The 142,417-nt window shown below is 39.4% G+C and overlaps 4 protein-coding genes across 5 annotated transcripts; 1 reads left to right on the plus strand and 3 right to left on the minus strand.

Annotated features, from left to right (window-relative positions):
• Nucleotides 1-29,438: 29,438 nt before the first annotated feature.
• LOC127624673 (uncharacterized) lies at nucleotides 29,439-31,721 on the minus strand. Its single transcript, XM_052099506.1, has 3 exons — nucleotides 31,575-31,721; nucleotides 31,004-31,165; nucleotides 29,439-30,058 (listed from the first exon to the last, which is right to left on the minus strand). Exons 1-3 carry the CDS (start codon nucleotides 31,614-31,616, stop codon nucleotides 29,624-29,626), a joined length of 639 nt encoding a protein of 212 aa, XP_051955466.1. The 5' UTR covers nucleotides 31,617-31,721; the 3' UTR covers nucleotides 29,439-29,623.
• A 527-nt stretch (nucleotides 31,722-32,248) lies between these two features.
• LOC127624672 (uncharacterized) lies at nucleotides 32,249-33,902 on the plus strand. Its single transcript, XM_052099505.1, has 5 exons — nucleotides 32,249-32,641; nucleotides 32,766-32,827; nucleotides 32,913-33,004; nucleotides 33,106-33,224; nucleotides 33,330-33,902. Exons 1-5 carry the CDS (start codon nucleotides 32,372-32,374, stop codon nucleotides 33,465-33,467), a joined length of 681 nt encoding a protein of 226 aa, XP_051955465.1. The 5' UTR covers nucleotides 32,249-32,371; the 3' UTR covers nucleotides 33,468-33,902.
• A 942-nt stretch (nucleotides 33,903-34,844) lies between these two features.
• Nucleotides 34,845-38,022, minus strand: LOC127624677 (eukaryotic translation initiation factor 4E-binding protein 3-like). The gene is made up of 4 exons (XM_052099510.1): nucleotides 37,861-38,022; nucleotides 37,569-37,766; nucleotides 35,908-36,099; nucleotides 34,845-35,584 (listed from the first exon to the last, which is right to left on the minus strand). Exons 2-4 carry the CDS (start codon nucleotides 37,702-37,704, stop codon nucleotides 35,553-35,555), a joined length of 360 nt encoding a protein of 119 aa, XP_051955470.1. The 5' UTR covers nucleotides 37,705-37,766; nucleotides 37,861-38,022; the 3' UTR covers nucleotides 34,845-35,552.
• Nucleotides 38,023-39,017: 995 nt separating this feature from the next.
• On the minus strand, nucleotides 39,018-81,531 carry LOC127624651 (ankyrin-1-like). 2 transcript variants are annotated; one of them, XM_052099466.1, is made up of 39 exons: nucleotides 81,436-81,531; nucleotides 79,373-79,558; nucleotides 77,997-78,095; nucleotides 77,275-77,373; nucleotides 76,623-76,721; nucleotides 76,299-76,496; nucleotides 74,154-74,252; nucleotides 73,516-73,614; nucleotides 73,237-73,335; nucleotides 72,942-73,139; nucleotides 72,639-72,737; nucleotides 72,433-72,531; nucleotides 70,869-71,066; nucleotides 70,546-70,644; nucleotides 70,061-70,159; nucleotides 69,124-69,222; nucleotides 68,033-68,125; nucleotides 67,503-67,575; nucleotides 66,460-66,480; nucleotides 65,287-65,410; nucleotides 65,106-65,169; nucleotides 64,562-64,674; nucleotides 63,293-63,517; nucleotides 61,972-62,126; nucleotides 61,607-61,818; nucleotides 61,022-61,226; nucleotides 60,658-60,754; nucleotides 59,250-59,478; nucleotides 58,367-58,495; nucleotides 56,796-56,915; nucleotides 56,492-56,576; nucleotides 54,430-54,504; nucleotides 54,197-54,328; nucleotides 51,019-51,177; nucleotides 45,357-45,426; nucleotides 43,951-44,248; nucleotides 43,755-43,835; nucleotides 42,654-42,745; nucleotides 39,018-42,240 (listed from the first exon to the last, which is right to left on the minus strand). In XM_052099466.1, the coding sequence occupies exons 1-38, from the start codon at nucleotides 81,511-81,513 to the stop codon at nucleotides 42,677-42,679; spliced, it is 4,776 nt and encodes a 1,591-aa protein (XP_051955426.1). In that variant the 5' UTR covers nucleotides 81,514-81,531; the 3' UTR covers nucleotides 39,018-42,240; nucleotides 42,654-42,676. The 2 variants fall into 2 exon arrangements, with proteins under 2 accessions (XP_051955426.1, XP_051955425.1); XM_052099465.1 differs by having other exon boundaries at nucleotides 44,083-44,248; nucleotides 45,357-46,008.
• Between the last annotated feature and the right edge of the window lie 60,886 nt (nucleotides 81,532-142,417).

A 142,417-nucleotide genomic window follows, 5' to 3' on the forward strand; every position in this document is an offset into this window, starting at 1 on the left:
ATATTCAAGAAATTAAAAAAAATACATTGAAGGACTCGTTCTGAAATCTGCAGCTCTGAAATGCATATTTCAATGTAGGTTCTGGCACAGTGGTACTGCCTGAAGCAGAAGATTTTGTGTATGAAGCACTATGCTGTTGGCATAGTATCCACTGTGGTCTCGTCCACCCGCAGCCCTCCCCAGGCATAGGGTGACCAGATGTGCTAATCGTATCCCCTTAATTATCACCCCTCCGACCTCTGCTGCTGTCGGTCAGCCCATTAGAAAAGTTCACTCATTTGCTTAAAGCCAAAAACTGGGGAGGGAGAGTTGATAATAGCACAGGTCAAGGTAATCAAATTGGACAAAAAAGAAAAAATGTCCCCTTCCTAATATACTTCCTCTGGCATACCATCAGTAAAATCGCAACCCAGTATCAAAGAGCCACGTGATCATAAACTACTATAACGACAGGATTCACTTTATGTGCGGCAATGTAATGATTAGCTTCTCGTTGAGTTTAATCCTATCCAAAACGAGTCAGTATTTTTCCAAACTTTTTCCATAAACGCACGCATTAATAAAGATTACAGCGTTTTTATCTTCTATAAAATGCCCTAAAAAATAACCCAGGTATAGGTGGCCCACTGCGAATTGACATGATGGTAAAAAGCCAGTAAATCTGTGCTGTCTGTGAGCACTTTAGATATTGTTGTTTGTTTCTGAAGGACACTGTGTCTAAAGACTCCAGAAAATGAAAAGACATGCTTCACATCCTCAAATAAACGCTTAAGAAAAACATATCAATATCAATTCATATACGCAACAGCCAGCGTTAACTGTTTCCTTTTGGTTAGGACAAGAGTTGTCCCGCATTTTGGGATATATTGGGGGTAGGTCCCAATTATTTGTCACGGTCATCTGGTCTCCCTACCCAGGCACAGTATGGTGAGAAAGATTAAAGCCAGCTCACAATCACACATGTGTGCTTCCTCTATGGACAGGTGAGTCAGTATAAAGCCAGTGGTAATGGACAAAAAGTGCAAAAAGCTCACTCAGAGGTAGCTGAGGATAATCAGTTAGGTGCTGCAGAATAACAAAACTTTGTACCATTTTTCTACATTGTACAACAGTCCGAACGGACAACCAGCGTCCCAATAGTGCTGATATTAAGTACTGTATAATAGCAATGAATGCTTCACTGATTTTTTTCAATTCACTTATCTATAATCGCTAACTGACAGCTGTTTGTTGCTTATATACACAACAGTTGATCTTGCTTTGGCTCTTTTTCAATTATTTTAATAAGAGGAGCAAAAATAAACAAAATAGATGGCCATATTGTGTCTAAAATGTAAATTACTCAATATCTTGTCAGCAAAATCCCAAACAGTTTGCCTGTGGGAAAATCTTGAATGTTTGAAATATTCCATTGCAAACTGTAACCTGAAAATTGTCATTTAGCCACAACAGGCATTTAGGTGCTAAAAAACAACTTTACATTCAACTATTTAAGAAAATAGTTTTTCCCTGTTCTGATTGTGAAATGAGATTCAGAGGTTTGTCTAAATTGCAGTGGAATAACTAATGTATATAATGCACAAATAGCAGAAAATTGAGTGATGCCTTAGTTTGATTAACTTTCGGACAGCAAGTGATGCCTGAACTTTGAAGATGAATGAATGTTGTGAAAGGCTATGATTGGTGCCTGAGCTGATGGCTGGCTGATTCCTCGCCCTGATTGACGCACATAATTTGTCTGATCACAGATTGCGGGCAGCTTTGGAGCTTTCCATGTTTCTTCAGCCAGTTGAAACCAGTCTATTATAAACTCTACAAATCAAATCAGACCTTGAGCACTGGGATACAACAGATTTTGGTACACAACATGGCTAAAAGTATTTGGATACTACTTTCTAATGAACAAGTTTAGGTTGTTAACAAACTTCAGCTGCACTCTTTACTAACAGATGCATTAAATCAAGTATACAGCAGAAAATAATCATTAAACAACAGACAAATATTTTTAGTCACCATTCACTTTCAATACATGGAAAAAGATACATTGAAAGTGAATGGTGATTGAGGTGATCATTCTGCTTAACATTTCCTTTTGTGTTCCATGGAAGACAGAAAGTCATACTGTTTGGAACAACATCAAGGTGACTGAATGATGATGGAATTTTCATTTTTGGGTGAACTATCCCTTTAAATCTTTATTATCTTAAAGTTCCTTAATATTCTATGCAATTTTGTTTTAAAGATGTTTACATATGTTTACTGTTCAACCCCAATTCTGAAAAAGATTCTATTCACCCTGTTCTACATTGAAACCACTACAACAACACATTATTTGATGTTTTACCTTGTGAATGAAATTATTAATATTATTATAATTTTTTTATCAAATCAAATCAGATAATTGCAAAAAGCAAAAATAAGGACAGTCAAGTTTACCACTGTGTAACATAATTATTTCATCTAATAACAGTTATTATTTTCAGTTAAGCATTTGTGCATTAAAGACACACGTTTGTTAAGTTTAGCAAGAGGAAGTTTCTCCCTTTCATCCATTATGCAGGTCTTCAGCTGCGAAATTGTACGGAGCCTTCATTGCCTTATTGTGCATTTCATATAAAGCGCCTCACATTCTCAAATGGCGACAGTTCGGGACTGCAGGTAGTCCAGTCTAGCACCCGCACTCTCTGCTGACACAGCCATGCACTTGTAACATGGGTAGTATGTGGTTTGGCATTGTCCTGCTATAAAATGCAGGGACCACCCTGGAAAAGACAGTGCCTGGATGGCTGTGAGAGATCAACCAAGCTTGATTCCACCCTCCACTCAACGATCACTCTCTCCGGATTACTAATCTAACACACCTGTTCACTATTAGCAACCTCATCAACACGCACTATAAATCACTCACCATAACCCCAGTTCAGCGTCAAGCCTCCAACAGGAACAGACCTTTCACCGTTGTCTTCTGAACCCCTGATGCATCCCGATTGCTGAAACGTAACGTTAACTCACCTGAATATCTCTAACCCCTGTGTCCCCGTTCTGTTGTCTGCAGGACTCCTGTTCGTATTGCCTATCGCCTATTCTCCCGTATCCCTCCGATCCGCCAGTGAGTCTTCCGAACCTGTTTGCTAGTGACTGCTTCTGAAAGAGAGGATTTGTATCACTGAACTTTGACTACCCGATGCCCACATTCCCGAAGTGTTTGTGCTTACCTGTTGCCTGTCCTGCACCAAGTGATCTTCACCGTATCTGCACCTGAACTGACCAAATACTCACCTAACACTCTTGCCACCTAAAATAAAGCTGTGTTCGGATTCACTTACCTCTGCCTCCTTGCTTATACCCTGACAATGGCAGTATATGTTGCTCCAAATTTATTCATATCTTTCTGCATTAATGGTGCCATCAGAGATGTGCAAGTTATTGATGCACCCATATTCTAGGGGTTTAAATCACAAGTTTCATCACAACACAATCTTTTATCAATTCTCTTGGCCAGCGATCTGATATTTGCCGATATCTCAAAGTCTGCATGGTGCGATTTCGATTCGATTCATGGGCCTGTGTTCGATATTGCAATATTATGTACCTATCAATTACATTTATAATCTCACAAATGCAACCAAAATATTATTAGAATGTTTTATTGTGCTCTCTGAAAAGTGAAAATCCAGTATCCACATTGGGACAATTAAAAAAAATATGTATAATACAGAAAAATAATTAATCTAAAAAATAAAGTCCCATAATGTGATCATCAAACATTTGATAATTGCCTTGTGGAATGAGGTAAACACTACAGTGACAATTTGTCATCTCTACAACAGTCTAGGAAGTCTGTCATTCCAAAATACTTTCTTACCCATGACAGGAGTGTATGTGCTACTGCTATCCATGTTTTTTCTTGACCACAACTTCCACAGTTGTATTGAAAATTTGTATTACAGTTTACTGTGAAAAATTTGTGAGGGTGTTGATATGAAGATGTAAAAAGTCTTGTAATTGATGTGGGTGCAGGACAGGTTTTTTCTCTTTCCCTCGTCAGTGCTTTTCAGAATATTATAGCTGACTAGCCATTTGAAATGTTTGAATTGCTCTACAGTGCTTTAAAATAGAATATTCTCATGCAGAATTCAAATGTGTTGCATGTGCCATGATTTCGAGGGAAGCCGATTTTATCCCATTTGTGATCGGCTCTGTGCTATCCTGTCACTGGGAGTTCGATCAAGATCAATTAATCGTCACATACCCCTTACTATGACAGACACTGGCTTTTAGACCTGATGCTGATAACAGCTTGGATGGTTGTTTTGCTCTTTGGCCCAGAGAAAATGATGGCTGTTTTTTCCAAAAACAACAATATTTGAACTGGGGACTTGTCGGACCACAAAACATGATTCCACCATTCTACTTTCCATCTCAGATGAGAAAGAGAGAAGTTGGCGGCGTTTCTGAACAGTGTTGATATATGGCTTCTGCGTTGCATAGTAAAGCCTTAACTTGCATCTGTGGATACCACGTCGAATGGTGTTGACTGACAAAGGCTTTCCGAAACATTTCCGAGCCCATGTTATCATGATATCCTTTACAGACACATGACAGATTTTAAGACATTGACATCTGAGGGATCGGAGATCATGTGCATTCAGAAATGGTTTTCCAGCTGCACAAAGCCAAACCACATATTGTCTGGATTTCAAGTGCATGGCTGTGTCAGCAAAGAGTGTGGTTGCTAGATTGGCTTGCCAGCAGTCATCTCATCTCCAATTGAGAATGTGTGGTGCATTATGAAGTGAACAATACCGCAATGGAGGCACTGTACAATTGTGCAGCTGAAGACCTGCATAATAGATGAATGGGGGGACATTCTGCTTGCTAAACTTAACAAACTTGTGTATTCAGTGTCCAAATGCTTAATAACTGTTATTAGAAGAAATGGTGATGTTACACAGTGGTAAACACTTAACTGTCCCAACAGTTTTTTGTTTTGTTTTGCAATCATCTGATTTGAAATGAGAGGATATTTCATTATATATCATTAATTAATGTGTTGTTGTAGTTGTTTCAATATAGTACATGGTGAATAGAATTTATAAATCACTCCGTAATTAGCATTTTTCAAACCGTCACAACTTTTTCTGAATTGGGTTTGTAAATCAAGACAAAAAAAAATGGTTAAGAATTATTTATTTATTCATTATCGTATAGGAAAATCAAAAGTGTTTCCTGAGAAACTCCATGACCAAGTTTTTAAGAGTTAGTTTTGGACCACCACTGCTGTGTATGTATGTATGTATGTGTGTGTGTGTGTGTGTGTGAGAGAGAGAGAGAGAGAGAGAGAGAGAGAGAGAGCGAGAGAGAGAGCAGAGAGAGAGAGAGAGAGAGAGAGAGAGTCGTGTGTGTGTGTGTGTAGGTTTGGCTATACTTGTGAGTGCCAAAATTTTTATATAATATAATATAGTGAGACTTATAGAAAACCAACAAGTGAGGACATTTTAGGCCAAATTATGTTTAGCATTAAATCTGCGCACTGTATATGCACAGGGTTCTACAAGGGTTAGGTTTAGGGGACAGAATGTATCTTTAGCCTGCAATGAAATCAATGGATGTCTATGAAATGCCCTTACTAATATAGTAAAACAAGCCTGTGGTTTCGTGCATGTGTGTGTAAAGCATAAAGAAAATTCTGATCAGCACTGGTGTCTGCAGTATTGAGATGTCACTTCATGCACATACAAACAACTCTCCTTATGAATTTTTTATTCTTTAACTGAGCAAGATGTCTTCCCTCCCCAGCATCCAGAGGTGAAGACAGATATACTCAGAACAACATGCTTTTGTCAGAGTTGGAGTGCTATGAAGCAGCACATGTACAAGATGCTCAGGGGAATTATCTGTCAAATCATCTTATCTTACAGAGATGCACAGGACAAGGTCATCCAGCAATCACCTTTAGACACAGGCTAACCCTGCTGGCCACAGCTGTTTGAAAGAATCCTTCCATGGCCATCACCTGCCTTTCTCTACCATCCAAAACCCCAGGAGGACACCTTTACAACCTTAACTGAGTCATAAAAAAGGTCCCTCACAAATAAGAGTAAACTTTTAAAGATACAACTATTTGCCTATGCCAGCAGAGCAAAGACAGGACCATATGAGTTCACATTATCAAATAATCCTCAAGAGGGAAAGGGGGAAGAGCAATTTAAAATATTTGGTGGTAATCAGCTCACTTTGAAATGAAGAGCCAGCATTTTTTACATGTGACACAGAAGCCCACTGTGAACTGCGGACATGCATCTCACTCAGTTGCATGACCTCAGTGATTTGCCCGGGCATTTAATGAATCCCCTCTGTCCAATGACAGTCGTTTCAACCACCTCTACGCCCGCTCATAAATATTTATCTCATCAGTGAGTCACTATCATGATGCCCTTTGTTAGCCAAATAGAAGTGTGTGTGTGTGTGTGTGTGTGTGTGTGTGTGTGTGTGTGTGTGTGAGAGAGAGAGAGAGAGAGAGAGAGAGAGACCAATAACTAGACATAAACAGCATCTAAATTTGAGGTAAATGTTGATGGCAAATTAAAATAGCAAAAACAAACTGAAATGACTATATAGTATAATATGTTAAAATACATTACATACTATAAGCAGGGGTGGGGAACGTCAGGCTTCAGGGCCGTATAACGCCCGCAAGAACATTTTACCCGGCCCGCAAGGCCATTTGAGAAATAATTTGAAAAGCAAAAAATGGCCTTGATTAAATTAACCTAAAGAAAATTCCTTTCAAATAATGTTTAAAAATAATTTTAAATGATAAAAACACAGGTGCCAAATTCTCAGGGCCAGCAAAGCCTTCTCTGCTGGACTAATATGCCAAATAAATTCATTCTCAATCACCTTTTTGCCTATGCGCTTTTTATTGCTTTCCGCTTTTAATTAATCTACAAACAAATAGAGAAAAACGAAAAGTTTATCCAGTCAGAATTTATTCCTTGATGATTACAAGCGAAGCGTGTCAACTGTTTCACAAATCACATGTCCATAGCAGCTTGTGACTCTGAGCATGGCAAATAATCAAAAATACAAATCAGTTGTCTACATTATGTTAATCAGCCTGACATTTTGACATTTAGTCTGATTTTTACGACACATGCACAACCTCACACCTCCTTTTAGCACAAATATTACTGTAAGATTGAATGATTTGCAACTGAAAAATTATTAAAAAATTATTTCACTATACTTTACGCCATAAGAACTACACTTGTTGAAGAAATAACATCTATAACACTAGATTCTATACCAGCTCAAACTGTCTAAACAAATGTAAAAAACAAAAAAAAACCTGACAGAGCTTTGCCGTGTGTTTCATTGTAGCCAACTCTTTAACCCAGGGTGAAAACTATGATGTTTGGCAAATTTCTATCATGTTCAAAGTGATCAGCAATGAGCAAGCATGTACAGTATAAAGGTGAAAAAACTAGAAACTTAAATTCTTCTTCCTGTTAAGCTTATAATGATTCTTCTTGATTGGCAGCTTATTATGCATCTAATTTGCAGCCTTCCTAATTCCCTGCCCAAAGAAAGACCTCAAAATGTAAATGGGATGACTAACATGATAACTGCTCATCACTAGCAGACACAATCTCTTTCAAGATAATTAGTATGATGTTACCTGCCTTTGATTTCACACTGAGAAAAGCATATTTAAAAAACTTGATATTCACTCACAGTACTGGGAAGTAACAGATTCCATGTAATATGGATTAAGGAATCCAATAAAAAATCTAGTACATGTAATTAGAGTAAACTACATTTTAAAAATTCTCATAATCAGTCTATAGTTACTTTTGTATGAATTACGTGATTGCATGTTAATCAGAAAACGGCAGTAAATAGTCCATCATTTATTGATTCTCCTAATTGTTCTTTTTAAAAAATGTAATTCTAAATCAGCCTACTGCTGATACACATCTGGAAATTCTTTGGCTGTTTTCAGAAGGGGGGAAGGCTTGTGGAATTGCATACACAGACCTGATATTCGCCACTGTCCAGATAACTGCAGTAACAATGAAGATGGAGAGTCTCACTCAGCATTTGACTGCTGGATTTACAAAAATAATTGTACTTTTTTGTTGTCCATCAAACTTATCAAAATACCCAAATACATGTAATTTCGTGTTCAAAGTCTAATGCACACATGAATGCCGATTGCATTAGTGCATTAAGTTTCACAAATTGATTTTGTAAAAATGTACATGAATGTTCTTTTACGATAACATTCACTAGTCTTTTTGTAACACTGATTCATATTACTGGTCTGATCTGTTACTTCACATGGATGCCGTTTGTACTGCCGGAATTGCTGGAACAAGACCAAATTTGATAAACAAGCCCTGGATAACTGGTCCATAATTCTAGAAACTCTCCAAAAAGAAATGTATGTTTTTCTTCTTCTAAATATGTATGTTGATGAATTATTATAATCAGTTAAAATGTGTACATGACCCTTTAGTACCTTTTTAATTCACTCATCAACAGACAAGTAGTGAGTAAAACCAATCATAAATTCTCATATTTTGATTAATTAATGAACTTTTCTTAAATGCATTTAAGGAATTGTTTTGTGAAAATGGTACATGGTTATCCTACTCAAATACATGAGACATCAAATTAACAAAGGTTAGGTCAGACGTAATCTGAATGTAATCAGATTAGATTACCAAAAACAGTAATTCAAGAGATTATGTTACTAATCAAAATGATAGTCATGTAATTTGTAATCAGTACTTGATTATAATTCCAAAGTTGGCCTAATCTACTCAGCACTGTCCATTCACAGAATAAGTGATGCAGTTCAACTCAAATTCATTGAGTGAAGCAACTCAAAGTATGCCGAAAATATTGTAAGGGTATTTACAATGTAGATCGGTCTTTGATATAATTTTAGAATCCCACATTTCGAAATGATCACTGCAATGCCTTTTTTAAATGTATAATTCATTAGCTCACTACATAATATAGGAATACTTAGAAATTCACTAAATTAGAAATAATTTAGACTTTCAAGGGCTATGTTTATAAATATGTAAAAACAGCATCTGTGACCTACATTGTTGAATAGCTGTCAAAACTTGGAAAGAATTCATCTGACTCTGTTGTTAATGACTCATTGCACGCCAGGGTAAGGAATTAACTAGAGCTTAGGGCGAAAATGACACTAAGAGTGACAAAAATGTGTTGCTAATATGTCGTGTCTTTTTATTTAAAAATAAAATAAAAATAAAACTCACTCTTGAGTTGGGGGGCCTGAAACCGTATAACAGCTACTTTTATAACAGCTACTTTTGTATTTTATGTTCATTTTACAAGTCCATTATGTTTCAAACTGAGAACTTATTTTGACACAAATGGGCAGCATGCTCTGTTTTTTTTAATGGTTAGAAAAAAAGCTAATTTCTAAAACACTGTTGCACACACTTCATTCTCTTTTGCTTTCGGTGCTCTAAAAATAACACTATAACTACAGCAACTCTCAAAATGATGAAAAAGGTTCAAAACACATTTGTGTTCTATCAAGAGAAAACGCACAGTCCTGCCTCCAAACCAATTCATCAACAGAACATTTAATCCTCAACATTGCCAGCTTCAATGACAGGGTCAAAGTATTGTTTACCAAAACCATCATTTCAACATCATTCAAGCTCAAGCCTGATATTTTGATATTTTGAATTTCCTCACCTTATGAAGCAGTATTGTGTTTGATTTTACACCCGCTAACACCAACTGTGAAAGCCACTGGGACGAGCATACTCGCAAACCATGTAATTATTCTCTTCCACTGGGAATTGAACTATTTTTAAGGTGTTACAGTCAGTGGGCTCATAGTGCTTTTGAGTGATCAGGAGACCATACACATGCTCACACAGCTTGAATTGCCGAGATTGACTAGCATCATCAATGTCTCGCCAGAGCAAGCGTAAACTGAGAATATCCTAAGAGAAAAAGCTGAAGGAATTCAGCGGCTGTCTAGAAGCTCTTTTTTCACACGACACACTACAGGGTCTTGTATTGACCAGTTATTTTGAATTAAAACAGACAGAAGGGGTGCAGTCATTACCTGACATTTTATTGTGTAAACAAGTTCAGCTATAATTTATAGAAATGTATATCACATTTTCAGATTTGTTTTCTCTTCAGGATTCATTTAAATTAAAATCCAAAATGTATACACTTTCATTAGTGTAGTTTTTCACATACTTACATGACACTATTACACATTTCAAATAAAACTTGTTTGTTATATTTTGTCTTTGCCTTGGTAATGTAAGCCAAGGCAGAATCGTTCAGAAAACATCTACTAACTAGAGAGAAAACAAATCTACAATTTTGTATAATTCCACAAAAATATGTCAGTTGTTGCGTAGAAATACAGTAGGCACAAACAACTAATGATATACAGTAGATATCATCAAATTATATTGATATCATTCAACCAAGTATAAGGTTAAAATTATATTAATTATACACCTAATTAATTAAACATTTTGAATAACCTTTTACCAAATATAAAATGCCAGTGTCCTAATATGCTCAAGCCTGCATAAAGTGTGTGTTCTCAATGTTGTAAGGAGCACCATACCTCTAAACCTGCTCTCACATGAGTGAATATTGAACTGGTTTTCTGTTCTTTCCCTCTGGTACATGTCAAATCCACTCACAGCCTTACTGAATGATGTGGTCAGTGGCATTATCATACCTGAGATACAAATGTCCAAATAAACAGATTCTTAATCATTTCTCAGATGGACCACACACATTTATGAAAAAACACTTGTGTCTATTTGAGCCAATAAACACATGATTCATAGACATTTATACAGAGAGATTATCAATATTACTTTTCCATTATTTGAAAATGCTCTGTTTGGAACTGAGAGACCCTAAGGCCTGTTAATGTCTCAAAAAACACTTAACAGTTTTAAGTATCAGGTTGATATTAGACATGAACTGATTCTACAACGTTGTAAACCAATTTTTACCTTGATAACTTTCTTCACAAATCCCCCATGAAAAATGTTACATTACTTCTGTTTGGAGTCTCACAGACCCCAGATATTGCATGACTAAATACAATGTATTTTATGATTTGTGTACACCTGGCAGCCTTTAAAGGGATAGTTCACCCAAAAATGAAACCCCTCTCATTTACTCACCCTCATGATATCCCAGGTGTGTATGATTTTCTGTCTTCAACAGAACACATTTGAAGAAAAATAGAAAAATATCAATTTGTTTGTGAAAGTGAATGAAGATTTCTCTTTTGAAGCTCCAAAAATCACAGATAGTCAGCACAAACGTCATCCATACAACACCAGCTGTTAAATTAATTCGCTTTTGGTGCTAAAAAGATAAATAATTAAGTACATTTTAACTCTAAATCATGCTTCTGGTAAGCAGTGGTATGCACATGTGACTTAATCACATTTGCATTAAAAACATGCGAGAACTGAGGCAAGTGAGTAACAGCCAGTAGAGCAGAGCTGTTTACAAGCGAGGAGGAACCCTGTACAGTAGCTTGGTTGGTTTTGGATTAGATATGTATTTATCTGTTTCTTTATTGACAATGGTGCGTTTGTGTGCTTATATCCTGGATGTCTCAGAGAGAATGTGAGATTACGTCTGAGTCATGGCAACGCGAATACATCACACGAGAGACCGCTGGACCTGGGCGTGTGCCTAGCGAACTGAATCGCATAGCCGATTCGGACAGTCTTGATCTGCCATCACGGGGGTTGGGTAGCGCGATCCACGCCTGGAGCTGATTTCGTACTTCCTGGACTGCCCATCTTGGGGAACGCTTTGAAGCCATCTTGGGTTCTTGACGACCGGCCATGAGACGGGTGGCGTCTGCTTTCTGCGGCTGCCTCGACGCCGGGGCCAGCCTACTGGGGTGAGCTGTGGCGGAGCCAGTGTTGCTGCTGAAGGGAGATTGGCAACAAATGGATGGGGGTGCGAGACATTGCGTCGCGCCAGGGCAGGATGTGGTGTGTGGTCCCCGTCTGCCTTTTAACCACTGAGGATTGCTGGGAGAAATCCTCTATTGTGCCACCTAATAGGCCAACCTGGTTCGACCAATTAAGGCCAAAGGTGGCACTCCTGGACCACTAAGGTTGACATCGGCTGCCCGAGAGACCATGCCATGACCATCATCACTCGGAGGGCGAGATCGGTCACTGAGCGCAGTTCCTGCGTCAATCTCGGGTCAGAAGTACCCTCGTGTAGTTCTTTGAGTGCCTCGGCTTGGTGCACTTGCAGGAGAGCCGTGGCGTGCAGGGCGGAGGCAGACTGTCCAGTAGCACTGTAGGCTCAGTCGTGAGTGACAACATAAACCCACAGGCCCTGGATGGGAGACTCGGACGGCTTTGCCAGGTGGCGGCACTCAGCGGGCACAGGTGCCCGCCGTGATCGCGTGAGCTCATCATGCACTTCCACGAAGAAATGTATGGGGGCGGGGCGTGGCTGTAAGTGGCGCTCGGAGCCCCTGGACCAATCATCGGGCCGCGAGGGTTCAGGAGGGAGTGGAGGATTCCACTCCATCCCGACGCTCACAGCCGCCCAGGCAAGCATGGCCGTCAGCTGTGCATGGCGACAGACTGAACCAACACACTCTCCGTTGCTGTCGCTGGGGTAAACAAGCATGCTGGGGAATGGGATGTCCGTGGGTGATTTCCCGACGGAGAAGCTCCCATTGAAGTTCCCAAATCACCCCCCAGTGCTCTCCGACCTGGCCTCATAACCGCGGGTTGTGGCTTTCACAACGTTGAGTGAGTGACAGATAGGGAACTTCATTCACTTGCATTTTAAGGACCTATTGAGCTATATTTTTCTGTTTTTCTTCAAATGTGTTCTGGTGAAGAAAGAAAGTCATGCATACCTGGGATAACATGAGGGTGAGTAAATAATGAGATAATTTATTTTTATTTTTGGGTGAACCATCTCTTTAATTCCTTCCAGTTGTCTGTTTAGATTTGTGATATATTTTTCTACAATGTGTTTTTGCTAGGGTCAAATAGACCTCAAACACAAATAACACGTAGTCACACTTCTGAAAAAGAGCGTGAGAGGGTTGAAACTTTGCTAATAGCTGTCGATGTGTTTTAATTATGCCAGAAGAACATATTGAAAGTAATAAGTTGAAAATAATTAGTTCAAGTTTATATACTAATAGCATTTTTAGACATAAATAATTGGGGTCTCTCAGACTGCAATTAGAAAACATAAAGTCAGTAAAGTCAATCTTAACAGACCATGAGATTTCAATAGATTTTATGTATTTTTTTTGACAATTTATTACAGAACTGTGTTTGAAAATAACATAATACCCACAAACATCACTAACCATTGCTCAACAGGCCAGAGAGGAAAGCCTTCGAACAAGTCACCTATGCAATGATAGATGCTTTCTTTCAATCAGAAGGCCTGTTTTATACCTTTCCGCAAGAACATCTCCAGTTGCATGACTCACTTAACTGCCATAATCTCTGGTTGAAGAAAAACTACAAAAACACAGAAATAAAAGGCTTGAGTCACTGGTGTCATTTTCTGTGCTAAGGGGGACACAAACCCCCACATTATTCAAAAGGACACCCTTTGAACATCTGCATGCTTCGTAGGTCATGCCTATAGGCCCGTGCTACATGATTGCAACCTTCTCTTGCCAAACAAGCGCTTGGATAATTGCAATACTCTGCACAAATTGAAATTTGGAGAACTGACTCCAGAGTTGTGACATGGCGGACAACTGGGATCATTTTCTCAATGACAGTGGAACCACACACAGTTGTTATTGTGCTTGTATGAGATGACTGCAATCAAACCGAGAGAAGACCTGTCATTTCTGACAGCCGAGGGTGCTCTTACATTGCCCCTTGGCTGATTGATGTCATCATGGAGGATTATAATGAATGCCAACAAAATAACTGCAGACAAGCTCTGAAAAATTCATTTGATCCATTACCATATGCTCCAGACCGTTTTATTGGTATTGCAAAAAAAAAAAAAAAAAAAAGCAACAACTGATTAAATTGGAAGAATGTAGATCAGAACATGATTATGAAAATACTGTTTTCCAGATATTTTTCCAAATTTTGTAAAGACACTTCTCAATTGCAGTCATGTAATCACATAGTAAATTTAAGATTTTTAATTTGTAAAGCAACAAGTTGTTTAAAATAAAAATATTTAATGTACACACCCATAAAGCAGAATTAAAAAATAATCACAGAAAAAAGAATCATTCTCCCTGCAAGAAGAAGAAGAAAAGAACGGTATTACCACTTAGGCTTGATGAACAAGGTAATTCTTTTATTCCAGAAAGTTCAAAGACAATCCACAGTCTCCTCTGCAAAATATTAAAAAGTGCTCTTAGTCTCACAGTTAAATTGACAAGGAATACATTTGGAAAACAATACAGTTACCCACAGGCTGTTAAAAAAGGCAGTTTCTTAAATTAAGATTTCTGTCATTTCTCAATGGCCCTTTAAAACCTATTAAGTTTTCAGTTCTTGATGCAAGCATCACACCCTAACTGAAGGACAAGAGGCTTTGCTAGATTTAATGCTAAATTTAAGACTGTCACACCCATTCACAGAGAAATTGGGTGACAAACAGAAATAGATAAAACTCTCTAGCAGGATAAACCAGGCAGATAGTTTACCCAAGAAAGCCTATTTTTCTCTTAAGACCCTTCCAATAAAAACAATGTTTATTTCTTGATTCATGACCACATTCAACAGTAGAACTATATGGATCCAAATACTGTATGTGGTGTGATGGCATGAAATCAGAGTTAAGGTGTTATGCTGATGTTTGAGAGCATTATCACTACTTCTGTGGCAAACAAAGGTATCAAGAACACACTTCAACACTCAGAAGGTAAACACTGGGGCCTGGGTAGCTCAGCAAGTATTGATGCTGATTACCACCCCTGGAGTCACGAGGTCGAATCCTCTATTTAAGAGGCAGGCTTAAATATATTCGTTGGGCATGGTGGTACTCACCGTACTGACTCCGAGATTGAATGGTTTTGTGGAACCAGACAGACTGGCGTTTGCATTTTTGCCGCAGATAAACAGCCGCTATGGCAAAGAGCACGCCTTGTTCTCATTCATCTTTGATATATAGTGGTGGTGGCAGTGTAGTGGCTGAAGCACAGGGCTGTTAATCAGAAGTTTGCTGGTTCTAACCCCATGGCCACCACCATTGTGTCCTTGAGCAAGGCACTTAACTCCAGGTTGTTCCGGGGGGATTGTCCCTGTAATAATTGTGCTGTAAGTTGCTTTGGGTAAAAATGTCTGCCAAATGCATAAATGTAAAGCATTTTATGTACTGATTCCATTTATATTTAGTCTTTTCCCTCCAAAATGTTTGTCATTTATAAACGTTACCAGGCAACCAATAGTGGGAATACCCACTAGTGACCTAACCACCAGCCACTGGCGACCTGCAGCGACAAAGTCGCTGGCAGTGTGAACACAGCTATAGTGAAGTACTTGGGCAATCGAGACGGGCGTTGAATGCTCCTCGTTGCTGCGAGTTCAGCAGCTCATGCTTTTTTCCATTCGAATCCCATAGAAAATTGCAAACAAATGTGTCCCATTCAAGATATAAATTACATCCACTGAGATGCTGATGCAGTCTTTGTTAATTAAAATTTTAAGTTGTATATGGGCGGATTAGAACCCAAAACCTCTTATGCATGGGGTCGAAAATGTTATCACTAGACCATCCAGTTGGACACTTACTACTGGTGCTATGATTGATGTGTTTCTCCACTGACTAACAATACCTCTTGACTGACAGTAGCATACATAGAGATGAAGTTATCAAATGTATTATGTGAATTATTTATTTTAGAGCTTGAATTGATCATCAAGAATGGCTATTTACCAAAACAAACATTTAAATAATCGTTTACTAGCGCTTATCATTGCTGTGCTACTTCAAATGCCATGTATAATCTGTAGAATTGTAGAATCTTCTGAGATTAACGAAAGAGGGATCCCTTCTAGACACGACCCGGTTTCTCTTAGCTAAGAGAACCAGCTCTATGCAACGCCCTCACGTAATCTCCTTAGGTAAGGTAAAATCACACTTCAAGTGTAATACTTTTTTTTTCTCCCCAATTTGGAATGCGCTCTAGGACCTCCTGATGGCGTAGTGACTCACCTCAATCCAGGTGGCGATGGACGAATCTCAGTTGCCTCCTCCGTCAATCCGCTTATTTTATCAGGAGACTTGAGCGTGTTACTGTGGAGATGTAGTGCGTGTTGAGGCCCACACTAGTCTCCACAGCATCCATGCACAAATCACCATGTGCCCCACAGAGAGCAAGAGCCACACATTATAGTGTCCACCAGGCCAATTTGGTTGCTTAGGAGACCTGGCTGGAGTCACTCAGCACGCCCTGGGTTCAAACTTGCGTCAATACTCGCTGAGCTACCCAGGCCCCAAGTGTTATACTTAATGGAAACACTTAAGGTGTTTTATGCAACCGAGTACTGCTGTCTTACATTTTGGTCTTAAATTAGACCAATCTAAGTTTTTATGCAACTTAAGACCAAAATGTTTGTAAGACTAGTAAAATTTGTAAGACTAGTCTAAAACAGTTTTATGCAACCGGCCCCAGGCTGTCATATTAGTTCATAATGCATTAATTAATTTTTAACTAATACAACTTTTGATTAAAAAAATGTATTAGTATGTTAAACCAAAAGTAAAACATGCTTTTTTTTCCCCATAGTTAGTTTGTTAACTAATTTTGACAATTAATGTTATCAAATGGAGCCTTTTTGTAAAATGTACCAAAATTCCCACCACAGTGTCCAAAACGTATCCACTACATCTCAAATTCTGTATTGTGTTTAAAAGAATTCTGTGGTGGAAAGGACAGAGATGGAAATTATATTTGTAAATTTGTTTTGCTATGGCTAATTTCAGAGCTAACATTTTAAGTATCCTAAAGACACAAAATTAAATAATATTTTGGCACTTTTTGCATAATTTGATTCAAATGTAATTACAGCTTGATTGATGCCTGATGCCTAATAATATATTCAATTCAAGTAATATTTTTCTTTGTTTACTTAAAACATCAGTTTTCTCATATTTCATCCCATATCACATTTATGGTTTTTTTCACTCTTTGTTTATATTATTATTGTTTTAATCATTTGTATTTTTATAATGGATTTTCATAGGTTAATGTTGAAAATCTGAGTCTGGGTTAAGGCTAAAACTGTAAAAGTCTATACATACTAGGCATTTGGAAGTGACCAAAAATAAACAAGGAAGCCCTGGTAAAAAGTTTCCAAATCAGTTTTAATGTGACCTTCGTATAACAAAAAGAAAAAAATCTGCTGGTTTTGATAAAAATCAGCTCCTGGGACACGTAATTGACAGAAGTTGGAGAAACATCCATTTAAATAGTAAAACAAACCCAAACTGTTAAATCTTCATCATTGATATTTCTTGAGTTTCAGAAGAACAGAACATTAAAAAAAAAAATAGTAGCAAAATATTACGTGGGCATTTTGGCAGATTTCACAAAACACAAAGAATACATTATCCTGTCCTGGAGGCAAATGCTCCATTTCTGTCAATTCCAGCAGCTCTGGAAATCTTGATGTTTACTGTGGTACATTCTGGCTTCAGTAGGGAGAAAAAGACGAGGTATACTGGCCGTAATGGTGCTGACCAAAGAAACGCTTGATGGTAATGATCAACAACAGATTGAGGAATTTAAGGCGTCTATCTCAAGATTCCATTCAAATTCATGAAGGTGGATTTTATCAAGAGAAATTAGTGCATTGCTGTATTCTCTTTAGACACATAAAGAGTTGGGTCCTAACCAGCGTCATGATCGCCAGACAGATTCTTTTAAGGGGTTGGAGGTCAGATTGAGTGCAATTATTTCAGGAGTGGTGCTCGAAGATGGGGAAGGTGGCAGCCTTTGAAGAAGGGTATTTTAGAAGACTAGGGAAATTGAATTTGTTTATGGAATAATGGGGTGGATATCTGACATTGCTGGATGTGTGATTATTATTACTTTTTATAAAAAAATTGTTTTTTTGGTGTGTGACTATAATCATGTGTATATACTCATATGTGACCACAGGGATGTTTGTTGGGGGTCAGGGTGGGGTTGGGAATTCGGAGGGGTGGTTGTGGGGTTTAAATGTTGATTCCATGTATAAATGTTTTGCTCTTCTTTATTTAATGTAGGAGTCAATAAAAAAATGTAATTACAAAAAAAAAGTGGATCCATGTAACATTATTACTCTGCACTTGGGTATTCACTCTTCAATCTGTTGCTGTGAGGACAAAAAGTAAGTCCATGTCTACTTTCTTAGCAATTTCATTGCCTTTATGTTAAAATGTCTATTTTCTGCTATTATGTGGCAAAAAAAAAAAGAAATAGATAAAAGAAAAACTACCAAACAATGCCAGGACTGTGGTTTAATGAGAGCCCCTCATTCTTCTATGGATTCCTGGCAGTGCAACAAAAATAAAAAAGATATAGCTTTGTAGGAGCTAAAAAAACAACAGCATTAGAGACAGCTAAGGCTAAGCATAAGTTACGCTACCCACTGTTTTTATAACGTACCTGCCTATCTATTTAACGTGTTGTTGTTTTTTTAAGTGTTGACAGAATGATCTCTCCAGCAGCTGTAAAGACAGAGACATGCTATGCCTGAATCTTAATCAAACAGCATCTCACTGGATTTAAGTTGGTATCAAAGGCTTATTTCAAATGCAGGTGCTTCACTAGACAGAGGGTAATTATCCCCATTATTCAAATGACACAAAGGAGGCCCTTTCATATTTCATGGCCTTTTTGTTTTGTTGCCGTCTCTAATACAAGTGTGCACTTTTCTTCCAGAGCAAGGAATGTCACTTATAGCAGACAGCATCACCTAGTTCTGGACAGTCCACTCTATATCATGCCAGATATTCACAATAAATAAGAACAATACAAAATCAAAAAGGTTTTATAGCACTGATCTGGTATCTGAAATGCTTGGCTGAAAAAGTGCATTGGATGGATGGATGGATGGGTGGGTGGATTTGGAGACTATGGATTTCTACATAAATTTATCATAATATTACAATTTGTTCTCATCTCAAACCGTACATGCATCACAGCCTTAATTCGCAAAGGCACTTTACAATGCAATGAAGAATGATAGAATAATATAGGATATGACAATTACTAACATCAAATGGCTTTGAATGTGATAACTGAGTGGGTGGAAGGCTCGGTGCCACTTTTTGTCTTGCTATGTATGAGATTGTCACTGACAGTCACAGCTGGTCTGCTTCAATTCTGTTACGAGGAATAATGATGTGTGTCTGTGTACCTCACAGTAGCATATGCTTCGATCTGTCAAATGATTCACACCTGAGTGCTCAAAATCAGCGCAAAGCTTGTCAACACATCATACAAAGTGTCAGGAGAAATGAGTGATGCAAGGATGAGCAGTCGATATTTTTAGTTTCATACAGAAAGTCTTATTGAGGTTTATCACTTTGATTACGATTTGGCAAATCATATAATCATATTCCGGAGAGACATTTCACACCGATGCCTTTTTGAGGTCAAGATTTGAATGTAGTGCCCCCTGTTGGTTAAACTGCTTCAAAACATGTGAAAGAAAGAAAGAAAGATTTAAGTCCTTTTTACTATAAATCTCCACTTTCACTTCCACATTCTTCTTCAAATTCTTCGTGCATTTCACCACCTACTGGTTGGGGTTGGTAAAAGGTAAAGATTTGTAGTAAAAAAATACATTGATCTGTTTCTCCCCCACACTTATCATATCGATTCATAAGACAAGGATGTGCCAGCCAGACTTCACTTCAATCTACTATGATGGATTTTACAGAGGATGAATTGATGCCAACTCCAAGACATGGGATACTTCATGTGCCTGAACCATGGACCCAGGATGGACTTCACCAAAATGACCTGCCATAAGCTTCCAGCTGGGCCGCGATGCCCCTCACTGACTGTTGCCTTTATCGTCTTAGTCACAGGATGGACTACACTCTCTTAATATGGAATACATAGACAACAAATGAATTGCCAACAAAAACCTTCAAATAAAGCCTTCAACATTAAAATAACAAAGGGCATTGTATCTATGTGCACTTCCACAGTTAATATGGATTTTTTTTTAAACATTTACTAATTTGGCCCCTAACATTTACTAATTTTTCTAATTTAAACCATGACTTGATCTACACATAAATAACAAATATTGGCCAGAAGGTTACCTGCCCCCAAAGTGAGCCTTGATTCTTCCAGGAAGTGTCTTTCAGAGTTTTTTTGTTCCTTGTCACAGTCACAGGCTTGCTCACTGGGGTCTAAATACAAATAGTATTTACATATTAAATGAACACTCAGTCATTTTTTGTCATTAAAACAGTTTTACTCTAAAATAAATTAATTATAATTTTAAAACATATGTATAAATTCATGACCACTCACAAGTCAGTAACCTTATAAAAAGACTGTTCAAATCTACATGGAGAGGGTCCCCAAATGGGGGCTGCCATGTTGAGATAACATGACCAGGTGAATACTTCTCACTTATCTCAGTAACATTCCCACTATTGGACACTTTCATACTTGTATTATATTAAGCATGTCTGACTGTCAATAGTGAATTTCTACAGTGGCATTGTTAACTCAAAACTACTGATTTGAATGATGCTGCATCCACACCGCTAGGTGTCACACAAGTTCAAAATGACACATACAAAAACGTTACAGAGTGCACCTTTAAGGCACAATCTACAATCACATTTTCAACAAATAGCAAACTGATGACTAAGAAATTACAGGTTTATTTACAGTTATAGCATAATTTCCTGTACAGCTGCTTCAAAACTACAGTGGCGGCCAAAAGTTTGGAATAATGTAAAGATTTTGCTGTTTCGAAAAGGACATTGGTATTTTAAATTACCAAAGTGGCATTCAACTGATCACAAAGTATAGTCAGGACATTACTGATGTAAAAAAGCAGCACCACTATTTGATCAAAAGTATTTTTTGATCAAATCTATACAGACCCCATTTCCAGCAGCCATCACTCCAACACCTTATCCTTGAGTAATCATGCTAAATTGTTAATTTGGTACTAGAAAATCACTTGCCATGATATCAAACACAGTTGAAAGCTATGTGGTTCATTAAATGAAGCTTAACATTGTCGTTGTGTTTGTTTTTGAGTTGCCACAGTATGCAATAGTTTGGCATGTCTTAAGGTCAATATTTGGAAATAAATGGCAAAAAAGAAACGGCTTTCTCTAGAAACTCATCAGTCAATCATTGTTTTGAGGAATGAAGGCTATAAGATGCTTGAAATTGCCCAAAAAGAACGTCAGCAATGGCTGGACTTGGTTGAGATGCGTGAAGCTGACAAGACTCGCTTCCTCAACGCCCCTGTCTCCCAGTTCGGCCTCTTCGGCGACACCGCTGAAGACTTTGCCCAGCAGTTCTCCCTGGTGAAGAAGCAGACGGAGGCCATTTCGCACATCATGCTGCGCCGCAAGCTTGCCGCCACGGCCCAGGCCCCACCTGCTCGCTGAGCGCGTCCTCCCGCGGCCAGAAGACCTTCTGCTCCGCCCCAACCTGGGCCCAGCTCTCAGCCCCGGCGTTGGGCAAACCGCAGGAAGCGTACGCCCCCTGCCTCACGGACCCCTTCGAGGACCCGGAAGGCTCCCAAGCGTCCCTGAGACAGCGGACCCAGAGGACGAGAAGTTAGCTCTGGAGGTGGTAAGACCACTCCGTCCCCCGGTGGAGGGCCGGGAGGATAATCTTTTGTTTTTTCATTTGCCGCACCCCCTGACGGGGGCTGCGGTACCCAAATTCTCAATAAAAGCGCTATTTCCTTTACCTCTGGGTCACATGGCCCGCAAATGCCGTTCTCACGGCACTTTGCTTTCAGGCCTCAACAGTCTCGGCGCCCAGGATGCGGTGCTTCCGCCCTCAGCCCCACGACTGTTCCCCGGCCGGCCGGTTCAGACGAGTCCAGAGGACGCCAGCATCAGACCTCCTCCTCAGTCACGAACCCGCCCCCTGCTGGGTGCGCGGAACAAGGTAAGTGCTTTGAGTTTATTCTCAGCACCAGAGCCTCGGGACGCCACAGCGCCTCCCGACGCCGCATTACCTGTTCCGCACCGCTGCGAAGCCCCGCCGGGTACGTCCAAAATACTCGTCCCCTTGGTGCCCCTAGCACGGAGCTTAGAGGCATGGCTTTCACTACCCAGCTCGTCACGGTGGCTGCACCGGACCATCCGACTCGGTTACGCAATTCAGTTTGCCAGGTCTCCGCCCCCCATCGTGGGTGTTCGTTCCTCCGCAGTGCACGGCGAACATGCCCACTCCCTGAGCGAGGAAATCGCCTCCCTTCTAATCAAGGACGCGATAGAGCCTGTCCCTCCGACCAAAACGAAGAAGGGTTTCTACAGCCCTTACTTCGTTGTACCCAAGAAAGGCGGCGGCATACGACCGATCTTGGACCTGCGAGTTTTCAATCGGACCTTGTCCAAACTCCCGTTCAAAATGCTTACCCAGAAACAAATTCTATCTGGCGTCCGGCATCTAGATTGGTTCGCAGCGGTAGACCTGAAGGACGCGTACTTCCACGTCTCAATTCTCCCTCGACATCGACCCTTTCTACGGTTCGCGTTCGACGGCCAGGCGTATCAGTACAAGGTCCTCCCCTTCGGCCTGTCTCTATCCCCTCGCGTCTTCACGAAGGTCTCAGAGGCGGCTCTTGCCCCGGTACGAGGAGCGGGCATACGCATACTCAATTACCTCGACGATTGGCTCATTTTGGCCTCCTCGCAGGAATTACTATGCGCACACAGAGACCAGGTGCTCGAGCACCTTGGCCGTTTAGGGTTTCAGGTCAACTGGGAAAAGAGCAAGCTCACCCCGGTCCAGAGCATCTCTTTTCTCAGTTTGGAGTTAGACTCAGTCTCAATGACAGCACGTCTCTCCAACGAGCGTGCTCAGTCAGTACTGGAATGCCTCGCTTCTTTCGAACCAGGCACCGTGGTCCCTTTGAAACGTTTCCAAGGGCTCCTGGGGCATATGGCATCCTCCGCGGCGGCCGCGCCACTGGGGTTGATGCATATGAGACCACTTCAGCATTGGCTCCAGACTCGAGTCCCGAGACAAGCATGGCGCCACGGCACGCACGGCGTGGAAGTTACCCCCGCCTGCCCCCAAACCTTCAAACCCTGGACAGACCTCTGCTTTCTACGGGCAGGAGTACCCTTGCAGCAGGTGTCCCGTCGCGTTCTGGTTACAACCGACGCCTCCAAATTGGGTTGGGGCGCCGTGTAACGGGCGCAGCAGCCGCAGGCCGGTGGAACCGAGGCCGCTGCGCTGGCACATCAACTGCCTAGAGCTGCTGGCCGTTTTTCTTGCCCTGAAGAAATTTCTTCCGTTGATTCGCGGGCAAGCATGTCCTAGTCAGGACAGACAGCACCACGGTGGAGGCCTACATAAACCGCCAAGGCGGAGTACGCTCCCTCCACATGTCACAGCTCGCCCGTCGTCTCCTCCTTTGGAGTCAGCAGCGACTGGAGTCACTGCGCGCCACTCACATCCCCGGCAACCTCAATGTGATAGCGGACGCGCTGTCAAGGCAAAAATTGCCCGGAGGAGATTGGAGGCTCCACCCCCAATCGGTCCAGCTGATTTGGGACAGATTCGGCAAGGCCCAGGTAGACCTGTTTGCCTCCCAGGAAACCTCCCACTGTCCGCTCTGGTATGCCCTCACAGAGGCTCCCCTTGGGACAGATGCTCTGGCGCACAGCTGGCCCCCGGGGCTGCGCAAGTACGCTTTTCCCCCAGTGAGCCTTCTTGCACAGGTGCTATGCAAGGTCAGGGAGGACAGGGAGCAAGTCACTCTGGTGGCCCCCTACTGGCCCAACCGGACGTGGTTTTCGGATCTCACGCTCCTCATGACAGCCCCTCCCTGGCGAATTCCCCTGAGGAAGGACCTTCTTTCTCAGGGATGGGGCACACTCTGGCATCCGCATCCAGACCTCTGGAATCTCCACGTCTGGTCCCTGGACGGGACGCGGAGGATCTAGCCGGCCTACCTTCGGCCGTCATAGACACTATTAACCAAGCCAGAGCCCCTTCGACCAGGCATCTTTATGCCCTGAAGTGGCCTACTGGTGTTCTTCCCGAGCCGAAGATCCGCAGAAGTGCTCAGTTAGGTCAGTGCTCGTGTTTCTTCAGGAGAGGCTGGAGAGGATGCTGTCCCCCTCCACCCTCAAGGTGTATGTTGCTGCTATCGCGGCCCACCACGACACGGTAGACGGCAAGTCTCTTGGTAAGCACGACTTAATCGTCAGGTTCCTAAAAGGTGCCCAGAGGATGACTCCCTCCTGGCCTAACCTGTTTCCCTCCTGGGATCTCTCGGTCGTCCTTATGGGACTCCGGAGACCCCCCTTCGAGCCGCTTGACTCAGTTGAACTCAGGGCCCTCTCTCTCAAGACCGCCCTGCTGATCGTGCTCGCTTCCATCAAGAGGGTCGGGGACCTGCATGCGTTCTCTGTTAGCGACGCTTGCCTGGAGTTTGGTCCGGCGGACACTTTCGTGATCCTATGACCGCGACCGGGCTACGTGCCCAAGGTTCCTACCACACCCTTCAGGGATTAGGTGGTGAACCTGCAAGCGCTGCCCCGGGAGGAGGCAGACCCAGCCCTTTCACTGCTGTGTCCAGTACGTGCCTTACGTATTTACCTGGACCGCACACAGAGCACCAGACGCTCTGAGCAGCTCTTCGTCTGCTTTGGGGACAGCAGAAAGGAAATGCTGTCTCCAAGCAGAGACTCGCCCACTGGGTTGTCGACGCCATTTCCCTGGCTTATCACACCCAGGCCGTGCCCCCCCTTTTGCGGGCCCGAGCCCACTCCACTAGGAGTGTTGCATCCTCATGGGCACTGGCTAGGGGCATTGCCCTAGCAGACACTTGTAGAGCAGCTGGCTGGGCAACACCTAACACTTTTGCGAGATTCTACAATCTCTGAGTTGAGTCAGTATCGTCCCGTGTTCTCTCAGGTACCGAGCCCGTAGAACTTGGTGGCACGTCCACGATCTGACCGGGTGAATCGCTTGCACCCAGCGCCCTTCCCCCTAACCAGGGGAAACAGTGCGCCTTCTTTCCCAGGAAATCCCAGGTTTGGGACACTGGTTGACTCCTCCCTAGCCCTCGTGGGTCGCAGTTCTGCGGAGGAACTCGCCGACCCAAACCACTGCGGGTACCACTAGCTACCCTGTACTGGTATAGGTGCCCCACAGGTAAGGCCTCCTGTTCGGACTCCCCCTGTGTGTAAAACCATGGTTCTGTCCCCTCACGAGAGTTGACTCCGTGTTTCCCTTAGGCAGTTACAGCTGCATCGGGTGCCATGCTGTATGCTTCCCCCCTCTGCGAGGCTGGATCTACCACCGTACTACTTTTCCGCATAAGACCTAAGTATAGGCCGTGCGATGTATTTGCCACTCAAAATTTGCCTCCCCTCCTGGGTAGGTGTGGTCTCCACAGGGTCTTCTCCGCCCTAATAAGGGCTAAGACCCCCTTCCCTCAATGCGTGTAAGGGCCCCGGCCGTAGTTGCTCTATGCGAGAAACATAGAGAGAAAAGAGGCCCAGCCAGGCTGGCCCGTTCCCATGTTGGCGGCCGTCACCTTGTTCCCCCCTCCAGGGTAACAATAAGGAATCCTGATGGCTTAAATGGGGCATTGGGGAAGGGTACGTGCAGCCTGATACAGTTGGTCGTTCTGCATGTAGGAATACCTGCTCGCTCCTGTATCAGCGGATCACGTACACGGCTCAGCGCATGGCTCTTTTTAAGTGGACCCCTAGTGTCACTTCTCTGACACAACGTGGAGAGAGCAACAGAAGGGGAACATCTAGGTTACGTATGTAACCTCCGTTCCCCGATGGAGGGAACGAGACATTGTGTCTCCCCTGCCACGTCGCTGAGCCGAGCCCCTGTTGTGGCCGGACCATTTCCGGCTCCTCAGAAAAATCCTGAATGAACTCCCGTATTTGCGCCGCTTAAATACCCGTATGTCCGGGGGCGGGACATGCAAATACTGGTTGCCAACTCTCATTGGCCTTTTTTCATAGTTCAGAGGTGAATATCGGCGCTCAAGAGAGACCCCTAGTGTCGCTTCTCTGACACAACGTCTCGTTCCCTCCATCGGGGAACGGAGGTTACATACGTAACCTAGACGATTTCATACAAAGTTGTACACTACAGTCTTCAAAGACAAAGGGCAACTGGCTCTAACAAGGACAGAAAGAGATGTGGAAGGCCAAATGTACAACTAAACAAGAGCATAGGTACATCAGAGTCTCTAGTTTGAGAAATAGATGCCTCACATGTCCTCAGCTGACAGCTTCATTGAATTCTACACGCTCAACACCAGTTTCATGCACAACAGTAAAGAGAAGACTCAGGGGTGCAGACCTCATGGGAAGAATTGCAAAGAAAAAATCACTTTTGAAACAGAAAAACAAAAAGAAAAGGTTAGATTAAGGAACGCAGACATTTGACAACAGATAATTGGAAAAGAGTGTTATGGATCATAACCCCATTGAGCTTTTGTGGGATCAGCTAGACTGTAAGGTGCATGAGAAGTGCCCGACAAGACAGCCACATCTATGGCAAATGCTACAGGAAGTGTGTGGTGAAATGTCACCTGAGTATCTGGACAAACTGACAGCTAGAATACCAAGGATCTGCATTTATTTATTTTTTTCAAATTATAATAGTAATTTTTCACATTATTAATGTCCTGACTATACATTGTGATCAGTTGAATAGCACTACACAAATAAAAATGACTTGACCTGATTTAACCACTGGAGTCTTATTGGATATTTATGCTGCATTTATGTGCTCTTACTTTGGAGCTTCAAAGTTCTGGCCACCATTCACTTGCATTATATAGACCAACAGAGTTGGGATATTCTCCTAAAAATCTGTTTGTTGGGATGGCATGAGGATGAGTAAATTATTAAACAAATTTTTTGGGGTGAACTATTCCTTTAATATTCCAAGTCTGGGGGTACTTTTTTTCTCAACGGCTGTGACAAGAGATCTGAATGTATAGGTTTCAAACTAAAATAATAGATATTTTGTTAACTATTTAACAAAACAATTAGGCTATTTACCAAAAAAAAAAAAAAAAAACTGTATGCATTCACATCATCACTGGGCCCTTGCTAAACAACAAACATCTATGTCCAATGCTTTGAAAAGCAGTTAACAGCAATAGATGTTTCATAATTCTATACCAGCTGCAATTCTAGTCAAAATTGGGCAGCAAAACAAGAGCGGTAACATCTCAAAATGTTAGGCCTACTATTAGAATAATCTGCACATTTCCAATGACATAATTAGTATTCTATGTAATCTTCTTATGAAGTGAAAATACTGTGAAACAAATTTACCAACCAAAGACATAAGAAAGCAGTTCTCGTTTTAATCAAAGTGACATTGATAAACAGATGTAGTCCACTAATATTACTGTTTAGGTACACTTTCAAAAGGATTTCCAAAACACAGTACTCGAGATTGAATAATTTTTTTTTTCACACCTTTCGGACAAAAGACAGTTGGTTTCGATACACAGCGCATGTATCCACTCCCCCTGAACGAGTATGGATCACAAGGCCACTTAAGAACATCAAAAGACAAAAAGTTTCTATAAGTGAATTTAGCTAACCAGGCAGCACCCATGGCCATCACTCTCCTTGGGACAATGAGACATGATGCGGTTCATCTGCGGGATCTTTAGTGCAGTTCTCGCGCTGTGGGTAAGTGCGGTCAGCTCAGCCGCAGCATCGTTTCCTGGATTCCACGAGGCGTTCAGGAATAGGATGCGCAGCGGAGGTCAGGCTGGTGACGGTCACAACCCCCACTCGAACAGATATCCGCTTTAGCCTACTTGATGCACCTCTACCGAACCCTTCTGACCGCAGGCGATAGGCACATGAGCCGTGGAAATCCAACTCTTTACGAGTCCGATTCGGTCTTGAGTCACGTCCCCAAAAGTAAGTAGCATCATTAATTACATTTCCAATTCAAAAGTAATTAATCTTTATTCATTTTGTTATTATATATATTATTTTACAGATAAAACACGAAAAAAGATTGATTAAATTAATATAATTCATTTTTATTTAGTTAGAGAATGGCATTTTGTGAATATTATTTTTCAGGTAACTTATAAAATACATATTATTTATTTATTACATATTTATACAAATTAATATTGTTTTAAAATAATTATAATTATTTTTATTAGCTTATTTAGGGCATGTTATTTGACAGCTAGCAAGCGAAATAATAAAATACAGATTCATAATTATTAATTTTCTATATTGTTCTAATTCATAATTTTTTTATTAGTTTGTTACAGCATAATATTTAGCAAATATTATTTTACAGATAACATACTAAATAATAAAATACAGATTCATATTTATTTATGTAGATTTTGTATAAAGAAATGTAATTCATTATTTTTGCTCACTTATTAAGAGCATTTTCACACTATAATTTTACAGATATTACACAAAATTGTAAAAAAAAAAAAAAAAAAAAAAAAAAAAAAGATTTATTATTATTAATAATTTTATTGATTTTTTTTTTTTTCATCTTTTTTCAGAATTGTTATTTGATTATAGACGTTTAATGTTATATTTGAACAAAATAACAATCGTAAAAGTTTAATTAGGCCTTTGAAGGCCTACATGTACCTGTATATATATGACGTTATATAACCTACTTGTGCTCAGTGTGACCAGGAACCTAATTTGATGGCGGTAGTTTAGCTGGTTCTATTAGCCAAGTCAACAAGGCGTCTGTTTCAAAGTGTCTTGGCCCACATAAGCACCACACATCACTTATCCTTTTAATTAAAGCACTGTTCATGTTCTAGACTCACTTCTTGTCTAAATCACTGCGTCAAAAGAGGTGTAAACGGGAGAATTCGGGCAATGAATACGCCCGCTAAATGTGCTCTTTAGCATGGATCTTTGGAACTTTGTTATGCGTACCTGTAAATGCCTGCAAATGCCCGAAAACAGGAACTTGTCTGACCCCCTGCTGTTAGTTGATGGCTTGGCTTTGTAAATGCTAATTTGTTTGGGACTGGCAGCTCAAGATTGCCCCTATTCCCCTGCCCCCCTCCTTACTATTCAGGAAAGGTGATTTGGCTGATAAGTGCTTTACATTGTGTCAATCTACAACAAAGACTGTAGTACCTGAAAATAAGTTTGTATCTGGGTGTCCACTGCTCTTCATAACAAAGGAGAAATACTCATTAGGATTATGCAAATTTATTTAGTGTAAAATCCACTCAAACAATACAAAACCTGCAAAATAAACAATGTAAAACAATGTAAACAACAAAAATGTTTCACACACAAATGGTCACTTCAGAGATACAACTTTTTTAAATCTCTACCACTGTACACATTGGAATGACCACAGACACTCTCTCCCTAGTGTGACTTAACTGCACAGTTGTGGTACAAACTGGCTAAAGCTGTCTCTGCAGATGTTAGTCCATTTCCTGAGTGAATATAAAGTCTTAGGGATCTTTCCAGCCAGCCCACAGAGTGTGTTCACACACAGAATATGTCCCATGAGCCAAATTAATTGTCTTATGCACCGCAAGAGTGCAAAAATTGCACGGTCTGATATTTTGAAAACAGCCTGCCATGCCAAAAGCATAAATGCAAGCAGTTTCAACATCAAATGTTCAGGGCTGTCTTCTGTGACCCTGAACCCATCTGCATCCATATTTTCCTCCCCAAAAATGTCAGTGTCTTCAAGCTGATCCTCTTCCATGAAACTGTCTGCCTGATCATAGTAGCCATCTTCATCTGAAGACTCACTGTCACTGGCACTCATGAAAAGCTCGAAGTCTTCCCTCATCATTGTCATCTGTAACCCAAACACAACACCCATTTTAAAACCACCAGAAGTGTCAAGTAACTAAGTACAAATACTTCGTTACCTTACTTAAGTAGAAATTTGGGTATCTACACTTTATTGGAGTAATTATTTTTCAGCTGACTTTTTACTTCTACTTACATTTTCACGCAATTATCTGTACTTTCTACTCTTACATTTTAAAAATAGCCTTGTTACTTCTTTTTCATTTCGGCTTTTTGTCATTCCGGCTTGTCATCGTCCAAAAAAATGACCAATAATACACACGGATAATAGATCTGAGTCCCGCCTCCTGAACACACATCGCTAAACTGATTATCTGTGATAGGTGATTCTATCTTCCGCTTCATGAAACACATGGTAATGCTCAGTACACGTTCTTTAATGTATTTGCATTGTACTAAAATTTAAATAAAACTGAAATTTATTTTCTATGGGCATATATAACAGGTAGTCCCAAATGTTAAACATAAACATTTTAATATAACTTTATAGTCATTATGGCCTTTAGAAAAATGTTTTTTCTAGGAGGTGGGGTAGTGCACTATATGCCCCTGTGGCATGGTCTAAGCTTTTGTCCTTAATGGATTTTTTTTCCTTACATTGATTTTACTTTTATACTTTAAGTAGTTTTTGAAACCAGTACTTAGAAAAAAGCTTGAGTTGATACTTCAACTTCTACAGAAGTCTTTTCTAAACCCTAGTATCTATACTTTTACTTGAGTAAAGAATGTGAATACTTTTGACACCTCTGAAAACCACACAAACAAAATCATCACTAAGGAGGACAGGAGTAATCATACATTCAAACTATTGTAAATACAAAAGAAGTAGCACAGACTTCTCTGGGTGCTTTAGCACAGTAACAGTCTCCAAAGAATTATGGTAGGTTATAAATTACAGGCTTTGAGACTATTGACAGGTGCACAATCTTACCTTGCAAAGTGCAGTCCTCGTACAGTTCTTGGTCTTGTATATCAGTCTGTTTGTCCCCTTGCTGCATACAAAACACAGTTGATGGCAACAGTGGAGCACTGGCAGTATCTGAAGAGTCACTGGCACCCAGGGGAAGCTTGAGATCTTCATAATCAAAGTTCTCTATAACAGAAAAACGAGCCATTTTACACAATATTTCTCACAAAATGTAACAAATAAAGAATGTTCTCCAGTAACTTTGGTCAAACGTTTGCGGTGTCCCACAAGTAACTTAGTTTGAATGCAACATATTTGTACTTTTACTTGAGTAGATTTTTAGTGAAAAATAATTACTTGTAATGTTACTTTGGATATATTTATCATGTATGCATTCATGATTTGTTAAGAGGTAGGTGGTCAGCTGGTCCCAAGTCTGCTAACGTTGCTTGGTTACCATATGCATTTACGCCTCCACATGGCTTAGTTCAGAGTAAAATAATGACTGAAACTACAGCTGGGTAGTATAGCTTTCAAATTTCAAATAGAAATGAACTGGGCATAATTATAATTACTGAAAACAACCTATTCATACCTTGCAGAGTGTTGTCCACATCATTTTCAGGTTGTTGTTCATGTTCGTTGTCCTCTGGTTGCGTGATAAACAAACTTTCTGAAACACGCAGAGTAGGCCTATCGGTAGCGTCTTTTATCCAAACTCCATTTAAAAAATATGTTTTCTTGTGCGAATAAAAAACGTATGTGAAACGAAATCGTTACAATGACCACAAAACTGTCTCTTCCGTTTCCTTGTTCCCTCCATGGTTTGAAAGCAAACGGATTTTTTTTTTTACGATTCGCTTCTGTAATAAATCGGGATTCGCAATCCGGTCCGTTCTTCTTCTTCTTCTTTTAAATTTCCGTCAGAGCAGACACTGTTAAACCCTTTATCGATCCGGTAGTTTGATGTTTCTGATAAACTGTGGAGTGACTGAGGTTTTTTTTTTTTTTTTTTTTTTTAAATGTTTATTACAAACTCTCGTGGAGACAACAACAACAAAAACAGGCAAGGCATCAACACAATACAGATTGACAATGAAAAAATAAATAGGAGTGACTGAGGTTGCTTGTGTTTATTTCGCTACAGTGCTTGATTTCCGTATTTCTACTTTCCAAGCGTGCAATTGGATGAAATACAATGACGTCATCAAGTTCCAACCAACGGAATCAGTTTATGTTTTGTGTCAGTGAAAGTAACCAATAGCATTACCTGAAAACTTTAGAGGCGGCACATTTTGTTTGTGGATGGGTGTTACCAGGATGTATAAAACAAAAGATATTTAAAATATACAGGTTAGTAAAGGTACGCCGTATCCTATTTACAACGCGAAGATGGCTTGCAAAAGAACGCTGGAGTTTTACGGAGAGCAGAGTAGAGATGTTACTCCTTTACGCCGGGACAACGTGGCTTTTCAAACTCCGAGTCCGAACGAAAACCGACTGGTGAATATGGTGAATGCAAGTTTGAAGCGGATATTTGAAAAGCTGGAGACGATGGACAAGAGATTGGTTAAGATGGAGGCGGACATCGATGAGCTCAAAGAGGCAAGAGAGGAGCCTGCTTCGAAGAAATTAAAGAGAGCTGGGAATAAATCTGTTGCGGTAAGTTATTTTATTTATTTTAGTTTTTTAAGTCACAAACATTTTGCGGTGTCCGCTTAACTTTGTGTGCTTTATTTATTAATGTATTTGAATTGAGCTCTCATACTATGTTGGATTTTTACAGGAAGCTGTACGCAGATTGCACAATGGGGAAAACAACACACACAAATATGACCCACAGACAAGGTATATCTTTAAAACTATTGTTTCATAACAGTCCTTTCTTCTAAATTATATTTTTAATCTACCTTCTTTAAATACTGCTCCACAGTCTATCCTCCCCCCACAACCTCGAGGTCACAACCTATCTCTTTAGTGGCGTCTCCATGGCTGTACCAGACGTAGATCCTGCTGTTGTTAAAGGTAAGTCACAAGAGAATATACCAAGACTACAACTATTTAACTGTATAGCCTAGTTAGTTATAAATAAACACATTCTCCCTGCTCACTATCTCCCTCTCTAGCATCCTGCAAGACATATTTTGAAACTGTTCGAAGGGGTTACAGGATGGCCCAAGATGAGAACAAAGAGAAGATGGAGGACAGCAGGATCATTGCTCGCACGAGACAAAGAAAAAGAAGAGTAAGTACAAATAAATATAAATCTCAGTAAAAGACTAAAAGGCTCCCATCCCAACCCATTTGATATTTTCAGTGGTTTAATTTCTTTTTGCCTCCCATTTTGCAGCTGCTGAGCAGCAGGACTGGTGTTCTCCAGACAGAGGAAGAGGCAGCTATCTGGAAGACTGCAACAGTTGACCAAATGTCTGAAGAGGAGGATGCCACCTTGGAAGACGGTGTGGGTTGTTCGGCCTCCAACCCGTAGTAAAGCTTTGTCTGCGCTGTGTGGGGTGCTACAAAAAAAGACTGGAAGCAGACCAGAAGTACTTAGGAACTCATCATCCACGAGTTGGTGCAGATCGAGTCACGGTGGAGACCACAGAAGCTGGCCTGTGAATTATTTTAGCATTACGCATCTAAATATTATTCTATAGTATAATTTGAATATTCTGTTGTTGTTTTTTATATAGTATTTATTTTATATAGTATTATTTATAGATTGTATTATATATAATTCTATTTAGTTTTCTATATATACTGCATTTATATATTTAATTTTATACAATTCCACATTGGTATCTCTATATTTATATATTGTACTATTTATATATTATATTGTTTTCTAAGTATTATACACAGGCCTTACATATTAGATGGGGTTATATATTGTATGACTAATAGTAAAGTGTATTCTATGCTAACATGTTTTTTATTTATAGAATTTTGATTGTGTGTGTGTGTGTATATATATATATATATGTGTCATGTGCCCAGTGTCATTTACAAATAATAAAAATAACAAACTCAACTTTGTTTATCTGATTGTCTTTACATTATAACCATGAACACCAATGATAATAAATATTAATAATGAGTAACAATAAACCCAAATGAGGCCTTACACTGGACCAATAGTGTGGGGTTTTAGAGGAGGGGGAAAGCATTCAGCACCCAATCCTATGTAAGATCTCTGACCAATTGAGGGAGGCCACTGCCTTGTGTCCCAAAGGTGTGAAATGCTAATATTCCCTGGCATTGACCCCGACCGGGGGATTCACCATGGTAACTGATGGCCCTAGTGGCTCCCTGCTGTGCCCCAAACTTGGTACATATACAGGAGTATTCGGGATTGTGTGACGGGACAGCAAATTCCCGTACACATCCGTTTATTTGTGGAGTACTCAGGAGTTTTACATGCCCGATTACAGCTCTTTTCACGCAGTGAATATTCTTCAGGTTGCTATCATATTGGTGACAGATTGGGGGTGACATTCGACATGTCCTTCATATCAGCGAGTGACAGTATCCAGAGGTCAGAACTTCGGATTTGCCCTCAAGAATTTGCCTTTGCTATTGACATGGTGGTGGATATCTATCATGCTTCCAAACGTGAATGTGACCAGAGCCGCTGCCCTGAAACACGGCTTCACCTTGGCAGTGTGAGAGCTAAACCAAGCAAACCCACCTCCCAGTGGAGGGTCTTCAACATCACCGGCCTGCTCAAGTACTGGTTGCATCAGAGTGAGAGCATCTCCTCAGAGGAACATCTCCTGATGTCTAGAATATGTAAACTGCAAATGGTCTTTTTGTCCTTATCTCTTTGGTATAAATATCAGCAATAGATAAGGCAAACACTTTGCAATTCTCTGGTGTTTGTTGATTTTATTTTAATGCTTAAATGTCTCTTCAGGAATAATAGGGCAGTTTAGAGAATTTCACAGAAGAAAAAAAAAAAAAAAAAGTCATTTTACATTCTGTTAAATGACACTTCAGGTGAAAATACTCTTTAAGACTAACTTAAATCATTTGTTTTTACTACTACAAAGTAAAATATCAATGCCAAATGGGAAGCGGTCAATTTTATCATGGTATGCTAAATTTATAGAAGCTGGCATTTGAGCTTGAGTTTGTCTGGATTTCTTGCATAATAACTTGATGAAAAAACAACCAAGAAACTGGTCATTTTGCAAAACTACCCAAACAATCAGTATCAAACAAACAATGTCACATCATGGACTTTAAGGTGTCCCCCATGTCTTAGGCAGAAGTAGAGCTGGGCAGGATTGCCTGCGTCAATGTGCTTGGGATGCGCTGATCTGACATCCGAGATGGTGGCTCTTTCAGGCACAACAGTGTTAGCTGATGTAGAGAATCAAAAGCAATGGCTTTTGCGTGTCTTGAGCGACAGCATCAATACAAGGAAAGAAAATACCAATAGAACAGTACATAATGGAAAAAGAAAGATGACATGGGAGAAATGTTCTGTGCATTTATCCTCTAAGGGAACAGTTATCATCACAGTAATATTTGTTACAGTCGTCGCCTTCTTTGCGTAGCAGGTCCTCTGTAATTAGATATCCATTTCAAACTGGGCATCTTCACCTTGAAATCAAAGACCAAATATTAAACAATATTATATGCTTCTCAAACATTTACAAAATGGTAAACAGGATACAACCCTCTAAGATTTTTTGAAAATAAATATACTTTACATTTAATACCACAGTAACCCACACTTTTGACCAATGAATTTCCAGTCATTCATTTCTAATGTTCAGTATTCACAACAGAAATTCCCATGACTTCTCCAAGACTGGAAATCACAAATGAACCTTACAGTTCCAGGCCTGTGGGAACCCTTTGACACATTTTGTTAATGATGACTTTGGGCCAGCTCCAATGAGTATATCTGAAAGTACATTTACCTGCATTCTTGTCTGCAGGGGGGCTGATGTTATTGTTGACAGTCTGTTTGGGGAAGGCCTTGTTATTTTTCATGGTGACCGAGGGGGGACTGGTCACTCCTGGAATGTCAGGGAGGCAGCAGGGTGGTGTGCGGGCCAATGGGGAGCTGCGACAGTCCAGCAGGAACTTTCGATCATAAATGATCCTGGTGCCTATGGAGTAGTGAAAGTGACCCTTTTTAATGCAAAATCAGTAATCCAATAAAATATTTGAAAGCTTTCTTCTAATGACGGAGGTTACGGTTTGAGGGATGGTTTTGTAAGGAGACGCAGGTCCTCTATCAGGGTTCAAGGGCAACATAGAACACGAGATTGTGAAACATGTAGGCCAGACAGGTGTGCTCAGGCTGTGCCATGATAGTCACTATTGTGAAAGGCATTGCATTTGATCCTTGCATGTCTAAACATGTCTTTATGACTGTGCATTTTGCAACATTCAGCAGGAACACTTTTAAAAGGTTAATCTGCACGTTGTTTGACAAATATAGGTCTTGTGCAATGTGCTTTATGAGGCAAAATGCCTTATCTGTGCATTGTTAAGAGAAAAAAGGCAGCAGGCTGAACCTAGTGGGAACATACTATCAGTTCCACTCCTGTCAGTTCAGCTGAGACTAATGTCAACATTGAACACACAAACCTCTGTGAACTGCATTTACTTAGCGACTTAAAGCAGAGTGCACTAGATTTAGAACTATAACTGTGGAAACAGATCAATTTAAGGAATAAAAAAAATCAAGGACAATGTCATATATTTGTAATTCTTTGTTAGCAGGAGACAGAATACTGGAATAATACATATGTTGACTCATAAATGCAAGGATGCAAGGTTTCATGCCTGTAAAAAAAGAAAGCAAATGTGATGCAAATATTTCCTACAAAGCATCCAAATGACATGACAAAAATGTATCTGCATGTACCAAATAGCCTACATTATATGACATATTGAGTATGTTACATCATGGCTGAAAATTGTGATATGGACAAACAGTTATGTTTTGATACACCGGATATTGTAATAGTACAATAAGGGCAGTGTTCTTTAGGAGCTAAAAAAGCAGAAGTTGCCTTGTAAATTGGGAAACCAACATTAAGTCACATGCCTTGAGAATTGTCACGTCCTGTTTTCTTGTCTGTTTACAATCGCTGTCACCTGACCTGACAAAAGCATCAATCTACGGTTCAAAATAAACCGCAGTCTCAGGAAAAAAGATAATAATAATAAGCAAAGAAACAACAGAATACATAAAGGTTTAGCGTTATAGACCAGCAGAATCTTTAATCTTTGTAACCACAATGAACTTCCAAGGGCTAGTGTCGTGTTCAGGGAGTAGCCAATAAACAATGCTTTTCTCTAGGTGACGTAGACATTCCTCATTATTACACGTCGATAGTTACAGTTCAAAAGAAAACAATAAAAGACAAACAGGTCTGCAACATTATATGAGGTCATAATTGATAGCGCACGCGGATCGCAGTCTGTCAAGCACAAAGACAATGCGAGCGAGCACGGTGCACGAGCTCTCTAATGCATCGCTATGTCGCGAGCAAAACAACAACAATGCGTGCATTGTGACAGCTGAAAATACCCCCAACTTATTTATTTGCAATTGCACGGCATTTACCTCCGGGAGTCGTGCTAAACAGAGTCCCTCCAGGCGTTGTAGAGTAATCATGAGGCATATGGGCTGCATCGTTGATTGTAACTCGTCTGGTGGTCGGAATTGCCTGACTGGTGGTCTTCTGGCCGCCCATGGACATTTTGAACACTATTCTGGCCACAAACGTAAGAAGCTGCCTTTATCAAATCGTGCCTCTGCACCCTGAAGCAAAATAATTATGCAATTTAGCACGGATACAACCTGTCAGGAAAATGTGCAGCAGCTCTGAAGGCAGTTAATTTATATAACGATTTACCTTCTCCCTTTCTGGCAAACTTGACAACATACAAAATAATACTAAATATCTGAGCTTGTATAGCACTACATTCACACTCGCAAACTAGCTAAAATGCTAGGCTTCTCCGCGACCACGTTTTCTCTCTACCTCATGCATACACCACGCACTCAACAAAACATTACCAGGAAAGGGCTATTTAAAACGGAGAAATTATGCAACGACGCCCTCATTGGCGTGTGACGGAATTGCAAGAACACGACGGGAATTGTAGTTTTTCAGATTGTTTTACACGAAGAGCGCACACGTGCGTAAACATGTACGTGTACGTTCTAAATTCAACTTCTAAACATAATTAGCCATTTTCTTGTAGTCTTGGTACACTATGGAAACTTTTTACATTTCTTTGTTTGGAACGCGAAAGTTCACATCGTGGGGTAAACTTCGGTGAATGGGAGAACACATAAAATTATTTCTGTGTATCACTTTTACGTTATACGTTTCTACGACTTTCCATTTGTGACCCTTTTCACACTTTCGGGTTTTGGAATGCAAAAGTAAACAATTGCAAGATTGACTTCCAAATAAAGAAAAAATTAGAGAACAATAGATTACAACATTCAGAAGAGAGATGGCAGCAAATTTACTATTTCTCTCTCAACAGCTATATTAGAAACCTCAATGTATCTTTGGTAAAAAAAAAAAAAAAAAATTATTATATATATATATATATTTTTTTACTAATTCCAGAGTAATTTGATGCAAAGTGTAATATTATAAATGTACACTAAATAATTTAAAAATTGCAAATATAAAAAAGTTTGCTTGATTCATGCTGCTGAAAAAGTTCTATAGACAATTCATTATGGCAGTCTAATGATGCAAAATTTACTGTCGCTCCCTCAGCAGCTGTATTTGTAGGGGCCATGACATCTGTTGCAGAGCTCCCTGATCTTTTATTCTAATCTTTTCTATTTGCAAAAGTAATGTTTGGGAGTCTAACATTTATATTTCCTATTGACACACTAAAGCTGAAGATATAAATAACCATCTTAAAACAAATGCTTTTGTGACTTTTGCACTGTACTGTATAAGTTATATATATATATATAAGTTTGCTAGATTTCATCACAGTCTGTGAAAAGAGATTCAGTCACACACGCACACATTGTCACAATATGTCACATCTTTCTTTATTAATTTTTGTAAATAATCTGAGCTGGTGTACAGGGTAAATGGTCTATACATATATTCATGTCAGAAATAATCTGAATAAAAGGCTTGTATACATATTCAATGTTCGTATCTCCTTTCTCCGTTGCAATACAAAAAAAAATTATAAAATAAAAAATAACTTAATTAAAACATGTTTAAATAGCTACAAAGCATCTACATTCCCCATGATGTGGGCATGTTGGTATTACTGGATTCTAACTAATATGTTAAAGTACATCCATAATGACTCTAATAAGGGTGCATAGCATTCTAATTAAATATATTTTGTCATATTATATTTATACATATATTCTTTATTAAAAACATATTTTCTGTGCATGTGCACAGATGCATTCCTTAGTACAGAGTAACATGATATTGCGTTTATACTGTCATTTATCAATTCTAAACAAGTATAGGTGAAGTCTACATTTTTGCAACAGTTTTAAATAAACAATTTTTAATACATAACAATTGCAAGGTTAAATCATTTTGTTCTCTTCAAGATAAATACATAAACAAATAAATTAATAAATAAATAAAAAACATATTTCTCCCTTTCCCCCGGCTTTATTTTCAGAAACTAAAATAATACAGGTCATTGACAACTGTTACAGCAGCGATAAGGTATTCAACAAGAATCCATGTCCTGCATGCTGAGGTCACCCGCACCCCTTTCCCACATCCCAGCACCCCTCACTGACAATCCTTATACTCCTGATAGTGGACATAGGATTCACCATTAAACATGGAAGAGAAATCATTTGTCAACACAAACCTGAGTGAACAGTAAAACATAATATACAGTATGAGGCAGAACTGATAAGTTTTTTGATGACTGTTGGTGAGAAGGGACGTGTGCAAATTCACAAAGCACACAGCTGAATTGAACCCCAGAAAAAAAAAGGGATCCAATTCAAAAATTTTAAATACAAAGTACAATCATTGTAATTTATCCAATTGTCCATGCATTCCTTAGTTAACTATTTTTGTTTTGGGATTTAGAAAACAAGTTAAAATTAATTCATTCATTCATTCATTTGTTCGTTCATTCATTCATTTAATCATTCATTTACATCCCTCAACTTAAATTATATGAATGTGTGACCTGAAATCACTGTGTGCTCATGGTTATGTAAGCTACTGTGCTCTAATTAAATGCTGAACACTGTCCCTTTTTTTTTATTATGCTTGCCATTGACTTGCCATTCATAGATCATACAATGATGCCTTGCCCATTAAAGTTGAACACCGATATCTTGTACACACATCGGTATGAAGTGTCAGTACAGTGAACTTTAGTTGGTATGTACACAAGATCACATGATTGCATACTGGGACATTTGTGAGATCCTCATGCATGCTTTTATAACATTATACATTATACAAATGCTACTAAAATGTTGGGTTAATAAATAGAGTATATACGGAACACACAAGTGCTCATAGACAAACACACACGCACGCACACACACACGCACCAGAAATTGTATCCCAACTGTTTCAGGAAGTGATATTATTGCTTTAGTAGACTATACTTTAAAGAGATTGTGTATGTTTGGGCTCTTTCATAATAAATAAAGTAAAATAAAGGTGACTGTGAAAACATACATGTGAACAATGGAATATGGCATCGGTAACATGTACTTGCAATAAAAGTATATTTAAGCTTCCCATAGTTGAAAAGGTTGCGTATAACCTTGTTGATATAAGTGAGACATTTGAAGCCAAAGAGTAAGACAGACAGTTGTGAGTTCACAGTTCAGGGGTCAATTTTAAGGTTGACTGTCACAGTGCTGTCTGCATATTTATTTGTCTATTTTTAACTGTACATCGAAATGCAAAAGGAAATGAATAATCAAAGAGCATCTTCAAAGTTTTTTAAACGCTTCCATTTCACATAGCTCCATCTTAAGTCCCAAACGTTACAAAGTCAGTTTCTTAGTGATTGTACAGTCCCCAAGCCAAACACTTCACAACTACAATCAGTTTTTCACCAGCACAGTCTGATTAAAAATACAAAATAATAAAAACTCCCAGGCAAAGTGCAGGCCCAAGAGAACAGCATGAAAGGGAGTGTTAACCAGCATGCAATGCTACATTAGTCTCTGAAATCGGTCCAACATGGCAAGTCAGCAAAAAGCATCAGAGCTAAAAATGTGGATGAATGGATGGTCAATTGTGAACTGTCAGAGCAGGTTATAAGACAAAGCATGTGCCCTCCATAGGTTGTCAGGGATTTTGGAGTGTTGTAGATACACCAAGTTTACTTGATCCAATATTCACACTGTTTTGAAGGGAGGAGGTCTTTAAATTCAAACCAAATTAGACGAAAGCAATAGGTGGCTGACCGTTGAAAGGAACACAAATACATTTAAAAAAGCCTGGAAATAAACTTCCAGACACTCACGAACAGGAGAGCACAGTGGCTTATTCTCAAGCCCACTGCAAACACCAAAAAAGCTCTGACAGATCCAGAAAAAAAGCTCAGTACCAAGCCAGAAGAGAGTACACATGCATTAGATACCGACACACACACGCACACACACACACCAATGCACATTCACGTAGCACAGAGTGCATATATCACATAGAATAACAGGATAAAGGGCCAGTGTAAATGAAGGGACGGGCTTAGCGTCAGCTATGCAGCGGTGTTATGACAATCTGTTTGACGAAATAAAGAACTGTTGCTTTTTTGGGGCTGTTGTGTTCCTGAGACTCTCATTTTCAAGAGCCCCTTTTGTTTCAAGATAAAAGGTCCGTGTGTTTGCCCCCTGCACCCAGTCCTGGAACGGCCCTTTACCTTGTACCCCTTCACTTTTTTTTTTAGATAATGACAGCTCATAGGTCATGCACCAGCAGTCAGTCATGCGTTTACAGTTGACAGGAAGCACTTTTTGATGCTTTTTTTGGTCATTTTCTTTACGTTTTATACGAAAAGTTCATGCCCTAAGTTAGTCGTATAGTTTTTCTGTTAAAAATGATACAAAACTACAGGTAGAACTCCTTTTCGTTCCAGTGATGCTCCATGGTTTCTTGGTGCTTTTGGATTGTATGTGGAGTTTTCAATGTTTTCCCTCCTGTCATTTTGTTTTTTCCTATCGCTCCATGTTTTGTCCTGTCTAATCCAGTCCTGTCCAGTCATGCGCAGATGAAGGATGGTTTGGCAGTGGATGTCCGACTCTGAAAGAAGAGCAATCCCTCTTGAACAAATTGCCTCTTCAAAGAGACATTTTAGATCCACTGCCGGAAGCGAGCCAACCAAATTCACTCTAGCTAAACCAAACGGCTGATGGTTCTGTCAAGCTTAGCAAACTATGTTTTGTGGCTATCATTTTGAAACAGTGAGTGTTTTAATGTTTACAGATTGGCCCCATTCACTTCCACTGTAAGTGTCTCATTGTAACCCAAATTTGTGCTTTTTTTAATTTGATTTTTTTAATGAAAAGTAGGGAACAAGTTGAAACAAATTTTTGTTGCAATCCACATTATGCCCTAAATGCTGTCAATTGAGCTTAGCCGGTATTGAACCAGAATATTCCTTTAATGTTACATAATGCACCTCTGAAAAACATATAAACTTTTCCTGCCCTTACCTTCAGGACAGAATGCGTTAGATTCAGTGCTTTACTCTTTTAAAACTGGAGCGCTTCACAGCCTGAACATCCCTCTTCACATCCACTCCCAACTGAAATGAAAAGGAGCAATGGGAGAGAAGACCAGAATTTATTTTACAAACTCTCATGGAATCATAGGACAGAAATTATACTCTATTCAAATACAATAATATAGACAAGAATGCTTGGCAATGGCAAAGATAAAGTTAGCTTCAAATGTTTGTGCCATTAAACTATATGCGTTATTATTCAGGTAGCAAGATATAAACATGTCAACAATTTAATTTAGTCAACATGAACTCAAGATCTACCCTATTTACTTTCTTAAGGTACATTACAGGTCTTATTGTGTGCAAATAATTAATGCATGTTATTCCAAGGAATTTTCTTTTATAAATTGCAAGTTATAAAATGCAATAACTTGCTCTTATGCTGCATTCACATCGGAATTACTGTAATTACTGTAACAACTCGGAGGTTCTACTCAGAGCCGTTCACATTTTGGGAACTCGGAAGTTATTTGTTTCTATGACAATACTCATATTGCCAAAATATACTCAACACCAAAACTGCTTTTTTATTGATAACAGCAAAATATTTATCACTGCATCAGTTCATTATTTCACCTTGATATGTTATTGCAAAATGTTTAAGATAAAAGAAAATGCTCCAGGTAATTTTTGTACAATAAGATTGCATATCAAACAGAAATATGTATTCATAAACTTTAATTGTTGAGGCCGCTGCCATATTTGTTCTTTTCACATGACGTCATGACTGTCAAGTTGGAGCTTTCATACAGTAGAATTACGAGGTTACAACTTGTAATTACGAGCTCTACGAAGACGTGAAATGTTTTTTGCATGTATGAATCTCGTAATTACGGTAATTCCGACATGACATGAACGCACCATTACTCTTGAAATTACATTAATTTCTAACGATGTCAGGCTGTGCAGGTGACTGGATAATTGTGGCAGGGCAGAAAACTGAAATATACTTTAGCCTTTACACCGCAAGGGGTCTTTACATGAGTGTGTTTATGACCATCATAAACCTGAACTGAATTGAAGCACTCACCTTGCTTACAACTTTCCCGTGCTCATCTGCAAATTGCTCTTCATGTAGATGATCACCGGTGAGATCTATTGAATCATCTTTCTGCAAATAGTGAAATATTAGTTGTGGTTCAAGTTTGTAATCAGCAAATATTGCACATCAACACCATGCTCTAAAACATGATCTTTGCTCAGACTGGACAGGCCAGAGGACACACCTGTGCCTTCTGTCTGTCCTGGTCCCATGCCTGTAATTCCCCCTCCTGATTTGAGAAGCCCAGCCCTTTCTCAAATGGATGAGTGCCCAGCAGACGCCCACACAGGACCTCTGAATGGCCTGTATCACATACCGGTGTAAGCAGGGCCTCCTGTACTACACATGACTGATTGTGTTCCTGGGATGGTGACATCATGGCCTCCATGGTCTGTCTTGATTTGGGTTGGGACCAGCTGTGGAGGGAGTCAGCAAAGCCTTCTTTCTCCTGGGAGTAAGGCTGGAAGGCCTCCCCACCAAGCCTGCAAAGTTTAGATGCACAAAGGTGATGTAAATTATGCTTGTCTGTCTAAGGCCTGTTGTACACATCCTGAATCTGCGATGCGAGAGTGGTACATATTTATTTCAGTGCACATATTATCAGGTTAAAGCATTCTCACTGCCAATGTAAGCAGCATGGTGCTACATCCCAGAAGTTTCTGCACCAAGTCTATTTTGACACGTCACACCAAACACTGAAAATAAATATGTTGAAAATACACTGTAAATCTATTCATCACACATTTTGCAATATAGGAAGTTTAGTCTGCCCTTTGGGGTTTGGGTTCCATTCCGTGTAGATTAATTCGAGTTTGAATGTAAATTGGTTATGCAACTCATGTAAATTAGATTTCACGATGATCAAATTCGTAATAATTCTCAATGGCATATTACCCAAAACCGTTTTTTTTATATATATATATATTATTGGGATGTTTTAAAGGAATATTCTGGGTTCAGTACAAGTTAAGCTTGATTTCCCCGGAAAATAATTGACTCATCACTCATTCAAAAACGGATAAATCACAGTTAGAGCAAGCCACTGACAATGGAAGTGAATGGGGCCAGTCCATAACCGTTAAAAACACACTGTGTCAAAAGTATTGCCACAAGACATAAACATTGTACTTGTAAACATGATTTTAGAATGATAAATCAGGGATTTACTGCATTTATCATTAACAGGGTTTATCAGTGTGAATTCGTCATGACAACGAAGTTGTAATATTGGATATTACATTACACAGATAAGGTTATTAAGCAACTTTATCACACTAAAATCATGTATAATGTTTATGCCATTTGGCTCTACTTTTCAAACACTGTATTTTAATATTTATGGACTGGCCCCATTTACATTGTAAGTGTCTTACCTTAACCACGATTTTTGATTTTTTAAATAAGTGACGAGTTGAAATGATTTTTAGTGGTAATCAACATTATGCTACAAATGTTGTCGACTGAGCTTAACTCTCACACTGACAGCATTTCTGCTGAGTTACAAAGTACAAAGCAAGTTTGCGATTGCAGACGTAGTATGTGTGAAACAGATGAAGGCAGTATAATATGGGGTACTAAACTAATCCATACCTGTCTCCATTGTGTTCAAGCGCTCGCATCAGTCCAGTTCTCTCACACAACTGAGCGTAGATCTGTTGCCCTGTAAGAACAGAAAACGTTTCCTCTGAACTTGCCCCTTTTCCACCTTTTCCTCCTCCTCTAGCTACACCTGTCACACTGCAGCCCGCCACCACCTCTGTCCTCTTCCCCTCCGACCTCTGACCTCCAGCCTGCCCATTGTAGTTGGCCTTTGGGACAGCGCCACTGGCCCACGCTTTTTCTGCGATCCCGGACACCGGCTCATGCTGTAAGTCATCTTCATCAACCTCCTCTTCCTCCTCCTCCTCCTCCAGCTCCATGATAGAACCACTTGCCCCGCTGGCTCCACTGCTGGGTCTCCCCAAGCTACTGCAGGGCAGACTCAATGTGTTGCCCTCCGAATCATCTGCACGGCTGCTACCGTCCAGAGACGAGTCCTCAACAGTTACCAGGGATGGACTGACCCCTGCTGGCCACACCTGCACATCTGACATCTCCATCATGGTGTCCTCCTCAGTGGTGGCGATAGGAGCACACTCCAGGCTGGATACCTCCTGCCAGTAGGGCTCAATGCCCAGTGGGGAGGGCAGGCTATACTGCATAGAAGCGGGGGAGAGCAGCTCCTCTTGCACCAGCCCGTAACCTGAGGGACAGCCAGACAAAAAAAGGCAACGCTAACACCATTCAGACACAGTGGGGGTAGGTGGAGGGGGCATGACCCTCACTGAGAGCGCATGCAGAATGGAACACAGTGCTCTGGGTGTGGTCAATTTCTGTCAATGTGTAGGTGAGCAAAGATGTAGTGCTTTAAAGTAAAAGTTTCTAGTTTAACAGTAAATGCAGGGCCACTGGCTGTTTTTCTGTAGAAAGAGATGGGGCATTTAAATCACACACACCAAGCATTCCACTGTTGAATGAGTTTTCAGGGTTTTTTCCCAACCTATTATCTACGTACCACATCTATGTATGCTGTTGATTACTACAGACAATACTTTCAAAAGAATTTCACTTTTGGGATTGGGGCCAAGAATAGGGTATAACAGAGCAGAGCAAAAAGAAGGGTAGACTGTGGCTATGTAAAACTGTTCCAGTGCAGAGGCAAAAATATAGTACAAGCATAATTTATTTTAAGAATGTAATCAGATCTTAGTTTACACCATTCTATCCAAATAAATCTACCCAAATATTTTCTATGTAGCATTAAAATAAAAAAATAAAATCATGAAATGTATTGGTTTTATTCACATCAATTAACCACTACGCTAAAACTACAGTTTAATTTTTTTTGTTTTTTCAAAACTAAACAAGAGATAGTATGTTTTAAATGTTTATTTGCGGTGCTGTCCATTTTTCTGGTAATGATCCATTGTACCATGTCTTAATTTATACAAAATGAGGTGCAAGTCTAAATTAATGTCTGTGGAAATCGACAGAATGCCAAAGATGCAGCGCATTGACATTATATTAAAAAGAAAACAAAATATTCTGTTAGCATACTCTTATCCACCCACATACATACTAATCCACTCAGGAATCCAAAATTGCCTCATGTCAGATCTTTCTTTATCATATGTATGAAAGTCGTGTACATGACCAAGCAGTACTTTCAGTTTAATGAGTATGCAACAATGGCTTTTCTTTTGTGTGTATGGTATAATGTATGATTCACATTCATATATATTGGGATTGTTCAAATGGATATGGAATTGCTAAATATATAATATAACTGTTTTTACATGTCATGTGTCAAATCGCATGCATGTTTTTGACGAACTATTTTATTCTGAATGGAAAATGCAACAATATATAGTATAATATGTATTCAGAAAATTGAAAACAGACAACTAAAAATGCACCATTGACATGTGTTTTAGTTAATAACAGGGCATTAGCTAATAATAATCGAATAATGACACAGAACAATAATGAAGGCATTTTTATTGTCTCTTTCCCAGTTATGGTCCAAAACAAAACAATAATCGCATAACATCTGCACTCCTGATATCAAGGATTGGTCTCACGTTACATTCCACTGCTCCTGTTACTGTCCTGACATAAATACTGCCTTTCATTATATTAACATTTCATACTTGTTTGTTTGATCATGTTTCACATCCAATTACTTTATATAACCAAAAATCCAAAGACAGTTGAGCTTTTCAATTTTACATTTCTTTGCCAGAATGCGAGTTTCCATAAAAACGTCAAAAGATTAGAAGATTTTGAATCTTTTTCAGAAATAAATTATAGTGTACCAACAGTGTAATTTATGTAAGTATAATGCAACTATACAATAAACTACTTTTTTTAGTCGAAATGATTATCTATCAAACAAATGGCACCATTTTTATTATATGTTTTAGCTAATGTAGATGGATAGGTACAGCAGATGGATAGATGAATGGATGGTTATAGTCATGATGGATGGTAAGATAATGAAAAAAAGAAATAAAGAAATATTGAAGAAGAAAATGAGGATGAAAATGGAGACCTTCACTGTGCCCAATTACACAAACATGTGAGTCAAAACACAATATAAAACACAACACAAAATTATGGCCCACAACATCTTGGAATCACACATTGTTTTGAGTGGGGGGGGGGTTAAATTAGTCTTTTTCATATGCACAAGTACACACACATTAGGACTGCATTCACATGTGTTTTTTTCCTGTATATTATAATTTTGTATATTTTCATTTCAGCATAATTTTAAGTTAAAGTATGTATGTTTTCAATGTTAAAATACAATACCTTCTCTTATCTCTGCTAAATATGCAGTGACAACTTTAAGTAAGCCATTCATAGATTGATTTCCCTAAAAAGTGTAACACTGTGGCGGTTTCAAAACATTGCTCTGTTTGAGCCTCCCAACTAATCCGACACAGCAACTTTGGCTCAACTACTTGATTGAATTTGGAAGTGTTTGGTAAAAATGTCTGGAAACAGACATTATTTTTGCAAATCCATTTTGTGACTCTAGAGGCATACTTCATCACACTAAAATAAAACTCTACAAAGACTTGTCCTTAATGCCTACATGATTCCCTTTGTGAATACAGCCCATTACATCGTAAACAACACAAAGCCCTGCGGTTTGAAATGGTGTCATCCCCACACATACACACACCATCGATAAACACCAACAGCAATATATCAGTTGACACATAATGTTCCAAAAATGCTTCTGCAACATGATAGGGTCACAGATCCATTTTTCAACCATGTAAACTGTTGCCAACAGAACAGCAGGGCTTAAAAGAACAACGTCAGTGTATTCACCAAAGATGAGAAGAGTTACTGAAGTTACTAAAATTCAGGAGTTAAAGCATCACTCAAACAAACAGTGAAATATACACAGGAGGAAATTCATACGTTCAAATCATGCCATGCATACACAAGTTTGTTACAGAACAACATAAACAAAGGCCTCTTTTTAGCTGAAGCCTAACAATACATTTCTTTTTCAGAGAAGACAAAAGACAGCACGTCAAGCAGCATGCACATGCATACAGACATAGCACAGCTCCCACACAATGGGAACAAGAGGTCAAAACAAACAAAAAATCTAGAATGAGAGGAAAAGAGGAGGCCAAGAAGAGGTCTTTATGAGGTCAGAGGTCGAAGAGGAGAGCTGTGAGGAGGAAGAGTAGGGCGGCTGGGCTGCAGATGACATGTTTAAGAAAGAGAGAGGGAGAGAGGAGAAGAGAGAGGGAACAAGGCAGACACAAGTATGGAGGCCTGTTGTGTTTTGAAAGGAAGAGTCTTTCCTTGTAGGACTCATCCAAACGAACCTGCATGCTCCTCACCATTCCTCATGATAATATTTTAAAACACACACCACGGTACCCCAATACATATTTATTTTTAGTTTTTTTTAGTTACTGTAATGTTTTCTTTATTTCATGCGCATTAACTGCTTCATGATTATGGCAAAGAAATACAGATAGGTCACATTGGTCGACTAGTCAATTAGTCGCCCAAATTTCTTTTGATTTTATTATTGGTGTTGCTTTATTTGCATGCAAACAGAGTGCTTTGGTTTAGCAGAATGGTAACACCATCTCAGAGATGTTGCGTTTTTAAATACATTTCCTTTAAAGGTGCACTCAGTAGTTTGGAGCCAATTTTACATATTAACGTTTTTGTGAAGTTTGATCCAAATGGTGTACACTCACATGAGATGATTATGACTGTACTCATAATAGTTTTCTATAAAAAGTGTTTTATTCTACATGGTGCGGGTCACCCACTTCAATGTGTTTCGCCATGTTGAAATCACATCACCCGTGGTGTTTCACTAAACGCCGTAGAAGAGAATCCTTGCACTCATTGGCAGCCGCCTATTTAGATACGCTTGGCCTATTTAGTGCACACTTTTGTTCTTTGGTGATGCAAAGAGCGAAAAGAACACAATGGAACATATAATTTATTGTGCTTTAGCAGCAGAGACAACGGGAGATCCAGTAGCAGTACTGCCGAAGAAGCAAAAAAAAGGTATGAAACAAGAAGACAAAAAACGGAAAAGCCAAAAAACTAGAGTAAACATCGGTAACTGTAAGGCATCTATGTCTTCATTCATTTAGTGCAAAGTAGCTTGGTACAGCGATTGTTGTGGATTTTGTGTAAACCATGACTTTGGTTGCTTGGAACTAAAACGAGTTTGTCAAAAACAGTATTCATGGGCATCCTAAATTTGATCATCAAAAACAATTCTAATCTTTCCTTTACCATAACATTTGTATCTCTTGATAATTGATGTTTATTTCACAATGAGCAGTTCTCTAATAAAGGTAATAACTGTCTTTAGAAATAATGTGAAACTTATAAACAGTCTCCAAAGATTATTGAGATGAGAAACAATAATAATCTGTATTTAACTGTTGAAGTCAGTTCACTTGATTTCTGACATTTGTTTTTAGGCAAAGCAATTATATTATAGTAGTAATAAATAACTTTAGAAATGACCTCAAACTCCGACATTTTCCAGATGCAAATGATATTCCAAAGATGTCGGGGGCAGCAGAGATGATCATGCTGATCCACGTTGATAGATGGCAGTATAGCGTCTAACACCACTGTCACATCGGTACTTCAAGTACACGAAGAAGAGCAAAGCTAACTCTAGCTAGAGAACTACTGAATGCCTCTTTAAAGCACTGCTGATATAGCCAAGAATGTTGCATTTTAAAGATGGTATGCCAAATTAAAAAAATCTTAAAAATTGAATCGTTAAAAAAAGCGACTAGTCAATTTTGAAAATATAAATAGTTTTGCACATCCCTACTTAAGATTACTTACTTTTATTTGTTAAATAATGGTCTCATGTAGTCATTATAATAACGAATGGTAAAGGCGGAAAATGGTAGCACTGCCATGACATGCCTGTTTCATTCGTGATTCAAGAAAAATTAGAAAAATAGGGGGAAAAAGTAGCTCTCATTACGTTCATGTCTCAGACCTTCTTTCTCCCCAGATTTCATGCTATGGATATTGAGACTACAGCTAATATGCAATAAGTGGCCTACTCAGGCAATTTCCATCATCTACCAGTAAGCCTTGTATTACTTGGTGCCTAGTGTCAGTTCAAAGATGTAGCCATTGATAAGTTCAGAGGATTAGAAGATCAGTCCATGTTGCAGTCTGTTCTTACCATTGATGACATTAGGGGAAAGCAGAGTGGAGTTGCGATCAGCCAATCTGCAGGCTCCTTCCTCCACCACCTCAGGAACCGCCTGAGGAGCCTGGGCTTCCAGAGACTTCACAATGTCTGACCGGTCAACGTTCTTTAAAGCTCCATACAAATTCTCCACTGTAAAAGATATGATGAGTAAGTGTTACGGTAGTACTCAGAGACAAGGGAACAGTAAGGGTGAAATTGGTCTCTGTTTGTTGTTTGTTAACATCATGCCAGTGTCTGTGGCTATTTTCGTGGCGAAATCAAGGTTTAAAATCTAATATTAAGTAACACAAATAAAATAAATGGGAGTTTGAATGATTTTGTTGATTTTTTCAAAATCAAGAGTGAAGTAGAAGTGAAGTGTATGCCACATAAAATCCCTATTAAAGGTGCACTCAGTGACACCTAGTGGTGTGGATGCAGCATCATTCAAACTCAATAGTTTTCAGTAACAGATGACGTTGTAGAAATTCACTATTCACAATCAGCCATGATTAATTTAATCCAAGAGTTAAAGTGTCCAATATCAAGATGGTTACTGAGATTAAAAGTGCACTCAGTAATTTTTTCCCATTAAAAAAGCTAATAAAATAATATTTATATATTTATATATATATGTATATATTATTTTATTAACTTTTTTAATGGGGAAAAAATTACTGAGTGCACTTTTAATACTAGTCATGATTTGTGTGTCAGTAGATGAAAATTAATACTTACATACCTTTATGTAAATGGTGCCTACATCCAAATACTGATGAGAACCACATATGGAGCATGTCCATATTTCTATTAATTTAATTTCACCAAACCCACCATCGCCTTGACTTACTGCATATATGCTTTTTAATTTGTAAAAACAGAATGTAAATTTATTCAATGGAAAGGAGGAGGCGAGAACAGGCTTGATGATATACAGGTGAAACTCGAAAAATTAGAATATCGTGCAAAAGTTCATTAATTTCAGTAATTCAACTTAAAAGGTGAAACTAATATATTATATAGACTCATTACAAGCAAAGTAAGATATTTCAAGCCTTTATTTGATATAATTTTGATGATTATGGCTTACAGCTTATGAAAACCCCAAATTCAGAATCTCAGAAAATTAGAATATTACATGAAATCAATAAAAAAAGGATTTTAAATACAGAAATGTCGGCCCTCTGAAAAGTATAATCATGCATATGTACTCAGTACTTGGTTTGGGCCCCTTTTGCATTAATTACTGCCTCAATGCGGTGTGGCATGGATGCTATCAGCCTGTGGCACTGCTGAGGTGTTATGGAAGACCAAGATGCTTCAATAGTGGCCTTCAGCTCTTCTGCATTGTTTGGTCTCATGTCTCTCATCTTTCTCTTGGCAATGCCCCATAGATTCTCTATGGGGTTCAAGTCAGGCGAGTTTGCTGGCCAATCAAGCACAATAATACCATGGTCATTGAACCAGGTTTTGGTACTTTTGGCAGTGTGGGCAGGTGCCAAGTCCTGCTGGAAAATGAAGTCAGCATCTCCATAAAGCTTGTCTGCTGAAGGAAGCATGAAGTGCTCTAAAATGTCCGGTAGATGGCTGCGTTGACTCTGGACTTAATAAAGCACAGTGGACCAACACCAGCCGATGACAAGGCTCCCCAAACCAACACAGACTGTGGAAACTTCACACTGGACTTCAAGCATCTTGGATTGTGTGCCTCTCCATTCTTCCTCCAGACTCTGGGACCTTGGTTTCCAAATGAGATGCAAAATTTGCTCTCATCAGAAAAGAGGACTTTGGACCACTGAGCAACAGACCAGTTCTTTTTTCTTTAGCCCAGGTAAGGCGTTTGACATTTGAAGCCCATGTCCAGGACCCGTCTGTGTGTGGTGGCTCTTGATGCAGTAACTCCAGCCTCAGTCCACTCCTTGTGAAGCTCCCCACACATTTGAATGGCCTTTTCCTGACAATCCTCTCCAGGCTACGGTCATCCCTGCTGCTTGTGCACCTTTTCTTCCACACTTTTCCCTTCCACTTAACTTTCTATTAATGTGCTTTGATACAGCACTTTGAGAACATCCAACTTCTTTTGCAATTACCTTTTGAGGCTTTCCCTCCTTGTGGAGGGTGTCAATGATGGTTTTCTGCACAACTGTCAGGTCAGCAGTCTTCCCCATGATTGTGAATTCAACTGAACCAGACTGAGAGACCATTTAAAGGCTCAGAAACCCTTTGCAGGTGTTTAGCTGATTAGAGTGTGACACTTTGAGCCTACAATACTGAACCTTTTCACAATATTCGAATTTTCTGAGATTCTGAATTTGGGGTTTTCATAAGCTGTAAGCCATAATCATCAAAATTATATCAAATAAAGGCTTGAAATATCTTACTTTGCTTGTAATGAGTCTATATAATATATTAGTTTCACCTTTTAAGTTGAATTACTGAAATTAATGAACTTTTGCACGATATTCTAATTTTTCGAGTTTCTCTCCCGCACGGCCCTCTGCAGTCAGACTTTAAACCTCACGGAGGCATAATTAGCCTGATACGAGACCGGGTGCGTAGGATCACGACCGGCCCCGCCCTCCGCCCTTCCACACTGTCATATTTTACTTTTTCGCAATCATGCTTGTTACGCATAATACCAAAACTTCATGGCCATGCCCATTGCTGCACTGTGCAAAATGTTAAATCCAGACAAATATTATCAGGAACCTTGTTAAAAAATAAACTTCATTTGCTTATTTCTAATGGTGGGTTCCTTCAGATGGATATGCAGAGCAGAAGGTGCTACACACAGCCAGAAATGGCACGTTTTGACAGACTTTGCCTTATTTACCCTTTAATTGTTAGTCCTTTTGGTGTTTAGGAATAAAATATCATTTATTCTGCTTCCTCCTCATAACCTCACTGTGACTGAGCATATCAAATATTATGATTGACCACAGGCGTTGGTAACGTGTATACGTGGACAGTCATCTGTAGATGTTGGTCATATGTTTGTCATATGTTTAACCAAGTGATGTTAAAGTTGTAGAAGTTCAGAACGAGTATGTTTTCAAAGTACATCGAATTCTTTCATCTCAAAAGACCAACAGAAACCTGCTTCCTCATGATATGACCCTGTTCAATGTAAAAAGCCAGAGAGAGTAGAACTTAAATTAAGAATCCTCACTCTTGGCCTTCTTTCCCTCTCGGCTGACCCACAGGTTGAGAAGAGCTGAACTCTGGTCCAGGAGGGAGTTGGGATTCTCCACTCTTATCCTGTTTATATCATCCACACTAAACTGCAGCTCCCTTGCCAGCTCTACAAATGAACACAGACCAAATAACTTAGCAAATGTGAATTAAGGGAAAAATTATTGAGAACATGAGGAAAATATATATTATTCAGGGCAAAGCACTTACCAGTCCAGCTCAGTCCAAGCTGTTCTGATATTTGTGCAATCTTTAGCTCAGTTCTCTCCATGGCATTCACTGTGGCTGAATCAAAGACAAATTATACCAGAGTTTCCACAGCGGTTCCCAATGCACAAAAACACTTCAATAAGCTTCATATTTTATGGTAGTGATTACAAGGAATACATATATATTATTGTAACTTTTTACATCATTACAGCTGTTGTGAAAAACAGCAAATTGATTATGGTGGATAATTGCTTATGTTCAATAAAGACAGTTGTGTAAAGTATCTTATAGGACATGTTACAACTGCTGTATGGTACGAGTAATTGAATATAATATATATACAGTGTGCACACACACACCGATCAGCCACAACATTTAAACCACCTGCCTAAGATTGTGTAAGTACCCCTCGTGCCACCAAAACAGCACCAACACGCATCTTAGAATAGCATTCTGAGATGATATTCTTCTCACCACAATTGTACAGAGTGGTTATCTGAGCTACTGTAGACTTTGTCAGTTCGAACAGTCTGGCCATTCTCTGTTGACCTCTCTCTTCAACAAGACATTTCCATCCGCAGAACTGCCGCTCACTGGATGTTTTTGTTGTGGCACCATTCAGGGTAAATTCTAGAGACTGTTGTAAGTGAAAATCCCAGGAGATCAGCAGTTACAGAAATACTCAAACCAGCCCGTCTGGCACCAACAATGATCCATGCGATAATCTAATCAGCCAATCGTGTGGCAGGAGTGCAGTGCATAAAATCATGCAGATATAGGTCATCAACAATCAGAATGGGGAAAAATGTGATCCCAGTGATTTGGACTGTGGCATGATTGCTGGTGCCAGATGGGCTGGTTTGAGTATTTCTGTACCTGCTGATCTGGGATTTTCACACACAGCAGTCTCTAGAATTTACTCAGAATGGTGCCAAACATGAAAAACATCCAGTGAGCAGCAGATATGTTGACGGAAAAGCCTTGTTGACGAGAGGGGTCAACAGAGAATAGCCAGACTGATTCGAACTGACAAAGTCTAAGGTAACTCAGATAACCACTCTGTACAGTTGTGGTGAGAAGAATATGAAGAGTGCTATTTTGACAAGGGGGACCTACACAATATTAGGCAGGTGGTTTTAATGTTGTGGCTGATCTGTGTATATATATATATATATATTCCAGAAAAAAAAAAAAAAAGTAAAAATACTAAAATAAGTTATAGTTACTTGACAAGCAAAATCTAACTCATTTATTTATAAAAAAAAAATTAAAAAATAAACACAATTTACCAATGCTGTAAGAAAAATAAACTTTTGTTACCCTACTTTTTTCTTCTGCTATAATTTCTTATAATAATTATATATATATATTTTAAGTATAAACTTCACTAAATTTCATTTGATTTCTCTAAATACAAGATATATCTGCTCATTTTGCTTTTTAACTAAAAGTGTCTTGTTTTAAGGATGTTTTGATCATTTTTTATGGTAAACAAGAAAAAAATCCTAAGTGAGAACATTATTTTTGCAGTGTGGTGGCTGAAACTATAACATTGGTCAACACTTACCTAAAATTGGCCAAAATCTGCACTCTACATACATTAGTTGCCTTCATCTGCTTCATGAACAATGAAGGTTGTGGCGTGTCCTGGACAGCTAAGCTGCCTCAAACCTCCCAGACCCTCTCTACCATGTCTCACCCAGCATCAACACCTCTAAACAGGTCATTTTTTTGCAGTCCTTTCCCTCAAAGCTCATTCTCAAAGCTGGAGCTTGCCATGCTGAGATTATTTATGCTGGATTCAAACCAGCACCATGCATTTATTACTGCTCATTTGCTCAGTCATTATCAGGGGCACCTGACTTCTCGGAACTGCTTGTGTTATTGGTAACCCCTCTGGGCGCAATCCCCAAATCACCCTAAAGATGGCAGTGCTCAGCATCCAATGGCCAGTCAGAGCCATGCATGAAAGAGTGGGCAGGTTTAGAAGCAAGGATTTGGGCACAGCATTCAAAAGCCCCCCTCCTCTTGAGGACAGTGTCATGGTGCCATTATGTCTTACCCAGAGCAGGCTCATTCAGAACGCTGTACCTCTCTCTCAGAGCGAGAGGGGTCAATGTTCTCCGGCGTTCGTCACTACCCACCATCTAAGAGTAAACAAATTGTGAGTGCACACAGTAGTATGTCTTCCATAGAGTATTTATCAGAGTAATTTAAACTATATGAAGATATGAAGCAAAGAGCTCATATTTAAATATAGCTTGATGGTGCAGCAGTGTTAGGAAAGCTACTTTAAAAATGTAGCTTCTCAAGCTACAAGTTACTCATAACAAAAATAATTAATCTACAGTAACTCAGTAAAGCACCTTGACACAGGCAGGCATGGTGATGTTGAGGTTACACAGCACGTGCTGCACGTCCTCGTATTTGGTGGATTTGCGTAGAAAGGATAGGAACCCAGTGGCTTCCTTATTGCCGTCTCTCACCTGATGAGCCAGGGGAAGCAAGGGAAGAACAGATGGAGAGAGGATAACAGAGAGAAAGGAGGATAAAAAAGAGGGGTGTAAATGAGATGATGGGTCAAATAAGAACAGAAGGGGAAGATAAATAAAGAGACAGAAAGAGGTAGAGAAAGACACATATTAAAGACTGTTAGACAGAGCAGCTGCTCGGCCGTGACTCATACAGGTAGACAGGGGTGGGGGAAGGGATGGAGGCAGTCCATAGGCAAGCGCGAGACAGAGAGAGATTTACCTTCACTTTTACCTGGGCGTCTGTGAGATCAGACAGTAAGAGTGTGACCATGAGAGAGAGAGAGAGAGAGACAGTGAGACAGACATACAGACAGGCAGGCAGAAAGTCTGGCGGGCAGGCTAGAAGGTGAAAGAGTTAAGGGCATGCTCACGAGACTAATACCACATTTACGAGGTGAGCCACTACACCACAAAGCCCAAAATACAACACAGAGCAGCTTGTCTGAGACTAACCAATCACAGAAAGAGGTGCAAAGTGTAAGCCACAATCACAGACAGATATGAAGACACAAAAATTAAGGGAGTGAGACAAGTTGAGAGTGAAAGAGAGCACTGGGGGGTGTGTGGTCTGAAAATTATATACACTGAAGATGTTAGGGAAGACATACAGTAAGTTGACAGACAAAATTATTAAAGGGGTTTTTCACCCCAAAATTTAAATTCTGTATTTAATTATTCATCATCACAAAGTTCCAAACCCATATGGAACACAAAGAGAGAAATTTTGTAGAAGGTACTGGTCGCTCTTTTCCGTTCAATTACAATGAATGGGGACTGGATCTTTCAAGCTTCAAAAAGCAACATTAAAGTAGTCCATATGACTCTAGCACTATATTCTGAGTCTTCTGAAGTCATACAACAGCTCAGAAACAGACCCAAAGTCAAGTCGTTATGCACTAAAAATCTTGACATCCGCCCTAGCTCTCCTTGGCACGTCCATGAGAGTTCATAGTGTTGCGATATCCAGTTGCGATATCCACTTGCGATATCCAGTTTGTAAACAAATCATTCAGACCCGTTTTGTGAACTGGATCATCTGATTAATTTACAAGGTCTGACTCAAAATAACAATTTGTTCACCAGTGACCAGTACATTCTTCAAAATTTCTTCTATTGTGTTCCATGGCAGAAAGAAATTCAGATGGTTTTGAAACAACATGAGGGTGCGTAAATAATGACAGAATTTAAATTTTTGGGTGAACTATTACTTAAAGAATGTCAACACACACACAAACACCCTTTCACATAAGAACACACTGAATGATATACAAATAGGTGTAGGTTGACTAAAAATACAAAGTATTGAGACAGGGAAAGCCGCCATGTACTTTTCAAACTAACTTAGCATAAGACACACCCACACACAGAAATACAGGTTAATAAAGAAAGACAGATGGACATACCTTAACAGAGACAGGTAGCCGGTTGTCTCTGAAGGCCTGAAAACTAAAGCTACGAGGCTGTTGGGTGGCTTTTCTCACTGGCACCAGGTTTCCAGAACATTCTAAGTGCAGTGGCATCCCCTCCATCACCTGTGGGAAGACAAGAGAAGAGGAGAACAGTGAGTCAGAATAAGTCAGCGACAAAGCATCATTGTGCACTCAGTAACTCTTTTGATGGTGTCATCTTGGACTTACACTGACACTTAGTGGCTTGGATGTAGCATCACTCAAAATCATAACTTATCATAACAAATGCCATTGAAGAAATTCACCATTCACACTCAGCTATGATTAGTTTAATCCATGAGCAAAAGTGTCCAATTATAGGTTGATTCTGAGATTATGCGAGTTGACTCTCTGGCCATGTGATTCTAACTTGGCTGCCCCCATGAGGGACCCTCTCCATGTAGAATAAACAGCCTTGTACAAAGTTACTGATATGACTAGAGTCTTCATCTCATGTGAGTGGTTATGATTTTATATGTTTCAAAAGTACAATTAATTTCTTTAGGAGTAAAACTTTTTAATGAAGAAAAATTTTATATTTTTACCAGAGTAACAAGTAAAAAAAATGAATGAATGCCCCTTTAATGCAACGTTTAACTTTATTGTGTACACGCATATGTATGTGGCTGCATAATATGTATTTTACTATTTAAGTAGCCTTTTACAATGGCTGAAAAAAGCCATCACATGACAGAATTTAAATGTGTTACAAATACTGTTTCATGTTGCCTTTATAGATGAAATGTTACTATACCAAATGGAATTGCAAAAATAATGAATGTTTCCTAACAGGTTTCCCTAAGACACCTACTGCCCATTCCTCCTCATCTCCTATTACCTCAATGTCCCTGCTGCGTGCCACTTCTGTGAAGTTCTCATGCAGCTCTAGGGTTTTGTCTATTTTGTCATCGGTCATGCAGTAACAGCGCAGACGGCCCTCTCTGGCATCGTTCATCTTAGCAAATACCACAAATTTGGCCATGTACGGCACTGACATCAGCTCACGGTACAGCAGGTTGGCAAAGGTCACAGCCTCCGCCGTCCGTGGACAGTCTGCCAGCCAGAACCTGAATGTGCAGACGCACATAGAAATTAGAACAAAAAAGAAGCCATGAGAGACTGTGTTCACTTACATGTGTTTCAATTATTATTTTATGAAATGCAACTGACATGGATGCAACCATGAATATGAGGGGGATCTCACAAACTTTGCGGCCACTGATAGCACCATCATTTTGTATGTGCTGTCTGCATTTGTTTTGCACTTAAGCACTACTGATTCACTAAAGGAATTATGCAACTCACGTAACACCACATACACACCCCAAAAATATGTAATGCACGCAATTTGCCTGCCGTAATTCTTAATATCGAAAGTGTGCTCGCCTACACCACTCAGCTGGACATATGTCCAGTTATAAGGCTCTTTCGTATCATTTAATCATCATTTAAAGAATTACTGCTGCCATGACTGCTAGAAAATGTACACAAACATCTCTTTTAAATAAATTCCTATTACGGCTTGCATTCCGAGCAAAGTCTTTCTAGAAAGTCAGTCCATTACTGGCCATTTTTGGAATGCTCTAGGGAGGCTATTTCCAGTTATGACAGTGCAGCTCCAATCTACTTGAATGGGGGAACACCGAAATCTCAAAAACGGTTGGTGAAGATTACGATCAAAGGACATATTTCAAATCAGCAATTACATTTTATACTATTGAAATTGAAACACTAAAACGCACAATTTTCCAGCTCGTATAGCTATTGAGAGTTAAATGATACAGACGATGGCGATGTCTGTATCTAAAAGGTGATTGGCTCTATTATTTGAAAGGCGTGACTTCCTTTCTAGATCTGTTGACTGTTGGGCACTAGAGCTTCTTGGTTTGGCGTTCCTATTTCTCCCATTCATTTAAATAGAAGTGGCCCATCTCTGCTAAATAGTCTCTGATTCCGAGGGCAGTAATAGTGCAACATTAATTGTGTCTGGCATATAGAACTAAGTTTTGTGAATAAGGAGCAAAAATGTGCCTAATTTGCATATAAAGGAAGCATATCTGCACAAATAATAATGATAATTAATTCAAATACTCATGATTCAGCACTATTTAGCATCTGGTTATACTATATTGTGACTGGTTAGTCCATAAAACAGGTTTTTGTGCTGAAATACCACACAAAATGTGGTGCAAATGTTGAACTGGGTGTTTTTTGTTTATGTTTTTGTTTGTGCCTTTGTGGCTCACCTTGCGGACACATTGGTGGTAAAGTTGGCACAGTTGTGGGAATACATGAGCTTGGTAGTGCCAGTGATGTCTTCCCACTGAGCGGGGGCGGTGCCACCTGCAGGAGGGTTACAGATTTTTATAAAATCCTTTTTTTTTTTCTAGCAACACCATCTGGAATCAACTTGCTGAGTCTATCTTTATCCCTGTGTCCCATTCCAGGCAAGACACCAGTCTGTTTCAGCCTTTTCCAAGCAGTTTGGCAGAGCAGATACATTAAATCAGGCTGAAGAAGACTGGTGTACAAGATAGTCCTCCTTTTTCAAAACAAAAATATCAGATTCAGACAATGTTTGCTTTGCAATAGATCAGAACTGGACCATACCAATAACACTGCAGAGGAGGCGCAGGCTTGTAGTGTCACCCTCGCCAGCATCGCGTGAACTCTCCCTCCAGGATGGTGGTAAAGGGATACGGAGCCCAATTGGCCGGTGGAATTTTCGTCGTCGAGGCTCTACTGTCACGACGGGGCTGAACGTGGCCTGGTTTCCTAATTGGCGAGTCAGCAGCTCATCAGGGATTGGTTGGGCCTGGGCGAAGAAGATAAGCAGAGTTGAATTATAATCATTTGTTGAGCCCTCCCTGCACAAAATAACAGCTGTACAATTATAAGACAAAATAACAATTTTATAAACTGAAATAATAAAAGCAAAAGATGAAAAATTCTTCAAAACTGATCAAGAAAAAATCTTGCATTATGTCATACTGTGATTTGTTATTCTTATTTAGATTTACATATTTGTACAAACTTTATATTTGCATATTCTTCTATAATATTAATTATAATTGAGTAACATAGTAATTGTCCATTTACATGTATAGTAATACATTTTATGTGAAACGTAAAAAAAAAAGGGATGATGTTGCCTCACTGCGATTCTCTCTTCACGTCCCAATACTTCCATCTCACCTGCAGACCAAGTCGAACCCTCTTGGTGACCGCCGTCTCTGGGAAAATGGCCTGGGCCTGGGGCACCAGCTTACTCATTAGCTGACCTCCTTCTGGGCCAATAAGATCGCTCTCCTGCTGGACACGTGACACAACAGCAAAGTAGAGAGGGAAGTCTGTGGAGATGATGCGGCGGATTCTTTTCTTCTCCAGCTCTTCCTGACTTTCCAGATCTGTCGAAGGCACAGATGACATAATAAGGTAATAAGGTCAGTCATACAGAAACTCTGTTACACAAAATGATCTGTTGATAATCTGCTAGTACTGGTGACCGTTACTGTTTCAAATGAAAATTTGAACTTGCTTTTGTGAAACATGAGAACTACCTTCATCCATGCCATTAAGGATGGGCTCCAGCACGTCATCGGCATGTCGATTACGATGCTCTTTCCAGACGGAGCCATTCTCACTTCGCAGAACTACAAGTTCCCGATCACCCCGACTCAGAGACGCAAAGTGAGGGATCTCCACTATCACTGGCCTAAACAGGATGAGAAAATACAGTATCCATCAAAAATTTATGTTTCTTAACTGTGCCTATGTATTAACTTCTTTACAAATGGAAATTCGAATTAAAACAAAAATTCACCCAAAACTAGCTCTGTTGGTCTTCACAATGAAAGTGTATGGTGGCCAGAACTTTGAAGGTCCAAAGAGCACATAAAGGCAGCATTAAAGTAATCCATATGACTCCAGTGGTTAAATCCATGTCTTCCTTTTTTACTATAAATCTTCACTTACACATTCTTCTTCTGTAGTTTTTGGCGATTTGCATTCTTCATGCATATCACCACCTACTGGGCTGGGAGGAGAATTTATAGTAGTAAAGGACTTAAATATTGATCCACACCTATAATATCACTTTTGAAGATTTATATTTAAGTTGTATGGATTACTTATATGATTCCTTTATGTGCTTTTTGGAACTTCAAAGTTCTGGTCACCATTTAATTGCACTGAATGGACCTACAGAGTAGAGACATTCTTCTAAAAAAAAAATTGTGTTCAGCAGTGAGTGAACTATCACTATTTCATTTAATTGATGAGTTGGATCAAATAATTAATAAAAAAGCAGCCAACAAGAGCTCAGCATACATGAGAACTTCTTCAATTCTGTTTGAAAACATTCCAGGTGGATAAAGTTTGTTGCGAGAATGCCCAGAGTGTAGGCAAAGGGTGGATATTCTAAACATATTTTGATTTGAGTTGTTTCATAGCTTTGCTGATCTACTATTATAAAATGTGTAAAATGGTAATGGTCTGCTCTTATATAGTGCTTTTTTTAACCTTAGAGGTTACCAAAGCACTTTACACTATGTCCCAATCACCCATTCACACACACATTCACACTCACACTCATGCAACTTGGGGTTCAGTGTCTTGCCCAAGGACACTTCGGCATGTGGAGTCGTGTGGGCCAGGAATCGAACCGCCAACCCTGCGATTGGCAGCCAATCCGCTCTACCACCTGAGAATTTGTAGTTGTGTCCGAGCATTTGACTGGTAGTGTAGTGAAGAACATAGTGAAGAGAATGGCCATGAAATGATGGCCACGACACAAGTGAATGTACTGTAGTCAATTTACATGGCTTGGTCATCAATGTGTATACAGACTAACATACATACTGTACACACACAGGCTCTTACCCGAGGAACTGCATACTGGAAGGCCCCATTGAGATAATACGAGATGCGAGCCCCTCTCCCTCCACCAGAGGAGGTGGTGTGGTTAGTTTCTGCGGTTTAACCAGACGGCAGGTGATGCGTGTGGGGGCGGCACAGGTGCGTGGTGGGATGATTACACGCAGACCATTATGTCTGCTGCCACGCATTGACCCGCCTCTGGCATCCACCATAAAGCTGACCAGAAACCTGCCAAACAACCAACCACACCAAGCAAATGAACAAACCAGATTAAATTTCACTTAATGCAGCTGACAGACGCCGAGTGGCGCAACGGTGTGCGTACCTTCATTGAAAACTGTTGTTTCAAATTTTAGATTGCGCCATGTCATCCAACAGACACGTCCGGTGTGCGACACCCTTTACAGTTTTGCACAGCAGATGGCCAAACATCAGAACAAATCCCATAGACTTACATTGACGGAATGTTCAAACGGGCAAACGGAATGCTCGTTAATTCAAACGCCAACAGTTAAAAAATGTAAATGTAAACAAACCCACAAAAGGCCTTTGATCTGGATTTGAGAAGTTGCTCTCTCTCTCTCTCTCTCTCTCTCTCTCTCTCTCTCTGCCTGTCTATCTATGTAACTATCTGTCTGACTATCTAGCTAGCTGGCTAGCTGTTTGTTTTACTGTACTGTCTGTACAACCATCAAAATTAAAACTTCTAAAACTAGTTGAAACTTTCAGACAAGGCTTTGTCAAGCATATATAGTTTACATTAGGGTCCAAAAGTCTGAGACAATATTAAAAATCTGGGGTTTTTCATTTAAACATGGAAATATATATATATATATATTAGGATTTTTATATTTGATATAACTTTGCTATTACTAGGTCATTAATCAACTTTGAGCAACTTTGTTACATTGATCATGTTAACTGCTTCGTACAAAAGGTAAAATATCTATTCACAGTCAATTTCAGCAATAGCAACTGATGTTGTTTTAATTTTATGTTGACACCAGCACCAAGGGTAAACTGATTAGTCTAAAATGATTCATATATGTGATCCCTAATATAACACTAAAAACTGCAAAGAATACAAATTTATTCTAATTTAGACACTTGATGACAGTGGAGACAGGTATAAAAATAAGCATTTTGACCAACATGTAAATACGTAGATAAAACAAGTGCAAAGCCATTAGCAAGGGTAGTGAGTTTATACTTTAAAAGGCAAATTCTTTAGTGTATATCTGTGGGATTTGAATGTGAAGTGAGTGCACTGACCCAGTGTGGATGGGGCTGGCCACTGGGCTAACGTTGTCTGAGGTCTCTGTGGCTGGACTACTGGGGATTAGAGAGTCTTCATCATACTCCTTTGGCAAAGGGACAGGTGTATGCTGCAGACGTACAGGAATAGCACAGATCACACGCACAGACAAACAAACACAGACAGAGTGACAGCTTTATGAGCTTTTTTATTAGAGAATAACAGAAAGAGAGCAAGTGCCAACCCAGCTGTAAAAAGGTACATTAGCTTAAGGTGGTTCTGTGGTCTGGTTAAACTGTGGTTAAGATGTAATCTGGAAATGTGTTAACCGGTTAAACAAGTTCCTCATCTGTTTAGTAAAGTTAGTCTACCAGATCTAACCAGGTCAACCTCGGCCCCACCAGCTGATCACCACCTAAACCAGTTTGGATTATCTTATGACAAGCTTCAACCAGCTAAAAAAACAAACAGGCAAATCCAGCTACCTTCAAAAGCTGGTTTTAGTTGCATCAGCAGGGAAAATTATTTATTTCAGTTAATGAAGTAAAAAAAGAACAATACCTGGTCAAGCATGACAGTTTCAGGTGACACACATGGTATTCTGGGAATTGCTGGCGAGTAAGGTCTGGAGAGAATGAAACAGACAGTTGTAAACTGCCTCTAAGACTACTGAAAACGTGTACATTATTATCAGACAGCTAATGGTAAATATGTTGCACTGTGCTCTTGACTTATGACCTACGTTGTGCCCATGCCACTCTCAAAGTCTCTCATGGTTTTCTTGGGGGACAGAAAATCATCATCCTGGTCTTTCAGGTCATCCAGCTTCAAGTAGCGTGCTCCATCCATCCCAAGAAGTTCATCCCCTACATATAGCACAACATATGTCAGAGACACCAATGCAAGAGGCTGGCAGGAAAGCAGGAAGGAGGATTAAGAGAATGGAAGAAAAGCTCAGAAGTTATTTTAGCGATCACAGTCCATCATCATTCCTAGAACACACAAGAACAGGGCTCAACAATAAGGATGGCCCACTGGCCCGGGCCAGTGGAAAAGAGTTTAGGGCCAGTTGATGGAACTGTTACTGTTACCAATCAGCCCAGTGTTGTGTTCACACTACATTTACATTGTTTGACTTGTGGTTGACATCTGATTTCCAGCTTTTATTGCAAATATTGTTTTTCGTACTAAAGAAAACATTACATAATATATTTGTTTTTAACTTTTTTTTATTTTATTTTTTTGCCAGTAAAAATGTTGGCAGGGCAAGTAAAGCTAGGACAATTAGGTGAAAATTCTTAGTATTGAGCCCTGAAGAACCTTCACCCATTCCCCAAGTCCAAGCAATGAAGTCATTCACACAGAACCAATGGAAAACATGAAGAAATCAAGACACGCGATAAAATTGCATGGCATGCCCATTAGTACAGAGGTCACACTTAATCTGCATGGGAGAGATCTGTTTGGTGCTATTGTAGGGCTTAATGGCAGGTATTCACAAATGGGTACAACAGCCACTATGGCAGTTCATTTTGGAGCCCTCTGCTGAGTCAAATAATCATCATTAGTCAATTAGTAAAATTATCCACTCCCAGTGTGACTCCCAGAGTATTTGAAAAAAGAGAGCCTTATTTACATAAACAGCATATTGAGAACACAAAGTCATTTCAAATGCAGCTCATTAATGATGGATCCACAGACACATGTTACTGTCATTAAAGGAAAAGAACCTCATGACGACACAATGAAGAGGAACAGATGCCGTAGTACCACGAAGCGACATGTTAAAAGAGTAGAGTAGTTAGAGAGACTCATGAGTCAGAGACAAAGATGAGAGTGCTTGAAATGGAGGCACAAATTTCACAAACCACTATTAAACCGGACAACCAAGCCAGAGAGAGGGAGACCCTCCTACCTAATGTTAGCTGAGCAACTCCTACAGCAGGGAGGAAGAAGGAACATTTCAGGCCATTGATTTAGAAAATAAATAAATTCTTGCTTTTGCCTTTTCAATCTAAAAATAATTTCCATGGCCTTTCTAGTCTTTTATGATTGCTGGCTAAGGATTTTTCAAAAATAATGTTATAGAGATTGCTGGGTAGATTTCCATCTGTACAGTATGTCAGGTCCTAATATTTTAAATGAATACATTTAAGAGATTAGACTTATTATTGTACAAATGTCTCCATTAACAAACAGACCATGATTTTGCCAGTTGTTCTGGTTATTGGATAAGGATTTTTACAAATTATTAAATAGAGAAAATCTTTTTTTTACAAATAACAATTTCTAGCCAACTTTATAATAATTAAGAGAAAAACATACAGTAAGTTGAAATAAATATTATTCATTATAGAAATCGAACTAGTTTCCAAGACCTTTCCAGGTGCCACAAATCCCTGTTTTAATATTTCCTGACATAACAAGGTTTTCCATGACTGTGGACACCCTGAACCGTAGTTAGAGATTACATTCTTGAATAGATGGAAATGTATCTCTCAGAAAAGAAAAAAAAAACAACTTTTAACGATTCGAGCCAAGGAAGATCAATATGATTTACAAAAGTAGGATATGTTCCTGGTACAACATTACTTCCTATCAAGCAATCTTTGCTTTCTGATTTTAAAGATATGATTAAGATTAAGGTAAAGGGTATGTATGATCTGTTGATAGGAATGTGGTTCCAGGACACAAAGGTTTCTGTAGTACGTCTCTAAATTACATCAGAGGACTATGTGTAATGTGATCATTTTAATTGCTAGTTCACTTCAATCGTCACTTTTGGGATATGACCCACCAGCCATCTGTTTCTAGCCCATGTTTTTAATTTTAATTTTAATTAGCACCAACCTCATGCCATTGAGACTGTTAGAGCAGCTGAGAATCAGAGCTTTAATATGCCATTTGGTGCAGTATAATCCTACAGGCTAAAGTCAATTGGAGCCAGCAAATATTCACCTTCATCCTCAGACACGTCCAGTATTTCATCCACCGTCTCCGGGAAACTCATGCGATGCTTCTCAGTGGTTATCTGAGGGACAGGGAAGGAATATATGAACAAAACTATAAACCTGTTTAGTCCTGACATCAGCTTGTAGCCCAAACTGTATGTATATTTCACCATGGGTTCCCTATGGAATTTCCAATAGGTTTTTATTTTGTTTTAAAACAAAATGTGAAAGTCTCTTCAAGCAATGCAAACCACATTTTATCCATAAATGGAAAACCGCTATTCTAAAAACCCATTTGAAAGACTCATGGAAGCACATGGTTTGAAAATGCTAATTCTCCTTCAGATTTTATAACTACAAAACGAACAGCTCTATATAGGGAAGAAATATTGCACAAATCAAAGAGGACCAGATTGACTAGCAATAAGAGATGACAGCATAAAAGCCATAAATCAACCTGCTTTTGGATGAAAGTCTTGAAGATTGCAATCTTAAATTCTGGTCAGACACAATTCATAAGATGCAAACGACTCTCACCACAGATACTGATTCTTCAGTCACCAGTTTCAGCACATCAATGACAGAGATGTAGCCTAGCCGCTTAGCGATGCCCAGAGGTGATGTACCGTTCTGCCACAGATAACACACAGTCAGGTCAACAATCTCTGATAAGACACCCAAGCACTGTCAAAAAATATTTTCCTCATAATTTTGGAGTAGTGAAAAATCTGAGCTCTGGAGAACTGCTAACTCAAGCTTGAGATACTGGCTTATGAATGAAAATCATAATCACATTTCCTTGTTTTTATGGTGGTTTGGTGTTGGTCATGCTGGTGGACAAGAATAAACATGCTATTGAAACCTGGTCAGCGAACATGGACTTTTCAGAAAAGATGTTTGACAAAGGTATTCATTCTGCTTAGGCAACATTGTTGGGGACAATCCAGTACACCAGCTTTCCTTGTTAGGGACCAATGTCCAAAACACAACATACAGTGGCCACAAAAAGCATTCGGGCACTTAAGGAATACTTAATATTTGATAACAAAATATAGTGTAATTTGGCATTAAATAATTTGAAAGAAAGCTAGCACAAGCACAATTCAAGCAAAACATTTTGAAAGTATTTTAGCATTTAAATGATAAAATAACAGATGTAGGCCTACTTGTAATCAAGACAAAAAGCATTTGGACACTTTCTGGTAGTCAAACTTAATGGAACATAGTTTATGTGATAATCTATACCTGTGGTTCCTTTGCTAGGACATCTGAGGGGAACTGACTTCAAACACACAAAAAAGGACCTTGGGACCAGTCGGTTAAAAGTCATAAAAGTCAAAATGGCTCAGAAAATTGTTTGTTATGAGAAAACGTCTAGCATCATTAGTTTGCTTATGCTACATGGTTTTGATTATTATTTATTATCAAATGCATTGACATTCAAATATTTTTTACGTGTCCAAATACTTTGAAAAGGGTAATTATTCAATAGCAGCTTATTGCAGAGAACTGGCAGCATGGCTGCAGAAATTACCCACACCAAATACTGTTCTTCATCAGACATTCAAGCAGTGTATACAATTTTGTGGCAAACGAAATGGTAATATTTCAAATAGGGGGTTGCTCACAGTGGTGATTTCATTGGGCTGGGCTCCATGTTTCAACAGCAGGGTGACGATGTCTGTATGACCCTGCTGAGCAGCTTGATGTAAAGGTGTATATCCTGTCTGGAAAAGAAAGAAATTGGCACAGAGGAAAAAAGAGTGGACTTATGATATATTTGCTTTAACAAAACCTCCTAATCAACAATAGCGATCCTTACATTTAAACTGAATGAGCAGAACGCAAAATGTTAAACTACAGAATAAAACTGAGGGGGAATTCATTGAGAATGAATTGCGGCCAGTCAAAGTGCAGGTTATTCGCTGTCTGAGCTGTTTTATGTTCTAATTCACTAAAGGAATTATGCAGATCAGGCCACAGCGCTAATGTGGCCACAAATTCGCTGCTGAATGCAATTTGCACATGCCAATTCTGAGTGCTATGTAACAGAGGATGCAGCAGACCACAGTGATCTGACACACCCTGCCAGGACTGTGCAGCATCACTATGATCCAGACAACCGAATGTACAGTATACCAGGTTAAAACGCTTTTAATCATTTGATCATTATTTGATAAATTACTGCTGATATGATCGATAGAAAATGTACTTTTTTTTACTTTTAAATCAAATTCATTTTACCACCTGATTTCATCTGGAGGTAATAACGTGGTGTAAATTGCACCCGGCAATTTTTGTGAATGAAGCACAATATAAAATTAGCCTAATTTGCTTAGAAAGTAGGCGTGTTTGTGCAGAAAGGAATGGCAATGACTAAATTAAAATACTCAACCTGCAGCATCATTCAGCACTGTTTAGTCCTGCTTAAACAACTATAGATTGTGGGTGGTTAGTGAATAAGATGTGCAAAAGTGGTGCAACTGTTTAGTAAATTCACCCCTTAATGTCCGTGATAAGTGGCCTGTGTGCAACCAGAAGTTTATCCAGAAGTTCAGGACTTACTCTGGTCTTGCTGTTAACGTGGGCTTGCTGCTGAAGTAAGAACTTCACCATCTTTATGTTACCATAGTGACAAGCCACATGTAAGGGTGTGTAGCCCATCTAAGAAAGAGAGCAAAAGTGATTCAAAGGAGAACAAAATGAGAGTAAGGGAACAACTAAATGGATATCACTCCCTAGAGGGTTCCAATGCTCACTGACGATCAATTTCAGCTAACAATTACAATGCCTCTGGTTCCTATTTTCATTTTCAATCCAGAGGAAGAATGTTTCAGTGGGGAGAACAATGTATTATGAAAGGTTAAATGTCACAGCTGAATTTAACTACACCTCATAATAGCCCCAAATTAAAGAAAATGTTAAACTCTAGTTCTATTTGTCGCTTCACAAGAAAGATTTTCTACTGGCGCAGGTTTCTTAGGTCTAAATTCTAGGACATTCCACAGATGGCATTGCTGAGTGTTTGTTTGTGCATTCAAGTGTCTTACCCTTGAGGCTGCATAGACTGAGGCACCTTGCTTCACCAGCATATCTGCTATGCCCACATGCCCTTCCTGAGCAACCAGGTGCAGAGGTGTCAGCCCATTCTATACACACACACACACACACACACACACACACACACACACACACACATAAAAAGGAGGTTAGCACAGTATAACTGCTTATATAGCGTATAATCATACATGCAATAATTAAGATAAATTCAAATGTCTTTTTTACACTTTTGAATTGCTCCAACACATCTCGATCTTTCACTATTACAGAATAAATCGAATACCTATTAATCCAAGCCTAAACAGCGTGTCACCTTGTTGCCCAGATTAACATTGGCCTGTTTGGAGATGAGCAGTGCCACTATATCGGGTTGCCCCTCTTGTGAGGCCAGGTGAAGTGGGGTGATGCCCTGCAGTGACTCTGAGTTGGCATTAGCTCCATACTGCAGCAGGCTGCTCGCCACTTCTAGTTGGTTCTGCTTGGCTGCGATATGCAGGGCTGTATAGCCGTTCTGTCAAAAAGCAGCAAACAGAAAAAGTTAGTAATCAAGATGTACCATAAGTACCCTGGGGTTAAAGGGATAGTTCACCCCAAAAAGGAAAATTATCTCATCATTAACTCACCCTCATGCCATCCCAGGTGTGTATGACTTTCTATCTTCCGCAGAACACAAATTACGATTTTTAGAAGAATATATCAGTTCTGTAGGTCCAATGCAAGTGTATGGTGACCAGCACTCAGAAGGTCCAAAAATGACAAAGTAGTGGTTAAATGAGTGGATAAATGCATACCGTCTCAAGCAATATAACAGGAGTGGGTGAGAAACAGATCAATATTTAAGTCCTTTTTACCATCAATCTCCACCTTTGACCTGCCCCAACCGGTAAGTGGGTGAATGTGAAAGTGAAGGTCACGTCCACACCAGAATGTTGAAGTGAAAGTGAAAGTGTAGATTTACTGTTTAAAAATGACTTAAATATTTATGTTTCTCACCCACCCTTATTGCTTCAGAAGATAACAGATTTAACCACTGGAGTCTTATGGATTACATTTACATTGCCTTTTGTGCCTTTAAAATTCTGGCCACCATTCACTTGAATTGTGAGGACCAACAGAGCTGAAATATTCTTTAAAAACTCTTTGTTTGTGTTTTGCGGAAGAAAGAAAGTCATACACATCTGGAATGGAATGACAGTGAGTAAATTATAAGATAATTTTCATTTTTTGGGTGAATTATCCCTTAAAGTACATTGGTCAAAGGCACAAAAGTCTGTTCCCAGTCCACTCACTGACTGTCGGATGCATATTGCCCTCAAAACTGGAAAGAACTTTCTTGATCTGGCAAGCTTTAATCTGACTGGCTAACTTCAGCAACTTCCAGGAGTAAGGGTAGGGATTTGTATTAGTCTGCCTGGAAAGTCGTGTTCACAAGGTTGAAATGATGATGCTTTTGAGGTTCAAATAAATCAAATCTTTGACAGATATTGAGTTAAGTCAGTGAAAAAGTGTGTACTAATAACTTTTGAATAGAATAGAATATGCACCAAAATAAACTGTGGTTGTTTGCTTTATTGGTCAGATGGTCCCTTTCTAAGTGGGTGGTTTCTGATCCAGAATAATGTGCAATGTGGACCAGACCTTTTGCTAATCAAAGGTCTGGCTACACGAAACCAAGGCCACAATGGTGATAGCTCATGAATCACTTCTTATGAGGATCGAACCTACAATTTATTGGTTACCTGCCTAGATGTTTAACAACAACACCACACCACACCTTGAGTGAGAAAGGAGAATGCTGATTGGCTCTACAAAGGCTGCTGTCTCTGATATTAATGTTGTTTTAGTGTATTTTATGTACAAACGTGTATGTATCTTACTCTCGCGGTGCTGTGCGGAGAGCCGCCCTTGCTGACCAGCAGCTTGACTACATCAAGGTTGTTGTGATGGACGGCCACGTGCAGCGGGGTCAATCCATTCTGAAATAGGAGAAGAGAGACAAATGGCCTCAGTCACCCACTGCTGTCTGTCATCTGATATTAGCAGAAGTTGACTGAGACATCAAATGTTCGTCTTGATGTAATACCTTTCCAGCTGCATTAGGATTTGCCCCTCTTTCCAAAAGCAGCTCTGCCACATCTACTTTACCGTATTTACATGCTACATGAAGAGCGGTAAATCCTTTCTGTAAGACAGAAAAAATATACACACTTATGTGGGAACTCACTGAGAATGAATTAATGGCCAGTGATGGCGTTGTTTATTTACATGCGCTATCTGCGTTATTTTAGAGCCAGAGTTGCAGTTAGAGAATAAGATGCAGGATTTTGTGCTGAAATACAGCGTGCAAGAGTGCTGCAACTGTTTTGTGTAATTAGAGGAGAGGAACCTTGGTCATTTTGGTTTGCTGTGCGTTCCCGTCAAGCAGGATGCGTGTGGTCTGGGTGTGTCCCTCACGGGCGGCGATGTGCAAAGGAGTGTGACCTGACGTGGTAGACGAGTCTGGATTGGCCTTATGCTCCATGAGCAGCTTCACCAACTCCTTATGTCCCATTCGAGCAGCACAGTGCAAGGGCGTCTGATCATCCTGTGAAAGGAAAGAGAGAGACAGACAGAGAGGAAATATGAGATGAGACAAAAGCAGATAAATTAAGATGTGAAAAAAGCTTGCATCCTTGACATACCTTTGCTTTAGCATCCACCTGTGCATTGTTCTGTAACAGGAACTGAGCCACCTCGCAGTGTCCCGCCCTGGCAGCCATGTGCAGTGGGGTCTCCACTTTCTGTAATAGTACATTTAAATGCAGACACCATAAGCATTCAGTTGACAAAAGAAATCTCCTTTCATGATCACTATAATCGTTGCTAAAGACATTAGTCAGCTTGTAAGGCAGAATAGCTGTGCCTTGGGGAGATTATTGTTTGGTGTCTCTGAGGTGCTGAATGGATTACACAGTTCTTACCACATTAGATGCGTTGGGTGAAGCTCCTCTCTGAAGCAGATTCTTCACTATGTTAAGATGCCCCATGAAAGCAGCCACATGAAGTGGGGTTAGACCCGACTAAAAGACAAAAGCATACACGCAATTAAACATGACTAATTGATGGTTCTGTCTTAAATGCACCAACAGACCACAGCATAACAGCATTTTACAAAAACATGAAATCACAAATAGAGTTTTGTGGCTTTTTCTTCTTTTCTATTAGCTTTGAGGCCATCTCTACACAGCACTAAACAGATTTGGTTCCAATAAAATACTCACTAGAATTGGAATGTTCCTCACTCTAGTACAACCAGCAAACGACTAGCAAGAAGCAAATCATGGACTGTATCTAAAGCTTATTGTATATTTAAAGAAATGTGACGAGCTCTTCGATATGTCCTACCTTCCTATAAAAATATAATATAACATAATATACAGTAATATAATATAATGCAATGTAACGTAACATAATATAATATAATATAATACAATACTTTTCAAGTAATCGTGAACATGTCTCTAGTGTTTCTGTTTTCTAGTGAGTCAAGCTATAGTTGTAATTGGTGCACTGAGAATGGAGGTTATCCATCAAAGTGACAGGCAGAGAGTAATCTGACCTCAGTCACGGCCTCCAGAGATGCTGAGTGCTTGAGCAGAAGGTCCATGGACCGCATGTGGTTCTTCTTGCAGGCAATGTGCAATGGGGTAAACCCATTCTGGAAGATAAAACAAATGAACTATTTACACATTGTACAGTTTAATTGATTAAAAAAAGGGATTACAGGGATAGTTCACCCAAAAATTAAAATTCTCTCATCATTTACTCACCCTCACGCCATCCCAGATGTCCAAAAATGACAAAGTATGCATAAAAGTAATCCATATGAGTGGTTAAATGAGTGGTTAAATGCATACCTTCTCAAGCAATATGATAACTCTGAGTGAGAAACAGATCAATATTTAAGTCCTTTTTTAATATCAATCTCTACATTTGACCAGCCCCAAACCGTAAGTGGGTGAATGTGAAAGTGAAAGTCACATCCACACCAGAATGTTGAAGTGAAAGTGTAGATTTACAGTTAAAAAAGGACTTAAATATGTATGTGTTTATTTATAGGTCCATACAACACAAGTGGTGGCCAGAACTTTGAAGCACCAACAAGGCAGCATAAAAAAATAATCCATATGACTCCAGTGGCTAAATCTATATCTTTAGAAGCGATTTGATAGATCTGGGTGAGAAGCAGCTAAATATTTAAGTTCTTTATTACTATTGATCTTCACTTTCACTTTCACATTCTTCTTCTTTTGTTTTTGATGACTTCTTTGTGCATATCGCCACCTACTGTGCAGGGAGAATTTGTAGGATAAAAAAGGACTTAAATTTCTCACCCGCATCTAACATATTTCTTCTGAAGATATAGATTTAACTACTGGAGTTGTATGGATTACTTTTATGCTGGATTTATGTCCTTTTTGGTGCTTCAAAGTTCTGGCCACCATTCACTTGCATTGTATGGACCTACAGAGCTGAGGTATTCTTCTAAAAATCTTAATTTGTGTTCTGCAGAAGATAGAAAGTCATACACATCTGGGATGGCATGATGAGGGTGAGTAAATTATGAGAGAATTTTCATTTTTGGGTGAACTATTCCTTTAATCCAATGACTACAGAACTACAGTAGATTCATTACATTATTATAATATATTAGATATAAAGCTATCTCAGATATCTACAGGACATACCATTGTAGAATACACTGAAGACGGATAGTTCACCCACATTCTTTCATCATTTACTCACCCTCATGTCGTGCCAAACCTGTATGCCTTTCTTCCTTCTATATAACACAAAAAGAGGACTAACAGCCTCAGTTACTATTCACTTTTATTGCACAATGAAACTGAGGCTGTCGGTGCATACATTTACTTCTATAATTTTCTGTTGTGTTCCACTGAAAAAAGTGGATGAACTAAACATTTAAAGGGATGAAAATTCTGTCGTTACAGTATATACTCACCAGCATGTTGTTTCAGACCTGTATGACTTTCTCTCTTCTGTGGAACACAAATAGACATGTTAGGCAAAATGACAGCCTCAGCCACTATTCACTTCCATCCATCCATCGTCAACCGCTTATCCTGTGTACAGGGTCACGGGGGGCTGGAGCCTATCCCAGCTAACATTGGGCGAAAGGCGGGGGACACCCTGGACAGGTCGCCAGTCCATCGCAGGGCCACACATAGACAGACATACACTCACACACACCTCCACATCCACATCCACACCTAGGGCAATTTTTTTGGAGACACCAATTAACCTAGCCTGCATGTTTTTGGATGGTGGGAGGAAGCCGGAGTACCCGGAGAGAACCCACGCAGACACGGGGAGAACATGCAAACTCCACACAGAAAGGCCAGGGCAACCAGGGTTTGAACCCACGACCTTCTTGCTGTGAGGCGACAGTGCTAACCGCTGCACCACCGTGCCGCCCTTACTATTCACTTCCATTCTATGAAAAAAAAAAACATGATGCAGTGAAAGTGAATAGTGACTGAAGCTAACATCCTGTCTAACTTTTTTTGGGTGACACAGAAAACAGTAATTCATATGGGTTTGGAACGACATCAGGGTGAATAAATTATTGTACCCAATTGTGAGTACCCACAATTTAACTTTTTGGGTGAACAATCCATTTAAGGCATGGCAGAGAATCGATGAGAGATGCATGTCAGCAAAAATCAAACACAGGCGCGCTAACCAGAGCCCGGGCATTTGCTTTTGCCCCCTTGTCGAGCAGCACTTTAACCATACGATGGTGACCACAGTGTGCTGCCACATGCAGAGGGGTTAGGTGATCCATTGTGATGTCATCGATCTCTGCATTGTATTGCAGCAGCTGCTTCACGCAGTCCATATGATCGCCCTGCGCTGCCATGTGGATGGGAGATAGACCGTTCTGCACGAGGGGGACATATCATTCTCAATTGATCAGCATTATTACGGCATCAATAAATCAGAGATGACAATACAAAGGAATAATCCATTATACTATGTGCCTATTTTAGGAATATGGATAAGTCACCTTGGTCTTTGCCTGAAGGGGAGCGCCCTGGTCTAGCAAGATCTCCACAACACGTACATGGCCATTTCTGGCTGCACAATGCAGCGGTGTCAACTCATCCTGCAGAAGATGGAAAGAATATGGAGGATGGCAATGAGCAATTCTGGAACTACTCAGTGGTTTCAATTCATCCTTAAAAGGATGGACATTAAAATTCTGTCATCATTTACTCACCCTCACATTGTTTCAAACCCATATGATTCTCTTTCTTCCGTGTAAAACAAAAGGAAGGTAGAATGTTAGCCTCTACACTATTATCTATACACTATAGTCACACACATTCTGCCTAACATCTCCTTTTGTCATAGGAGTCATATGGGTTTGGAACAATAAAAGGGTGAGTAAATGGTGAGAGAATTTTCATTTTTAGGTGAACTATGCCTTTAACAAGCTGCATTTTCTGCTATATTTTCATCATCAAAGCACACTATAAAGAGAATGTTCTCACAAAGAGAAAATACCTGATATTCCCAAGAGAAAGTAAAATGGGTCAGCCTTTATGAGCTAGACTTAAATAATTTTTATTCAGCAGTCTCAGCAGTGACATTTGTCATCCTGCTTGGCACAGCAAATAGCGTTGCTGTGCGATGATGTGTTTGAATAAATACTGTACCTTAGTCTTGGCATCTATTTGAGCACCTCTGTCCAATAGAAGTCGCACCATAATCACATTCCCTCTCCTGGAAGCGATATGTAACGGAGTGATGCCGTTCTTTAAAAGAAGAGAAGAGAGTGTGAGAAAGAGACAATTCAGGTCATCTTTTAGATATGTACTGTATAATAAAGTAGGAGGTAGCATTTAACATGAGACTTGAACTACTGTAATCTCTGTCTCAGAAGGCACACCCACAGACTGCCCACAGCCCATTCACTGACTGACTGATGCATACTAAACAAAATATACTGAAATTGCCAGATCCAATATAATTGGCAGGCTTTACCTTTAAAAAATCACTGGATTTGACAACGTTTTTCAGGTTAGTGGCGTCAAATCTTTGAAAGATACTCAGAGTTATGTTTAAGGCACCTAATAGCAAGTTAACTAGATATCTACAAACCAAGCTATATTTTCTTTGTGTTTTCTGAGTTGTCTATGAAACTATTGGATGGACAGAAAGATTTTTCCCCCTGTGTTTTCTGTACAGCAGTTCACGTGGCTGCTATCTGAATTATGTTTTATCTGCAAGTTTATTATTGTAATGCAACCTATTTCTGATAACCCCACCCCTAAAAGGCATGTAAAACAAACGCACTTAATAAGCTGCAATGAGGACAAGACTTTATACTGCAAGTCAACATTCAAGCTACTCTATGTGAGACTAGAGTTGAACTGACCTTAGGCGTAAAGTTCACATTGGCTCCTCTGTTTAACAAAAGCTGTGCGACACTGAGATTCTCGTAATGGGCTGCGATGTGGAGGGGAGTAAAGCCAGTCTACAGGGAGAGAAACAGTATGACATTTCATTGATTCAGCATTTGTACAAAACAGGAAAACCTACGCTGACGGATCTCTAACAAAGTCTGCTCTGTTTATTTTTCATTCTTGTTTACAGTGACACATTGCAATCACTGCAATTACAAGCCAAGACTGGCTGCAATGTAAGCTCAGTGAGTCATGATGTGTAATCTTGCTCTTTCTGTGATACAGGGTAACACTTTCTATGAAGCCCTATTTCTAATTTAATGCATTATAATGCATTAAAATGCATTTGTAATGTCTTGTAAAATATGTTATATGTTATAACTGTAACTACAGTTATAATACATTATAATACTTAACCTAAAACATTTTTATTTTATATATTCTGCTTTTAGTGTATAATTGGGAAATATCAATTTTAGATTTCAACATTCCCTTTACAAATAGAATTGAAGAGAAGAACAAGGAGCCCTGCAACAGATGTCATGGCCCCCACAGAGCCCAGACCTCAACATCATTGAGTGAGTCTGGGATTACATGAAGAGACAGAAGCAATTGAGACTGTGGCAAGTTCTCCAAGAAGCTTGAAACATCAGATCTGACAACAACCAAGAAAAACTGTGTCCAGGTGTGCCTAGAAGAATTAGTGCTGTTTTGAAGGCAAATGTTATGACAACAAATATTGATTTTGCTTCTTTTTTTTTTTTTTTTACTGGACTTTGTATAACGTTAATTGATAAATGACAATTATTTATGGCATTATTTTTGAATATATCCTCACTATGCAACATTTTTCACAAGTACCTAAAACTTTTGCACAATACTGTATATATATGCTGTGTATATATATTGTATGTAAGTGCTGTCATACTATGAATAGGTAAGTGTTTAAAAACAACATGGTGTAAACAGTCATAAGGCTTTATGATGTAATCATATTTCATTTTAATTGGTCTTTTCCTACTTTAAGTAGATACAAAAGCAATGTCTTCTTATAAACAACCATAACATGAACTTGTAACTGTAATTACAAGTCAAACTTATACAGTAAAAACTGTGTGTGTGTGTACAAAAAATAGAACACACAATTACCATGTACATTTTAGACTATAAGTTATAACTATGAATAGGTACATGTTATAACATTATAAAGTGTATTAAAAGACATTACAAATGCATTACAATGCATCTATTTTGCCTTAACAATGCATTACAAATATAGGCTTCATGGAAAGTTTTACCAGATCCAGTATTTCAGACATGCAAAAACACGCAGATGCACACAAAATACCTTGCTCAGGACATCTGGATTGGGGTCATTCTGCAGCAATACAGCAGCAGTGCGTGTGTCATCATTGCGTGCTGCGATGTGTAGGGCTGGAAGGCGCACTTTGCCCTTGGTGCCATAGTTTATCAGGAGGGCAACCACGTTCTCATGGCCCTGCTGAAGTGCTACTGCCAGAGGAGTAAAACCATCCTGGGGGCAAAATCAAAAGAAAGAGTTATGCCATTCCATAGTATATTTAAACACACTTGAATGAATCTGTGTTTCTTAGGATAATAAAAAGCTTTTAATCAGACATCTTACACTTATATGCTTGAATTTAGTTTTACAGACAAATATAAATTGTCTCTATGTATTGATTTCTTTACAGAGCTATTTTAATTTAAAAAAATGGATCGTAAAGTAGCTAACAAGACTATTTAAATAAGTATGCCAAGTGGCCCTTCATGAAGTGTAATGAGATAATGAATGTGCAGGTCTGTAATCTAGGGCTAGGCAATATGTGGCTCTTTTTTAAGAGGCTAAAATTAGAAAATGTTTTGATTTGACATGAGAAATCAAATTTTCTTTGATCTTTTGACATTGTCATTGTAGTTTAAAAACATACTGTACATTTCAGAACAGAAAACCTCCTCCTTAATAGAAAAAGAGCATTTATTTAAACCAAGCTTCAAAAATGTCTCGTTTGGAATTTGTGGAACTTGTGACATCACAAGGACCACATACATCTGCATATGACTGCCTCTTCAGCAAGGCATTAATGCCTTTTTTTGTCATTGCACCCTTGGCCCTGCCTACTGGCGCTCAGTTAGACAGGTGAAAAGGAGGAAGATTGGGAGATTAATTTACAAGTTTAAGGGGACTTATACAGGACACCTTCATGTGACTATCTAGATTGAAATGTTTTTCTACATAAACATGCACTAGACGAACAGCTTTGACTATTATCATGTATCTTGCACCACTTTTAAAAGACGCAATGTCAAGTTACAACTCTAAAAAGGAGAAGGTTTTTTGCTGTATAGAAGGCATCCTGGATTGTTTGTGCAACCATCTGCGCTATTTTTAATTATTGGTCTTTTGTAAGCTTGCACTATATAGATGTCTTTGATCATTTTGATGTGTTTCCAGTGATGTGAGCCATGTTTTAAGAGTGGTACTAGCGCAACTTTTAAAAACTTGTCTCATTCTACTGCTGCAACTGACTGAGAGAAACAAACGCCTTTCTGTGTGCAAACAAACACGGAAGATGTGAGATGTCGCTCCTGTGAAGACCAGCGTCTCTGCTTTGACTGATAAAGCCAGTTGAAACACCCAAAATCACAGTGGATTGCTTGTGAACCAGTCACAATATGATTGAAGCTTTGCAAAGGAGCTGTTACTGAAAGATGGAGCAGTTAAAATACTATTGGACTGTAAAACCATAAGTAAAATTTTAATTCATGAATATTTCATATGTTATGACTGTTTGATAGTTTATGGTGCTGCTTTAGTGAACAGTTTAATACCTCCAGATGAAATGTGTTGGAGGTGGGTTATATGTTAATCCTGAAATGTAGTTTTATAAATTATGTGGTCTTGTGGAGTTTGTTTATTTTCTTCAGATTGGGTTTCAAATATGGGTGTATTGGAAGGGCTGCACGATGTTAACCAATCATAAAAGTGGGTGTTTACATTAAAGTCTTATATTGCCATATGTCTTATGAGCGTTTCAGACTAAGGGACAGAGACAGGGTGGAAAATTATTTTATATTGCTAAATTAAAGCACACCCTAAATTACTGTTTTGGTGCAAAAAAAGAACTTTACTAACATTATAATTGAGCTCAGGGAAGATAATAAAATGATAAAAGTATGCCAAGACCCCTTTAACATTTTTGGTCACTACATTATTCCCATATGTTCATTTGCGTTACTTCATTGTTTTGATGACAATTATTCTAAAATGTGTAAAATGGTCATAATAAAGAATGATAAGCTGTGTCCAAACTTTTTGACAAGTAATAATGGATTATTTGGATTTGTGGAATGAAAGCCTCTTGTCGAGTGTTAGAGTGATGTGTCAATCACCTCAGTTGGAAGGCTCTGATTGGCTCCATGTTCAAGTAGATATTTCACCACTTCCAAGTGGTTCTCCTGTGCTGCCATGTACAGGGGACTGAAGCCTTTCTGCGAAGACCATACAGAACAACATCAAAAATAAATGTGTAAAATTAAGCAATGCATGAGTAGGTTTCGTGACAAACTTCTTGACCAACCTGAGACTGCGCATTGACGTTGGCACCATAGTTGGCGAGTTCAGCGACAACTTTCTCTTGACCAGCCAGAGCAGCAATATGAAGGGCAGTATTCCCTTTCTGCCGAAGAGGAAAACAAATTCCATTATATAAACTAACAAAGAGAGAGAGACTCTTTTTCCTCTCAAACAGTATATAAGAAGCAATAAGCCACAAAAGAATGTGTGTTAAGGGATATTCAAAGCACAGTTATAAAATGACTTTTATGTGGCAACAGTAATACCAAAACACAAAAATATAAAATTAATTGATAATTTATTAATTGTAATATGTAGAATAAACTAAATTTCCATCAAGCTGGTTAAGGTTCCCAGTATATTTATTTGGCGCATTAAAATAGAATATGATTGTATTTGTTGCCTATTATAACAGCTTTGAATGCAGCTCATCCAATTGGATTTGGGCTGATGGTGGAGTCCTGAGAAATTGACTAAAGTAAATTTACCTTTGTGGTAGTCTCCAGGTCAATGCCATGGTGCAGAAGCTCCAACACCATCTTAACGTGGCCTTCCTTGGAAGCCAAGTGCAACCCATTAAGACCATTCTGTGAAAACAAGAACCACTGAAAAACTCTCTCTCAAATAACACATCCAAAGAATATCACTTAATCTCTCCCGGTCTACCTGTCAAAAGACTCGCTGAGAGGACAACGGCCTAAAAATAACAGTGAAGCACTGATGTCTACAGATCTGTGGGACTTATTAACCAGGGTGGGAAAATAGGGTGCTGTGTGCCTGAGTGAATAAACAGACAAACAATGTTTTTTAGCAGAAGATGTTTCCTGAGAGGTGCAGGCTGATTGGAGAACAGTGCACACACATGGTACAGTCTGTGCTTTTCTGGGGAGCTCAGTGTGCAGCTTGGTGCTGCCATAGGGGGCTCTGTACTGCTTGCCTGACTGGTATCCCTTTCATACTGCAAAGTCACTCATCTCTAATACAGCTGCACAGTGCATGCGCAGAGAAGAGAAGGAGGGTGGGAGAAGAAGAGAAAGAGAGAGAATAGAGATGGAGGTTTACTTGAAGATGGTGGGGAGGAGCCTAGATGAAAACAGGCACACGTGTCCGCATAGAATTAGTATTCTCTGGACGTACGTTTTTGTATTTTGGCGAATATCACGCAGTATTGACGACCATGTTTGATGGTGTTGCACATGTGTGGCACAGTGACACTGTGGAGAATGACTTGAGCATGATCATAACGTTGTGTATTTGCATGTGCAGCCTTGTGTTGTTTTAGCATCTGATTCACTATAAGAATTATACAAATAAGGAACAGCCCAAAAATCTGGGCTGAATATAATTTGCATGGTGCAATTACCCAGCTTGCAGGAACATACCGACTGCTAGGTTTTGAAGGACTACCGTGATCTGGCATACTTTACTAGGATTGTGAAGTAAAGCATCACTCCACCACTGCAATCCAGGCACCAGAATCAGCTCTTTGAAATGCAGAAAGTGCACTTGAGGGCTTAATCCGTCCCACTGTCAAGCTAGTCTAAGCTCCTCACAAAAAGAGTTGCGACAGCACAGAGACATTCGCACTGTGATATCACCATTAAACACATAACAGCGCGGTGCAATTTGTGCTGGTTATAACGCTCTTCTTCGTCATTTGATCATTATTTGATGTATTACGGCTCTTACGATCCATAGAAAATGTACACAAGCATCAATTTTGTAGGCAGGTAGTTCCTGTTTAAACTGAATTATGAGGTCCCTCTGCTTAGTGCATAAGAAGCAGGTTTTTGCGCTGAAATACGGCACATAAAAGTGGCACAACTGTTTGGTGAATTCACTACTGGAACTTGTTGATGTTGATTGGGAATACAAATGGCATTAAAATAAAAAACAATGTTTCATTGGTTTATGTGAACAATTTCATCAGATTTTTACATTCTAGTAGTAGTACATTATTGTACTTATTTTGCCATATTAGCTGTTAATAGATGATCATGAAAAATACTGGCTAAATAACATTATTCTATGTTTATAAAACATTAAAAAAACGCTTTTTATAGCCATTAGTTTGGTCACCTGTAAATTAAAGACAAATTACACTCTAGGACAAAATCATTAATTGTATAAAAATCCCATTAACAGTTACCAGCATGATCCGAGAAGGGAAGTAAAAACATGGCCAGAGCTTAAAAATAAGGTATGCTGATTCCTGTATTTACTCTAGTCCCAAAGCATCTGGGCCGAGGGCTTAATCCGTCCCACTGTCAAGTTAACTAAGCTCGTCACAAAAAGTGTTGCGACAGCACAGAGATATTCGTGCTGTGATATCACCGTTAAACACAGCAAGTATATCTTCAGTTTATTTAAAGGAATAGTTCACCCATAATTCTGTCAATATATACTCATTTCAAGACTTTCTTTTTTCCCATACATCCAAACATAAAAGGTGATATTTTTTTTTTAATACAGAAGCCACTCATTTTATATAATGCAAGTGAAAGAGGACCTGTGGTGTCAAGCTCAAAATTAAAAGCACCATCAAATAATTGTCATAAAAGTGAAAGGACTGCCACGATATATTCCAAGTGTTCCGAAGTCATACAGTAGAACAGAGAGAAAATTATTTTAGTCATTATTCACAGCTTCCTTCGACTGGAGACAATTTAGACAGTGAGTTCTCAATAACCGAATCAGTCCGGTTTGTAAACCAATAATTCAGATCAGTTTTGTGAACAGGATCACTTGATTCAATGAAAAGATCTAATTTAAAAGAACGATTCATTCACAAATCAAACAACACTACATAAAGGGCCGGATTAAGCATATGGACAATTGACCTTTCGCTAAGCCTTCGCTTCTGACCAATCCTGTCTCAGCAACTGTAGCAATGCTGCCATTACTCTGACACATGTTTGCTATTTTCCAATGACAGCCTATGGGAGTAATGTGTGTTTGAGCACTTTTATGTGGGATTTTATCAAAATAATCCCAAAAATGTCAAACACGCTATTCCTGGGTCATTTTTAATAGTGACACGAGTTACCTTCTTTCTTTCTTTTAATAAGTGATCATAATAAACGTTTGCCTTGATTCTGATTCACAATCTCCACAGTTTTTAACCAAATTACTGTAAATTTAACAATTTATTTTACAAAAGCTTCCGATAAATATGCATTACAATGTCACTATTCATTCCAGCCAATGGAAAAATATTATCCATTCCGTTTATTTTGCCAAGAATATTTGGCCAAAAACCACGTCCTTCACGACAATCTCCCACTCATTCCAATGGGGAGTTCCAACCATTACCAAGAGGGGCAGAGCTTAGCGAAGGGTCAATTGGGCATGTCCCAAGAGAAGCCACGTCCTGGGGGCCACAATGCAATGCCATTTTTAATTTAAATGGATATTACAATATTTCAGTATCATTATTCAAGTGTAAATTATTGTCCAGAACCAGAAACAATATGAGGGTGAGTATACAATTGTAGAATTGTCATTTTTGGGTGAACTAATCCTTCAAGCATGTTACAATTAAATCCACAAAGATGCATCAAAATATGGTTTAGGTAGCATATTAGGGGCCTTGACAAGTTCTTGATGGAATTCTGTCTGTGAATGATGTCATGAGGTAGTGTAGTACTCCAAGTGTGTGTGTGCGTATGTGTGTGTGTGTGTGTGTGTGTGTTCAGGCTGCAGGCACACTGAGTGGGTGTTCATTTTCAGAGCTTTTGAATGTGGCCTGCCAGCCAGCTGTTCAGGTCCATTCACTAACCCATCTCTGAGAACCAAACATAGCTCTTCTGCAAAAATCAGAACATGCTATGCTATTCTAAGCAAGTAACACACAGCACGATGATGCAAGTGGGTGCAAAAGAATTAACAGTGAGGAGGTCAGAGGAGGAAGATGTGCTGGCATGATTAATTACAGCAATTTACTGATTAAAGCATAGAACACATATCATCTGCGTGGACACCATAAACACAGCTGTACTCTCCAACCACATGAACATTGGGGGGTTAATACAGATGCAGACACACAAACACACACTCATGTGAAACCTAATCTAGACAATGAATTCACAGCTCTAAATAACAATTTCTGAATTCAGGTGCTATTAATTGGCTTCAGTTACCTTGGACATAAACGTTTAATGAGCCTAATTAAATGCAGTTTTCAGTAAAGGTATGTTTAAATGGGGTCTATATAAGCTATAAAGCACCACTACAGCAAACTAAAGCCTTTAAAAAAATATGTTGACTTAAATATTTTGGAAAGACATAATCAGCTGAACGATCAGCACCAACTGAAACAGTACAACTCATTGAAGAGACTGTAAGTCAATCACTCACAGACTAATTTTCTTTCCTGTCAAATAGTTAACATGGCATTACTCTGAATAAGATCTATAGCAGGATGGTTTTTGGTCTCACCTGATTGGCTATGTTGATGTCTATTCCATTTTTGATGTGGTCCAGAGCCTTTTCCAGATTACCTGAGCGTGCAGCGCGAAGAAAACTGGTTGTTGTGTCCATCTGAGGAAAACCGAGAAGAAAGAGGGAAGTATAGGGAGAGAGAAAGAGAGAATAAACGGAAAATAAAACAATAAATGAACAGGGAAAAGGGATTGTTTAATTAAAGCACATTTTATGCCCACTGAAAATGTCTTCTGAATGTTTAGCACTTAATAAAACATCAGTGATACAATCTGACTCATAACCCTTATTAAAAATTCACTTTGAGTAGTGCATGTCCACAGAGAAGATGAGTCTCTCGTTTCAAATGGCTCAAGGGCCAAATAACACTGAACACATTTGCTTCTTGAATTCGCTTTTCTCATTTTCAAGTTATGGAGCTTGATGTTATACACAGGACTGGTATTGCCCCAAAACACATTTAAATTTCAACAATTTAAGCAAAAAGTTGAGCTGAATAATTTCAGAATTCTTAGCATTTGGGATGTCCCCCTTTTGTTCTCATGACAGCATGCGTGCTCTCGAGATGGTACGGACGGCACAAGTTTGTGCAAAACCTGATGATCCATGTTATCCCATCATGATTTGATATTGTTCCAAAGAGCATCTTGTGCTTCAACAGAAACAGGAAAATCTGACCTTTTCTGCAAAGCAGTTACCATGGTCAATGTCACAAATTAATTTTTTAGTGACCTAGAAATTGTACAGAATCGGTAAAAAAATCAAATTAATTTTACATTATTGTGTGTTTTGTTATACATCTAACAATATCCTGAAACTTTTTTTTTTATACAAGTTCAAAGGAATGTTCTGGGTTCAATAACAAGTTCAATCGACAGCATTTGTGGCTTAATGTTGATTACCACAAAATCAAACCTCCTTTTCTTTATAAGTGAGGCAATTACAATGGAAGTGAATGGGACAAATTTTTGAACATTTAAATACTCACTTTTTCAAAAGTATAGTCACAAGACATAAACAATAAAAGTGTAAACATGATTTTAGTGTGATAATTCTTTACAAACCTTTTCTGTGTAAAGTTATAGCCAATTTTACAACTTTGTTACAATGATGATGTAATGTCAACAAACCCTAAAACGACTGTAAAAATGACCATTTAAACAACTTTACACCTCAAGTTTTACAAGAAGAATTAATGAATGTGCTTTTATAACATTTTAAGCATAACATTTCTGTTTAAACCCTTGAAAATTATCTTTTATTTTCCCCATTTACATCCATTGTACCTCACTAAAATTTTAGCTTTTTTTTTAAAGAAATTTATTTGTATTGAACCTGGAATATTCCTTTAAATCAGAACTTAATCCCAGAATTTATAAATGTTTGAACCCACTAAATACCACTTCTATCATTTTTAAAATATTATTTAAGACATAAAGTGCATCAAACTACAAATAAAACTTTACAATTTAAATTTAAATTAAATAAAATGTTGAGATTACTTAAAATACATGAAGTCAACTTTTATGCAATTTAAGTCGGAGCAATTTACTGTAAAATTGTAAAGAGTGTCCACATACAATGTCAATGATTGATCAAATTGATTTGGGTTGAGGTCCAGAGGAAGGCATTTGTGGCAGTATAATCAGTGATTAGTCACAACGGCTTGAGGCTGTCTACAATGGATGCATCAAAGCGAACATTCTAAACTGTTAATTTGTCTCATTGGCAGGAGTAGTGGCCAATCTCTGGTTGTTCTTTTCTTAGTGGAATAGCAAATAGGCTCCATATCTATTTTTTACAACCCTTCCTTCCTTTTAAATCTCTCTCTCTCTCTCTCTCTCTCTCTCTCTCTCTTCCAATCTCTTTTAGTCATACTAAAGGCTCCAGAACAGAGAGATTTGATATTCCCAAATGCGTTGCAATATTTCATATATATGGCTTTATACTGCCCTGTTAATTTTGTGCCTTCGTCTCCCAACCCAGAATTCTTCACTTTGCTGCCCTCTATAAAATTTCATGACTGATGTTTTGTGGCCTTTAGTGTGATCATTAATGTAATTTTCTTTGATGTGGTCACAGTCATACTGAGCCCTTGAATAGATTTGTCAGATCCTCTACATTCTAGAAATTTCAGAATGTCTCCTCTCTGCTCGGCCTTATTATTCTATGGGAAGTTGCAGGGGGTGATTGACAAGCTGGTTTCCCCCCGAATGGAAGATGCAGATGGAATATTAAGTGGAGAGGAAGAAGTCATTTTGAAGCATCATTTGCTTCATCATCTCAGTCTTCTGGTGACAGCATGGCAAAATGCATCTGTCATCATGACTGTGCAGTAATAGTGTGATGTTTAGAATGTTGTTTCAGCAGGGTTCTAACCTCTACCTATACTTGCATACACTGTGGTCACTTCATAGGTATACTCTAAAAGAAATCAGTTTTCAGAATATTGACCTTTCATATGCAGAGGACAAACACTGTGATTTCCATGTTGTTTTTCCTTACCAATACAGATGGGCACTTATCACCATCCCAGTTTCCCTCTCTAAAAACTCAAATCTATGTGTTTACATATATATTTATGCCCTGAAATTTTTAAACAACATTCTATAGTACTAAAGTCTACAAACTGAGTTGTCCTTGACTTTCCTCATTTTATATTTCTTGAACAACTTTGAGGTTTGAGTCATTTGACTCATTACATTTCTGAAAAATGAATGCCCACCTCAATGTAAAATTATCATCAGCTTTAAAGGAATATTTCACCCAAAAATATAAATTCTCTCATCCTTTACTCGCCATCATGCCATCCCAGATGTGTATGACTTTCTTTCGTCGAATATTTTATCTCTATAGGCCCATACAATGCAAGTGAATGGGTGCCAACATTTTGATGCTCCAAAAAGCACATAAAGGCATCATAAAAGTAATCCATCTGAATACAGTGTTTTATTCCATATCTTTAGAAGTGATAGGATAGGTGTGTGGGAGAAGAAGATAAATATTTAAGTCTTTTTTTGCTAGAAATTCTTCTCTCTGCCCAGTAGGGGGTGTATGCATGAAGAATGTGAATCGTCAAAAACATAAGAAGAAGAATGTGAAAGTTAAAGTGTAGATTGACTGAGCAGGGAGGAGAATTTATAGTAAAAAAAAAAAAAAAAAAGGACTTAAATATTTATCTATTTCTCAACCAAACCTTTAATATCACTTCTGATGACATTGATTTAACCACTGGAGTCATATGAATTACTTTTATGCTGATTTATGGGATTTTTGGAGCTTCAAAATTTTGTCACCCATTAACTTGCATTGTATGGACCAAAAGAGTTGATATTCTTTTAAAAATCTTCATTTGAGTTCTGCTGAAGACAGAAAGTCATACACATCTGGGATGGCGTAAGGGTGAGTAAATGATGGGAAAATGTTCATTTTTGGGTGAACTATTCCTTTAAATTGGCACAGCAACCTCTGATAATGGTACAGCCTTCTTCAATCCTGGCACATGTGGACCCTAACTGGTGAACAATAACTAGTGAAAATGTTAAGTTGTGTTTTATGATATGCGATTGTGGCAGGGCGGAGGGCGGGGCCAGGTTGTGATTATACACACCCGGTCCCTTATCAGGCTAATTAAGCCTCTGAGAGGGATAAAGGCCGATGGCAGACGGTGGTGCGACGAGAGAGAGATAGTTTACGGACATGTCCGTCATGTGTGTCTTTTAAGTTATTCTTAAAATCTTATTTATTTTATCAAGCCGGTTCTCCCCTCCTCCTTCCCATTGAATCCCTTTACAGTGATATAAAAGATGTTTTTACCTAACTTGGGCTTTAGACTGTAATTTCAATGACCAACAATACCATTTAAATGTCATATGCAATTTTTGAAAACAATCTACTTCTGATTATAAGATCAGTATAATACAAGAAAAAATAACATATGAAATGTTATTCAGGATTGTGCAATACAACAATAAAGGAATCTAATGAATTTGTACATCAAGCTGTTTTTCACAGTGTGTGTACTTTGTGCAGAGTATTTGTGTGTGTGTGTGTTTGTATACGTTGACTTACGTTCACATCTGTGTAATCTCTATCCTACATCTGCTGATAGTTGCTTGAAAATAGAGTTTTAAATAATACAGCAAAAATCTGATATATATCAGCAATAAGAGGGAACAGCAGGGGGGGAAATCCCTGAGCGAGACAAACACACACAGACACGCTATTAGACAAACACGCACTTAAACAATCACACAGAGTCTCATGTTAGGAATATGGATAGAGTCACATAAAACAAAATAAGGGACATTTCGAATGAGAGGAAGTAAAGAAACACTATAGGAACACCAACGGAGCTAACTGAAGTTAATAGCCACATCACAACATTTAAACACAAGCTATACAACAACCAACCTTCCACCAGTTCCACACACAGAAATTATTAGGAAGCCACACCAACATACAAAAAACTTGCCAACAAGTAGAGAAGTAAAGCATTGAGAGGCAATACAGGAAGAAGTACTAAGATATTTACTCTTCCATCAAAATGCCATTTTCCACCTTGAGTCTCTGGTGAACCCTCTGCACTCAAACAACTGTCCTGATGATGCACAAGCCAGCGCTGAACCACATGAGCCTAGAAGACACCAATACCACACAGAGACAGAGTGTGTTAATACACACACAGAAACACACATGGCTACACGGAGACACATGAACACATCAGATTTTCCCACACAGAATGAACAATCATACAGAAATCACTGAAACACAAATAGGCCAGATTGAGAAATGTGTCCAATTAAAGGTGAAGTCCATAATTTTTTATGTTGCACTGGCAGATATGTCTTTTTAGGCAACTCAAACATTGCTTCTTTTGACCTTTCCCCAAAACTCTCCAATTTGTTTATTCGCTATAACATACTGTAACATTACCCACAATAAAAGAACATGCAAAACACCAGCTGCACAAATGTAGGGGTGACAGAGTTGATGATACATTAGTATTAAGTAGAGTAAATGTTATATCACCCCATTGTGTAAATAGGATAGATCTTGAGTTCATGTTGACTTTAAATAGCTTGAATGTTATATAGTGACATGCTTATAGCTTGCAACCTTGATAATTCAGTTGGGTGTGTATGTGAAGAGGGATATTCAGGGTGTGTATGTGAAGAGGGATATTCAGGCTGTGAAGAGCTTCAGTCTTCGGAGAGTAAAATAAATGGTGATCGTGAGTGTGTGTGTGTGAGAGGTATAAGTAGTGAATGTGTGAGTGTTGTATGTGTGTGTGTGAGAGAGGTAAAAGAAGTGACTACATGAGTGTATGAAAGAGATAAAATAAATGAATGTACGAGTGCTTTACATGTGTGTATGTGTGTGTGTGTGTGTGTGTGTGTAGAGAGAGAGAGAGAGAGAGAGAGAGAGAGAGAGAGTATATTTTGTATGTATAGATAATTTCAAGGACCGTTCACAGGTAACGTCAAATGACGTCATTGTTCCATCAACATTTCCTGCTTGTCAAAACAGAGACTATTGAGACGGGCCACTTCTGTTAAAATGAATGGGAGAAATTGGAATGCCCAGCGACAGCCAACGGTAAACCTACCTTACATGTAAAATAGCCAATCACCTTTTAGATACAGAAATCGCCTGTTCTTCAACTCGAGAACATCAATTATCCCGCAATTTATTGAAAATAATAAACAACAGAAAAGGGGGAATAAATCAAATGCCACGTGACTGAGCATGCATTTTGTGTATAAGTGTGAATGTATCTTGTGAATGTGAGAGTGTTCTGTGTACAAGAGAGTTAAAGTTTGAATTACGGCCTCTCATGCATAAGTGCAAAATTTGCTTCTCATCTGACAGGTCTGTGTTTCATGTGAGTGTTGCTCTCGCTTTCTCTGGAGCACGCAAATGCATGCAAGAGCAGAAGGCTTCCTGATATTTATGCTCCAGAGACAGGAGAGCGCAGAGCAGGATCACTCGCATTGAAGACCACAAAATTGACATGACCCACTGGAATTTTTATCTTTTTTATCTTTTTAGAAAATAAAACAGCCAGACAGCCCAACAGTCTAACTACCACTGATGAGGAAAACCGCTACAACTCTGTTACAGTATGTGCAAAATTATAGGGTTTTTAAACTAAGCATTATCACCTGTACAAAAATGTTGTTTAAATTATATTTGATTTTAGGAAACAAACTCGCCATGTTTGCCTTCAGCTATTTAAAATATCCACCCATTTTGATAGATTTTCCAGAAGAAAATATGATATAAAATTATTAATACCTGATCTGGTTTGCCAATCCACTATCTGTAAACCGTATTTTACGAAACACTCAAATGGTTTCAACTTTTGCAGATGCAACACAAAGGCACCAATAAAATATTGCTCCTGACCTTGGCAAAACCCCAAAAATTATTAGAGGGAAAATTACATGGCAGATTCTACACATCACATTTTCATTTGAATGCTGAGAGGATGAATTGAGAAACCCACTCGCATTAAAGGGATTCAAGCTCTGGGCTTTCTCCAACAATCTTTCTTAAACAGTTGCTAGGAGAGTGATGACATCATTTTCAACATTCACACAAGCCTCAAGCATGGCATCTATACATTCAGGGACCCCCTGACTCAAAACACATGAAAACATGGATAACTAAACAAAGTCCTTTGTCCTAGTTTGTTTCCGTTCTTCTGTTTACATAAATGCACATAATGTGAGTGCCATATTGGAAATAAGTCACGCCTGGGTGGAAATCCCAGCCCAGTAATCGTATAAAATGCTTTTCAGTGCAACACGCTGAAATATTTTGTGTTATGAAAGGCCAAGCAACGAAACATGGGTAAAGACTGAAAATATAAATATTCTGAAATCAATACCAAAGCTGAAGAAAAAAGGGTCTATATGACTACAGGTGTACTTCATGCATGATAATCATTATTCTGAATCTACAGAGCGGCTTCTTGCAACATAAACATAACAGCACTATAAAGCTATTCATCACGGAAGAATCCATGTGCCAAATATATTTTGAAGAAACAACCCAGGTTCTTGCATAAGTTCTACTGTCCTTTATGTGATGTTAAATATGTAGCTTTGTGTTTATTTCCAAACAAGAAATATTTAAAGGAATAGTACCTATGGGCTGAAATATGTGCCACCAGAAACTGAATTTGAACCATTTATATTTGAATTTGAATGGCTAAACTTGAATAATTGCATTGAAAAACTGAATTTGAATCACATAATTTGAAATTGTATTGTTTAATTAAAATTGAATTTATTCAAAAACTGAATCTGAATTGTATCATTTGAAATTGAATTTATTCGTTTGGAACTGAATTCCAATAAAATTTGATCCTCACTGAAAATTAAACTCTCTATATATCTTCACATTCACTTCTCACAATTCAGATTCAGTTCTCAAATTCAATTTCAAGTTACTGAGACAGACATCCGGGTAGTTGGAGGATGAAGGAAGAGCAATCGAGCGCAGATCGATAGATAGCGTTCATTGGCGCACAGGACTCCTCTTGGGCCAATCAGCACCAATGTTTTGGAGCACAGTACGTTACCCGCCATGAAACTATGGAATTACGATTGTGTCAATAATAATGAATGTAACTTTATAAAACTGAACGTAACTATTTCAGAAACTATCAAAAATATTCCATTACAAAAGAAAAACACAATTAAAATGAAAAGAAAAAAAAAATGAACTCAGTCGCATCGAATTTAACAGGCTCTTCAAATATGCTTCATTTTTTGTTAATGTTTTTCAAAGATTCGTTTTCGCAAATCGTGGATTCTGAATACATTGCCACAGATTTCGCTTACGCCAGCAGTTTTTCGTTTGCTGTTTTGAGACAAACCTCTCGTGGGGGTGGGCTTAACAGTGATCTACTCTGATTGGATAGTGAGCTTTTGATGGACAGGTGCTCTCTGACCCGGATGTACAGACGTCACTCAGTGGCGCGCATATTGGAAAGCTCTCGTGGTGATTTGTAGTTATGCAATACGTCGTGCTTTGTTGTATTACTTACTAACAATATGTAAATAATATTTGACCTATAATTATATAATTTAATATTATATGAGACCTTCGATCGTCTAATAATCGTCTTCGATCAGTCTGTAAAGATGAGCTCTCAGGAGTGACACGGAGCGGCATCATCTTCCTCCTCCTCTTGTTTTTTTTTTTTAAATGTATTATTTTGTATTATTATGTATTATTTTTTTTTTAATGCAAAGAACAGGAACATACAAAAGAGAAAGCATACGTACATCACATAATATCAACCAAAACAATAAAGAAGACAAAAATAAATAGAAAAAAATAATAATAATTTAAAAAAAAGATAATAATAATAATGTATATAACAATAAAAGAAGAGGTAGGGCCATTACATCACACAAAAATGTTCACATGAAGAGATCAAATGCAGTGCAGATTCTAACAGTCCTTATGGCTTTCTTATTAGTAGATACTGAAATCAAATTTAGATAATTTTCTATTTCTTTTAAGAAGACAAAGAAGATTTTTTCTTCTTTGAAATGAAAAATTTGCATTTGTGAATATAGAATTTGCTTAGGAAAATAATTAAATTAATAACAAAACAGACATTTTCGTTTGTGGGGTCTGAATCAAAATACCCAAATATAATGTTTCTCATATGTATTGAGAAGCCTGGCAAAATCTTACACTTGATAAAAACATCAATTTCATTCCAGAGCTTCTGAGTGTAATGACACGACCAAAATAAATGAACCACTGTTTCATCAGAATTCACACAAAAAGAGCATGTTAGCTCAATGTCAGATTTAAATCTTTGTATAAATTTCTTAACAAGATAGAACCTGTGTATCAACTTAAAGGAAATTTCTTTCACTTTATTTGTGAGAATGAATTTCTGCTGTAAAGACCAGATTTTTTTCCAAACAAATTATTCCAAAAGGAAATAACAGGTGGAACAGAAATCAAATCCTTAAGAAATAAAGATCTTACTCAGAAAAACAGATTTGACCAACAGAAGTATCACAAGGTTTAGGAAAGGATGCAGTAGATACTGGGGTGAAGTAATTACGGTTTTTAAAAAGCATACATAAACCAGAGAGAATAGCACCCATTACTGTAGCAAATTCTTTTGGGGTTACTGGTATTTGGTATTCAGAAAGAAATTCTGAATATCTGAATAAAAGACCTTGCTTATTAAACAAATGCTCCACTCCTCCTCCTCTTGTCCTTCAAGGCAGCTTGAAGTAAGTTTGTGTTACTGAAGTAACCAATAACATCGATAAAAGTTTTATTCATGTAACGTTACAGTGTGCAACAGTTCTGGCTTTATTTTGCAAATTTATTGTTTAACCACTTCAGCTCTGCAGGATATTTTTAATTTTTTAGATAATTAGGCATATCTGAATTTAAAAGAGCGTCCTGCCCACATACATTGGAGTAAATGGATAGAAATTGTCTAATTTTACAGAAAACACTCAAAATTTCAACACAGTGGCGGAATATTGCATATATTTTATTATATTTATTCACAATGTTTTGATAAACACATATAAAATATCATATTTTTATATATTTTTTAATATTTTTTTTATTGTCATTCACAAGTTTGCAATGCACTGATGTCATGTCATGATGTTATGTAGTTTGATTGTTTGCTCTTTTGCACAGTTATTATATTCAAGGACGTGTCAATGTAGACAGTGCAGATATCAAACTGGTCTTTATTCTACAGCAAGGCAGAAATCTTGGTGCAGATGCTGCATCTGTACATAACAACCTTGAAATTCATAACCAGTCGCTCGGGAATACCAGCACAAGGCAGGGTCAGCAGCAGTCCGTTCAGCAGTCGGGGCAGAGTCAAACAGTGGACCAAGATATGGCCAGGTTTCAGTTTTGCAGTCATGACAATGACAAAACAGCAACATTTTATTTAGCATGCATTTACAATACAACAATAAATTTGCAAAATAAAGCCAGAACTGTTGCACACTGTAACGTTACATGAATAAAACTTTTATCGATGTTATTGGTTACTTCAGTAACACGAACTTACTTCAAGCTGCCTTGAAGGACAAGAGGAGGAAGAAGATGATCTTTACAGACTGATCGAAGGTCTCATATAATATTAAATTATATAATTATAGGTCAAATATTATTTACATATTGTTAGTAAGTAATACAACAAAGCACGACGTATTGCATAACTACAAATCACCGCGAGCGCTTTCCAATATGCGCGCCACTGAGTGACGTCTGTACATCCGGGTCAGAGAGCACCTGTCCATCAAAAGCTCACTATCCAATCAGAGTAGCTCACTGTTAAGCCCACCCCCACGAGAGGTTTGTCTCAAAACAGCAAACGAAAAACTGCGAAGCGTAAGCGAAATCTGTGGCAATGTATTCAGAATCCACGATTTGCGAAAACTAATCTTTGAAAAACATTAACAAAAAATGAAGCATATTTGAAGAGCCTGTTAAATTTGTGCGACTGAGTTCATTTTTTTTTTCATTTTAATTGTGTTTTTCTTCTTTTGTAATGGAATATTTTTGATAGTTTCTGAAAAAGTTACGTTCAGTTTTATAAAGTTACGTTCAGTTTTCTAAAGTTACATTCATTATTATTGACACAATCGTAATTCCATAGTTTCATGGCGGGTAACGTACTGTGCTCCAAAACATTGGTGCTGATTGGCCAAAGAGGAGTCCTGTGCGCCAATGAACGCTATCTATCGATCTGCGCTCGATTTCTCTTCCTTCATCCTCCAACTACCCGGATGTCTGTCTCAGTAACTTGAAATTGAATTTGAGAACTGAATCTGAATTGTGAGAAGTGAATGTGAAGATATATAGAGAGTTTAATTTTCAGTGAGGATCAGATTTTATTGGACTTCAGTTCCAAACGAATAAATTCAATTTCAAATGATACAATTCAGATTCAGTTTTTGAATAAATTCAATTTTAATTAAACAATACAATTTCAAATTATGTGATTCAAATTCAGTTTTTCAATGCAATTATTCAAGTTTAGCCATTCAAATTCAAATATAAATGGTTCAAATTCAGTTTCTGGTGGCACATATTTCAGCCCATATAGTTCACCCAAAAATGAAAATTCTCTCATTATTCACTCACCCTGATACCATCCCAGATGTGTATGACTGTCTTTCTTCAGCAGAACACAAATTAAGATTTTTAGAAGAAGATAGATCTCTGTCAGGTCCATATAATGCAAGTAAATGGGTGCCAGCACTTTGACAGTCCAAAAGTCACATTTAGGCAGCATAAAAGTAATCCACACTCCAATCAATCAATGAATGTCTTCTGAAGCAAATCGATAAGTTTATGTAAGAAACAAGTCGATAATTAAAACGTTTTTAACCTTAAATCTGCGCTTCTGTCTAGGGATCTGATGCTGTTTGAAATTAACTAACTCTCGCGTAACGTTTGTTCCTCTGTTGTATACAATGCGCACGTTTTCGACATCTTGCTTGAACATACCATTGCTCTTACAATTGCTGGCAAGAAGCGATTCTAATAAAAAGAAGAAGCGAAGTTAATAACAATTTCATTTTAATTATCAATTTATTTTTTACACAAATGGATCAATTAGCTTCAGAAGACATTCATTGATCAACTGGAGTCACATGGATTATGCTTTTATGCTGCCTAAATGTGACTTTTGGACCGTCAAAGTGCTGTCACCCGTTTACTTGCATTATAAGGAACTGACAGATCTCTCTCTTCTTCTAAAAATCTTAATTTGTGTTCTGCTGAAGAAAGACAGTCATACACATCTGGGATGGTATCAGGGTGAGTGAATAATGAGAGAATTTTCATTTTTGGGTGAACTATTCCTTTAAATATCACAAATGTCCCTACATTAAGTTGAGCTGACTTTTATTTTGTTAATTAATAGTAGAGTGAGCTGATTACTTGAGCTGAAGCACCATTTATAATTTGAATGGTACTGCTGTGAGTCAGTCAGACAGAAAGTTTTGTCCGTTCCATTCATTAACTCTCACCACCACTGATTTGATCAACAGCATAATAATAAATAGAGAATAAGAGAGATGAAAATAGAGGCGAGAGTGATCATTTCTAAAAATGTCTTTTGAATGAAAGTCTATAATCTGACAAATGAACAGGATTCATAAAGACAGGAAGAGTATAATTATCTTCATAAATGTGCTATGACAGTGGTTGTCAACTTGTTATGGTTCAGGACCCAGATTTTACATTGGATATCAAGTGGCGGCCCAACACAGTATATTATCATAACTGTTTATTGTACAGAAAATGTCTTTAAAATCAAACATTGAAATGTATAAATCGATCTATTACTGGTTTCTAAATCTCTCTGGAATTTCAATGGTTGCATGCCAATAACTAATTGCACAAAACACATTGTACTCGGCACCTTGTTTATACTCAGTTCAAGTTAACCCATATTTAATGTCATGCTTTTCAAGGATGAGGGCATTACGAATATATAGGAAGTGTTTTCTCCTCTCTTTTAAAAGCTGATAAGCCAATAGCCCTGGCTGTCCTAACTATACACAATTTGATGGCTATCAATGCAAAAAACAGTTAGCCCAACCCAGTATGCCACAATAACAGAGTGCACCAAGGGAATTCAGTTCCTCTTGGCAACTGTCAGTGTAATGTCATATTTCTCATCTATGTGAAGTGCAAATGCAGTCAATTAATTAATTTAGCATAATCCCTCATGTATTTGCAGTGCAGATACAGATTAAAATGTTCTCGGATTGTAAGTGATGACATCACCTGCCGGTATCCATATCAGGGATATAATACCAGTCCTTAGAGTGACTAGACAAAGGTTACAGCTACATTTTACAACCTATCTGGCTATAACACACACTCTCCACAAACACACACCTTTACCTTCTCACACACACTAAAAATAGTGACAAAGATGTCATTGGGAGCTCGGCAACAGTAGGCCAAGAATGATGAATCGCAGTAGTTTGAGACCCAGTTCAACACAGAGAAAGGAACCTACATAGTGCTGTAACACACAGCTAAGATCCCATATAACACACACTAAGATCCCCCATTTAGCCTTCACAGACTGTAGGGGCAAGTGCTGTTAGCAAGCACCTATGAAGGCCAGAACGGCACACAAAGAGGTGGGTGGCCAGCACCATGCCCGACCACCTTTGTCTCCCCAGTTGCAATGTTTTACACACCGCATCAGGTACTCATTTTAGGCTGAGTCAACCTAGGGGAGGTCCAGGACCGGTTCAGATAAGCGTCACTGGTGTTGGCCATGAGTGGGAATCGAACTCAGGTCAGCAGGTTCATACACATACACGGCGCTACACTACCGCTCCAATAAAACATTGTTTTAGATGTGTGATTATATTAGTGTTTTCAATATATGTGATAGGATGATTATGCTCTGATTGACTATTGGTAAACCTGTTAAAAACAGATACAAAAGCCTTTTTAAATTTGGTGTAACAATCTAATATTTGTTCATTTATCTGCTTTTCGCAACATGCATACACATACTTTTGTCTTTCTATCGTGGGAACTTTTCACTGACTTTGTTTAAATATTTAGCTAATTATATTTGTATTCATTAAGACATTATTTATTATGTTCATGAAGCCCTTTACTTCATGGGGAAATATTTGATCCCCACAATGTAGGTGAAATCTTACATGCACACAACTTTATTTTAAATAAATGCACACAACTCTTCATGCCTTGCCAAAACAATTCCAAAGCTCAACATCTTCAGTTTGATTGAAAGGCCAAGCATAGTGCCAGTGCAGCAGCCATTGGATCCATGCATTGCAGGAAACAAAAATACAGAGCCTAGTAAAACAATCCTGAAAAGGTCATAGCGTTCTGCAGATCTATAAATAAATCTCTATAATTACCTCCCACAATGGTAAGCATGGGCTAGAGCTTCATAACAGACCAACCAGAGCTTACAGTTTTCTAAACAAACACTCAGTATTCCAGTTTTTCTTTTTCAAATCAATTAATTTCTCAAGGTAAAATCTAAATAATGACTGATTTCATTATTAATTACAAGATTGTTTTTGCATTGCTGTTATGAACGAGCAGCGAAGGCAGATGAGGAGATGCGGATCCAGTTGCAGTTCAACTTTATTTCATAAACAAACAGGCAAAACACAAAGGAAAACCCTCAATGGGGAAATAAACAAAACTAGAAAACACGGGCAGGGAACACACACCAGGCTAACAACATTCAACGAACGACAAGGAGTGAACAAAAAGCAGGGCTTAAATACACAGTGAGTGATGACTGAATGAGACACAGGTGAAAACAATGAACAAAATGTCAGTGATGATGGCAGGTGGATTCTGGGAAGTGTAGTTCTAAACAATGACAAGTGAACATGAAGGCTAACCAAAAGACAAAAGTGAAAACTAAGGAATGCAAAGGTGGCAGACAAAGGGCAACAGTGAAACAAGACAAGGAATTCCTAACATAGCCCCCCTCAAGGATCGGATTCCAGACGATCAACATAAAACAAAAAATGTCCATTGACTGGGGGGGGGGAGCTTGTGGTGGGCAGACAGACCAAGGGGGGCAACGACGGGCAGACAGGCAGTCCAGGGGGCAACGACGGGCAGACAGGAAGTCCAAGGAGGCACAAAGGGCAGGCAGGAAGTCCAAGGGGGCACAGAAGGCAGGCAGGAAGTCCAAGGGGGCACAAAGGGCAGGCAGGAAGTCCAAGGGGGCACAGATGGCAGGCAGGAAGTTCAAGGGGGCACAAAGGGCAAGGACAGGTTCAGGTGGTCTGGGAGCTGGCCACCGGGCAAGGACAGGTTTGGGGAACCTGGGAGGAGGCCACTGGACAGGGACTGGGTCAGGAGGCCTGGGAGGAGGCCACAGGACAGGGACTGGGTCAGGGGGCCTGGGAGGAGGCCACAGGACGGGAACAGGGTCAGGAGGCCTGGGAGGAGGCCACAGGACAGGGACTGGGTCAGGAGGCCTGGGAGGAGGCCACAGGACGGGAACAGGGTCAGGGGTCCTGGGAAGAGGCCACAGGACGGGAACAGGGTCAGGAGGCCTGGGAGAAGGCCACAGGACAGGGACTGTGTCAGGGGGCCTTGGAAGAGGCCACAGGACGGGAACAGGGTCAGGAGGCCTGGGAGGAGGCCACAGGACAGGCACTGGGTCAGGAGGCCTGGGAGGAGGCCACAGGACAGGGACCGGGTCAGGAGGCCTGGGGGAAGGCCACAGGACGGGAACAGGGTCAGGAGGCCTGGGAGGAGGCCACAAAGGCGGTGACCTGGAAGGCTCTGGCGGCGGAGCCGTAGGTGGCTCGGGAGGCTCTGAGGGCGGAGCCGTAGGAGGCTCTGGAGGCGGAGCTGTAGGAGGCTCAGGAGGCGGAGCCGAGGGAGGCTCAGAGGCCTCAGGGGGCGGAGCCATGGGAGGCTCAGGAGGCAGAGCCGAGGGAGGAGGAACCATGGAAAGCTTGGGAGGCTCAGGGGTGGAGCTGAGGGAGGCTCTGGAGGCTCAGCGGCCTCAGGGGGCGGAGCCGTGGGAGGCTCAGGAGGCAGAGCCGAGGGAGGAGGAACCATGGAAAGCTCGGGAGGCTCAGGGGGCAGAGCCGTGGGAGGCTCAGGAGGCAGAGCAGAGGGAGGCTCGAGAGGCGGAGCTCTGGAAAGCTCGGGAGGCTCGGAAGGCGGAGCTCTAGGAAGCTCGGGAGGCGGAGCTCTAGAAAGCTCGGGAGGCGGAGTTCTGGAAAGCTCAGGAAGCTCGGAAGGCGGAGCTCTGGAAAGCTCAGGAAGCTCGGGAGGCGGAGCTCTGGAAAGCTCGGGAGGCGGAGCTCTGGAAAGCTCGGGAGGCGGAGCTCTGGAAAGCTTGGGAGGCTCGGAAGGCGGAGCTCTGGAAAGCTCGGGAGGCGGAGCTCTGGAAAGCTCGGGAGGCTCGGAAGGTGGACCTCTGGGAAGCTCGGAAGGCTCGAGGGGCGCAGGCTCTAGGACGGGCATGACCATTGGCGCTGGCTTTTGGTCAGTCCTGGCTATTGGCGTTGGCCCGGGAACGGTCGAGGCTACAGGCGCTGGCTCAGGGACGGTCGAGGCTACAGGCGCTGGCTCAGGGACGGTCGAGGCTACAGGCGCTGGCTCAGGGACGGTCGAGGCTACAGGCGCTGGTTCAGGGACGGTCGAGGCTACAGGCGCTGGCTCACTGACCTCTGAGGCGACAGGCACTGGCTCACTGACCTCTGAGGCGACAGGCACTGGCTCACTGACTGTGGTATGCGCTGGCTTGGGTTCGCTGACCGTGGCTGACGAAGGCTCTGGCTCGCAGACCGGGGCAAGCGAGGGCTCTGGCTCGCTGACCGTGGCTGACGAAGGCTCTGGCTCGCAGACCGGGGCAAGCGAGGGCTCTGGCTCGCTGACCGTAGCTGACGAGGGCTCTGGCTCGCAGCCCGTGGCAGGCGTGGGCTCTGGCTCGCTGGCCGTGGCAGGCGGAGACTGGGGAGCAGAAGCCTTTCCTCTTCTCCTCCTCCGCCGGGCAGACGAAGTGGACCGTGCAGGCTCACTGACCAAGGCAGGCGTGAAGGTACGAACCACGGGCGAGTGGAGGGTTATTACTGTGGGAGGAGTGGCAGAGTTCTCCTCGATGACGCCTCACAGTTAACGGCGAACCGCAGGCCAGCAGAGTCTCCTCCACGTAACGCGTGGAGCGCCCAGCCGCGTTGCCTGTGGCAACCGCTCCTTAAGCGCGGGGTGCAGATTGCGCCTGAAGAAGACCACCAGAGAGGAGTCCGGGAAATCCGAGATACCCGCCAGCTTAAGGAAGTCGCGGATGTGGTCCTCTATAGGGCGGTCCTCTTGCTTCAAGCAGAGCAGGTGGAAGTTTGCTTGTTGAACCGCTGGATCCATAGTGTGGTCGTTCGTTCTGTTATGAACGAGCAGCGAAGGCAGACGAGGAGATGCGGATCCAGTTGCAGTTCAACTTTATTTCATAAACAAACAGGCAAAACACAAAGGAAAACCCTCAATGGGGAAATAAACATAAAACTAGAAAACACGGGCAGGGAACACACACACACACACACACACACACACACACACACACACACACACATGTTGTGTTTCCATGTTTTATGGGGACTTTCCATAGACATAATGGTTTTTATACTGTACAAACTTTATATTCTATCCCCTAAACCTAACCCTACCCCTAAACCTAACCCTCACAGAAAACTTTCTGCATTTTTACATTTTCAAAAAACATAATTTAGTATGATTTATAAGCTGTTTTCCTCATGGGGACCGACAAAATGTCCCCACAAGGTCAAAAATTTTGGGTTTTACTATCCTTATGGGGACATTTGGTCCCCACAAAGTGATAAATACACGCACGCTCGCTCGCACGCACGCTCGCTACGCACGCACGCACGCACGCACGCGACGCGACGCGACGCGACGCACGCACGCACGCACGCACGCACGCACCAGGCTAACAACATTCAACGAACGACAAGGAGTGAACAAAAAGCAGGGCTTAAATACACAGTGAGTGATGACTGAATGAGACACAGGTGAAAACAATGAACAAAATGGCAGTGATGATGGCAGGTGGATTCTGGGAAGTGTAGTTCTAAACAATGACAAGTGAACACAAAGGCTAACCAAAAGACAAAAGTGAAAACTAAGGAATGCAAAGGTGGCAGACAAAGGGCAACAGTGAAACAAGACAAGGAATTCCTAACAATTGCATTGATAATGGAGATACTTTGGACAATACTTGGATGTATACATTAACATTGGCATGTTGCTTGTTTATCGTAACACAGCCCTTTGCATAACCATGGCTGTGCCCCTTGTTTTTTATCTTGGTAAAATTTCCCTGAAAACATTGGCAGCCGAACAGATCTGGTCTTGACCTAGAGAATGCAAAATCAATAAAAAGACCAAAGGCTACACTTAAGTGGGAGATGATCAAATATTGATAGATAGTGTTCATAACTGTGTATGTGTTAATGTGCATGTGTTTTGTTTTGTGCGCTTGTTTTTCTTGGAATGCACTCTTATGTGCACTTAGCATCTTGTATAAATGACTACATTGAGAGCTGCTTTCAAGAATCATTTAATGATTGATTTGACAAATTCATCTGAATTAATCACAGTGTGTGGAGTAGAGGTGGGCCGATATATTGGTTTTACTGATTAATCGGTGCCGATAGTTGCTTTTTGGGACCATAATTTTCGGCAAAAATCTATAGTTTTTTCATCATTTCAGAGTGTGTTTCAGGCTTGTTTATAATTAAAAGTCCCGTGTTATGCACCAAATGTTAATTTTTTTCCTGGTTTATTTTGGGGGTTTTGGTTGAACAATTGACTGTATCTGGAATTTTATTAATTTAGGACACTTTGACTTTTTTTTTTTTTTTTTTGCCGTCATAGCAAGAATAAGGAAAGGAAAGAATAAATATTTTGTTTTACATTCTATAAATCAATTTTAAAAACTATATGCCGATCAATCGCTATCGGCTTTTAGCACCAACTTACACCGTTTCCTAACCAGACGTGACGCCGTGACACAATAAAAGGTATCTTTTCCATGCTAATCAGAGATTTGTCCTAACCAGCCGCAAAAAACAACGAACGAAAGCGACAGGTCTTTCTATTTTTTGAATGGTTTCTATTTCTGCAACGTCGCGTCAGACAGCACAATCAACAAATGGGCCTAAAATTATTATTTTTATAGTATATTAAAGCCGGCGTCACACCAGCTGGTTCAGAACACCTTCATTTTGGCCGAGGGTGTCACACACCTACCAAATATTTTGCTTGAGGTCTAGTTCTCTTCAGCTGGAGCTCTGTCACACAAACACAGTTTCAGAATGTCAGAGGGGAAACATATTGGCTCATTCTAACTTTCTTTCCGCTTCCCTGTCACATGGTGATCGGTGAAATAAAAACAGGAGTACAGCGTGAACAGACTGAATAAGGATGCGATTCATGAAGTATTTTATTTATTTATTTATTTATTTATTTTTTGTGATTGTGCATTAATCCCCTCGGGACTTGCCGTAGAAAGCATTATGGAGCTTATGTTGAATAAACATACTGTTCCGTTTGTGATTGCTCTGTTTTCTACATTTTATTGTTAATTATCCTCATTTTATTGTATGAATATCATGGTGTGGCGTCGCACCTGGTGTGGACAGACAGATTGCTTGTCGCTGGAATCGTATCGCGTCACGTCTGGTTAGGACGTGGTTAGGTTAGGTGTTAGTTACTGGTATAGGTGAAGTCCACTATCGCTCTACCTCTAGTGTGGAGTATATCAACAAAATCTGTTAACTCTCACTAAGCATATGAAATACAAATGAAACCATTAGGGATTAAGGAATGACCCACATCAATAAAAGCTACTTCCTGTTGTTTTATTTTTTCCCATGGTGACAAAATGGATCCACTGAAATATTGATGGTGTGTGTCAGGCCAATGCATCTGCAATCCATTAGAAACAAACCCTTTGTCTTGGTTTTATCCCTAGTCTTGGTCTCTTCCTAAAACACTAAAACAGGTAGATAGAGACAAGTGCACACAGAAACATACAGATATATAAAACACAAACATCAATTGCAGGTAAATACTGCTCTTTTGCTCACACTGAAAGATGATCTGGATGTCAATTTCTGTGTTCAGTGAAAACAAATGGACATCCAAATACAGGGAAGTTAATGGTCAGACCCCAATTTTGGTTAAAGCAATTAATTCCTTATTGCTTTAAAAAAATGGCCACAACAGCAACATGATAAAAGACAGCAATCAGAAAATGTAAGCGCAGCGTAGATCTAGGGGGAAGACTAGTAGCTGTACATCACCGCACCATTAGTTGGATAATTTCTAGCCAATCACATGTAAGCCATTGCTTTATAAGTCTGTTAACAATTTATCGCGGCAACCTCCACCACCCCACCACCACCAGCTGAGTCTCTTGCTGCACGGTGGTAGGCTCCTCACCCCTGACTCCTATCTCCGGCAGGATATGACCAAGGTTCCAAGTACAACTGATTCGGAGCGCTAGACGGGGCCTATGCCAAAGAGAGACATTACTTTTCTGTTTCATCTTAAATTTCACTCAAGTCTGCGAGTCTTCCTGATAGAACAACTCTTCTGTCATGTATAATCCACCTTCTTCCTGAATGTGGATGTGTTTCACGATTCATAAAGGAAGCCTGTTTTCGTTTCCCAGTCTCCAGTGTTTCACCCGCATCGGCATATGTTCTTAACGGATAATGTAAAGCTTTGCGTGTTAAATTTGTACATATTATCAAAAATTATGTGGCACCTCCATAGTGCTGATAGTTTAGAGTGTAGAGATGACCTTTACTGACAGTCGCCCATCAAAGTTTAAGGAGTGGGTGGATGACGTGAAGCTACAATATGTTAAGTTGTATGTAACGCTCGTATTGATAGTTTTTACATTGCTTCTTATGGAGAATGTAACCAGAAAACAGTCCAGCTGCTATCCTCATAAAATAAATGCCAATTTAATTTCAGCTATTTTTGTGTATCCCATTTGTTATAATTAAATTGTATTATGTATATATTGATATGTAATTATTTTGTAAATGAATATCTACATAAAAGCATTATATCGGCAATTCTGCTCTTTATATATCAGTATCAGCAATGGCCATTGAAAAACTTTTACTGGTCGATTACTAGTCAGTTTTAAAATAAGTAATGAAATTAAGATCAGATCCCATCTGTCCATTCAAAAGATCATTTTCTCTTGTCTTTTATTTCTAACTTGCTCAATTCTACCTCACTCCCTCTTTTGTTATATGTCTTCCATTTCATTCTCTCTTCCTCTGTGTCCTCTTACACGAGCTGCATTTCTTCTCAGTCACATCACATTGCAGCACTAAGTTCTGTCTCTTCAATATTCATGAGGACTGCAGAAGGCCTGGCAGCAAAGCATACTGGGAAGAGCCCCTCAGAGTCTCCTAATTACATCATAGGTATGCGCTGATGTCCACCTCCATTTCATCCCTGAATATTAGTCCTGTTAGTTCGTACATTTCAGCACTCACACAAAAATCTCTCACATAGTAGCTGTGCACGAAAACTAAGGAAGCTGCTCTGTTGCCAAGACAGTGGCTGAGTTTGGAATGGCATACTTCCCATACTACTCTTACTACTTCTGATGTTAGTATGCAATTCCAAATTCAGCCAGTGGTTTTGAGTGATGGTGCCTTCTAAGGAAACTGGTTTCTGACAGACTCAACGGCACCATAATGTGATATCTAATAATCCAGAACAAATTCAAAGAAGACATAGACATAACCAAGCAAATGTTTACTAGCTACACTGCTTATTTCTTGGTAGAAAAGAAAATGCACAATTGTATATTATTTAAAGGGATAGTTCACCCAAAAATTTAAATTCCCTTATCATTTACTCACACTCATGGCATCCCAGATGTGTATATATATATATTTAGAAGACAATTTCATCTCTGCAGGTCCATACAATGCAAGTGAATGGTGTCCAGAACTCTGAAGGTCCAAATATCACATAAAGGCAGCATAAAAGTGATTGTCGCTGGTATCGCTAATTGTCAATGTCTTCTGAAGCGATCCAATAAGTTTTAGGTAAGAACAGACCAAAATGTAACTTCTTTTTCACTATAAATCTTGTTCATTGATCACTATAAATCTTGACATCAGCAGTCTCCTTGGTGATAGTGATTTCAAGCTCGATTACACTTCCTATAACTCCATCTAGAGCTCTGTGCATGCATCAAGCACTAGGAAGTGTAACTGAGCATGAAATCATTATCGTGCCAAGAGACTGCAATGCCAAGCTGTACAGAGAAAAAAAAAGTTATATTTCTGTTTGATCTTACCAAAATAGATTGGATTGCTTCAGAAGACATTGATTAAACCACTGAAGTTGCATGAATTACTTTTATGATGTCTTTATGTGACATTTGGACCTTCAGAGTTCTAGCCACCATTCACTTGCATTATAAGGACCAACAGAGCTAAAATATTCTTCTAAAAATCTTAATTTTTAGAAGACAAAAGTGTCACACATCTGGGATGGAATGAGGGTGAGTAAATGATAACAGGTTTTTAATTTTTGGGTGAACTATCCCTTTTAATACCTTCAAATGCACCTTTAAATACATGTCAATGCTTGCATTTGAATGCATTTAAAATAAAACATATTATAGGCAGAGAAGGAAACATCTGCTGCCTTCAAAAATCAGGTAGATGAAGGCATCTTAGTAGAAAGGATGTGATGCAAACATAGTTTTCTACCACCATATACTGTCTGGGAAAGCATCATTTTTCAGTTTGCAGACAGCCAGTGTGTGTGTCTAAGTTCTAACTTTCAAGATCACAGAGACAGGAATGCACCTATCAAAAAAGCATTCATTTGCAGTGAAATGTGAAAAGTACTGTTTATGTAAACATAAAGGCAAAACACTGATTTACTACTTTGCATTGTGATCATTTCTTCCCTGTTCTGCCAATTGAACAGCACATTGATGCAGTGGTGAGAATGAGGCATGGGAAGAGAGAGTGAATAAGAGAGAGAGAGAAGGAGAGAGGCAAGACCAGGAGTCAGGGAGACAGTGAGTCGTGTGTAAAGCGCCTGCTGAGCTCTCCACAGCACATGGCCACAGACTCCGCCTCCTCCCTTGGGGCCAATCCCTCTCTACAGGACCAGAAATGCAGTGACAGGGGATGGTAGTCTGCAAGCTACCATCAGATGGCACAACTCTCTCTCTCACACACACCAGCACACGTTGTTTGCATGGTTCAGTAACACACATATTTTCTCTCTTCAGTGAAGCAGACAAAAATAGCATGCTAGACATTAGTGCATGCAGCACGTAGACAATAGCGTCAATACTTCTACATATGCATCAGGTTTACATTCTGAAATCATCATAAACTATTATGCATACTATTATGACAGTGGTTCTCATTTGGTGGGTTGCAACCCAGAAATTAATCTATCAATTGGCAATATGGCTGATGCTAATATAATATTTGGCTCAGGATTTTCTCCATGTGTTGGGTTGGTCGCTCTTCTACTGTTGTTTATCCATGTACGCAATTGTCAATTTTGCTATTCAGCCTATGTCATGGTATTTTTGGGTCTATGAAGTTCATGGCAATTGTAACACATTTCAATGTTTGATTTTAAGGACATTTTTGAATGATAAACACTGAAAATTGACAAGATAAGCAAACATGAAAAATGTATAGATATTATTATTATTATTCTTTTATTACATGGATTAATTTTACAATTAAAATTGGGCTGTATTCTGTCCACAGGCCTTAGTTTGGGGACCCCTGATCTAGATAAGCATCTTACTAAATATCTAATTTAAATACTTTCAATTATAAATATTGATACCTAACTATTTCATAAGGATTCACTCTATAATAAGGGCTAAAATAAGGAGTGAAGCACTATAGAACGATAACACAGAAAGATAACATAGAAAGATAACACAGCTCAAGGTCTTCCTGACAACACTTTCAAATATGAAAAAATTATTCACATTAAAGCATCTAAATTAGTTTTGGATAACATAAAACATTTATTATAACATTTTTCTTTTTTAGATCGGTAGACCTTTGCACCACAATGCAACCTCTCACAGATATTCACTTTTCAAAGCACTTAATTGGCTTACAATTACTTAACAATTTGTCCATTTCAATTTTAAACTTTCAAAAGATAACGTATTTGCATTTTTGTTGACCTCTGAGACATTTGTAACTCTTTCTTTGGCCCTGAAAGGCTATTTCACAACAGAGAGACTCAGAGTGGCATGCAATCAGGAAAATGAAAATATCCAGAGGGAATATGGGCCTTTCTAGGACACTTGTCTAATGGCAGCAAAATCTTGAGGCAATGTCCATTTCATCTTTCTTTTGTGCAGGTCATTTCTACTGACTTGTTTTAAGCTAATGAGAGGAGAAGGAGGAGTGTATGAAATGAGAGGGGCTGGGATGTGGGCACACACACAAATGCATCAATAATGGAAGAATGAGGGAAGCATCTGTACTGTAGCTTTCTCAGTCATCCAAAAATTCACCTCATTGTATTACATTGTTTTACCATTTTACTTATTTTTTTTTTTTTATAATACCCAACCACAACTTTTAATCCTCTTAAATGACCTTGTCATGACAAAAGCTGGAAAAAAGGCCCTTGACTAGCTAAATAAATGCCCTAAAGGGGGGCTACCAAAGTGTTGAATATGCCCACTTTAAATGATATTTAACACATAATGAATGTCTTGCTCTTGTTTCCCTGCCTGCTAATAAACTTATAACCTCAGTGCTCCAAGTACATATTAGCTAAGGATCTAAGGATATAATTCACTGGTTATATGTTTCAATGCATCGTGTGTTGCAAAACTACAATGCTGAAATTGACCATTCAGGAGGAAAGCTTCTATTCTTATTTAAATGTGTATTAGATTACAATGATATACAGGTCAATTGACATGCTTGTATCAGTCAGCAGTGTAAGAACTGGGCAAACAGTGACAAACAATCAGTATTCTAAGTAAAATTTTGGTTGAACAACCAGAATGTGCAAAAAAATAGCAGGGTCTTTTTCTAGTGCCATGGGACTAATGACAGGCTTGTTTAGGAGGAAAAGAAAATTTGTGGACACTGTCCTGCTCTGTCCTGATATTGAATTACTGACCCTGTCATGAATCAGGAATGAAGAACCTCTATTAAGCTGGCGCACACATACACACAAGCAATTGCACCACCACACATGCACACACACACAAACACAAGCAAAATAAGGAATGCAAAGAAATTCCAGTTAATTGTTTTAGATAAACTGTCACAGCAACCATAACTGCAACCATGCGTTATTGTGAAGAACAGAGTCGTTCATGTAATACAAGCGCACACACCCTTGCTTACATCATTTCCTAGTCCCTCTGTTACCATGCGGAGTGAGTTTATGACATATGTCTAACACTGCATGACTACTTTCTCAACAGAATGCCTAAGTGTAAAAGTACATTCACACACACACACACACACACACACACACGTGTCATGTTCCTGTGTTGTCTGCCCCGTGTTTTCTGTTTCACTTGTCACTTATCACGTTCCATGTCACGTTTTCCTTGTTGTCCGCCCCGTGTTTCACTGTCTGTGTATAAAACTACATTTCCCACGGTCCCCGGCCCTCATCACCACTGCCACAGCGTTATTGTCTGCACCTGAATATCGTTTGTTATCTTCCTGTGTCGCTGTATTTAACCCCGTTTGTTTCTCCATTCCCCTGTCGGTCTTTAATGTTTGTGGATGCTTGTTTCCGTTCTCTGTCATTGTTTCTCCTACCCGTTAAACCCATCGGATGTCTTTTGTGTTGTTTTGCTTACTTTTCCCCATCGCGGGTATTTCCTTTGTTGCTGTTGTATCTGTTTCCATTTTTGTTTCAATAAAAGAACCACTGCAACTAGATCCTCGCCCCTCATCTGCCTTCACCTACATTCATGACAACATGTTGGTGCGGCTATCCTGATGAGGACTCTCCATAGACATAATGATTTTTATAGTGTACAAACTATAGATTCTATTCCCTAACCCTAACCCTACCCCTAAACCTAACCCTCAAAAAACTTTCTGCATTTCTACATTTTCAAAAAAAACATTATTTTTTAATAGAAATGTCCTCATAATCCACATTTATAGCATAATATTCCTCGTAAACCACCCAAACCTGCCCACACACACAGACATACAAACATACTGCATATACAGATACACCAATAGAATGCTCATATTTTATGAAAGTACATTTGGGTGTGTTCTCACTTGTAGTTTAGTTCTCTTGGTTCTCTTGGTCCAGACCAAAAAAGAAAATGATACATTTTGTCCTGGTTCACTTAGCGTTCACACTGGCATTTTTAACACTGAACCTAAAGATACAAAATAAAAGGCATCAGGAAAAAGTCACAACCTGATTGGACAGCTTTATGACGTATAATTTGCGACGGAACTTGCCGAACATCAAAAACAATGCTGGCTGCGGGGCTAAATGCCCTCATTGGATGTATATATGCATATATGGTGGTATTTTTACCAGCTGAGACAAATGAAGAGCTAATAAAATGTGTAAAGGAGTCAAAACAGTGCCAGGAATTCCTCCGTTGCACACAAAATGATATATATGCTGCAAGGACAGCTGACAGTGGTTCCAACGCCTGTACCGAACTGTAATTGGCAACATAGCTCCTATGATGAGAAGAACCATGCTTGAGGTCAGTATTAGGCAAATTTCTTCCTGTTTTTGGTCCGTTTAGATGTCTTTGCTCCATGTTGCGTTCATATATCAATCGAATAGCAACTGAGTTAGTTTGTAAGTGGACCGAGACCCACTATTCAGGCGGTCTTGGTCCGCTTGTTTGGTGCGCACCAAGGTCCGGATGGCAGCGTTCAACTTGTTCAAATGAACCGCACTAACCGAACAATCACACCAAAGTTCATTTTAATCTAACCAAACCTGCAAAGTGTGAACAGACCCTTAGTGTGTGTGTGTGTGTGTGTGTGTGTGTGCGTGCGTGCGTGCGTGTTTGTGTGTGTGTGTGTGTGTGGGCAGGCTTATGTGGTTTATGTGCTTTTATTTTAGGTTACAAACTGGTAATTACAAGGGTATTATGCTATTAATGTGGTTTTTAGTGTCCCCATAAATCAAATCGCTTAAAAAAACTGTAAAATGTAAAAATGCAGAAAGTCTTTTGTGAGGGTTAGGTTTAGGGGTAGGGTTAGGGTTAGGTTTAGGGGATAGAGTCTATAGTTCGTACAGTATAAAAATCATTATGTTAATGGAGAGTCCACATAATGATAGCTGCAATGATGCTGATGACACACTGTGCTGTTCCACTAACACACTAGCATCCCATGATGGTTTGACAGAACCAACATCCAAAACCAATATACTGTATACGCCAGCACATTGACAAGCAAACTAGCATCCAAAACCCAACATATGCTGGTCAACCATCAAACCAGCATCCAAAACCCAACATATGCTGGTCAACTAGCAAACCAGAACCCAAAAACTAAACATATGCTGGTCAACCAGCAAATCAGCATCCAAAACCCAACATATACTGGTCAACCAGCAAACAAGCATCCAAAACCCAACATATGCTTGTCATCCAGCAAACTAGCACCAAAACCACAACAAATGCTGGTCAACTAGCAAACCAGCTCACAAAACCCAACATAATGTGGTAAACCAGCAAACCAGCATCGATAACCCACCATATGGTCATCCAGCAAACCAGCAACCAAAGCTCACCATATTCTGGTCAACCAGCAAACCAGTATGCAAAACCCAACATATTCTGTTCAGCCAGCACACCAGCACCCAAACCACAACATTTGCTGCTCAACCAGCAAACCAGCACCCATAACCCAAAAATTGCTGGTCAACCAGCACCCAAAACACAACATGCTGGTCAACCAGCACACCAACACCCTACAGTCCAGCAGCAAACCTGGTTTATTTACCTGCCCAGGGACTGCAGATGGAAATTAGCTAGTAGCTAAATCTTGTGCAAAGAATCTTCTCTTGTGAGATTAATGTTTTTTAAATGAACTAGCACCCAAAACACAACATATGCTGGAAAATCAGCACACCAGCACCAAAAACACAACATATGCCAATCAACCAGCACACAAAACACAACATATGCTGGTCAAACGGCAAACCAGCTTGGTGAAAGACAGGTAGACAAGCAGAGTAGACAGGTCTGTCCCACATATTTTTATTACATGGTTCCTGTCAGGCTCTGTTTGATGAATGACAGTCTTAGTAGTTCCTTCACAAACTAGCACAAGATGAACGGAGGATGAAGGTAAAGCTCGGCCTGATAAATGGGTCACAGCAGGGTAGGGTGTGGAAGATAATGAGGTGGCAAGAGCTAAATGTTTGATGAAAGTATAGATTAAAATTGTTTGGAAAGCAGACAATGCCATATTGACTATGGGATAGAGACTAAAATGTAAAGTGTTTTATTTCTATGCCACTGAACTAAATAGCAAAAATAACTAGATTTTTACATGTCCTGAAGTAAATGTGAGTGGTGAAAATGTGGGCACTGCTACAGTATATGGTTTTTAGGGTGTTCTGAGTGTTTGTTAGGGCACTGTTATGAGTTTGGTGGGGTTACCATCATAAACATAAATAGGTAGCCCTGACCCAAACTCATGACCCAAACTCATTAATTGAGCGAGAAGTGGGCATGGTTGACCACTCAAACAAAGCAATGTTTTTATAGCACTACAGAGCCACAGTGAATAAACTCTTTGGGAAGACAACCTACAAATTCCTTACTCAAAGTTGTCTCTGCGCATTAAACTGTGATAGGTGAAAGTGTTTCTTGACAGCATTGAAAAGATTTGTACCAGTGGTGTTATTTAAAGTGTGGTTTTAAAATAGCAAGTCGTGATGTAGGTGTCAAGCATACCTGATGTCAGCATTGTGAACGGTGTGATAAATGGAGAGGATAAAAGTAGAGGATTAGTGGAGAAACACAGGATCTCCCACTGTCTGTGTATAAGGTAATGCCAGCGGGTCTTCACTAAAACCTCAGTGGGGTTCTGCTTCTGTTCACAGGGGTTCATGTCAGTCAGTCAATTGTCACTCTCACACAGGCTGATGCAGGTCAAACAAATGGTACATGGCACATTTACACCCTGAATTATGTTTGTGACATGTCTTAATGACATTTTTAAGAGTTTACAAATCCAAAATGGTGCTAAGTACCAAAATAGTGGCAAGAAGTTAATAAAATTTAGCTTGTTTGGATGGTCCAATTCACTAATTCAGCCATCACAAAGGCTAAATAAATATGTAGTTAAACACTGTACTTTTTATCTACACTGTTACCACTATAATTTTGATAAAATACATCCCCAACAAAGTTGAGTGTCTTAAAAACGCTTTGCCAGTCACAATATGAACTGATTCCAAGGGAATAGAGTATTATAAGAAATTAGTAGATCATACATTTCTTTGATGAATGAGTGCTTACATTGAAATTATTCAAACAGATACAACCAGATATGCATGTAAGAGTAGTTACAGCATATATTAATATAAGCAAGTAATAATGTAATCCTCAAAGCTACCAAGCCATGTTTATTTTATAAAAGCATCCAGATCACATGGCCATAATCTGACCCAGACACACACTATCAAGACCATATTAATGTTTCATCTCCAGTCCTCTGCAATACCTAATTCCTTCAGGCCTGGTGCTATGATGAGTCACCCCCTTTGGCCACATTTTCATTCATTACACTCTCTTCTCATGGGGAAGTTTCCTTCCACGCTGCAATGGACAAGAAGTAAATTAGATAAAACCATAAGTTTAATATGGATGACAATTTAAGGGAATTGCTGGCTCGCTGAAGGCTGGGAGCTCTCACAAGGTCACTGGCATGGACATGTGCAGTGAAGATTAAAGTGAGACAGGAGGGAGTCATGTGGCGCCAAGCGAGGTTCGAGCGTATGAACGGTGAGCTCTGTGCACTTTGCTAGTTTTAACACTTTTTGTGTCATAAGCCGGAGGATCTTGCTGTAATACATCGATCAATCACTGACATGGAGACAAATTTCACTGAGTTGGTTACAAGAGCTGCATATGTTGAGAAACGGATCGATTATCTGGAGCCACCGGAGATGGAATTAGCTGCTAACCTGCTAGCGACCAAGACCGCATTTGGGAAAAGTTGGAAGACCTTGAGAATCGTAACCGGTGAAACAATGTCTGAATTGTTGGAATTCCTGAGGGAGAAGAAGGTAGAGATATGGTGAAATTCCTAGACCAGCGCTTCCCGAGTCTGCTCGACATAACAGTCTATAAGCTGGAAATCGAGCAAGCTCACCGAGGTCTGGCACAGAGATCCGCTGAGGGAGACAGGCCTGATCAATTCTGGCCAAATTTCTGAGATCATCCGATAAAGATATAGTGTTACTTGAGGCAAGGAGTAAAGGAAGGCTTTCTTGGAAGAACCACAGAATTTTCTTGTTCCCAGACATTTCGAATTCGACAAGAGAGAAACGTGATTGATTCAAGGAATACAAGAAACTCTTTACATGAGTAAAGTAAAATATTTACATGCCCATTGCCTGTGATTTAATTGTGTGATGTTCTCGATACAGCCGAGTGGTCCTGACTCACTGATGTCCTTGGAAACTGAGCACCTTTTGTGTTTCTTTTTCTGTTGGTTCCGCCTAGTGGCTGGAGTTTGTTTTGTAGAATAACACTCCTTCGGGACATTCTGTGCACATTCTTTGTGCTTATGCCACCTATTGGATGGAGTATGTTTTGTGAAATATTTCTTGCCAATCATTAGAGTGATTAGGGCATTTGTTACACCGGCTCACTGAACATTTGTTCGACTGCCAGAGAAACCCGATTGAAATACAGATGCAGGGAAGCTTTTGGATACATATATAAAGCAGTGAGAGTCTTTTTCTACCATTCCGTATATATACATCAGCCATTGATATTGAAAATTATTTTAAAGAATTCTATCATGATCTTTATATTTCCACATCTTCGTCTACTGATGAAGATATTAGAAAATTTGTGGAACCATTAGAGCTCCCTAAACTGATGACTCAGCAAAAACATTATCTAGATTCTGAGATAATCTTGAGGATCTTGGCAAGGTAATTAAGGCCTTGACATCAGGCAAGGCTCTGGGGCCTGATGGCTTTGCCGCTGAATTTTTTAGATCTTATGCTACGGAACTGGCTCCAATTTTGCTAGAAGTTTATATGGAATCATTAAAGAATGGAAAGCTTTGCCATCCATGACACAAGCCCTGATCAGTCTGACTCTTAAAAAGGACAGAGATCCAAGTGAGAGCAAGAGTTACCGTCCAATGTCTCTGATCCAGCTAGATATTGAAATATTGTCAAAGATTCTGGCTAAACGATTAAGTAAAGTTATGACATCTCTTATACATATAGATCAGGTGTATATCAGCTCTTCTGATAACATTCAGATAACATTCAGCTGTGTTTCATCCATATCTCCGGTTGCTGCCATCTCACTTGATGCTGAACATCGGTAGAATATGTTTATGGTACGGTAGAATGTGATTATCTTTTTAAGAATCTGGAAATATACAGGTTCGGGAATACTTTTAATGGATGGATTAAGTTACTTTATAGTCACATGGTAGTGGCGGTACAAACAAATGGATTCATTTCAGATTATTTTACTCTGAATAAGGGCACCCGGCAGGGTTGCCCTCTTTCCTCATTATTGTTCTGCCTTGCCCTGGAACCATTAAAAGCCACGATGGCCAAGAAAGGATGATTTCCAGGGGTGGTGGCGTGATGTATGGCGCATAAGCTTTTGTTTTAAGCTGATGATATTTTATTATTCATATCTGATCCTGTTAGATCTATGCCTTGTCTCCACAGAATTATTAATTCCTTTTCTAAATTCTAAGGATGCAGTCACAATTGGTCTAAATCCGAAGCTTTGGATCTGACAGCGTTCTGCCTAGAAACGGCTTTGCAGCTGGGCACCTTCCAGTGGCCAAAACAGGGTAGATAAGTATTTGGGCATTTTATTCCCAGCTAATTTGTCTGATTTAGAGTTAATTTTGACCCCTTAATAAAATGTTTTTCGAACAATGTGAGCAGGTGGGCTTCATTATATTTATCTATGATTGGGAAGGTTTATGTTATTAAAATGAATTGTATTCCAAAATGTAACTACCTGCTACAATCTCTCCCTGTAGTTGTCCCCCTCTCTTACTGTATATCAAGCAATTTGATAGCATAGCAAAGTCCTTCATTTGGAATGGTAAGCGTCCCAGATTACATTTCAATAAATTACATAGGCTGATTGATAAAGGTGGGCTAGGCCTACCCAAGATATTTTTTTATTATTATGCATTCGGTCTCAGACATTTGGCCCCTCCCTGGTTTTGTATTGAACAGGTAGTTCTTGCCACTATTTCGCCATTGCAAAGCCTTTCTATCAAACTTGTGTTTAATTCGGACATTTATTTAAATGTTGCCTCGAGCATATGGCAGAACCCAAAATTATGTGTTAATAAGTCCCAATTTTGTTGGTCAGGGTGGATTGTGAGGTGGGTTACTACACTCAGTGACCTATATGAGAGTGGACAGTTGAGATAATTTGGTTCAGCATTTTGGGATTCCCAGATCTCAGTTTTATAGGTATTTACAGCTGCACCACCTGCTCTGTACTATTTTGTGAGTAGCATACACCCACCTAAAGCGGCAGATACTCTGGAAGTGGTGATTAAGGCTTTTGGAAATGGTTATGGGGCATCAGTATATTGCTCCCTGCTAATTAAGAGTCTGGGGGACGGAGCTTTAACTTCTATCAAGAGATTATGAGAGATTAAAACTTGGTATTGGAGGCGGGAGTGTGGGCTAGGATTCTAAAAACATCAAGTCTGCATCTATAGATGCAAGGGTGCACCTTATGCAATTCAAGATTTTACATAGATTTTAATGGACCCACTCTAGATTATATAGGCTTGATCTTAAAGGCACACCCACCTGCTGGCGATAAAAATCGGAGGATGGAAACACAGCCCATGTTTTTTGGTGGTGTGTTGAGATACAGAAATTTTGGTTGAATGTTCTGGTTGTTGAGTTTTGTGTGTGACATGTTGGACTCTCGGGATTCGTTTTGCCCCAGACTCTGTGTTTTGGGCAATGGGGCGGTCATCAATGTGGGGAATAGACACATAGGAAATTGGGCTCTGACCAGTGTTATGATCGCCAGTCAGATTATTTTGAGGGGTTGGAGGTGGGCCGGGGGGCCTCCATTTCAGGAGTGGTGCACGGAGATGGGGAGGGTGGCGGGTTTTGAGGAGGTGTCGATTAGAAGACGGGGTAACTTGGATTTGTTTGTTGGGAAATGGGGAAACAATTTTGAGTTTTTGGAGGGCTCTCTCTTGGGGGTGGTTGAGAGAGAGGTGGAGGAATAAATGTGTGTTTATTTTATTTATATATATTTTTTCTGTTTGCTTTGTGTGTGTGTGTGTATGTGTATATAATCATATGTGACCACAGGGATGTTTGTTGGGAGTCAGGGCGGGGTTGGGGATTGGGAGGGGTGGTTGTGGGGTTTAAATGTTGATTCTATGTATATATATGTTTTCCTTCTCTTTATTTAATGTAGCAATTAATAAAACATTTTAATTACAAGGTGAGTCAGAATGGGAGAGGAATGCTAAGTGAGACCTGAGCCAGATTTACATTCATTATCCTAGGACAAACAGCAACTGCCAAACATCCCAGGCCTATACTGCCAGCCACAGACATGGTACCAGTAGTGCATGGGAATGAGGACTCTGACAGATAAGTGTTTGGTGAACAAATAAGCTGAGACAGATCAACTAGTGGAGGTCATGATACGTACCATGGCGGCAAAGCTTGCATACTAAATTATGCATTTTACAAAAAGGCCAGAAAAGCCCAGATTGAATTTCCATGCTGGTCCATTCTGGTTTATGCTGGTTAGTGCTAGTCTAGATGGGATGCTAGTGTGCTGGTGTCACCACAATGCTGCTTTACTACCTTACCAGCATTTTTGCTCAACCACAGTGTTGAGGAGTAGTTAACTAAAAGTAGTGATTTTACTAACTATACATTTTTCAGTAGCGTGACAGAAGATCAGCTTTTTTCACAATAGTGTAGCTTTTCCAGTAAGCTACATTTTCTAACAAGTTGCAACTCAGAACGCTACATTTGTCACATTGTTTTGTGAACGCAGCAATGGAGCCGAGGGAGAAATCAAACGCAATCTCCTAAACCGTCCTCTCTCTCTTTCATGTAGCACTGAGAACAAAATAAAATATTAAAGTGAATCAGTTTTTTTTGATAGCTAATGTAAATTAATCAGTTGAATTAAACGATTCCATTTTATTTAGCGTTGGAAACTACAATTCATTTATGTGAGTCGGTTCTTTTGGACAGTTCATATACTGTAAGTGTATGTGTAGGTTTACATAAATGATTCACAGGCTTAAAGGAACATTGGCTTTTTGTAAGTGTATCACTGCGGTTTAACACTATATTTCAATTCAGTCATATAAAATAGCAAGTTTTCTAGTTTATAATATGTATTAATTCATTTGTTTTCAATTAATTGTTGCCACACTGATTAACCCTTATGAAAATGAATCATGAATTTACTACAGTAATACTGAAATATCAAGTATTTACTTTTAATATTGTAACCATGACTGTAGTAGCCATGGTTAATGTTGTGGTTACTGTGGTTTTACAATAAATACCATGGTTAAAGGCATTCTCAAATGTATCTTCGCACAGCTAAATTCCATTGTCAAAATTGCAAAAGATCCTTAAAAACAGATCCTTAAGTCAAGTCAAATCATGTTTACTAGTATGGCGCTTTTCACAGCACAATTTGTTTCAAAGCAGCTTTACAGAAACTTATCCCGTAACAAAAATCGATGCTATTAAAGTCCTCATTGTGTAGTTATAATGAACAATGAGATTAAAAAGCATGCCTAAAAAATTATAGTCTTTAGACCCTCAGTGAGCAAGGCGTAGGCGACTGTGGCAAGGCACACAAAACTCCACCAGATGTAGGTAATGGTGAAAAATAACCTTGGGAGACACCAGGCTAACCTAGAGGGCCAGTTCCCGTCTGGCTAAACAGCATGAATACAATGTCAATATTAGTTATCTATGTGTAATACAAGTCTTGTTTTTAGTAAGCAAGTAAATAAACTGAGTAGATGTTTGTGGACAATGTTCAAACAAAAGGATTTTGTACAAAAGTAAGAATTTGTACAGATAAGTGTGGCCCGTGAACAGCATGGCAATACTGGTCTATCATCTAGACCAGCATTAATCCAGCATAAGCAAGCCTTGGAAATCCATGCTGGTTTAAGCTAGTCTTTTATAGGAGGCCTTTTTCTGGTCTTGATTTACATTCAAAACACACCACGAACTCTGAAAAGAAACAGTTATCTGTCATGTGCCCTGCTAAAAAAAACAGCTCAGTGCAAAACCGGATGTCGAAACAGTCATTCAAAATGTCTTGTAAATGCTGCAAGCTTTGGTTTACAGCATCACGGCTCTACAACAGCACTCTACTCACGTCCAGTGATAAAAGGTAGTATCAGTCAATGGTATACTTTTAGATCTGCCGATTTCTTCAGCAGATACTCGATCTTCCCTCATTCTTTTCATGCACTGACATTGAAAGAGTAGCACTGCTGCTGTTGCCTGTTGTGAGGAGAGGTGCTAAAGTGTTGGAACACCTGAGGGCTGTGTTTGACACTTTGACCTTCTGTTTTCCTCAAGGGCTCACTGTACCTGCTGTACTGTCCTCGCTGCCAAAAACAGCTGAGTCAGAGAGGCTAGGATGGACTGCGTAAGCATGTGTGTGCATCTATGTGTGCTTAAAAGTGTTTGTGCCTTGTGTGTTTGTGTGTGTTTTGTGGGGGTATTTATGCAGATGTGTGTGTAAAGTATGTGTTTTAGGGATGGGTCAGGATGACTAGTCATCCGCCAGCTGAATAGTTGATTAGTGAGGTTGAATACTTTATCTAGATTTAGGTTTTAGCTTTAAATCGCTTGAACATCCCAATTTTCATTTTTGGGCTTGACAATATAAATAATAGTTTTAATGATAAACTTAAAAAGACACAAACATACACATGACGGACATGTCCGTGATCTATCTCTCTCTTGTCGCACCACCGTCTGTCAGAAACTGCATTTTTGAGTCTGAAGCTTCAGGCTAGATTGCATCATTACAGGGGCAAATGAGACGTTCCATAAAGTACAGTCTGTAAGTCAAACTCAATGATACTGTCAACCAGGAACATCAATAATCTCTAAAAGACGCAGCGTCAGGAAGAGAGATTGATGGGGAGGGTCGAAGGCCAGCGGGAGGGAGGGAAAAAGAAAAACATGCAGATGCCCCAGAAGGGCATTGAAGAGCTGCCAACCTTGAGAGCAGAATCTCACAAGAATGCTTATCAAACCACAAACACAAGAACACCAGATAATGTTTCTGAAATCAATGTACTTGATGTTTTTTATAACTATATTAATTTTATAACTTTAAGATTAAATTATGTAAGGAATAATTGATGATGGACCATTGAATTACTATCCACTGAGCATTGAGGCCACATTACCACCTTGAGCGTGCATTAAATGTTCATCTGTCCTGAGATAAAATATTCTGTTAATACATGCATAATTGTTTAAATTAAAAATCAAATGTCTTTTTAAAGGGCAAATTTTACTTTGGCTGTATACTCCATGTTGCTGATCGCTTAGCGCACAATATTCATGGCGCAAATTTCATCAACAGCACAGTCTGCATTGACTGTCTGCATTCTGCTCAGATTTTCTTGAAACGCTACAGTCCCTGCCTGCGTGCATCGTCGCCTTATGTGCCTGCCGTTGACTGTACAAAAAGAGTATCACAATGCGCACATGTCGAACGAGTTTATATTCACTCGCGGTCAAAAGAGTATACTTTAAAAGGCATCGACATCGACAAGGCACGATCCGATCCGATCCAGAAAACAGAAAGCCGTTGTTTGAAGGTATCTATAATTAGGGCCTAGTCAGTTTCATGAAGTGTCCGGGTCAGATTGTCATGAAGCCTATAACTGAGTTTGCATCAAGCTTTTTTTTCTGCATTTAACTAGCCAGGTTTAACTTTTCCTATAGAATTGTCAGTGTTTTACTGTTTTATTCCCCAGCAAATCTGAAACATAATGTTATGGCTTATTGCATGTCAGTTGTACTGGTAATTCAGAAATGCCTTTTACAGGGGCCTGGGTAGCTGAGTGAGTAAAGAAGCTGACTACCACCCCTGGAGTCCCAAGATTGAATCCAGGGTGTGCTGAGTGACTCCAACCAGGTCTCCTAAGCAACCAAATTGGCCCAGTTTACATAAGTAGACTAGAAAGTTGTACATTATAAATTGTAAACTGTCCTTTCTACATTATATATATATATATATATATATATATATATATATATATATATATATATATATATATATACATACACATTAGGGTGACCATATTCTCGTTTTCCAAAAAGGGGTGGGGTGGAATAATAGGGTTCAAAACAGTGTCACTATGAATGAAAACTTTAATACAATGAAAATTACACTATTAGCACAACATAAATATATATAAATAAATAACAATTTCCAACATTCTTTTGAAAGTCCATCTACTAAAATAAAATAGTTGATGCCATGAGTGTACCTTTATTTACTATTAATATTATTTTGAATAGCTTTACATGTCATTCATTCTGCTTCCCACGGATCTCAACCTGGATGCTTTGCGCGTTCGCAGAGAGATTGACAGGCAGAAATTTGGCCAATAGTTGCTGCAAGCCTCTTATAATCGACCAATTGGTGTGCGAGAAGGCTGGACTTACAAAGAGGGGTTAAAGCAATGCAAATATACGTGCACACGCACCAGATGCACATCATAAAGCAACTAAAGCCGAATCCTGGATATTTTCGCAAATTTAGAAATCCTGGCTGGAAGCTTTTTCAGGTCCGAAAAAGAGGACATGTCCAGGAAAAAGAGGACGTATGGTCACCCTGATATACATTCCTTTTTCAGTATGTTTTTTTTACTATAACAAGACCTTCAGAGAGGCTTAGAATTGTAAATTCATCAACATATTCTACTAGGCAAAATCATGATCATGCTACTTTGATATGGCTGATAATTAAGTAAATCACAGAATATTTAATGCAAGTGTAAAACATACACAAATAGAGCAGATAAAATCCAACAAAGGCCTCACATAACATCACATGAGAGGACAGACAGGACATCATTACAAGGAGTGAAGGCAAATTCATCATCAGAAACCTAGAAAGACATGAAGGCCATTCCATCTCTCCCACCAGAACTGCTTATTGCTCATCGACAACTTCTACTGTCAGGCTGTTCGCTTGTTATTTTATCTGCAGCCAATATACACAGAGGCATATCAGGAAGACAAAAGCAATTCACTGCAAAAATTACATATCTTTCCTCCCTCTCTCTCTCCATCTCACTGCACTCTGCTGAGGCACTGGACTGGAAAACCCGCCCTGTGCTCATATAAATACTTCATCACTGATTCAATATTAAACCGTGAATGGAATGAAAGAGAAAAGGAAATGCTCCTTAAACCTCACTTTCCCTCCATTAGTGATTGCCCTTTTCCTCTTTTTTTTACTTGGCCTCCATCTCTCTCAATTTCTCCATCTCTCTCTCTCTCTCTCTCTCTCTCTCTCTCTCTCTCTCTCTCTCTATCTCTCTCTCTCTCTTCACATATGTGCACAATCATGCACAAATGCATTTGGTAATGGAGTACACACACACACACACACACACACACACACACACACACACACACACACGTTGGTCTACCTATCATTATGAGGACTTTCCATAGACATAATGACTTTTATACTGTACAAACTATAGATTCTATCCTCTAAACCTAACACAACCCCTAAACCTAACCCTCACAGAAAACCTTCTGCATTTTTACATTTTCAATAAAACATTGTTTAGTATGATTTTTAAGCGATTTGAATTATGGGGACACTAGAAATGTCCTCATAAATCACATTTATAGCATAATACCCTTGTAATTACTAATTTGTAACTTACAAAATTGTCCTCGTAAATCACAAAAACACGCACACTTACACATATCCAGGTACATACACACCAGGCATGCACATAGAAACACACGCAAGACACTCCCAGACTTTGAAAATGGATCAACAAGAGGACAGAGTGAGCATAAGCCATTGTATCTCACTGAGGAACATCCTGGCCATAAATAGCTGCCGGAAATATTATGTTTTTCTCTCTGTCTGAGTTTAGTGACACTGTTTCATACATCATCTCAAACATCCACAGTTTGTCATTTTACTGAAACTGGATATTTTGAGGATGATAGTGTGTGTCACGGAAAAGATGAAGGTCATACAGTTTATGATGAGATGTGAGATGCAAAGAAAAGGAAGGTCATGTTGTTTCTAACTTATCTAGAAAGGCCTGCAGGCAAAGTATAATTCTGCAAGATGCATGACATTAATCTGGAAAATGAAAAAGGAAATGAAATTGGGTGGATTACGACCAAGCCTCTAAGATGTCAAAAGGGGGTGTCACTGTAAACATTTATAGTAAATATGATATAGCCAAAGCAGTTTGTTATTTGGCATACTTAATGCATACAAAATCCATGCATACTAAATCTGTGCAAAATGCATACATAGTCCATGAACCTATTATGCATATTACGTTGTGGATAGCGTACTTAAATACTACTTTTTTATACTGTTTACAGAGTATATACTGAAGTATGTAAAAATTGTATGCAAAATCTCTGTGTATGCACTGAGAACCCGGATGACCAACTACATTTGGCAAAATGTGCAGCATACAACACCCCTCTGCAGAACAGTGTTTCCCAACCATTTTTCAGACAATCATTGGTCCACGAAAAACATTTCTGGGGATATTTTTTTTAAAGAATAAGCTAAAAGCACCAATTCCAGGTATTTTAGTGATTCAAGTTTATTCAAGTTCACAATTGTGCAGAATTAGCTGCAAAATATAGAGTATGTTGTTGAGGCTTGCTTCTGTTTCACCAATTTGTTAAATTTTATTAACTGATTAGTTCAGTGACCCCGTCTGGAAATGTCACTAGGTGGCGACAAATGAGAGTCTTATGTGCTATGAATCAGTGAATCATTTTGAGTCATTCATGACAGAAATCTACCAAGAGACTTTATAGTGTTTAAGCATTAAAAGAACAAAGCTGAGCATTATTTTTCATTAAAAAAAGACAACAATAATTGTCTAATAATAGTGAGTTTCAATAACGTCCTTACCTTCTCCTTTATTAAAACTTGCATGGCAACAAATCTACTGACTTCAGTATAGGAATTATAAACACAAAGCAGATCTATGGTATCATTTTCCTACAGTAGCCTATTTAAACTGCTGAACATGGTTTTTATCAGAAAAGACAACCATAATAGACAAATAATAATCATTTTGAATTTCAATAATGTTCTTTTGTCATTGTAAAGTGCATTTCACATAAGTTGAGTCGAGGTGTCAACACTCCATTCAATACCAGCGTCAAGCGCTCCACATGACCAGAGTTGCAGAAAGCGAAATTTTATGAGTTTGCCGCATAAAAAAAGAGGGAGGTGTGCGCAATAAACATTTAAGACATGTATTTGGAAGAGAGAAAAAAAAGCTTGCAGTTGCTATGATAGCAGAGATTAATAAAAGGACTCGTTTATATTTAGGTCTAAGCGTTTTCTTGGTGAATTTAAATTAGTTAAATAACTAGGGTCTCTGATATTCGTAAACGATAAGGTAATATTCAATTAAAAGAAATTATGAGACATTCAAAGTCTCTTCACAAATTTGGACAGTTTTTAAATATATCTTGTTGCTTAGTACTCCCAAAGACATTATTGGTGAAGCAAAAAGGGTGTGACGTCACTTCATAGACTTCAATATATTCTGCAGCGCTGACGCAAGTCATGTGAAAGACCCTTAATGCGTATAAATATCAGTCGATTTTGCACATTAATCATTGCTCTTCACAATCACAAAAGTGACTGATTATGGTTTCAAAATTATGAATTTCTTTGAAAGGTGAGGAGTTTGGATCCCTGAAATTATTATTATTTTTTCCATACATTTATTTATTTTGTGGAATTTGATAATTTTCCATGGCACACCTGACAATCTTTCACGGCGCACTAGTGTGCCACAGAATACTGCTGTAGAGAATACTGCATCCAACAATGCAATGTGCTCGGCTTGACCTTTCCTTGAATCGAAAATAATAACATTAGTCACAGTTTTTACATCACTTTCTTAACTTTTTAATTGATCAGACTGACAAATATTGAGACTTCTACATTGAATCAAAAAGTTATCATATATATCGAAGACCATAACCAGAGTTCTGTAGTACACATTGATTATTTTTTTATTTTTTTTGTAGAATGATCCTAATGATGTTGAATTTGTATGCATACTACACTGAATTAGTATGCATACTACATTGACTTACTTAACCCTCTGGGGTCAACGGACGCTCGGCGCGTCCTGCTGGATATTTTCGGCATTACAGCAGAAACAACTTAAAATACTACGTCATTTTTGGGCATACAGATAAGTGTAAGACAACATTAGAGACTATAAAGGGTCTACTTTTATTGTGTACACTCACAATAACAACAAAATCTTGTGCTTTTATTTTTAAGAAAATAAAAGGGTGAGCTTTCAGCAGTCTCTGTGTTCACAAGCATATTTCAGAAACACGTCACAAAAATGAACTGAAACTCTGCGAATACTTATCACACAAACATGAAACATATGTCTAAAGAAAGCTAAAAATGTCTACTTTTAAATAAAACAATTAAAATTTCTCCTGCAATGTAATCTGTATGAAACAAAGTGCTGTACATGTTTCAGCTGGCTGAGCTCATTAAATGTAATGTGATCCCAATGGAGCAGAGCGCGCCATTCATACGCTAATGTGCTGAGACGATCAATGCAAATGGTAAACGCCCCTGACAGTGAGGTTTGATGTAAATACATTTCATACATTTTTCTGCGTGTTTGCAACGATACACAGGCGAGAAAGCTCCAGGATATTATGGAAGAGTTAACATTTTCCTCAGACGAAGAGCAGGACTCCGATGAACGTTTGTATTTTGAAGAGAGACTTGATCCAGCTGAGGATACAATTTCGGACGAGTAAGTCATTTAGTTTTCATTAGTTGACATGCTATTTTATATAAACATGTACATATTTTACTAGTGGGACTGTTTCCAGACTTACCAGCCAGGATTCAGATTATTGAAATTTGAAATATGACTCCAAATAAGCAAGTTTTAGTTAAATTTAAATGCTGTTTGGCTAAAGCAGGTATTTATTATTTATAAAATAACATGAATGTTTAGATATTATTTTAAATAGTGTTTATGCTGCCTCGTTATCATCAACAAAGCTTGTGCTTGCAAATATGTGTTCAGGTGTAAATGAGTAAAATGCACTTTAAATATGCCCATATTAGAAAATCAGCATATTATAATGATTTCTTAAGGATCATGAGACACTGAAGACTGCAGTAATGATGCTGAAAATTCAGCTTTGATCACAAATTGCATCTTACAATATATTCAAATAGAAAACGGTTCTTTTAAATTGTAAAAATAGTTCAAAATATCACTGTTTTTACTGTATTTTGGATCAAATAAATCCAGTCTTGGTGAACAGAAGAGACTTCTTTTAAATGGTAGTGTAGATCTAAAATTAAGTCTTTATGTAAAGAAAATATATATTCAGATTACTTCTTTTAACTTAAAACTTGATTTGGATCATGAAGTCTCCTCACATTAATTCTCTATCCCCCATTGATGGGCCCAGGGGAGGGTCTTTGTCTCTCATGTGTGAATTACAATGAATATTCGTGATCATTCACGCCTCCTCGCATAGTAACTTTCAACACTAAAATTGTCTTACAACAATTCAATTACTATATTGTTTTGTATGAATGAGTGATCAGGATGGTTTTCACATCATTTTGTAGCAAAAACTTAAGCCTAAAATATCTAGTTCTCAACAGGCTTGTGGACAAATGTTTAGTATGTGTTATATGACCTTATTTAAGTGACTTTTCAGTTTTTTCAAAAACCATGCAAAAACGTTATTTTCTCAAAAATACAAACATGTACACACATGTTGCTCACATATTATTGTAGCCCAGTTTGTGCTGAATACAGTGTTATCAGACTTTAGCCATTAATATGTTTTAAGCAACTGAAAAAAGCACAAATGTCAAGGCATGTCAAAACTTCTCCAGGGCCCAAAATACCCTCAGACCCCAGAGGGTTAAGTGTTCATATACTAATTTACGGTTAATTATGAATGTCTGAATTACCTAAAAGATTGGCTGTTTGAAAAGTTATCTACAAGTTACAAATTAAAAGTTAAAGAGTAAACACTATCCTGTGCATGTGAGTGCAGAAATGTCAATTATGTAAATTATTCTTGTAAACTAATAAAGTCATTCAGCACTGCTCTCATTGCAATTTATTTTTATTTATTACTTCTGGAATAAGTGCTAAGATGACTTAAACCATTGTAATTATTAACCTTTAAATAGTAAGAAGCATATCTTGAACACTATCAACATAATTCTCTTAAAACCTTGAAGATCACCTGTTGCATCACAGATTACAAGTTTGCAGCATTTAGATGAAAGAAGCAAAGAAAGACATAATGGTCTCATAAGGGAGAACCTGCATTGAGGGAAAAAGGACACCACAGCTGTGGAGACTCTGAGCATGATAAATAGGTTAGGATTCGAGTAATGGAGCTGTCTAAATTCTTTCATCTCTGCTTGGTTTTAATGGGAGCACAGTGCAACACTGATCTCTTTAAATCCAGAGTACTAGTGCTCCACCCACATTTGTCGATAACACTACAAAGTCCAGATGCTGAGTATGCATGTGTGCATGCTGGCAGCACGTGTTAGGAATACACCACATGCTCTCCTCTTTGCCATCGTCCCTGCAAGGACATTATTTGAGATAATGAATTCAATTAAGCAATATAACACAAGTAAGAGTACGCCTGTGTTTTTAATGCAGGTAATCACTGCCGTGCTGTTATTTAATACAACAGCACAACTTTGAGTGAGATATTGCTTTCATACAACAGTTCAACTTGACACAATATGGACAGTTACTATATTGGTTTGTTTTAGGTTTTTTCAAAATCCTTTAAATGGGACTAAAATTTCCAATGGTAACTCTTAAACTCCTAAATTCAAACTCTATCTATCTATCTATCTATCTATCTATCTATCTATCTATCTATCTATCTATCTATCTATCTATCTATCTATCTATCTATCTATCTATCTATCTATCTATCTATCTATCTATCAATCTATCTATCTATCTATCTGTCTGTCTGTCTGTCTGTCTATTTATTTGTCTAGCTGGCTGTTTATGATTAACACACACACACACACACACACACACTGAGATAGTAAAAGTAATGATGGAGATATCTTTGTGTCAAGACTTAAAACACTTCTCAGATCAGATCTTTAAATCTTCAGATCTTACATCTCCCTTAATGTTTAAGATACCATTTTGGGCATCAGCAAGCCAACACATCCTGCAAAGGACTAAAAAAACCTTATATTAACTTTTACACACTTCTTTTCAAGTGATTATACCATTTCCCCTAGAAATGAGCATAACTCTGGTCCATTTTATCACAGGATCCTTAAAGGCCTCAGTCTTATCTGCACTAACTTCATGGACAGAATGAAGAAGGGAATGGCGCAAAGAATGCTGGTAAGTACACCCATCCCCCCTTAAATATATAATTACATATCTTTTTACATACTGTGTGAAATGAGACAAAAATTCATCAAGATTTAAAGAAGAGGATTGTTCTTTTATCTAATTACACAAAACAAATCAAATTAACATTAAAAACATAACTGTATAAAATCAGTAATTTTAACCATCATACATGTACATTCAGAGAATCACTGCACAGTGTTCGGGAAGATTTTTATTTGAAAAAAAAATATTTGTGCAATTCTGTTTGGTGACACACTAAAGTTTGTTGAAGATCTTAAGAGGTTACTTTTTGAGATGAGAATGGGAATTGGAATGGAAACGTGTCTTTTCCATTAAACCAGATTTTAATTGCTTAATACTGCTGGTCCGCGACCCTGTACACAGGATAAGCGGTTGACGATGGATGGATGGATGGATGGAATACTGCTGGTTCCATAAAGTTGTGCATAGCCAAGAAATGGATTGCAGTCCTTTCTTCATTCAAAGATGCAAGTGATCCTTACAAGATCATACAGACTTTATTTACATATTTACTGTATTGACATTTATGAAGATGGGAGACACTGGTATTGTAGGTTTGAGACAAAGATTGTACTGCAAGTGTATCACAGGCACAATTTTATAAAAACAATCTACTAATCCTAATTGTTTTGCACTTTAGATGTCACTGAAACAGGAAGGAATCTCAGCTGTTAAAAGGCAGGATAAAAGATGATTCTGCTCTATCTTTAATATTTAATTGTTGAGGAAATCTAATTCAAAGCAATTATGCATACAGTAGAAATAATCTTGAAGCTTCAAGAACCATAAACCATTTGTGTACTTTGACTCTAGATTATCATATGAGAAAAAGATTGAACATTTGCTTTATATAGCATTTAATTGTCATTTACAGAAGTAGACTAGAAAGTTGAACATTATAAATTGTAAAAATGCTTTTTAATTAAGTTTTAATATAATATTTAAGTGTGAACTATTCTTAGCCTTTGTAATATATTGTTTTGATATTTGATCATTCTGCCTACTGTCAACAGAAATACCTGTTTTGTGGGAACTTTTCCTCACATCAGCATTCTCATCCAGTAAAGGTGAAAGTTTAGTGAGTCAAGGCAAAGAAATTCCACTCCTGTTTATTCATACAGTTAAGCTTTGGTTAAGTGCTCATTAAAATGGTATTTATCATGATATTTCACATTTTGTTCTCCAGACAGGCACCCAGAGACCCTTTTAAGTCTTTATCAGTGACAGAGATATTAAAGTTAAGCAGTTAGGCTTCATGGTAAATGTAGTCATATCCTATTATGGTCTCAGCAGGTACTTAATAATCCACTTGGGTTAACCCTGATCTTGGACATTACGATGCCATTTTTCACCCATCACTACCACTCTCTAAAGACAATTTTCTCTAGTCTGCTGCCTCTAGTGGTGCAAATACAGCATCACAACATTAGATCTCCGTAGATCACAAATGAACATTCTAGAATGCTGGGCAATGCAACTATAGTCTTCCACTGCTCTCAGCAGATTGGTAGCGACTCAGGCTCTGAATAAATATAGCCTGTGACTGAAGGTAGTAATACCGATACATGTGACCTCACCTTCTCCTGCCTTTTCCCATTAGATAAAAAGACAAACGCACACTCACTGCTGTTTAGGAATCTGGGCCAGGGAGTGTGTAAGCCATATTTGTGATGCAAGAGCCAGTGTATTAAAAGCATACTACTATGAGCAGCTTAGAGACCTAAAAGTACTCTGAGGTAACCAAACTGTGTTGAACACAGCACTACTGCAGAAACCATCTTCTCTTAGCAAAAAAGAACACAAAGCACAAATGTAGTCACTAAATTATACACTACAGCCCATTTTAAAGAGTTAAAGAATACAATAATGGCCTTTCACTCCCATACTTGCTTTTTGCTGTCTTTTTTTCTGTTTCAATAGTTATGTCTGAAATAGCCTACTATACTGCTCTTACTATTTCTGCAGTATGTAGTATAACACATTTTCTATATGCATGGAATTCCACAAAACAATGTGCTCAACTTGACCTTTTCCATTGTGAAGAATGAATAGGAAGTAATATCAGCCTTTAGTTTTAGTATCTTTTCGCTAATCATACTGGCAAGTAGTGTTGGGTTCGAGTCCACCTATGTCGATTCAGAGGCAAGACCGAGTCTTTAACAATCGTGTCCGAGTCGAGTCCAAGTCCAAAAGGGATAAGTCTAACTCAAGACCGAGTCCATAACAGGCCGAGTCCGAATGAATCTGTTCATGAATCTGAATTAAAATTGTAACTGTAAACTCATCATCAATATTTTAAGCTTATTTTAACCTTCACAACTAAGAAAAACTATTTGTCAATATAAATGCAAAAAACAAATGATTAGTATCCTGCTGAAAAAAAATTTGAAAGTGGTTTCAGAATTAAATCATATGCTTTAGGTGTATGAAGGCAAAACTGTCCTTCAACACACTTCTTATTGTGTTCCCTGTCAAAAGCTACTCTTAATGCTGCGCTTGATTTAGAGCTTATGGGAATGTCTTTAGGAGTGACCAGCTGTGAATATGTGTGCAACATGTCAATGAAATTGACTAGAACCTTTAATGCCTCTGTTGGTGACATCATCAGAATGCACCAGTACCAGGGGCAATAAATAGATGTGCCACAGGTGCATCGTCAGGTCTTTTGTCTTCAGACCACCCTGTGATGTGTTTGTGCTTCTCAAGCTCTCTATTTTTCTTCTGATAGGAGTTAGATTTGTCAGGCAGTGCACAGAAAAACTCTTTTTCTGTCATTCAAGTGTGAAAAAAAAATAAATAAATACAAATAATGAGCGATCAACAAAGCAAACTGAGTGTTCCCCTTCTGTCACTCACTCGACATTGTGTCGAATGTAGTGACACAAGGGGTCTTTCTTGAGAGCCTCGCGTACCTCTGAACTTGAGAAAAGGCCAATGAGAAATTGGCAGACAGAATTTTCATGTCCTGCCCTCGGACATAAGTGCATCTGTCAGTCAGATTTTTCTTCAGAGCCGAGTGGTTGTGCAGTAGCAAGCTGAAGTTCACTACTGTTCCACTCACCTCTGTTGGCAGAGCACTGCTGTTGGATCTGTGGCGCGTTACCAGCGGCTTTCTCCTTCTCTGCATGCTGTGCTGACCACGCCCCTGGGCGCTTCGACAGCACCTCTATCTAAAAGAGTGCTTACTTCTAAAAGAGTATTTTACCCTCTAAAAGAGTTTGTATTCACTCACAAAAGAGCAATACACAGCAGGCGTTGAATGTCCTTTTCAGGACGTGTCTTTTTAAAGATGCCCTCCACCTCTGTGTAGGTCCTGGATGCGGCCGATATCTCTCCAAGACTGATGGTCATAGACACAGCCTCGTGTGCCTGGGTAGCGAACACTGAGGCAGCATTTGTGGATGGTTCATGTACTCATTGCGAGAACATGACCATGGCAGCGTTGCGGTCACGGCTTTCATTTCTCAAAGTAAATGCCACTTCAGCCGCCTACACACCATGGCGGTGTTACAAGAATACCAGGCTGATCTGTTGAAGGACCTGAGTGCGGGTAGTACAATCAACGAGGAAGCATTCTCAGAGCTACGTCGAGCTGCAGATTTATCTCTCCATGCAGCCAAGCAGATGGCTCGTGCTATTGGCCGTTCAATGGCTGCTTTGGTCAACACGGAGAGGCATCTGTGGCTAAACCTCACGGGCATCAAGGATAAGGACAGAATATTCCTACTTGATGCCCCGGTCTCACCATCCAGCCTGTTTGCTGAGTACAGTCGTCACCAGGTTTCAAGAGGTGAAAAAACACGAGGAAGCCTTTGTGCAATTCCTTCCTCAGGCTAGGCCAAGATCGTACTGTTCTTCAGTATCAACGGATGTTAGGTCTCATGGCATCTGCGTCCTCTGTGATACCTATGGACCTTTTGCATATGAGACCATTCCAGTTGTGGCTCAAAGCCAGGGGATTTCATCCCAGGGCCAATCCCCGAAGGCAGATAAGGGTTACGCACCACGGGCTACGTACCCTCTCTATGTGGCTCAGACCCCTTAGATCCAGGTTCCTCACCTTGGGTCCCACTCTAGGTGCGTCTGATAGCGCTGAGTTGGCCGAATAGAGTATGGTTCTCAGAGATAATATCTCTCCTCGACGGCTGGCCTTGAGCGATACCGGAGAGGAGGGACCTTCTGTCTCAAGCGCAGGGGACAATATTTCATCCCTGGCCCGAGCTGTGGAACCTTCATCTTTGGCCCCTGGATGGTACCAACTGAGGGACACTGAGTTTTCACCTGAAGTTATTAAGACCATTCTGAGTGCTAGGGCTCCTTCCCCTAGAAAACATTATGCCAATAAATGGGGTGTCTTTGAAAGGTGGTGCACAGCACGTAATGCAGATCCAGTTAACTGCCAGATTGCTTCAATTCTGGACTTCCTACAGGAGAAATTATCAGCAGGCACACGCCCCGCCACTCTCAGTGTTTATGTGGCCCCTCTGTCGGCTTGCCACACCTTGATTGACGGGGTGCCACTGGGGAAACATCATTTGCCTGCTCGCTTCGTTTGTGGGCCTCCTGTTAGAACCAGGATCCCTTCATGGGACTTAGCTATAGTTCTTGAGGGTCTGGTTGAGACCCCCTTTGAACTTCTAGAGTCGGCGTCTGACAAGCTTCTGAATCTAAAGATGTTTTTTATTATGGCTATTACTACTTTTAAAAGAATTGGGGATTTGCAGGCTCTGTCTGTCTTGCCATCCTGCTTAGACTTTGCCCCAGGAATGGCGAAAGCGATATTGCATCCTCATCCTGACTACCTCCCTAAGGTTCCTTTCTCGACCGTACACCCGGTCACTCTTGAGGCCTTCTGTCCTCTGCCGTTCACGACGCCGTATCAGAAGAAACTTCACAGACTGTGTCCAGTCCGTGCTCTTCAGGCCTACGTCCACCGTACTTGCCAGTGGCTTAAGTCAGGGCAACTATTCGTTTGTCATGGGGGCCGTAACAGGGGGGTTCTGCAGCATGTTTGTAATGTGGCAGGCTGGTCCTCTCCGCACACATTCATGAGATTTTATAGTTTGGATGTTCATGCCACTCCGGGCTCTCACGTCCTTGAGTCAACATCACAAGCTCATGACTGAGACCTTTGATGTTCTCGTGAGCACACACTACACAACCGTAAGGGGTTCAGACACCGACATTCCAGTGGCGTGGGATATCCTCATTCCTATTAGCGCTGAATCAAGCTCAACATTAAGTATAGCTTTTGACAGGGAACGTCTCAGGTTACTTGCCTGTAACCCTTGTTTCCTGAAAAAGCGGAACGATATGCTGTGCTTCATTGCTGCACCAAGGATGTCCCAGGACTGCTCTTCAGACAAATATAGCTGACGATGCACCTGTGGCATATCTATTTATAGCTACTGGTACTGGCGCATTCTGATGATGTCACCAACAGAGGCCATAAAGGTTCTAGTCTTAATTCAGTTTTTATTCCTACTTCATTTTTAATTTGTCCATTCAATTTAGTTTAGTTTTATCACAAATTATGGGTGACATACTTGCAATGTAATTCATTAAATACAGTTAATGTGTTTAATACATTTAATAACTGGTAATATTAAAACATTTAATAATGCCCATGAAATTAAATAAAACAACAGAAAATAAAAACAGAAAAGATCAGATATCATAAAAAAAATATTTATATACTACAGTACAACACTTCACACATTTCAGTCCTCCTGCTGTGTCCCTAAAGTAAATTTTTTTTACAAACTCACCTTGGGCTGATGTTTCTTTTCACATTATATTTAGTTTGGATTGTAGGTGAATAAAGACTTCTCCCTTCATTTGTGTTCTTCGTTTTATTTTCTGAATTTTTTGCCATTGAAATGCAAGTGCCAGCTTAAAGGTGCGTACACACTGCCAGCGACTTTATCGCTGCAGGTCGCCAGTGGCTGGCGGTGAAGTCGCTAGTGGGTGTTCCCACTACTGGTTGCCCAGTAACGTTTATAAATGACATTCACAGATGCCATTCCATTGCTGTTGACAGCGAATCTCTTTTCTTGCCACTAAAAACAAACATTTTGGAGGGAAAAGACTAAATATAAATGGAATCAGTACATAAAATGCTTTATATCAAATATGAATGAGAAACAAGGCGTTTGCCATAGCGGCTGTTTATCTGCGGCGAAAATGCAAATGCCGGTCTGTCTGGGTCCATAAAATCCCCGCGATCTCAGATACACCTTTCCACACAGTATTTTTCTTAAAAATGTCCTTGTACGTGGGAAGAGACATATCATAGAGCACTGGAACATTTCTAACAGCAAGAATTAGCCTTTCATCCATCTTTCCGTTACTGCAGGAGCTGAGAGAGAGAGAGAAGGATCACATGAGCTCTCCCGTCTTCTCTCCTATTGGCTGTCGCTTCCGTTAGTCGCTCCAAAGTTGAACTTTTCTCAACTTTGTCGCGTCGCTGGACACGACCACATCTAGCGTCAACGGTCACGACAGCTCGTGTCGCCGGAAGTCGCTGTGCTTGCATTGAAAATGAATGGTATTGAGTTGCTGTCGCGCGCGATGTCGCTGGCAGTGTGTACGCACCTTTACAGGTAACACACAGTGGTTGCACTACAAATATGTGACGAACTGAGCTGTACAATTTCCATCATCTATTTCATCCATCATATTAGTTTAAATGTCCCTTGATTTTGTCTCTATATAGTCAACATTTACAGTAAAAAAGGACTTAAAAATTCATCTGTTTCTTACCCACACTTATCATATCGCTCCCGAAGACATGGATTTAACAACTGGAGCCATTTGGATTACTTATATTCTGCCTTTATATGCTTTTTGGAGCTTCAAATTGCTGGCCACCATTCACTTTAAGTTTAAATGTGCATATCTGCCAAAAGTAAATTTTGTTGACTTTTAGGACTACACCAGCAATTAGATGGCCTCAAAGCTAATAGATATAGACTAAAAGCCATAAAACTCACATTTTGATTTCTTTCAACTATATACCTTTTTTTAAGTTAATACTTTTAAAAAGGAGAATACCACTGCATTCATCACACATGCTTGACAAAATGCAATCTACAGTATATACTGTATAATAGTTAATGAAAAGTTCAAGCTTAGATTTGAAGGTTTTGAGAAAAAGCTAAGAGTGAGCACTAAAACACTGCTGAAAAGACCAACATTGCTGGTCACCAGCATGTTGTGTTTTGTGTGCTGGTCCCCACCAGGCTTTCTTTTTTTTATTTGTATCCACTTTTTTCCTAATTTGGAATGCTCAATTCCCACTACTTAGTAGGTCTTCATGGTGGCACAGTTACTCATCTCATTCCAGGTGGTGGAGGACAAGTCTCAGTTGCCTCCACTTCTGAGACTGTCAATCCACACATCTTATCATGTGGCTCGCTGTGCGTGACACCACGGAGACTCACAGCACGGCAGGCTCATGCTACTCTCTGCAATCCATGCACAACTTACCACATGCCCCATTGAGAACAAGAACCCCTTATAAAGGAGGTTATCCCATGTGACTCTACCCTCCCTAGCAACCGGGCCAGTTTGGTTGCTTAGAAGTCCTGGTTGGAGTCACTCAGCATGCCTTGGATTCAAACTCATGACTCAGGGGTGATAGTCAGCATCAATACTCGCTGAGATTTTTTTTACACAAATGTGATTACTTTCTCGTCTGAATGGGGATTGAACTGTGGTTTCCCATGCAACAGACACAACGTGCAACCAGTTGTGCCACAAGAGATAGTAAATGGTGTTGAGCATTTTCAAATATGTCCGATGAGAAACAGTATCATCAAACACTTCCTGACTCCAATTTCCTGGACCGTGTGTAATCTCAAGAGGTGACTGACTCTCCTGACAAATGCTTCATCAAACGTCCCACCAAAGATTAAAAAGTCAGCCCTCAAGGACAGAGCCCTGGGAGTGATCCTTGGACTCAAACATCTTTTTTCACTATGTGTGAGTGTATGTGTCGGTGTCTTGATTCTGTTAACTGGTACTATACTGATATTCTCCCACCCCCAGCCACATATCTCTGCCCGATCATGTAGTTATGTGAGCATGCTAATAAATGCTAAGCTGACAGGTTTTATGAGCCTTGGTGAAGAGACGGGAGTTTAGTCATCGCCCCAGTCTATGCTGATTTCTGTTTCTTCAGTGGCAACTGGAGTCACGTGGACCTATGGTCTCCCCCTGCTCTCAGCAGCCAATCTACACACTCTCCTCTCACTAGACCCAAAACACAGTGCAAAAGATCCTCCATAAACAGCTCCATTCTCCATTCTTCTCCATTCAGAGAAATCTGCATGCATACAATACTTCCAAGGCAGTATTTCCCATTCTTTTTTGTCTGATGTACCCCCACAACTTCACTAGAAAGGCTCAAGTGCCATTTCATTGACCAGAAAACAAACCAGAAATGTGTCAGCTAAGATGTCTTTGTTACATAAAAGATTAATACTACAGACTGGAGGAAAGTTGTTATATTTCATCATTGCAGATTTGCATTGAGTTCATCATTTGCATTTTCTGAGCGTTTTGATACAATTTGAGAAATATAAAATATGTGTTTGTGCTTTCTGTGATTTCTGTATCTTTATCTAAATACTGCTATAGATTTTTCTTCTAATTCACATACTATAAATTCCATATTTTACACGTGTCTTTCGCACAATTTCACATAATTTAGATATATTGTATTATAAATAATCTATTGAATCTAATGATTAATAATCTATTAATTAAAAGTAATCTATCATCATGTTGACTGTCCTGTTGTTCCAAACCTGTATGACTTTCTCTATTTTGTGGTACACAAGGGGATATGTCCCAGGTGTTTTTGATTTTCTTTCTTCAGCAGAACACATTTGAAGGAAAATAGAAAAATATATTATCTCAGTAGGTACTTAAAAATGCAAGTGGATGGTGATCAGACCTTTGAAGCTCCAAAAAGCACAAACAGTCAGCATAAACGTCATCCATACGACTCCATTGGTTAAATGAATGTCTTCTAAAGCGATACGATCGCTTTTCAGCAGTAGTATGCACATGAGACATAATCGTGTTGCCATGTTCACATGAGAACTGAGGCATGTGCAACACTGTTTACAACTGAGTAGGAGGAACACTCTACAGAAGCTTAGTTGGTTTTGGTTTAGATCTGTATTTGTATCTGTTTCTTTTTCACAATGGTGCATTTGTGTGCTTATCCTGGATGTCTCAACTGAGAAAAAAAACATGAGATTACTTCTGTAACATGCCAATGTGAATACGTAACACGAGAGAGCGGGTGAACTCCACCCTCTCGTGATTGTGCATACTGCTGCTGAACGGAAACTATTATTTATTTTTAAAAAGTACTTAAATATTGATCTATTTCACACCAAAAGTGATTGTATCACTTAATAAGACATTATTTTAACCACTGGAGTCATCTGGATTACGATTATTCTGACTGTCTATGATTTTGGAGGTTCAAAGGTCTGATCACTATCCACTTGCATTTTAAGGACCTACTGATCTGAGATATATTTATATTTTTCTTAAAATGTGTTCTGCTAAAGAAAGAAATTCATACACACCTAGGATGGCATAAGGGTGAGTAAATGATGAGAGAATTTCCATTTTTGACTGAACTAACCCTTTAATCAGAATGTTAGCCTCTCAGTCACCATTCACTTTCATTGTCTGGAAAAAAATAAGCATTGAAAATGAATTGTGACTGAAGCTAATACTGTACGTAACATCTCCTTTTGTGTTCCACAGAAGAAAATAAGTTTGGAACAACATAGATTAGAGTGAATGATGACAGAATTTCTGTCCTCTGGGATGCATGTACCCCTGGTTGGAAATCACTGTTATAAGCCATTGCTTTACAGATGCACTTAAGCCTTTTTACACTGAAATACAGATGCACAGGTGAAAATAGGATAACTTTGAAGCACATCAGCTAAGACCACTTCAAATTAAGAATGAATTCAGAGTGCTGCATCTGAATAGACATACTTTGAATCATAATGCACTTTTGCAATGATTTCATCAACCACACTGTAACGAGACGGGCTCAAGACAAGGGCTGTAGTGGCAGGTGTAGACATTATGCTCACGTTCTGCTAAAGTTCACACATATGCTACTGATATATGCATTCAGTATGAGGTGTTGTAATACACCTTCTCAGATGACAAACGGGGAATGCAACAAACCTCACAGAACAATAGAGCCTGCCGCGGATGGCATTCAGAGGAGACCATAACAGCGCCAGCTGAATACATAAAGCAATCAGGCAGAGAAGATGGGTGAAATGTGCTCTTTTTGATGCAGCATCAGCCATAAATGATGCTTGTGTCTAAATCGATCAAGAACAGAAGCAAGCAGGATGATCCCCCGAGGACAGAGGGGCTACTTAGCCAATCATCTCAGTCATACTCACACAATCTGTGAACAACGAGCTATCCCTGATGGGAAACAAAGAAAGCCAGTGATATGTGTGAAGGTGTGTGCATATGTGTGTGTCTGCATTCAGGCTGTCATATCCCTTCCAAGGATTGAAGTGTACACAGATATGGAGAAAGAATCATGGAACTGAATAAAGGAAAACAAGGAAGAGGGAGGAGGCAGCAGCAGCCATACCTTGCGTCTGCGGTCTCTCGATCGGTTCCTCTTCTTGATCTTCTCCTCCTCTTTCTCTCGCAGCTCCTGGGCTGCGAGCTCCTGTAGGTCCTTGTTCTTGCGGATCTGCTTAGCGGCTTGCGCCATGGTGCCTCTGCTGCTCCAAGCAGTGCTGTGCCTGTGAAGGAGGCTGTCCCTGTCCCTGTGGTGGCCAGTGCAGGAGAGGCAGTGGCGCTACGCGCGCCTGTGAGGAGTGAGTACCCTGCACGGCTCTAGGCAGACAGTTGCCTCAGCAGCACACCACAAAAGAGATGCTGCTGCCTGCCTGCCTGCTCCTTACCCAAGCAAGAACTTTCCCCTCCCCCTCCTCTCTCTCTCTCTCTCTCTCCACACCAGTCAGTCACGCAGTCCAAAGCTCAGCACTGTAGGGATACTGCAGCAGCTCTTCCTTTTCTCCCTCGTTCTCTCTGATTATCAGTCACTATCTCCAATTTTCTCGCTGAGCTATTGTCTACTGCCCTCCGCATCTCAGCTGGTAGACCTCGTCTTTGCACAGCTCTGCAGATTATATGAAGCAACATTGTCAGGTGAACCTGAATCAGTGTAGAATTCACAAATTTGTGACATGATTTTGCAGGGCTCGGTTTTCTTCCATAGCATGTTAGAGAAGGAGGGATTTTCCAGATGACTGACAGGATGAGAAATCCATATTTTGTTTGATGATTTATGTTTGTTATCCATAAGCCTCTGAATTCTAGTAGGAGGGGCATACCACTTTCTGAGGCAGTTCCTGTAGCTTACTTTAGTGCGATGTATTCATTTGGACTCATTTTCAGATTCTAATTGAAGTCACAGTTAAAGAGGTTTACAGCTATCACAGTTTACCTCAAAATAACTGCATATACGCTATTTCTGTTTCTCTCTCGCTCGCCAGACTGTTGGATGTGGTTTTCAGGGAGAAAGGGCTTGTGTATTGTTGTTTATCAGTAACTCAGTCCAATTTCAATCTGCAGAGAATGAAAGAAAGAGAATGTGAGGGGTGTGTGTATGACAGAGGGAGAGAGAGGCTGCATTATCACCTGTTTACCGTATTGACATGCATATCAGCTGCTCTCTGTCACTGACTGGGAAAACCCTATGGAAAAAACCTAGATGCTTCCCAGAGCTCACAGGCTGCTATTT

Source organism: Xyrauchen texanus, chromosome 31, assembly GCF_025860055.1.
Source record: "Xyrauchen texanus isolate HMW12.3.18 chromosome 31, RBS_HiC_50CHRs, whole genome shotgun sequence".
NCBI lineage: Eukaryota > Metazoa > Chordata > Actinopteri > Cypriniformes > Catostomidae > Xyrauchen > Xyrauchen texanus.

Coding starts and splice junctions, on each gene's coding strand:
- LOC127624651 (XM_052099465.1), bottom strand. CDS start 81,513: ATGGCAGCACAGGAGAACCACTTGGAAGTGGTGAAATATCTACTTGAA. Junction 58,496..59,249: donor CACGCAGCAGGGACATTGAG/GTAATAGGAGAT, acceptor GTCTTCCCACAG/GTGATGGAGGGGATGCCACT. Junction 43,836..44,082: donor AGGAGGCCCTGCTTACACCG/GTATGTGATACA, acceptor CACTATTTGCAG/AAAGATGATTCAATAGATCT.
- LOC127624673 (XM_052099506.1), bottom strand. CDS start 31,616: ATGAACAACAACCTGAAAATGATGTGGACAACACTCTGCAAG. Junction 31,166..31,574: donor TGTGGACAACACTCTGCAAG/GTATGAATAGGT, acceptor TTTCTGTTATAG/AGAACTTTGATTATGAAGAT. Junction 30,059..31,003: donor CGAGGACTGCACTTTGCAAG/GTAAGATTGTGC, acceptor TTTGGGTTACAG/ATGACAATGATGAGGGAAGA.
- LOC127624677 (XM_052099510.1), bottom strand. CDS start 37,704: ATGTCCATGGGCGGCCAGAAGACCACCAGTCAGGCAATTCCGACCACC. Junction 36,100..37,568: donor GTTTAGCACGACTCCCGGAG/GTAAATGCCGTG, acceptor ACTACTCCATAG/GCACCAGGATCATTTATGAT. Junction 35,585..35,907: donor CCCTGCAGACAAGAATGCAG/GTAAATGTACTT, acceptor TTTGATTTCAAG/GTGAAGATGCCCAGTTTGAA.
- LOC127624672 (XM_052099505.1), top strand. CDS start 32,372: ATGGCTTGCAAAAGAACGCTGGAGTTTTACGGAGAGCAGAGTAGAGAT. Junction 32,828..32,912: donor AAATATGACCCACAGACAAG/GTATATCTTTAA, acceptor ACTGCTCCACAG/TCTATCCTCCCCCCACAACC. Junction 33,225..33,329: donor CGAGACAAAGAAAAAGAAGA/GTAAGTACAAAT, acceptor CCCATTTTGCAG/CTGCTGAGCAGCAGGACTGG.